Consider the following 117,500-nt stretch of genomic DNA (forward strand, 5'->3'; position numbering starts at 1 on the left):
GATTGGGAGTACCTGGTTTAAAAAGCGAGATATACATAAGTATACGTATGTAAGTAGGAGAGATGGCCAGATAGCGTTATTGGATTACGTGTTAATTGACAGGCGCGCGAAAGAGAGACTTTTGGATGTTAATGTGCTGAGAGGTGCAACTGGAGGGATGTCTGATCATTATCTTGTGGAGGCTAAGGTGAAGATTTGTATGGGGTTTCAGAAAAGAAGAGTGAATGTTAGGGTGAAGAGGGTGGTGAGAGTAAGTGAGCTTGGGAAGGAGACTTGTGTGAGGAAGTACCAGGAGAGACTGAATACAGAATGGAAAAAGGTGAGAACAATGGAAGTAAGGGGAGTGGGGGAGGAATGGGATGTATTTAGGGAATCAGTGATGGATTGCGCAAAAGATGCTTGTGGCATGAGAAGAGTGAGAGATGGGTTGATTAGAAAGGGTAGAGAGTGGTGAGATGAAGAAGTAAGATTATTAGTGAAAGAGAAGAGAGAGGCATTTGGACGATTTTTGCAGGGAAAAAATGCAATTGAGTGGGAGATGTATAAAAAAAAAAGAGACAGGAGGTCAAGAGAAAGGTGCAAAAGGTGAAAAAGAGGGCAAATGAGAGTTGGGGTGAGAGAGTATCATTAAATTTTAGGGAGAATAAAAAGATGTTCTGGAAGGAGGTAAATAAAGTGCGTAAGACAAGGGAGCAAATGGGAACTTCAGTGAAGGGCGCAAATGGGGAGGTGATAACAAGTAGTGGTGATGTGAGAAGGAGATGGAATGAGTATTTTGAAGGTTTGATGAATGTGTTTGATGATAGAGTGGCAGATATAGGGTGTTTTGGTCGAGGTGGTGTGCAAAGTGAGAGGGTTAGGGAAAATTATTTGGTAAACAGAGAAGAGGCAGTAAAAGCTTTGCGGAAGATGAAAGCCGGCAAGGCAGCAGGTTTGGTTGGATGGTATTGCAGTGGAAATTATTAAAAAAGGGGCGACTGCATTGTTGACTGGTTGGTAAGGTTATTTAATGTATGTATGACTCATGGTGAGGTGCCTGAGGATTGGCGGAATGCGTGCATAGTGTCATTGTACAAAGGCAAAGGGGATAAGAGTGAGTGCTCAAATTACAGAGGTATAAGTTTGTTGAGTATTCCTGGTAAATTATATGGGAGGGTATTGATTGACAGGGTGAAGGCATGTACAGAACATCAGATTGGGGAAGAGCAGTGTGGTTTCAGAAGTAGTAGAGGATGTGTGGATCAGGTGTTTGCTTTGAAGAATGTATGTGAGAAATACTTAGAAAAGCAAATGGATTTGTATGTAGCATTTATGGATCTGGAGAAGGCATATGATAGAGTTGATAGAGATGCTCTGTGGAAGGTATTAAGAATATATGGTGTGGGAGGCAAGTTGTTAGAAGCAGTGAAAAGTTTTTATCGAGGTTGTAAGGTATACCACATCGATCCAATTCACTCTATTCCTTGCCCTCCTTTCACCCTCCTGCATGTTCTGGCCCCGATCACTCAAAATCTTTTCCACTCTATCTTTCCACCTCCAATTTGGTTTCCCACTTCTCCTCGTTCCCTCCACCTCCGACACATATATCCTCTTGGTCAATCTTTCCTCACTCATTCTCTCCATGTGCCCAAACCATTTCAAAACAAACTCTTCTGCTCTCTCAACCACGCTCTTTTTATTTCCACACATCTCTCTTACCCTTACATTACTTACTCGATCAAACCACGTCACACCACACATTGTCCTCAAACATCTCATTTCTAGCACATCCACCCTCCTGCGCACAACTCTATCCATAGCCCACGCCTCGCAACCATACAACATTGTTGGAACCACTATTCCTTCAAACATACCCATTTTTGCTTACTTCCTCCAGTTTTTCTCTATTCAAACTTACCTCCAAATTGACTTGACCCTCAACCCTACTGTACCTAATAACCTTGCTCTTATTCACATTTACTCTTAAATTTCTTCTTTCACACACTTTACCAACTGAGTCACCAGCTTCTGCAGTTTCTTACATGAATCAGCCACCAGCGCTGTATCATCAGCGAACAACCACTGACTCACTTCCCAAGCTCTCTCATCCACAACAGACTTCATTCTTGCCCATCTTTCCAGAACTCTTGCATTTACCTCATTAACAACCCCATCCATAAACAAATTAAACAACCATGGAGACATCACATACCCCTGCCGGATACCTACATTCACTGAGAACCAATCACTTTCCTCTCTTCCTACACGTACACATGCCTTACATCCTCGATAAAATCTTTTCACAGCTTCTAACAACTTGCCACCCACACCTTATATTCTTAATACCTTCCACAGAGCATATCTAACAACTCTATCATATGCCTTCTCCAGATCCATAAATGCTACATACAAATCCATTTGCTTTTCTAAGTATTTCTCACATACATTCTTCAAAGCAAACACCTGATCCACACATCCTCTACCACTTCTGAAACGACACTGCTCTTCCCCAATCTGATGTTCTGTACATGCCTTCATCCTCTCAATCAATACCCTCCCATATAATTTACCAGGAATATTCAACAAACTTATACCTCTGTAATTTGAGCACTCACTCTTAACCCCTTTTACAATGGAACTATGCACGCATTCCGCCAATCCTCAGGCACCTCACCATGAGTCATACATACATTAAAGAACCTTACCAACCAGTCAACAATACAGTCACCCCCTTTTTTAATAAATTCCACTGCAATACCATCCAAACCTGCTGCCTTGCCGGCTTTCATATATAACGCGCTCTGGCCATCTCTCCTACTTACATAAGTATACTTATGTATATCTCGCTTTTTAAACCAGGTATTCCCAATCATCAGTCCTTTTTCAGCACATAAATCTACAAGCTCTTCACCATTTCCATTTACAACACTGAACACCCCATGTATACCAATTATTCCCTCAACTGCCACATTACTCACCTTTGCATTCAAATCACCCATCACTATGACCCGGTCTCGTGCATCAAAACCACTAACACACTCATTCAGCTGATCCCAAAACACTTGCCTCTCTTGATCTTTCTTCTCATGCCCAGGTGCATATGCACCAATAATCACCCACCTCTCTCCATCAACTTTCAGTTTTACTCATATTAATCGAGAATTTACTTTCTTACACTCTATCACATACTCCCACAACTCCTGTTACAGGAGTATTGCTACTCCTTCCCTTGCTCTTGTCCTCTCACTAACCCCTGACTTTACTCCCCAGACATTTCCAAACCACTCTTCCCCTTTACCCTTGAGCTTCGTTTCACTCAGAGCCAAAACATCCAGGTTCCTTTCCTCAAACATACTACCTATCTCTCCTTTTTTCACATCTTGGTTACATCCACACACATTTAGGCACCCCACTCTGAGCCTTCGAGGAGGATGAGCACTCCCCGCGTGACTCCTTCTTCTGTTTCCCATTTTAGAAAGTTAATACAAGGAGGGGAGGATTTCTGGCCCCCCGCTCCCGTCCCCTCTAGTCGCTTTCTACGACACGCGAGGAATTCGTGGGAAGTATTCTTTCACCCCTATCCCCAGGGATAATATACATATATATATACATATACACATACACACATACACACACGTGTTAATTGACAGGCGTGCGAAAGAGAGACTTTTGGATGTTAATGTGCTGAGAGGTGCAACTGGAGGGATGTCTGATCATTATCTTGTGGAGGCTAAGGTGAAGATTTGTATGGGTTTTCAGAAAAGAAGAGTGAATGTTGGGGTGAAGAGGGTGGTGAGAGTAAGTGAGCTTGAGAAGGAGACCTGTGTGAGGAAGTACCAGGAGAGACTGAGTACAGAATGGAAAAAGGTGAGAACAATGGAAGTAAGGGGAGTGGGGGAGGAATGGGATGTATTTAGGGAATCAGTGATAGATTGCGCAAAAGATGCTTGTGGCATGAGAAGAGTGGGAGGTGGGTTGATTAGAAAGGGTAGTGAGTGGTGGGATGAAGAAGTAAGAGTATTAGTGAAAGAGAAGAGAGAGGCATTTGGACGATTTTTGCAGGGAAAAAATGCAATTGAGTGGGAGATGTATAAAAGAAAGAGACAGGAGGTCAAGAGAAAGGTGCAAGAGGTGAAAAAAAGGGCAAATGAGAGTTGGGGTGAGAGAGTATCATTAAATTTTAGGGAGAATAAAAAGATGTTCTGGAAGGAGGTAAATAAAGTGCGTAAGACTAGGGAGCAAATGGGAACTTCAGTGAAGGGCGCAAATGGGGAGGTGATAACAAGTAGTGGTGATGTGAGAAGGAGATGGAGTGAGTATTTTGAAGGTTTGTTGAATGTGTTTGATGATAGAGTGGCAGATATAGGGTGTTTTGGTCGAGGTGGTGTGCAAAGTGAGAGGGTTAGGGAAAATGATTTGGTAAACAGAGAAGAGGTAGTGAATGCTTTGCGGAAGATGAAAGCCGGCAAGGCAGCAGGTTTGGATTGTATTGCAGTGGAATTTATTCAAAAAGGGGGTGACTGTATTGTTGACTGGTTGGTAAGGTTATTTAATGTATGTATGACTCATGGTGAGGTGCCTGAGGATTGGCGGAATGCGTGCATAGTGCCATTGTACAAAGGCAAAGGGGATAAGAGTGAGTGCTCAAATTACAGAGGTATAAGTTTGTTGAGTATTCCTGGTAAATTATATGGGAGGGTATTGATTGAGAGGGTGAAGGCATGTACAGAGCATCAGATTGGGGAAGAGCAGTGTGGTTTCAGAAGTGGTAGAGGATGTGTGGATCAAGTGTTTGCTTTGAAGAATGTATGTGAGAAATACTTAGAAAAGCAAATGGATTTGTATGTATCATTATGGATCTGGAGAAGGCATATGATAAGAGTTGATAGAGATGCTCTGTGGAAGGTATTAAGAATATATGGTGTGGGAGGAAAGTTGTTAGAAGCAGTGAAAAGTTTTTATCGAGAATTTAAGGCATGTGTACGTGTAGGAAGAGAGGAAAGTGATTGGTTCTCAGTGAATGTAGGTTTGCGGCAGGGGTGTGTGATGTCTCCATGGTTTTTTAATTTGTTTATGGATGGGGTTGTTAGGGAGGTAAATGCAAGAGTTTTGGAAAGAGGGGCAAGTATGAAGTCTGTTGGGGATGAGAGAGCTTGGGAAGTGAGTCAGTTGTTGTTCGCTGATGATACAGCGCTGGTGGCTGATTCATGTGAGAAACTGCAGAAGCTGGTGACTGAGTTTGGAATAGTGTGTGGAAGAAGAAAGTTAAGAGTAAATGTGAATAAGAGCAAGGTTATTAGGTACAGTAGGGTTGAGGGTCAAGTCAATTGGGAGGTGAGTTTGAATGGAGAAAAACTGGAGGAAGTGAAGTGTTTTAGATATCTGGGAGTGGATCTGGCAGCGGATGGAACCATGGAAGCAGAAGTGGATCATAGGGTGGGGGAGGGGGCGAAAATCCTGGGGGCCTTGAAGAATGTGTGGAAGTCGAGAACATTATCTCGGAAAGCAAAAATGGGTATGTTTGAAGGAATAGTGGTTCCAACAATGTTGTATGGTTGCGAGGCGTGGGCTATGGATAGAGTTGTGCGCAGGAGGATGGATGTGCTGGAAATGAGATGCTTGAGGACAATATGTGGTGTGAGGTGGTTTGATCGAGTAAGTAATGTAAGGGTAAGAGAGATGTGTGTAAATAAAAAGAGCGTGGTTGAGAGAGCAGAAGAGTGTGTTTTGAAGTTGTTTGGGCACATGGAGAGGATGAGTGAGGAAAGATTGACCTAGAGGATATATGTGTCGGAGGTGGAGGGAACAAGGAGAAGAGGGAGACCAAATTGGAGGTGGAAAGATGGAGTGAAAAAGATTTTGTGTGATCGGGGCCTGAACATGCAGGAGGGTGAAAGGAGGGCAAGGAATAGAGTGAATTGGATCGATGTGGTATACCGGGGTTGACGTGCTGTCAGTGGATTGAATCAAGGCATGTGAAGCGTCTGGGGTAAACCATGGAAAGCTGTGTAGGTATGTATATTTGCGTGTGTGGACGTATGTATATACATGTGTATGGGGGGGGGGGGTTGGGCCATTTCTTTTGTCTGTTTCCTTGCGCTACCTCGCAAACGCGGGAGACAGCGACAAAGTATAATAAATATATAAAATGAATATAATATATATATACATATATATATATATATATATACACATATATATGTATTTATATATATATATATATATATATATATATATATATATATATATATATATATATATATATATATATATTTATATATATATACATATATATGTATTTATATATATATATATATATATATATATATATATATATATATATATATATATATATATATATATATATATATATATATATATATATATATATATATATATATATATATATATATATATATATATATCATAAGCCAATATTCCTGTTTCATGATAAGAGAAGTGGACCAGGCAGTATGATACAGTGGTTAAATTGATGAAAACTACTATTGCCGTTTGTGTAAATAAATTATACATTTCCCTTTTTTCATAGCCAGAGATTGAACCATTATGTGACATTCATTTTTCATTTCATTTCAAGCTAGAAGTTTCAGTTTTCTAAATTATTTCTTACATTTTTCATGTGTATATATATATGTATATGTGTGTATGTGTGTATATGTGCGTATATATATATATATATATATATATATATATATATATATATATATATATATATATATATATATATATATATGTATATATATATATATATATATATATATATATATATATATATATGTATATATATATATATATATATATATATATATATATATATATATATATATATATATATATATATATATATATTTTTTTTTTTTTTTTTTTTTTTTTTTTTTATACTTTGTCGCTGTCTCCCGCGTTTGCGAGGTAGCGCAAGGAAACAGACGAAAGAAATGGCCCAACCCCCCCCCCCCATACTCATGTACATACACACGTCCACACACGCAAATATACATACCTACACATCTTTCCATGGTTTACCCCAGACGCTTCACATGCCTTGATTCAATCCACTGACAGCACGTCAACCCCTGTATACCACATCACTCCAATTCACTCTATTCCTTGCCCTCCTTTCACCCTCCTGCATGTTCAGGCCCCGATCACACAAAATCTTTTTCACTCCATCTTTCCACCTCCAATTTGGCCTCCCTCTTCTCCTCGTTCCCTCCACCTCCGACACATATATCCTCTTGGTCAATCTTTCCTCACTCATTCTCTCCATGTGCCCAAACCATTTCAAAACACCCTCTTCTGCTCTCTCAACCACGCTCTTTTTATTTCCACACATCTCTCTTACCCTTACGTTACTTACTCGATCAAACCACCTCACACCACACATTTTCCTCAAACATCTCATTTCCAGCACATCCATCCTCCTGCGCACATCTCTATCCATAGCCCACGCCTCGCAACCATACAACATTGTTGGTACCACTATTCCTTCAAACATACCCATTTTTGCTTTCCGAGATAATGTTCTCGACTTCCACACATTTTTCAAGGCTCCCAAAATTTTGGCCCCCTCCCCCACCCTATGATCCACTTCCGCTTCCATGGTTCCATCCGCTGACAGATCCACTCCCAGATATCTAAAACACTTCACTTCCTCCAGTTTTTCTCCATTCAAACTCACCTCCCAATTGACTTGACCCTCACCCCTACTGTACCTAATAACCTTGCTCTTATTCACATTTACTCTTAACTTTCTTCTTCCACACACTTTACCAAACTCAGTCACCAGCTTCTGCAGTTTCTCACATGAATCAGCCACCAGCGCTGTATCATCAGCGAACAACAACTGACTCACTTCCCAAGCTCTCTCATCCCCAACAGACTTCATACTTGCCCCTCTTTCCAGGACTCTTGCATTTACCTCCCTAACAACCCCATCCATAAACAAATTAAACAACCATGGAGACATCACACACCCCTGCCGCAAACCTACATTCACTGAGAACCAATCACTTTCCTCTCTTCCTACACGTACACATGCCTTACATCCTCGATAAAAACTTTTCACTGCTTCTAACAACTTGCCTCCCACACCATATATTCTTAATACCTTCCACAGAGCATCTCTATCAACTCTATCATATGCCTTCTCCAGATCCATAAATGCTACATACAAATCCATTTGCTTTTCTAAGTATTTCTCACATACATTCTTCAAAGCAAACACCTGATCCACACATCCTCTACCACTTCTGAAACCGCACTGCTCTTCCCCAATCTGATGCTCTGTACATGCCTTCACCCTCTCAATCAATACCCTCCCATATAATTTACCAGGAATACTCAACAATATATATATATATATATATATATATATATATATATATATATATATATATATATTTATATATATATATATATATATATATATATATACATATATGTATATTATCCCTGGGGATAGGGGTGAAAGAATACTTCCCACGCATTCCTCGCGTGTCGTAGAAGGCGACTAGAGGGGACAGGAGCGGGGGGCCAGAAATCCTCCCCTCCTTGTATTTTTAACTTTCTAAGATGGGAAACAGAAGAAGGAGTCACGCGGGGAGTGCTCATCCTCCTCGAAGGCTCAGACTGGGGTGTCTACATGTGTGTGGATGTAACCAAGATGTGGAAAAAAGGAGAGATAGGTAGTATGTTTGAGGAAAAGAACTTGGATGTTTTGGCTCTGAGTGAAACGAAGCTCAAGGATAAAGGGGAAGAGTGGTTTGGGAATGTCTTGGGAGTAAAGTCAGGGGTTAGTGAGAGGACAAGAGCAAGGGAAGGAGTAGCAGTACTCCTGAAACAGGAATTGTGGGAGTATTTGATAGAATGTAAGAAAGTAAATTCTCGATTAATATGATTAAAACTGAAAGTTGATGGAGAGAGATGGGTGATTATTGGTGCATATGCACCTGGGCATGAGAAGAAAGATAATGAAAGGCAAGTGTTTTGGGAGCAGCTGAATGAGTGTGTTAGTGGTTTTGATGCACGAGACCGGGTTATAGTGATGGGTGATTTGAATGCAAAGGTGAGTAATATGGTAGTTGAGGGAATAATTGGTATGCATGGGGTGTTCAGTGTTGTAAATGGAAATGGGGAAGAGCTTGTAGATTTATGTGCTGAAAAAGACTGGTGATTGGGAATACCTGGTTTAAAAAGCGAGATATACATAAGTATACGTATGTAAGTAGGAGAGATGGCCAGAGAGCGTTATTGGATTATGTGTTTATTGACAGGCGCGCGAAAGAGAGAATTTTGGATGTTAATGTGCTGAGAGGTGCAACTGGAGGGATGTCTGATCATTATGTTGTGGAGGCTAAGGTGAAGATTTGTATGGGTTTTCAGAAAAGAAGAGTGAATGTTGGGGTGAAGAGGGTGGTGAGAGTAAGTGAGCTTGGGAAGGAGACCTGTGTGAGGAAGTACTAGGAGAGACTGAGTACAGAATGGAGAAAGGTGAGAACAATGGAAGTAAGGGGAGTGGGGGAGGAATGGGATGTATCTAGGGAATCAGTGATGGATTGCGCAAAAGGTGCTTGTGGCATGAGAAGAGTGGGAGGTGGGTTGATTAGAAAGGGTAGTGAGTGGTGGGATGAAGAAGTAAGATTATTAGTGAAAGAGAAGAGAGAGACATTTGGACGATTTTTGCAGGGAAAAAATGCAATTGAGTGGGAGATGTATAAAAGAAAGAGACAGGAGGTCAAGAGAAAGGTGCAAAAGGTGAAAAAGAGGGCAAATGAGAGTTGGGGTGAGAGAGTATCGTTAAATTTTAGGGAGAATAAAAAGATGTTCTGGAAGGAGGTAAATAAAGTGCGTAAGACAAGGGAGCAAATGGGAACTTCAGTGAAGGTCGCAAATGCTGAGGTGATAACAAAAGCTTTGCGGAAGATGAAAGCCGGCAAGGCAGCAGGTTTGGATGGTATTACAGTGGAATTTATTAACAAAGGGGGTGACTTTATTGTTGACTGGTTGGTAAGGTTATTTAATGTATGTTTGACTCATGGTGAGGCGCCTGAGGATTGGCGGAATGCGTGCATAGTGCCATTGTACAAAGACAAAGGGGATAAGAGTGAGTGCTCAAATTACAGAGGTATAAGTTTGTTAAGTATTCCTGGTAAATTATATGGGAGGGTATTGATTGAGAGGGTGAAGGCATGTACAGAGCATCAGATTGGGGAAGAGCAGTGTGGTTTCAGAAGTGGTAGAGGATGTGTGGATCAGGTGTTTGCTTTGAAGAATATATGCGAGAAATACTTAGAAAAGCAAATGGATTTGTATGTAGCATTTATGGATCTGGAGAAGGCATATGATAGAGTTGATAGAGATGCTCTGTGGACTGTATTAAGAATATATGGTGTGGGAGGCAAGTTGTTATAAGTGGTGAAAAGTTTTTATCGAGGATGTAAGGCAGGTGTACGTGTAGGAAGAGAGGAAAGTGATTGGTTCTCAGTGAATGTAGGTTTGCGGCAGGGGTGTGTGATGTCTCCATGGTTGTTTAATTTGTTTATGGATGGAGTTGTTAGGGAGGTGAATGCAAGAGTTTTGGAAAGAGGGGCTAGTATGAAGTCTGTTGTTGATTAGAGAGCTTGGGAAGTGAGTCAGTTGTTCGCTGATGATACAGCGCTGGTGGCTGATTCATGTGAGAAACTGCAGAAGCTGGTGACTGAGTTTGGTAAAGTGTGTGAAAGAAGAAAGTTAAGAGTAAATGTGAATAAGAGCAAGGTTATTAGGTACAGTAGGGTTGAGGGTCAAGTCAATTGGGAGGTACGTTTGAATGGAGAAAACCTGGAGGAAGTAAAGTGTTTTAGATATCTGGGAGTGGATCTGGCAGCGGATGGAACCATGGAAGCGGAAGTGAATCATAGGGTGGGGGAGGAGGCGAAAATCCTGGGAGCCTTGAAGAATGTGTGGAAGTCGAGAACATTATCTCGTAAAGCAAAAATGGGTATGTTTGAAGGAATGGTGGTTCCAACAATGTTGTATGGTTGCGAGGCGTGGGCTATGGATAGAGTTGTGCGCAGGAGGGTGGATGTGCTGGAAATGAGATGTTTGAGGACAATGTGTGGTGTGACGTGGTTTGATCGAGTAAGTAATGTAAGGGTAAGAGAGATGTGTGGAAATAAAAAGAGCGTGGTTGAGAGAGCAGAAGAGGGTGTTTTGAAATGGTTTGGGCACATGGAGAGAATGAGTGAGGAAAGATTGACCAAGAGGATATATGTGTCGGAGGTGGAGGGAACGAGGAGAAGTGGGAGACCAAATTGGAGGTGGAAAGATGGAGTGAAAAAGATTGTGAGTGATCGGGGCCTGAACATACAGGAGGGTGAAAGGCGGGTAAGGAATAGAGTGAATTGGATCGATGTGGTATACCGGGGTTGACGTGCTGTCAGTGGATTGAATCAGGGCATGTGAATCGTCTGGGGTAATCTATGGAAAGTTTTGTGGGGCCTGGATGTGGAAAGGGAGCTGTGTTTTCGGGCATTATTGCATGACAGCTAGAGACTGAGTGTGAACGAATGGGGCCTTTGTTGTCTTTTCCTAGCGCTACCTCGCACACATGAGGTGGGAGGGGTATGGTATTCCATGTGTGGCGAGGTGGCGATGGGAATGAATAAAGGCAGACAGTGTGAATTGTGTGCATGGGTATATATGTGTGTGTCTGTGTGTGTATATATATGTGTACATTGAGATGTATAGGTATGTATATTTGCGTGTGTGGACGTGTATGTATATTTGCGTGTGTGGACGTGTATGTATATACATGTGTATGGGGGCGGGTTGGGCCATTTCTTTCGTCTGTTTCCTTGCGCTACCTCGTAAACGCGGGAGACAGCGACAAAGAAAAATAAAATATATATATATATATATATATATATATATATATATATATATATATATATATATATAATTATATATATATATATATATATATATATATATATATATATATATATATATATATATATATATATATATAAATGATGGAGGTGGTACATCGGGTGCTTAAGGAGGCAGCAGGGTTGTGGGTTGTCGATGTGATGACTTTTGTGGTAAGAGATGGAACACTCTAAGGTGGGTGTAAGAGTGCTGTAGTGGTGTTGCATTCTGTGAAGGTGGATCCTGATGGAAATGGATGTTTGCTGGTTGAATAGTGGTTGTGATTTTGAAGGAAGCAGTAGCTGGTTCTTTGGATGACGGTGGTGGCCACGATCATTGGTGCTGGTGGTGGGAAGATGGAGAGCTATTATGGTGGTAGTTTTGAAAAGACTGGTGGTGTTGACGGGTTGTGGTGATTCGTAATGATATTGCCTTTTTGGTGGCGCAGGAAGCAGCGGTGGTAATGTTGCTTGTGGTGGAGGGGGTAGGTAGAGGAGGACACAGAAGTGGTGATAGCTTGTGATGTTCTTGGTGATTAAGGGCAGGGTTTGCAGGAAACTGTTGGCTAGTGGTGGTGGAGGAGGCAGCGGTAATGGTTGCTGTTGCTAGTGACTGGGGAGTCGGAGAAAGCAGCGATAGTAGTTGGAGATTATGGTGGTAGGGGGTGATGGTGATGGTTGTGATACAGTGGCTGGTGATGATGACAGTAGTTGTGGTGGCGAAGGAAGGGCACCGTTGGTGGGTGGTGGAGGAGGTAGCGGTGTTAGTGGTGGCAGCGGGAGCGAGAAGTGCTGGAGGTCTGGAAGCGGTCGGGCCATCAGTATCTCCCAGCCAGCCAAGGGTGAAGGAACGTTACTAGTGTGCTCACTGCCGCCACGCTTCGGCTTGGTTCTCTTCGCTGATCTGTGTGTTTCCCTTACGTGAGATTATGTCATACACCTCGTAGCCTGTCACTCAATGCGTGTGAGTGGTGCTCTTATGATGTGCTGCGATTAGCAAACTGAGTCTCTTTAGATTACAAATTTAATGAAGTCTGGCTGACGACCCTATCGTCACTTAGACGTGAATTTGTGATCACTAAGAAAACTGGTCGACTTACGGTGAATCAAACCAGTTTGAAGTGAGTGTTATATATCTTTTTTCTAGATATGAACAATATTCGGGTGTCTTACGTTCAGTCTTCATGCTAGTGAGATTGGTGAAACTAGGAATTCGGCAAGTTATCAGTCACTATACATAGTTCCTGATGGATAAGCAAAGTATTACTATGGAATAAGATTAATAATTTACGCTGAATAATCATGGATATCAAAAAGAAATGGAGGAAAACTATGAATCCTTTTCCTTTAGAAAGTACGGAACTATATAGAATGGTGCAAATACGAAACTGTAAATCCTTTAGAGAGAAACTGGGATGGTTACAGATTACCTCGAACATCACGACTGTCGATGAAGTTTAGCCCACGACACCACTTACAAACCAGACTTTCCCCCGTACTCAGTCAACGCCTCGGACTCAGACTCTGCAGGAAATGACGGTCATCGTTGTCCTGAAGAACGATGTTGGTTGTCCTTTATTTTCTATCGTTCTTCAGCAAGAGTTAATCATTCATGTTTAGTTTACTCTCTTTCGAGAAGGCATCATTCTCAGTATCTTAAATTTAGCAATTTTTTCTGTAAGTCCCATCTTACGTCACAATTGTGTTTACCTTTTTGAGAAGACTTATAAAATGCTGCAAGATAGGTAGGTAGGTAGGCAGGTAGGCTAAGTCACAGTTGAGTCGACGAAATGACGAATGAAGGCATGGCAAATTCAAAATATTTGTACTTATCATAATATTCCTCATACCCTAGCGATGCAAAACATGGTTTACCCTCAAGGTTCTGTGATCTAGCATTACAATAAAAACTCTCAGCTACACCATCCACTAGACAACACTAAACCTACCCCAACAGTCACCCAATACAACTCTTATACTTGTGACATAATATGAAATTAATGAAAGGTTTGATTAGTCTACAAGCTAAATAATGCGATATTGTTTACAGCACAGATGATCAGTTGGCTGTCTGATTTACCAGCACTATTTGCTGTTTTAACACACACACACACACACACACACACACACTCAAGTAGCAACTTTAGTGAGAACATTAAACAGTAACATGAAACATAGTAGTATGTTGCTGTGTTTGTCTGCGTTGTGTTATGTGCTATCTCAGATGAAAGCTGTTTATGGATGCGGAAAGTAAACACACAGTATAGTACGTTTTCTTTGCTTGAAGTTGATAAGTTAAACAGGACTTAAGAGCAACTTCTACTATGTTGGTTAAAGCAAGTTTCTATTTGGATAGTTGCGTGAATACGTGAGTTGGTAGGAGGTTGGCTGGATAGATGAGTCAGTGGTTAAGTAGGTAGGTAGTTGGATGAGTGGCCGCCAGCCGAATGACTGGATGGATGGATTTGGTAAGTGAATAGGTGGTTAGGTTGCTGGCTAATTCTCTGTACTGGCCACTGAAAGGGTGTCTGGTGGGTAGAATGAGTAGGTTGTTGACTGGTTTGGCAAAAGAATCATGGTACAGGCTCTCCTTAGGTTGCTTTATGTATTTCATACGTTTTTCTTCATCATTCATTCGTTGGTTTCAAGTTCAACATTTCAGCTGCTTTAATCCTAGGTTTGTTTACTTCGTTCACTCAGTTTGATGTATCTTTATTGAATTTCCCTTTTTTTTTCTGGAGTTGAAGCTTGTGTACATTTTGCCTCGGAAATCCTACGGTCGGATGGCAGTTTCTTTTCACAGCCGACTTGCCAAGTATAAACATACGTGATGAAATCAGGCTGGATATCTCCACCGTACGTATGTCATGCTTGCGCACATTTGCTTGAGATGGATTCTCAGTTATTGTTGACATGTCAGTGAGATTATGTACAGTTGAAAAGATTGATACCTAATGCGTTACTGCTGCTGCTTCCCCCATATTCCCTTGCACCCTAAGCAACAAAATATGGCAGATCAACGTAAACTTTGGTTGTTTCTGCAGATCTCTCCGTCTCTTTGTGTAAGTACCATGGGTTAGTATCATTATATTTCATCCTTTACTTTACCATGATTCGTACAGCTGACACTTTCACGTAGATAAGTAGATTTTCGTAAGTCTGTTGGCAGACTGTATTAGAATTACGATGATCCGAGGAAAATATTGCTGTGCACGACATGTCTCTATTTTTTCTTTTTCAATTTGAGCTTTTGAAGATAGATATACAATGAGCTGATCTCTGATCCCCATAAAGTCCAAATAACTTTTTTTGTCGTGTTATCGGAGACAAATAATTTCCTTCTGGACACGTCCTTGGATACGCAGTGCTACTTCCCTAGCATTATCATGTATGTGCAAATCTGTTGTACGGAACTTGATTTATAAAAGTAACTTGCGTAAACGATGAGACATTGATTCCTTTTCTAGTACCTACATGAAGAACGACATACGTAGACTAATTCCCTGAGTTGAATATACGTCATATGGAATACTTCAGCTTTCGGAAAGGTTGCCCTTTGTAGATGCTAGGATTCTTTCAAGTTTAACTTCTGAGATTACTCATGTTATCTTTCTAACTCCTCTATGATGCCTTATCTCATTACAAATTTTGACCACTTTACACGTGTAACGGAGGCTCTAACCCGCATCCCTTCTTTATACATAATGAATGTAAGGGAGGCGCTAGCTATGCCTTTCTGAATATATTACAGTGTTACGGGTGTAAAGGAGGAGACGAATTTCCCTTTCTGTACATTACAGTGTTACGAGTGGAAAGAAATTACTGATTCTTCCCTTGTATACGTCACTGTCACAGGTGTAATGGGAAAATGTCTGACCTCATCTCTCCAGTATATGGCACACTGGTATACGTTCTACTTTCATTTCTCATTAACCTTCTTGATCTTTTTCTTGATTTTCAAAACCTCACACGATTGTAGCGAGACTCGCTGATTCTTCACCTTCCCCTTTCCGCTGTACTTCAGTATTTCAGTTTTGTTTCTCAACAATTGTAACCTTGACTTCCGTTATTCACTTTTAATTGTTTACCTTAGTTTGTTTTTTCTTCTTAATATCCTCACTTTGCACTACCACTGTCTCATTACAACCTTACAATAATGAGTCTGCGTCCCCTTGCATTGATATCATCATCACAAACAAAGCACTAATCACGGATATCTCCGCTAGACATCTTCACTTTGGCTTAGATTTCATTTGATAGCCATGACAGCCTTTTTGTTGTTGTTGTTGGCTTATATATAGCTTTACCAATGAGAAGAAAAATATTGCACGAAAATATTAATTTCAGAAAATCATACGCAATAAATGAGGTTATATTGTGTTTTAGAGCGCAGTGTGTTGAACGTTACAGTGTGTCACAAGCCATGAGATAGCAAAAGTCTATCCTTGATTGCTCCATTTCTCCACCGTTCCCTTGCGTCATTAAGTTCTCTTGTTGTATATTGTTTTCTTGCTCGCTTGCAATTTTCAGGTTTGTCTAATCCTCTTTTCTATTGATATTATCTCTGCGATGCTACTGTGTCGTCACGTTTGCGTATTCCGCTCCATTTTTTTTCTTTATCTTTGTTCTTTAACATTTCTTTTTTTCCCCACTCGCTCTCTAACGTTAGCCTGACTTATACGTATGATGATTGCACGTGAAGAGGGACTGCATGTACAGAAACTGCCTTATGGGAGATTGTATTGCTGTGTGGTGTGGCAGGGCTGTGCATGAATGAGATGTGTGTGGAATTTATGAATGAAGAGGTTGTGTAAGGGCCTTGTGTTGGGGGTGTTACTTGGGAGAGTTATATGCAAGTAGTGTTATAAGTTTTCGTTAACTGTGGTTATGTAAGATGCTTGTGATATAAATGGGTTACATTATGTGCGTTTGGGGCCATTCAAAGGGATTGTGTAGAGGCTTTGTATGAGGAGAAGTGTTGCGTACATGCAGGATTTCTAAGGATGCTTGTGAGAATGAGTGAAAGGATGCCATGTGTGCCAGTTACACAGGATCGGTGAATAACGTTTCTTGCGTAAAAATTGTGTTGAGGATATGTCAGTTATGCGTGAGGGGGGGGGGGGGGGGCTTTGTGTGGGACGGATGTTAAAGAAAATGTGTAGAGGCGTATGAAAATGCCATGAAAGTTAGACGGCGATAGAGATTTCGTATGTAGGAAAGGGATTTGTATGTAAAAGCCTTTCTGAGATATGTTGTTTTGGGGTCTCATGGAGGGTTCGCTTGCACGGGACGTTATGGTAATTTTGAGCACTTCGGTTGGCAGTTGGTATTGGTAGGCGAATGTTTGTATCAGAAACTAATATTGGAATCAGATTAAACAGTGGGAATGAGTAATGAAAAAAAAGGTGGCTTGGTGATGTGAATCAAGGGTCTTCAGTGTGTATCAGGAGGCGAGATGTTCATCGAAGGACAGTGTTGTGTGTGGGAGACAATCTATATCGAAAGGGAGTATTGTTGGGATCATTGTTTGTGGAAGACTATTCATATGTGTGTGTGTGTGTGTGTGTGTGTGTGTGTGTGTGTGTGTGTGTACTCGCAGGTGTCACAGATCCGGATTAGATTTAGCTACTACAAAGCAAACCTCACTTCACAGCAGACCTTGCATATATCATCCCTCAAACAGTTTTGTACATTGTTAAACATTTTTTCCAGGCTGCAAATATGAACAAAGTGCTTTTTTATTTCTAGCCGTGTGTAAATTCCACTCAGTTTGATTGTATGAATTATTTTATTTATTCATTACTTTTGCTTTGTCGCTGTCTCCCGCGTTAGCGAGGTAGCGCAAGGAAACAGACGAAAGAATGGCCCAACCCATCCACATACACATCCACACATGCAATATATACATACCTATACATCTCAACATATACATATATATACACACAGACATATACATATATACACATGCACATAATTCATACTGTCTGTCTTTATTCATTCCCATCGCCACCCCGCCATACATGGAGATAATATATATATATATATATATATATATATATATATATATATATATATATATATATATATATATATATATATATATATATATATATATATTTCTCCCCTATCCCAGGGGATAGGGAAGAAAGAATACTTCCCACGCATTTCCTCACGTGTCGTAAAAGGCGACTAAAGGGGACGGGAGCGGGGGGCTAGAAACCCTCCCCTCCTTGTATTTTAACTTTCTAAAAAGGGAAAGAGAAGAAGGAGTCATGCGAGGAGTGCTCATCCTCCTCGAAGGCTCAGATTGGGGTGTCTAAATGTGTGTGGATATAACTAAGATGAGAAAAAAGTAGAGATAGGTAGTATGTTTGAGGAAAGGAACCTGGATGTTTTGGCTCTGAGTGAAACGAAGCTCATGGGTAAAGGGGGAGAGTGGTTTGGGAATGTCTTGGGAGTAAAGTCAGGGGTTAGTGAGAGGATAAGAGCAAGGGAAGGAGTAGCACTACTCCTGAAACAAGAGTGGTGGGAGTATGTGTTAGAGTGTAAGAAAGCAAACTCTAGATTGATATGGGTAAAACTGAAAGTTGATAGAGGGAGATGGGTGATTATTGGTGCATATGCACCTGGGCATGAGAAGAAAGATCATGAGAGGCAAGTGTTTTGGGAGCAGCTGAATTAGTGTGTTAGCAGTTTTGATGCACGAGACCGGGTTATAGTGATGGGTGATTTGAATGCAAAGATGAGTAATGTGGCAGTTGAGGGAATGATTGGTATACATGGGGTGTTCAGTGTTGTAAAGTGGAAATGGTGGAGAGCTTGTAGATTTATGTGCTGAAAAAGGACTGATGATTGGGAATACCTGGTTTAAAAAGAGAGATATACATAGATATACGTATGTAAGTAGGAGAGATGGCCAGAGAGCGTTATTGGACAACGTGTTAATTGATAGGCGCGCGAAAGAGAGACTTTTGGATGTTGATGTGCTGAGAGGTGCAACTGGAGGGATGTCTGATCATTATCTTATGGAGGCGAAGGTGAAGATTTGTAGAGGTTTTCAGAAAAGAAAGAATGTTGGGGTGAAGACAGTGGTGAGAGTAAGTGAGCTTGGGAAGGAGACTTGTGTGAGGATGTACTAGGAGAGACTGAGTACAGAATGGAAAAAGGTGAGAACAAAGGAGGTTAGGGGAGTGGGGGAGGAATGGGATATTTAGGGAATCAGTGATGGCTTGCGCAAAAGATGCTTGTGGCATGAGAAGCGTGGGAGATGGGCAGGTTAGAAAGGGTAGTGAATGGTGGGATGAAGAAGTAAGATTGTTAGTGAAAGAGAAGAGAGAGGCATTTGGACGATTTTTGCAGGGAAATAATGCAAATGAGTGGGAGATGTGTAAAAGAAAGAGACAGGAGGTTAAGAGATAGGTGCAAGAGGTGAAAAAAAGGGCAAATGAGAGTTGGGCTGAGAGAGTATCATTAAATTTTAGGGAAAATAAGATGTCTTGGAAGGAGGTAAATAAAGTGCTCAAGACAAGAGAACAAATGGAAACATCGGTGAAGGAGGCTAATGGGGAGGTAATAACAAGTAGTGGTGATGTGAGAAGATGGAGTGAGTATTTTGAAGGTTTGTTGAATGTGTTAGAGAGTGGCAGATATAGAGTGTTTTGGTCGAAGTGGTGTGCAAAGTGAGAGGGTTAGGGAGAATGATTTGGTAAACAGGCAAGAGGAAGTAAAAGCTTTGCGGAAGATGGAAGCCGGCAAGGCAGCGGGTTTGGATGGAATTTCAGTGGAATCTTTTAAAAAAGGGGGTGACTGAGTTGCTGACTGGTTGGTAAGGATATTTAATGTTTGTATGACTCATGGTGAGGTGCCTGAGGATTGGCGGAATGCATGCATAGTGCCATTGTACAAAGACAAAAAGGATAAAGGTGAGTGCTCAAATTATAGAGATATAAGTTTGTTGAATATTCCTCGGAAATTATATGGGAGGGTATTGATTGAGAGGGTGAAAGCATGTAAAGAGCATCAGATTGGGGAAGAGCATTGTGGTTTCAAAAGTGGTAGAGGATGCGTGGATCATGTGTTTGCTTTGAAGAATGTGTGTGAGAAATACTTAGAAAAGCAAATGGATTTGTATGTGGCATTTATGGACCTGGAGAAGGCATATGATAGAGTCGATAGCGATGCTCTGTGGAAGGTATTAAGAATATATGGTATGGGAGACAAGTTGCTAGAAGCAGTGAAAAGTTTTTATCGAGGATGTAAGGCATGTGTACGAGTACGAAGAGAGGAAAGTGATTGGTTCTCAGCGAAAGTCGGTTTGCAGCAGGGGTGCGTGATGTCTCCATGGATGTTTGCCTTTTTATGGATGAGGTTGTTAGGGAGGTGAATGCAAGAGTTTTGGAGAGCGGAGTAAGTATGCAGTCTGTTGTGGATGAGAGGGCTTGGGAAGTGAGTCAGTTGTTGTTCGCTGATGATACAGCTCTGGTGGCTGATTCTGGTGAGAAACTGCAGAAGCTGGTGACTGAGTTTGGTAAAGTGTGTGAAAGAAGAAAGCTGACAGTAAATGGGAATGAGATCAAGGTTATTAGGTACAGTAAGGTTGAGGGACAAGTCAACTAGGAGGTAAGTTTGAGTAGAGAGAAACTGGAGGAAGTGAAGTGTTTTAGATATCTGGGAGTGGATCTGGCAGCGGATGGAACCATGGAAGCGGAAGTGAGTCACAGGGTGGGTGAGGGGGGAGAAAGTGTTGAAAAATGTGTGGAGGGCGAGAACACTATCTCGGAAAGCAAAAATGGGTATGTTTCAAGGAATAGTGGTTCCAACAATGTTATATGGTTGCAAGGCGTGGGCTACAGATAGAGTTGTGCGGAGGAGGATGGATGTGTTGGAAATGAGATGTTTGAGGATGATATGTGCTGTGAGGTGGTTTGATCGAGTGAGTAACAAATGGGTAAGAGAGATGTGTGGTAATAAAAAGAGTGTGGTTGAGAGAGCAGAAGAGGGTGTTTTGAAATGGTTTTGTCACATGGAGAGAATGAGTGAGGAAAGATTGATAAAGAGGATATATGTGTCAGAGGTAGAAGGAACGAGGAGAAGTGGGAGACCAAATTGGAGGTGGAAGAATGGAGTGAAAAAGATTTTGAGTGATCGGGGCCTGAACGTGCAGGAGGGTGAAAGGCGTGCAAGGAATATTGGAACGATGTGGTATACCGGGGTCGACGTGCTGTCAATGGATTGAACCAGGGCATGTGAAGTGTCTGGGGTAAGCCATGGAAAGTTTTGTGGGGCCTGGATGTGGAAAGGGAGCTGTGGTTTCGGTGCATTATACATGATAGCTAGGGACTGAGTGTGAACGAATGTGGCCTTTGTTGTCTTTTCCTAGCGCTATCTCGCGCGCATGCGTGGGGAAGGGGTTGTCATGTCATGTGTGGCGGGATGGCGACAGGAATGAATAAAAGCAGCAAGTATGAATTATGTACATGCTTATATATGTATATGTCTGTGTATGTATATTTATGTATAAGTTGAAATGTATAGGTAAGTATATGTGCGTGTGTGGACGTGTATGTGTATACATGTGTATGTGGGTGGGTTGGGCCATTATTTTGTCTGTTTCCTTGCGCTACGTCGCTAACGCGGGAGACAGCGACAAAGTATAATAAAGAAGGGGAGGGGGCGAAAATTCTGGGAGCCTTGAAGAATGTGTGGAAGTCGAGAACATTATCTCGGAAAGCAAAAACGGGTATGTTTCAAGGAATAGTGGTTCCAACAATGTTGTATGGTTGCGAGGCGTGGGCTGTGGATAGAGTTGTGCGCAGGAGGATGGATGTGCTGGAAATGAGATGTTTGAGGATGATATGTGCTGTGAGGTGGTTTGATCGAGTAAGTAACGTAAGGGTAAGAGAGATGTGTGGAAATAAAAAGAGCGTGGTTGAGAGAGCAGAAGAGGGTGTTTTGAAATGGTTTGGGCACATGGAGAGAATGAGTGAGGAAAGATTGACCAAGAGGATATATGTGTCGGAGGTGGAGGGAACGAGGAGAAGAGGGAGACCAAATTGGAGGTGGAAAGATGGAGTGAAAAAGATTTTGTGTGATCGGGGCCTGAACATGCAGGAGGGTGAAAGGAGGGCAAGGAATAGAGTGAATTGGAGCGATGTGGTATACCGGGGTTGACGTGCTGTCAGTGGATTGAATCAAAGCATGTGAAGCGTCTGGGGTAAACCATGGAAAGCTGTGTAGGTATGTATATTTGCGTGTGCGGACGTACGTATATACATGTGTATGGCGGTGGGTTGGGCCATTTCTTTCGTCTGTTTCCTTGCGCTACCTCGCAAACGCGGGAGACAGCGATAAATAAAAAAAAAAAGAAAATATATATATTCCTATGAGTCCACAGGGAAATGAAACACGATAAGTTCCCAAGTGCATTTTCGTGTAATAGTCACATCATCAGGGGAGATACAAGAAAGAAGTATAACAGTCAGTTGATATACAACGAAAAGACGTAGCTAGGACGCCATTTGTTAAGCAAGTGACTATCCGAATGTACGTCGGGTGCGTTCAGTCTGGCAACAAGCGTATCATAAACTTCTTGTGTGGACAAGAAGGGAAACTGTTTACAAATTTTATCAACATTAAAGCTATCCAATTTGTATAGACCTTCACTAATATAGCAAAAATTATAGCATTTCGTTTTGTTGAATGTTCTCATTTCCATCTCGAAATGTGTTATCAACTATATATCACCACAGTTGTTGTCTCAATATCACTCACTATTCTGATATCCTTATGGTTGTCAGGAAGCAATAAAGTACTAGTAGTTCCACTGCATCAGCACAATCATAGCTTCCTTCATGGCGATCATTATTCTCTAACCCGTTATCGGGTGTGTTCAGAACAAAACAACTGACTGTTTTTATCTGGTTTTCGCCGCAAGTCGAAGTTGATATCAAATGTGATGGTGTTAAACACTGGTCAACGACGTGGTTCTTTTTCGCCTGGGCACTCAGACGAGACATGTCCCTAACTCCCCACCAGGGATGATACATGTCCCTAACTCCCCACCAGGGATGAGATGATTACTCCACACAGCAGTACGCAACGAAAGAAGCAGAGATCAATGTGGTTCGGAGAGTAAGGAGGTATACAGAAGATGGAAGGGGACTGAAGACCAGAAGAATGGGAATTTATGAAGGTAAGATGGCTGGTACAATGGCCCAGGAAAGAGATGGAGGATCTTACAATGAAAGGAATGGGAGAGGATGAAGAGAGTTCTCAATCAAAAGCCTCAATACTGTAATTAGAAAGGAACGAACAGCTCTCTTTGAAGCACGAAGACGAGTTCAGATAAGCACAAGTAGAAACATTTTTCATGACAGTGAAATGTTTAGAGTAAAACATGTATATAGAGAACGTGATAAGATCAGCAGATTACAAGACGTAATTGTTAGACTAAGGCGTTTTGCCCTATCTTGAGATACTAATCATATGAGCTGTAAAGTTTGTGGCCAAAGAATTGGACACAAACTAGAACACTGTGTCTTAAGATGTGCAATAACAGAGCCATTTAGGGACAGATCTAAACAAACCCTGCAAGAAATGTCACAAGACCTTACTGCTCATAATATGATAACTGAAATTTTAAGTCTGTATCCACTTTTTGCATCTAGTCGATAGAACATACTATATGAAATATGTAATGTATGTAATGAAATATTTACAATGAATCAACTTTGTAACAACCTTTGTAATATCAATCAACCACTGGGGGCTGACCAAGACCCTTTGTTACTTCTGTAATCCTTCTGCGCTACCGCTCGCAGAATCAACATGAGACAATATATTTGCCGGGGTTACCGGCACAAATGAGAGAGAGAGAGAGAGAGAGAGAGAGAGAGAGAGAGAGAGAGAGAGAGAGAGAGAGAGAGAGAGAGAGAGAGAGAGAGACGTGATGGAAGTATGAAAACATCAACTTACGCCTTTTAGTCACAGTGCTTTTTTTTTCGTCTTTCCACAGGGCATTTACTGGTTAGCCTCACAGTGGTAATTGCAAAAATTTATAAACAAAATGAAATAAGACGAAAAGTTCCACGAGTCAAAAGATAGTGCAGTAAATACCCGACATCGCTGGTACTGTGCACAATAAGAGTGTGTAGACTACCACGTACGTAATATGTGTGGGAGACGGCTACCGCAACCGAGACAAGACTGTAAACTTTGCCTACAGTTAAAGTAATTCCGCTGAAAATCAGCGTTAGTAAACTAATCTGGTGGGTAGATTTGGTGCTTATCACCGTTCTGTGTTAATAAACTGAGGTGAATAGATAACTTTGATAACTTGGGTAATGAGCCGGTGAGAAACGCTTGTTCATACACGAACATTTGGACTCGGTGAACTGCGAATTGAGAGTGACACCTGTATGTAATTACGTTCTCTGAAACACACATTACAAGTTCCGAATAAAAATCACTTTCAGTGCCAGATCCTCAGAACGTAAATACAGCGAGAAACTGGATGAATTACCTTCACGTCACACCTGCCGAGAGAAGTACATACCTAAGTGTTTGAACTGCTCAACACGCGCACCCAGGCTGTCAACACCCAGCTACTACAACATGGCACCTCGGAGCCCCAGGTCTGGAGTTGCTCTAGGTGTGTGTGGAGGTATAATGAAGCTATTATTCCTCACACTAGCAGCTTCCACCTGGACACACACCACATACGCTGAGGGTAAGTAAGCAAGTTGTTGGAATTAGAGCATAGTTGTTGTTCATTGTGATATGCTAATGCATATATTTCTCAATGTTTTCTTGTCTCATAAGGTAGAATTAATCTTTATTATAGGTTTTGACTAATTTTCATTACGAAACGAGGATTTAGCTTTATTTCCTTTTGTTTCGCTGTTATCTTCAAGAGGGATTAGTTAACATATATGAAATCTCCATAGAATTGGAGTCAGTTTATATAAATTTGGTACCTTTACACATGAAGTTTACGTAAATACATGCATGCTTCCGTAGCTGTTTCTTTTCTTATTTCAAGTGAATAGTTTCACTTACCTAAAGGAAGACGAAGTAATTCTTACGACTCTCCAAAAACTGAGTACGTCATCATATTACAACATACGGGTTCACACATTTGGAAATATTGATATGTATATGTAGTGCGTAGTTTCGTCACTGTAGCTCAGTTTCTGAATAACATTTGAGAGCTAATTTCTGCGTCTCCATCTTCCAACGCTAGTTTTAGGCTATATATAAACAGCATCACTATCTCCTACTTCAGCGAGGTAGCGCCTGGAAAAGACAAAAAAATAAAACCACATTGGTTCACACTCAGTCTCTAGCTGTCATATGAAATGCACCGATACCACACCTCCCTATCCACATCCAGGCTTCACAGACCTTTCCATGGTTTACCCCTGGCGTTTCACATGCCCTGGCTCAATACACTGACAACAACAACATTAGAGACTATATAACAGTTTTTGGCAAAACATAAACATTCTCAAGTAACGGTAAGACTCGCACCAGTCTCGGAAAAATATTTTCCTGTAACTATTATTCGAATTCCCATCTCATTAGCATAAGATAATGATATTTTCGAATGTGTTTGACGCATAGATAATCATATAAGAGATAAGATATGTAATTGTTAACGATTATTTTCCGTCGTAAAGTCTCATGGCGAAGGTCGCCTTTGCAACGATCCAGTCATTCATCGCATAGTCATACCAGTTAGCCAATCATCGTCGTCCTGCGTTGCATTACTACCACCTTCTAGAATACGACGATGCGAAGCTTCGTCACCTTTGCAAAGTCAGCATCCGGTCGTCTGGTTCTTGAATACTGGCCAGAGTTACATACTTGATGACCCGGAGTATTACTGCGTTACCATAAGTAGTTAATGTTGAACTGATGAACATTCTGACAATGGTTGCGTTTCATTGATATATTAGTTGACACCCTTAACCATGGGATGACTATTTGCTTGCTTAGTTGTACACTTGTTCATGGATTGTGTATGACATTCACAGTATTAGATATTGGACAGTCTTTGATCTGTACGAGCACTGGTTGTTACATTGTCTGTACGAGCACTGGTTGTTACATTATCTGTACGACCTCTGGTTGTTACATTATCTGTACGAGTACTGGTTGTTACATTGTCTGTACGAGTACTGGTTGTTACATTATCTGTACGAGCACTGGTTGTTACATTATCTGTACGAGCACTGGTTGTTACATTATCTGTACGAGTACTGGTTGTTACATTATCTGTACGAGCACTGGTTGTTACATTATCTGTACGAGTACTGGTTGTTACATTATCTGTACGACCTCTGGTTGTTACATTATCTGTACGAGTACTGGTTGTTACATTATCTGTACGAGCACTGGTTGTTACATTATCTGTACGAGCACTGGTTGTTACATTATCTGTACGACCACTGGTTGTTACATTATCTGTACGACCACTGGTTGTTACATATTGATTGTTGTGACGGAAGCCGGTCAGGTGATCGCCTCTTTGACCTCAAGGAATTTGTTAGTAAGTTCGTGTGGTCAGCTGGGTCACAACTCCAAGTGTTAGGCGACCTTAGACCATTGTTTACACTGAGACGACAACGATTTCGACATAGAGCACATATATTACCGATACATATGTGTGTGTGTGTGTATGTGAGTGTGTGTGTTTATGGCTATCTATATGTGTGTGTGTCTATTCTAACTTTACCGGTGATTTCTACATGTGAATATGAAAAGAAAGACTAGAAACTCCAAGCAAGGCTATGAATGGTTGCTGAGCTTTAATGAAGGAACCTAGTCATTCGGTGGTTTATTTTCTTTTTTATTTCAATGTACTGGTTTCGTTAACTGTGGATTCACTTGGAGGGATGATGACCCTATGTTCTCTTGAGTAACTGTGAAACACGACTACAAGTTCCCTTACTATTTATCCAATATATCTGGGAGGTTGATTTGTATACAATCTGTCTAGTGTCGCATGGTTTAGAGATTCAAGATACTTTAGTATATCTTATGTGCTATTGTTTGCCTTGGTCACGTCGTGGTACCTATGGTTTCCTGTGGCTCACTTCACCAGTTGTAGCGTCCAAAATAATTGACTCTTATCTCGACCTTTTCTAGTTTCTGATAAATTATCTAGTACGGCCTTAACCAGCCTTACTAGATAATTTATCAGATATGGCGGAGTTTGTTTGGTTCGGTCTTACTCTTCTTCCGAGGCGTCTCGATCATTCTCAAGGAGTCTGTTGCTGATTCTGGTCAAGTCGTGCATTCTGGCGAACCAAATATAGCGTGTCTAAACTCCCACCCATACCAGATCATCTGCACGGGAGCAATAGCTTTTCTAGGGAATTTAGTAGCCAGATTAACTTTAAGTTCAGTTTGCGCTTTTGCCTTCCGTATATAATCCACAAGTAGCCTGAGTTCGAATCCTGCTGTTGTGTGGTATTGTACGTACAGAGTTACTGTATATCCACAGGTAGCATGAGTTCGAATCCTGCTGTTGTGTGGTATTGTACGTACAGAGTTACTGTATATCTAGTCTATAATCACCGCTTGCTGGGGACTGTTCGCTAGAAAGTCAGGTCAGTCTTCGGCAGCAGATCCTCAAATGTATCGTATCCAAATTACTAGAACGGATGAGGTTCAAAATATTCCCTTTAGCTTTCACGGATATGAGGCTGTCTGCATACTACTTGTATACGTTTCTTGTGTTTTTATAACCTACAGATTTCTTCATTTCATATGACTATATAACACCCAGTTTCATAATACATCCCATCATTCAAACACGGTCGTTTTCTCCCAGCATGATTTTTGTACCGTCTAACACTTAAATATACCTTCGTTTATCCAAACATCATAAAGCTTTTTTGACATTAACGAAAAATCATTGTAACGAAAATATAAAGGCTATAGCCTAACAATTTAATATGCAAGTATATTATGCTCTCAGAATTGGTAATGACTGTTCACGTAACCAAATGACCACAGTTCTCTCCTAGTTGACGTCGCAGAAACATGCGAGACAAGACCCCTAGGCTCTTGAGGGATGTATGAGAGCCAATACATCACTGAGGTATGACTCACATGTGTGTAGGAGATGGACTGTCCAGGACCATCACACACACACAACCACACAACACTAACTGCCTGAGCTCTGGATTATCTTAAACAAATTATTCAGTTATGTAAATTTCTATGAGACTTTTTTTTTCCTGAATGAGATTCTAAGACCATGAACTTAGCAAGTTAAACCTCACTATCCATTTATTATCTCAACGCACACCTCCTACAGTTTACCAGACTGCCACCGCCGGCACTCGTGTAGCATTGGGCGACCTTCCCTGATAGATAAGTCAGACCTTGGACGACCAGACTGCGGTGTGTTGGTAGGATCACAGCAATTCAACTAGATAGAGCTTCAGCAGTTTGCTTCTGAAGGAGAATAGTGTGGGACAGGAGTGTTAATGAGGCCACTACGGTGCCTTGAATAATAGCCAACGGAAGGTGAGGTAAGACTGTGGAGAGGAAGACAGAAATAGAAATGCAGGCTAAACAAGAGACGAAGATAGGCGATATGAAATGTTAGGATAGGAGAGAGAGAGAGAGAGAGAGAGAGAGAGAGAGAGAGAGAGAGAGAGAGAGAGAGAGAGAGAGAGAGAGAGAGAGCAAATGATCTTTTTTTTCGTCCTCAGAAGTGGTGTGGCTCAAGTGAGTCGGACTAGTTCAAGCAGCTGTTGGATACAAAGACAACAGGAACCGGAGTTGACCATATTGTGCCACGCAGAAATCACTCCTCATGCTTTATTTTTTCGTAAGGTAAAGTTCCACACTGTCAAAGATCAGCTGAAATGGTGGCAAACCGTTGTTTATCATCTGAATCACGAAGGCGTTTGATTTTCTGTAATATTTTCTTTCTAAAACACAAATGCTCTCACTGTTCTAACTTCCCCCAGCACATATTTCCTGTTTGATATGCTGCTCACCCGCTCCCTCTGTCAAAACTTTATCACCCAACTGTTTCAAATATTTGCTCATCAAACTACCACATATCTTTCTTACAACATGTTTTAGCGGTTCTTAACAGCTTTTACTTCCCGAAATGAGGACGTCATCTCGTCTATTGTGCTGGTATTTATGGTCACAGTTCTCGTATTTTAGGCAAATGTCCCATACCTCAGTCAGCTCTTCTCCTGACACTCACAACTCACATTCTCATTTACTCTCTCATAAACCTTTTTATTACCTCCACACTCACAGTCACGAGCTCCTCTCCTCACTTTATTCACGCTCAGTCACAGTCTCCTCACTCATATAATGACCCTCACACTCTCATGCTCCTTACCTACAGTCTCACGCTCCTCATACTCAGCCTCACGCTCCTCACGACCGTCCTCAAGCTTCTCAGTCTCAAGCTTAGGCCTAGTACGTCACGGTCTAACACATCTCACTTACGGTCAAACCAATCTCATATTTGGTCTCATGTTCCTCAGTTACAGCCTTAAGCATCTCACACTCAACAACCTCTTGCTCCTCACACACTGCCTTTCTCTCCTCACACTCTCAGGGTTCGCCACACACTTGATCTCTGGCTTCTGATACAAGGTATTATGCTTCTTACGCTCAGTCTTATGCACCTCATACTGTCTCATGTTCCTCACACTTTCTCACACTCCTCACACTCAGTCTCATGATCCTAATCCATAATTTCACACTCCTCACAGTATCTCATGTTTCTTATATTCAATTCATCTTCATACTCAGTTCCATGTTTCTGACGCAAGCGCTTCACTCAGTTTCATGCTCATGACACACAGTTTCACACTGTCATACTCAGTTGATTACATCAAAAGAATCTTACCATTATCTTGAGGAGTCAAGTAATTCTAAATAATACCATATCTGTCACATATCTGAATCACATTATGCAGATAATTGTGGATGCTGAACATAATTGTGGATGCTGAACATAATTGTGGGTGCTGAACATAATTGTGGTTGCTGAACATAATTGTGGATGCTGAACATAATTGTGGATGCTGAACATAATTGTGGATGCTGAACATAATTGTGGATGCTGAACATAATTGTGGATGCTGAACATAATTGTGGATGCTGAACATAATTGTGGATGCTGAACATAATTGTGGATGCTGAACATAATTGTGGGTGCTGAACATAATTGTGGATGCTGAAAATTGAAAATAGAAGAATAGATAAGAACGGAATAGTTACTAATATTCATGAGAAATAATTACACATTGCAAATCAAGTAATGAACTGCTGCTTTGCTGCTTTGGCTGATCGTTTGTAGTTATGTACCATTCTCATGTGTCCTGCGTGGTAGCTAGGAGGGGAAAAGGGAGCCGGACGGACAGGAGAGGTAAAGTTGATATATAGAAAATAGTTCTAAAGTGTAAAGTATTACAGTGCATCTTTATTGACGTGTGTTAGCCAATTGTTGACAAAGTATCTTAGTGCCTTGTCCATACATCCTTAGCATACCAGGTGTGTCTTTAAGGTGAATCTTTATTTTGATATAGAGAGAGAAGTAGCTAAGTTGGGTGAAAGTTTGTTTATTGTGTACATCAGTGGGTGACCCAGGCTTGGCCTTGTATAGTGGCTTCGTGGGAAGCAGGAGTATTCCATGTTTGCGCTGCTGTATAAATTTTCAATCCGTCTGTAGTTTGGATACATACATGAGAACACCCTTTCATGGCCTTCGTGTCTAAATAGTAGCACTTCCTTACACCATGGATGCTGCTTCACCCTTCAACACCTTGGTGATGTAGCTTGTATTGTAAACGTTTGTGAATGAAGTTTGTGTATGTACACATGAAGGTTTCGTTTTTAGATTCTTCGTAATAACGCTTTTTATTACTGTAGAAACTTTCTTCCCAAATTAATATGGAAGAAGATAATTACCTTTGGCGGGTAATTTTCATAAGATATTAAAATTTACGTTTCTGATATATGCATCATTAGAGGAAAATACATAAAAGTAGTTGACAGCAATATCTAATTTTTCCTTCCCTCAGAACCAAATATTTACCATTAAGCAACAAACTGTTTCCCTGATCTCACAGTAATATATTCAACGTCGTCAACACAATTAGATTGTGGAAGTTTTATGATTCACACGTTGCTTACCATTCTGGCGGCACTGCAGGAAAACACCTCGAGAATTTCCCAGATGTTTGGCCTCCTCACACGCTCTCCTGCCACCACTACCATCATGTTCTGCAGATAGTCTGTTATGGTACTCCATGCTAACAACCATGCACATTCAAGCAGCAATCCTCGTCAGTCTGTCAATGAATTAGGAATACAGGAAAATATATGGCTCAAAAGGGTATCCAGTTATCTTTGAACGAAAGAAAGGCTTGTTAAATATCAGTTAGATATGGCATACCTCTCTATTTTCAATATCATCTCAACCATGCTAGCGCTTCTGCCCTTCACTACTATACCCGTACTCGAGCAGATATTAAAGGACACCAACCATCAACTTCTCCATGTAACACCAAACTTTGATCATGCAACTCTCCAAACATAATTATACATTTTATAATTCAATTTCCAACGCTCAGTTCTCAAACCCTCTCTTTTTCTGTCGGGCTCTGCGATTTTGCAAGTTTCAAAGTTCTTACTCCAGTGGGTGTTTAATTGGAGAGGGGAAGTCCTTTTTCCAAAATGGAGCTCTCGTTATCAACGTAAAATTTCTTATTTATATAGGAGTCTTTTCAAAGTTAAATTTTTAACCTTACTGATAAGTTCATTTTCCTACTGGAAAGTTGTTGAAACGTTAATCGTCTTATGTTCCTAAAGGTACTTTTCCCACAAGGATGCATCTGCTCAGAAGGAAGGTTTGATACTTAGTTCAGTTTATCTTTTATTGAGTAAATATTTTTGCACAGTAGAACTCATCTAAAAGAATGTGGATTCCGTTCCAAGTGCAAATGTTCTTGCCACGGAACGTAGTTCCTTTTTTAGGATAAAGTTCCTCTTATAGTGAAGTTTGTGTTTTTTCTTGACTCAAAATTTCTTAGAGTAAATTTTCATTATTTGTGAGTGTGGAGTTGGAGGCTTCCTGGAGCCGATGACCTGAACCTGGCTACCAAAGGATCCTGGCAGATCTCATCTCGCGAGTATCGCAGAAAAAATGTTTGAACACAAACAAGGAACAAGGTGAGGATTTTCGCAAAGGTATAAGACTATAGAGCTGAGAGAAGGCACTGCTGCTGTCAAGGTGCTTGAAGTGCGACTCTCGACGTGAAACTGCTTCTGTGGTTGGCCAGCATCTTTGTGTGGTTGTTTGTGTCAAGGTATTGTGGTTTTGGTTGCTGGTCTCGCTTGTTGTAGTTATGACAGATAGTACCAAGCTGTTGTTGGTGTGGCCTCACAGGTATCAAACTGCTACTGTTGTATATGGTGGTAGCGACATGCTACTGTGGTTGTGTTCGCTAGCGTCAATATGATTAGTTCGTCTCTGCTTGTACATCTTCTGTGAATGTGTCCACTACTGTCAAGCGGTTGTAGTTGTGGCTGCTGATGACAGCTTTCTTCAGTTATGTCTAGTAGTTTCAAACTGCTGTGGTGGTGAGTGCTGTGGCGGTGCCTGTAGGTGCCATACTACTGTGGTTGTAATTGCTGCTGTCAACCTTGTGTTATGACTACGAGTGTCACGGTGTTGTGGTTATGGTTGCCATTGTTAAGCTGTTGTAGATGTGAGTGCAGTTGTGGAGCTGTTGTGGCAATGAGTGCATGTGATAAGCTGCTGTTGTTATGGATGTTTGTGATAAACTTTTTTTTCATTGTTGTGGATAACAAGTCGCTCGGAGTCTGGGTTTGGGCGTTAAGTTACGTGTGCTGGCACTAAAATGCTGTGGTTTTGACCCCTGGTACGAGGATGTTATGACTGTGGTTGCTGGTGTTAAGCTGCTGCTGTTTTGGATAATAAAGACAAAATGCTGTATCTATAGCTGATGGCTCCATGCTATTGTGGCAGTACACAGGCACCGAGGACGTGCGTCTTTCTGCCAAGTTCCTTTGGTTGTCAGGGTACACAGATGTGATGACTAGTGCAGTCTTTTGCAAAAGTGGATGTTTGTGTCAGACCAAGTCTTGTTTGGTTGTGGCTGCCGGTGTAAGGCTACTGTGATTCTGACTACGTGCGTTGAGCCTCTTTGGATATTGATGATCCTTCACAAGCAGAAGGATGCTGCATGGGGAATGAACGATATCTTTCCAAATCTTGTAAGGTTCAATATTGATGAGCAACTGCATTTGTTGTGATTTATTCTTATATCATGAACCATCCTCGGCTGAATATCAAAATATGATTAGAGAATCCAACACTCGTGACTATGAATGGTTTTTTGTTTGTACATTGGATATCATAGAACGCTTCTTGAATTGGACAAAAGCTCTTCTCTTGAATTCCGGAATTTCTCTAGTCTTCTATATGATCCTGTTGATGGCACACCAGTCCGACCTTACAGCAGAACCCTGGCAAGACATTACGAACAACATCAATCTCACTCGTGCGGGAATTCATGCATAAGGAAAATGAAATCTGCTTAATTTTTGTTAAGAGTTGTGAGTCAGCCATCGCCCATAGCAACGGTGCCAGCATCATGGCCATTGTGTCTTGAGGGTTATATACAATACAAAGGAATACAAGGGAACCTAAACAGCAGCAGACCACTAGGTCCTTTCGAGGCTGTTTGTGATAGTGGAAGATATCAGAAACTTACAGAAGAGCGTGGTAACAGTTAGAAGGCATATGGATAATTCAAAGAGAATAACTTGTAACTTGAAATAGTCATTTTGACTATAAAGACGCAAATAATGAAAGTCATGGACTTGAAGTGAAGTATTTATGAAGTCTTTTCTTAAACGTATCTGTAGTACTGCTTCCAGTTACTCTAACTGGCAAATCATCCCATTTGTTAACAATCCTGTTCAAGAGATGTACTTCGCATCATTCCAGGTAAATCGCTTACATACGAATTTGTATCCATTACTACGAGTGAAGTCAGACAATTCAAGTCTGAGGTAACTTGGTAGATGAAGATCATCAAAGTCATTGATCATTTGAATACCTGTATTAGATGACCAGTTAACCTTCTATTTTCTTGAGCTAAATAGATTCATGTCGTTTAATCAGATTTCATAGATTTTGTTTCTCAGTCTGGGAATTATCTAGGGAACTCGATGCTGTATTCTTTCTATTTTGTTTCTGTCTTTTTTAAGGTAGGATGACGAACCCAGTCTGAACACAGTAGTCAGGATGTGCACCAAGTAATGACTTAGGAAAAGTAAGGATCATTCCCCTGCACTTAAATTCGAAGGTTAATCTATGAAACCAAGAATTTGGTTCGATCTTTTCACTGCTTCTGTGCATTTCTTACATGGTTGTAGGTTATCAGAGATTATTACACCCTTTTCCTCATTTACCTTCTGAAGTTAAACAGAATTCACTTTGTAGCTTGCTCTTTTGTTTTTACTACCCATATGCAAAACTTTGCGCTCATCGATATCAAGATTCATTTGCCACCTATGAGCCCAGGTCATTCATCAGTTTGTCTATGTTAGTTTCAAGCTGTAGACATTCAAGTTCATCTGTAGATTTATTTCCCAACCATGTATCGTCAGCGAATTTTGATCCCTTACAATGCAGGCCATTATCAATATCATTATCATGTTTGAGAAAGAGAACCGGTCCCAAGACTGATCCTTGTGGCACTCCTCTTATTACGTCTAACCATTCTGAGGCTTGACCGTGAATCACTACTCTTCATTGACAACCGAGTGACAAGTTTCATCTCCACCGAAGTATAATAACCTCATCAATGTGACTTAATTTTTGTAAGTAATCCTTGATACGGAACTTTATGGAAAGCTTTCTGAAAAGTCCACGTAGATAACATCAACTGCTCTACTTTCGTCATACATATTGCGTATATAATCTATCAAGCAGATTTCTCACACATGAGCGATTACGTCGAAATCCACGCTGAGGATTGTTTACTAAGTGGTAGTCCTCTAAATGGTTTACAATTCTGTCTGGAAGGATGGTTTCCTTAAGTTTTCGAACTACAGACGTTAAGCTGATCATTTCCTGGCAGGGACTTATTACCATTTCTTAATATAGTGTTTCTTAATATAGGTGTTACATTGGCAAACTTCCATTCATCTGGAAGTTTGCTTGTACCAAGTGACTTATTGAAAAGGGTAGTCAAGGGCTTAACTATCTCATTTTTCGTCTCGTTTCGAATAAAACTTATCAGGGCCTGCTGTTGGTTTATCAGGGCTAGCCGTAGGTTTATCAGGGCCTGCCGTTGGTTTATCAGGGCCTGCCGTTGGCTTATCAGGGCCTGCCGTTGGCTTATCAGGGCTAGCCGTTGGTTTATCAGGGCCTGCCGTTGGCTTATTTTCAATTCGCTTATTGCAGAAAGTAAGTCTTCGTTTTCAAGTCAGATTGTTGAAGAACGTTCCCTTCTCTTATCACTGAAACTGAACTCGGGACATGGGTCGTGTCTTCGATCGTATACACAGACACAAAAAGATCGTTACATATTTTTGCCATAGCTTCGTTGTTTTGAACTACGTCATCGTTTTCCGTAATTAATGGACCTATTTGCTGAATGATGACCATCTTGCCTTTAATATAACCGTAAACTTCGTTGGGTTTCTTTTGCTATTTTTAGCAATGTACGCTTCATATTAACAATTACTTTGTCGTATAGCTTTCTTCCCTTCTCTTAGCAAATTTACATAACTTACTCTGTCATATTGCTGATTGGATTCTGTGAGTTCCTTATGAGCTTCATTCATAGACAACAGGTAATTTTTTTATTTCACCGTTGCACCGCCTTGGTTTTGTTTTAGAAATAGATCGTCTACTACGCATTGGTACATATGTTTCCTTTAAAGGTTTTTGTGAAGCTTTTCCAGGCTTTGTTCATGTCATTTTCATTGACTGTATCATAACAGGGTTGCCGGTCCAGAGCAATTCAAACATCATTAGAATTTTCATGTTTAATATCGCGAATTTTTTCGCGACTGTCGGGTTGACCAACACTACATGCAGTGTTGAAACCACTTGAAAAATACTTTATCGGTGATCTCTTGTACCAAACTTTTCTCCAACATAATTAAACAAGATCTTCAGTCGCAGTAAGAACAAGTCCAATCTTTATCTTTTTGACGTTGTTTATCTTTATATTTTATTTATTTATTATACTTTGTCGCTGTCTCCCGCGTTTGCGAGGTAGCGCAAGGAAACAGACGAAAGAAATGGCCCAACCCCCCCATACACATGTATATACATACGTCCACACACGCAAATATACATACCTACACAGCTTTCCATGGCTTACCCCAGACGCTTCACATGCCTTGATTCAATCCACTAACAGCACGTCAACCCCGGTATACCACCTCGCTCCAATTCACTCTATTCCTTGCCCTCCTTTCACCCTCCTGCATGTTCAGGCCCCGATCACACAAAATCTTTTTCACTCCAACTTTCCACCTCCAATTTGGTCTCCCTCTTCTCCTTGTTCCCTCCACCTCCGACACATATATCCTCTTGGTCAATCTTTCCTCACTCATCCTCTCCATGTGCCCAAACCACTTCAAAACACCCTCTTCTGCTCTCTCAACCACGCTCTTTTTATTTCCACACATCTCTCTCACCCTTACGTTACTCACTCGATCAAACCACCTCACACCACACATTGTCCTCAAACATCTCATTTCCAGCACATCCATCCTCCTGCGCACAACTCTATCCATAGCCCACGCCTCGCAACCATACAACATTGTTGGAACCACTATTCCTTCAAACATACCCATTTTTGCTTTCCGAGATAATGTTCTCGACTTCCACACATTCTTCAAGGCCCCCAGAATTTTCGCCCCCTCCCCCACCCTATGATCCACTTCCGCTTCCATGGTTCCATCCGCTGCCAGATCCACTCCCAGATATCTAAAACACTTCACTTCCTCCAGTTTTTCTCCATTCAAACTCACCTCCCAATTGACTTGACCCTCAACCCTACTGTACCTAATAACCTTGCTCTTATTCACATTTACTCTTAACTTTCTTCTTCCACACACTTTACCAAACTCAGTCACCAGCTTCTGCAGTTTCTCACATGAATCAGCCACCAGCGCTGTATCATCAGCGAACAACAACTGACTCACTTCCCAAGCTCTATCTTTAATTTATCTTTAATTTCCACTAAATCTAAATCAGCATTCCCAACGTCTGCAACTTTTTTCTTCGTGATTTGAATAAGATTGAACAAAGAGAACCTCACCGCCTACTTTATTCCCATATACTATTAAACAGAGTGAACCCTGGAACTGAGTATCGACGACAGAGTGAACCCTGGAACTGAGTATCGGCGACAGAGTGAACCCTGGAACTGAGTATCGGCGACAGAGTGAACCCTGGAACTGAGTATCGGCGACAGAGTGAACCCTGGAACTGAGTATCGGCGACAGAGTGAACCCTGGAACTGAGTATGGGCGAGGAAATCTCTATTGCTTATAGCTAACCAAGATAGACTTCGCCCTTCCAAAAACATTGCGGTTAGCAATCTAGAATCGAGGACGCCGAAACGTTGTCTCTTCGCTGATCTCTTAGTAACTTCAATTAGTTCCAGTGATTATCTACACCTGAGACACACACAATCAGGCAGAGTCGCTGGAAAGCCCCAGTACATAATCCTCGCTAACTGAGCAGGTGTCCAGGAGACGAAACCTTGTGTCGCGGTCAGTTATGAATGTAACAATATAACATTTAGTGCTAAGTTATATATGACTTACTAAATGTCTATAATGAGGGTATCTCATCATCCAAACCACCTCACGACACATCAAATGGAATAATTTTCCACAAGGCAATTCTTGAACATGTCCCAGACATGCTCAAAACAAAAAATCCAATCATCACATCAGACATGGATGATGAAAACTCAGTTGTAATATTCATGTTTCTAAATCTATGACGTTACGTCTCGTTACTTCCACTCATATTGTTTCTTTTTCTTTTTCTATGACTATAAGAATGGGTTTCTTTTATCACTATCCACGTGTGTGTGTGTGTGTGTGTGTGTGTGTGTGTGTGTGTGTGTGTGTGTGTGTGTCTGGAGAAAGCCGTGATCCTCCAGCAGAACCAAACCCACAGAGGAAATGGTCGCAGAGGATGAGGGTCTGACTGGTGATGAGGGCCTGCCTGGTGATGAGGGTCTGACTGGTGATGAGGGCCTGCCTGGTGATGAGGGTCTGACTGGTGATGAGGGTCTGACTGGTGATGAGGGTCTGACTGGTGATGAGGGTCTGCCTGGTGATGAGGGTCTGACTGGTGATGAGGGTCTGACTGGTGATGAGGGTCTGCCTGGTGATGAGGGTCTGACTGGTGATGAGGGTCTGCCTGGTGATGAGGGCCTGACTGGTGATGAGGGTCTGACTGGTGATGAGGGTCTGCCTGGTGATGAGGGCCTGACTGGTGATGAGGGTCTGACTGGTGATGAGGGTCTGCCTGGTGATGAGGGTCTGACTGGTGATGAGGGTCTGACTGGTGATGAGGGTCTGACTGGTGATGAGGGTCTGACTGGTGATGAGGGTCTGACTGGTGATGAGGGCCTGCCTGGTGATGAGGGTCTGCCTGGTGATGAGGGCCTGACTGGTGATGAGGGTCTGACTGGTGATGAGGGTCTGACTGGTGATGAGGGTCTGCCTGGTGATGAGGGTCTGACTGGTGATGAGGGTCTGACTGGTGATGAGGGTCTGACTGGTGATGAGGGTCTGACTGGTGATGAGGGTCTGCCTGGTGATGAGGGTCTGACTGGTGATGAGGGTCTGACTGGTGATGAGGGTCTGACTGGTGATGAGGGTCTGACTGGTGATGAGGGTCTGACTGGTGATGAGGGTCTGACTGGTGATGAGGGTCTGACTGGTGATGAGGGTCTGACTGGTGATGAGGGTCTGCCTGGTGATGAGGGTCTGACTGGTGATGAGGGTCTGACTGGTGATGAGGGTCTGCCTGGTGATGAGGGTCTGACTGGTGATGAGGGTCTGACTGGTGATGAGGGTCTGACTGGTGATGAGGGTCTGACTGGTGATGAGGGTCTGACTGGTGATGAGGGCCTGACTGGTGATGAGGGTCTGACTGGTGATGAGGGTCTGACTGGTGATGAGGGTCTGACTGGTGATGAGGGTCTGACTGGTGATGAGGGTCTGACTGGTGATGAGGGTCTGACTGGTGATGAGGGTCTGACTGGTGATGAGGGTCTGACTGGTGATGAGGGTCTGACTGGTGATGAGGGTCTGACTGGTGATGAGGGTCTGACTGGTGATGAGGGTCTGACTGGTGATGAGGGTCTGACTGGTGATGAGGGTCTGACTGGTGATGAGGGTCTGACTGGTGATGAGGGTCTGACTGGTGATGAGGGTCTGACTGGTGATGAGGGTCTGACTGGTGATGAGGGTCTGACTGGTGATGAGGGTCTGACTGGTGATGAGGGTCTGACTGGTGATGAGGTCTGCCTGGTGATGAGGGTCTGACTGGTGATGAGGTCTGACTGGTGATGAGGGTCTGACTGGTGATGAGGGCCTGACTGGTGATGAGGGTCTGACTGGTGATGAGGGTCTGACTGGTGATGAGGGTCTGACTGGTGATGAGGTCCTGACTGGTGATGAGGGTCTGACTGGTGATGAGGGTCTGACTGGTGATGAGGGTCTGCCTGGTGATGAGGGTCTGACTGGTGATGAGGTCTGACTGGTGATGAGGGTCTGACTGAGGGCCTGCCTGGTGATGAGGGTCTGACTGGTGATGAGGGTCTGACTGGTGATGAGGGTCTGCCTGGTGATGAGGGTCTGACTGGTGATGAGGGTCTGACTGGTGATGAGGGCCTGCCTGGTGATGAGGGTCTGCCTGGTGATGAGGGTCTGACTGGTGATGAGGGTCTGCCTGGTGATGAGGGTCTGCCTGGTGATGAGGGCCTGCCTGGTGATGAGGGTCTGACTGGTGATGAGGGTCTGCCTGGTGATGAGGGTCTGACTGGTGATGAGGGCCTGCCTGGTGATGAGGGTATGGCCACTGAACGACCAGAGCGGATCACGCAGCCTGGTTGTGTAAACTCCTGCCTAGTATACATGATAATGATTAAGTACGGTAACTCCTGCCTAGTATACATGATAATGATAAAGTACGGTAACTCCTGCCTAGTATACATGATAATGATAAAGTACGGTAACTCCTGCCTAGTATACATGATAATGATAAAGTACGGTAACTCCTGCCTAGTATACATGATAATGATAAAGTACGGTAACTCCTGCCTAGTATACATGATAATGATAAAGTACGGTAACTCCTGCCTAGTATACATGATAATGATAAAGTACGGTAACTCCTGCCTAGTATACATGATAATGATAAAGTACGGTAACTCCTGCCTAGTATACATGATAATGATTAAGTATCGTAACTACTGCAAGTTACCCGGGCAACCAAACATTTATTAATAAGTTCTTAATTATGTGCACAAAACTCACGGAGTATCTTGCAACACATTGAACATGGCACAAGGTTATACGGAGTATCTTGCAACACATTCAATATGGCACAAGGTTATGTGTCTCAACACATAACTCTGAATTAGAATTTTTCTCTTCAGATGTTTCAAAGAAACTGTGGTGATGGAGAGCATGAATGATGCCATTCATCGTACAGCAGGCATCAACTGTGGTGATAGAGAGCATGAATATTACTATTCATAGTACAATAGTCATCAACTGATCAGCACATCAAGCACATAATTCATGACACTAGCAAGAGCAGTACAGTTTGGACCGATACGACTGACAGTTAAACAACACATGGTCATTCAACGACAACTACATAACCGATATTAAGCCATTAATTACACATGTGGCTGTCACATACCATCACATCCTTGTTAACACAAATAGCAACTGTAGACTGGCACATAATGTATCCTACAACATGAAGGCTGTGATCTAATCAGCAGTAGGGAAATGGACTTCTTTGCAGCGGGAAATTCCTCGTCGAGACTGTACTCCTTTTCATCCACAGACAGTGATATCACGTTTAAGAAGGTGACTTATCACTCGCGGTGTAACGGTATACAGGGGGAGTCCGGTAACGCTAACGTATGTACTGCACTGTTCATAACTCACCTGGCAGCTACACAATTACCAGAACGAAAAAAGAATATTTGAAAGACGTTATTCATGATAAGCATTTCGGTTGCCAGAGTGTTAGGTTGAGAGGATCAGTCTAGGGGTCTGGGGGACAACTTGTTCCACTCTGTCTCCTTCTAAAAACAAGTTTTCCCCACTCCATCTTCCTCCCTTTACCACCTTCTATATCACCTCTGAGCTATTCTCTTCCAGTCCATTATCTCAATACGTTGAGTGCAGCAACGGCCTCTTATACCTGGTCTGGTCGAACAACGCTTCTACCTTGAACCATTTCAGCTACTGGCTCGTTCATCTCCCCTTCCTTCCCTATAGTATTACCAACAATACAACATTCCCACCGTCATCTTCTCAAGTTCACACTTCACTACTCCACCTCATAACCGCTCTATGTGTTATTGTTTTTCGAGAGCCTTTCTCCGCTCGAAAATGTGAATGAATCAGACTTTTAATCACAAAGGAGAGAAACACGCTTGTACCTCCGTGGGGTTTGTACCTCCGTGGGGTTTGTACCTCCGTGGGGTTTGTACCTCCGTGGGGTTTGTACCTCCGTGGGGTTTGTACCTCCGTGGGGTTTGTACCTCTGTGGGGTCGACGTTTACCAAATATGAGGAGGAGATCATCGCATCAGTCAGGTTTTCTCTCGTGTGTTTTACCATCATGAGTAACTACTGTGACCTGGCCAGCGGCTCTCTCATGTGTGTTGCTGCTGGTGGGTTGGGACGACTGTGGCCACCATATCCGTGTCCGTCTTCACCACCATGTTATTGCAGGAGCCGCAGCCAATATACGAAAATGATCACTCAGTTTCTTACGAGAGATAGAGCAGAGAAAGATGGTTTTAATTTGGTCGTGGTACAAGCATAGACTAAGTGTCAGTTTACTTCCATGTTAAGTATACGTAGCCTACAAATGCTTCTTTTAGCAAGCCCTTGTCTTTGTGTGGACTGTAAAACAAACATCGTTTCTTTTATTTTTTCAAAATTTTCTTGTCTGAAACATTTTTTTGTATACCTTCTTCCTTTTGTATACCTTCATCCATCAAAATTCTTCCCCATAGAATTGTTAACATAACAGAAGTAGTGCAATACGGTGCCTCAACCCTTCTCCAGCGGCCGAGACTGGTATATGTAAGAATAGATGAAGTATACGTACACAGAATTGACAATATCCATTATTCCGTCACAAACTGTGAGGGACAACTTATAATTCTGGAATTTTGCATCCTTGATAACACTCCGAGAGAGTATGAGCTACTGCGAACCCTCCTCTGCAGCCATCTCGTCTCTCAGGAAACAAAAAAAATTGGTTGCTGGTCGTTGTTATCCTGTTCGAGCAGACTTCAGAGGTTGCGGGTGTTACTAGGTTAATGTTCAAACTTTGTGAATTAGTACAGAATGTATGTTGCATTACGAGGGATGAGAATTTGTTTCAATGTATTCAGGGTTGGAAGGGTTGGGCGAGAATTTACTCTGTGGGAAGGGTTGTGACAGTGCCTACAGTGTGAGGAGGATTTGAGCGACACGTACGGTGTGTGGAGGAATGTATCAGTGTGTACAATGCGAGGAAACTCCTGGTGTTCACTTCTGGGTGTTTATGAGCCAATATGTACTCCGAAGGGCATGCGCGTTTATCTACACTGAGGAGTGATGTGCCAGTATGTACGCTTTGGCTAATGATATGCTTTAGTATACATCATTTGGAAGGAAACACTTGAGTTCGAAAGGACTGATGTATATATACACATTTTCAGGGAAATACGTTTTAATTTGAACGCTGAAAAGGGTACACCAGGAAGAGGCACTTAGACAATACACCGTGAGGACTCTAGGTCGCAGCGTAGGTCGATAAGTTTCATTAAAAAAGAAATACATCTTTTTCTTTTCACTCAAGATTGTCTTGATCGGTTCCTATTTATGAAGGAAAAAGAAAATTGTCTTGACTAAGGGAGGTGAAGGCTGACGTGTGAACAACTTTAAAACAAAGATGTTTGTTCCTGTACATTACCAGATGAAAGTTTTCCAGAGTTCGAGGGATTATAGGATTTTAAGGAAGGATTACATTTCACTCCGGTGAGGTGAAGGAAAATATATTTCAGTTGTAAAGGGCAAGGAGGTATGTTACAGCTGCAGGAGAAGGAAGTATGGTGAACATATGGTGCAAGGAAGCATGTTTTGGTGCAAGGGGGAAGCATAACGGGACTTTACCTCTGGGAGAGAAGTAGCTCTGTTTAAGGTAAAGCGGGAGGGAAGAACACCTCAAGTGATAGAGACGGAGGCAATGAGGAGGGACGCATATTCCCTCCACTGGTTGGTGGAAGGGAGATGTGTTTCAACCACAGGACAGAACGATGTGATTCGGCTTCAAGAGAGGGAAGTATGTTGTCTCTGCTTCAGGATGAAGGAAGTAAGTTTCAAATGTAGGGTTTGCGTCTTGTAACAGGAAGGTTTTGCACATAATCTGCTGCCAGATAATACTTCAGGTGGGGATGGACACATTGCTTATAGGAAGCTCAGGATTATTTCTGTTTCAAGTGGGGAGAGAGGCATGATCCATCTTCCTGGGAAAGAGAGTCATGTTTCAGTTTCGGGGGAAACAAAGCATATCTCATCTGTAAAGGGAAAAGGACAAATGTCGTAGCTTCAGCAGGAGAAATATATATACAGCAGTAGAGAAGGCACAAAAGTATGTTTACCTGCGGGGTTGAAGCTATGTGTCATGTAATGGAGATGTTATCTTTTAGTTGTTTGAGAGAAAGACTAGAATGTTTTAGTAGCAGAAGTAGGGAATTATAACTGAGGGGTTCAGGAGATGGAAGACTTGCATAGGTGCTGGGAGGGAAAGGTGCTGTGTTTCACCTGTGTGTTCATCTATGAGAGGAAACAGGTTATGTCTCATTTTCGGGGGAAGGGGAGTGTGTTTTTTTAGAATGGTAAAAGGGGGCTTTTGTGCAGGAAAGAGTCGTGCTTCACTTGTCTGCATAAAGACAATGTTTCGCTAGTTTACTGGAAGATAGCATGTTTCAGACATACCGAGAAGGGAAGTTTTTACGGATGAATTCTATCTGTATGGAGGATTAGCCTCGAGCTTCAAATGATTTGAGGAAAAGATTATGTTTCCATTATGCAGGTACATTGGAATTACGCTTCACCTCTGTTTCACCTGTTGGTGAGGGAGGATGTGTGCTTCAGATGTATGCTGTGAAGAAATATTTCTAGCCTTTGCAGAGAGAGAGAGAGAGAGAGAGAGAGAGAGAGAGAGAGAGAGAGAGAGTTTATTAGTTCCTATGACGAGATTTCGCCAAAAGGCAGAGCTAGTGCGTTGCGTTCACGACAGGAAAACATTGTTATTTAGAACCAGTCGTGTGAGTTACGTGCTGTTAAATGGTATGGATGAGGGGAGAGTGTATGTTTGTAGACTGAAAACCAGCTGCCCACTTGTAGGTGAAGCAGAAACACAAGACAACTACCTAGGTCAAAGGACTGACATTTGATATCCACTGAAGAATTAGTTCATTACGTAGGCGTCGCCAACTCTCTCGATACCTCGGCGGGTAATACCGGTACGCTATCTACTTGGTCAGTGGCTACCCTACATCTACTACCACGACAACGAGAAAGGTATGACTGGAAGTGTTGTTGGTATAATACCACGTATGTGATTGGGTTCGAGTGTCTAGGTGGCAGGACGCTATGTCTGAAATGGAACTGAAAATATCTGGACGCGAAGGAGGAAGGGGAAGGTGTCTGGATAGTGGGAGCTGGTATGTGGATAGTGTGAGTTGGTATGTGGATAGTGGGAGCTGGTATGTGGATAGTGGGAGTTGGTATGTGGATAGTGGGAGCTGGTATGTGGATAGTGGGAGTTGGTATGTGGATAGTGGGAGCTGGTATGTGGATAGTGGGAGTTGGTATGTGGATAGTGGGAGTTGGTATGTGGATAGTGGGAGTTGGTATGTGGATAGTGGGAGCTGGTATGTGGATAGTGGGAGTTGGTATGTGGATAGTGGGAGCTGGTATGTGGATAGTGGGAGTTGGTATGTGGATAGTGGGAGCTGGTATGTGGATAGTGGGAGTTGGTATGTGGATAGTGGGAGTTGGAATGTGGATAGTGGGAGTTGGTATGTGGATAGTGGGAGTTGGTATGTGGATAGTGGGAGTTGGTATGTGGATAGTGGGAGTTGGTATGTGGATAGTGGGAGTTGGTATGTGGATAGTGGGAGTTGGTATGTGGATAGTGGGAGTTGGTATGTGGATAGTGGAGTTGGTATGTGGATAGTGGGAGTTGGTATGTGGATAGTGGGAGTTGGTATGTGGATAGTGGGAGTTGGTATGTGGATAGTGGGAGCTGGTATGTGGATAGTGGGAGTTGGTATGTGGATAGTGGGAGCTGGTATGTGGATAGTGGGAGCTGGTATGTGGATAGTGGGAGTTGGTATGTGGATAGTGGGAGTTGGTATGTGGATAGTGGAGTTGGTATGTGGATAGTGGGAGCTTGGTATGTGGATAGTGGGAGTTGGTATGTTGGATAGTGGGAGTTGGTATGTGGATAGTGGGAGCTGGTATGTGGATAGTGGGAGTTGGTATGTGGATAGTGGGAGCTGGTATGTGGATAGTGGGAGTTGGTATGTGGATAGTGGGAGTTGGTATGTGGATAAGTGGGAGCTGGTATGTGGATAGTGGGAGTTGGTATGTGGATAGTGGGAGTTGGTATGTGGATAGTGGGAGCTTGGTAAGTGGATAGTGGGAGTTGGTATGTGGATAGTGGGAGCTTGGTATGTGGATAGTGGGAGTGGTATGTGGATAGTGGGAGCTTGGTATGTGGATAGTGGGAGCTGGTATGTGGATAGTGGGAGTTGGTATGTGGATAGTGGGAGTTGGTATGTGGATAGTGGGAGGGAAGGGTTGGTATGTGGATAGTGGAGATGGTATGTGGATAGTGGGAGCTGGTATGTGGATAGTGGGAGCTGGTATGTGGATAGTGGGAGCTGGTATGTGGATAGTGGGAGCTGGTATGTGGATAGTGGGAGCTGGTATGTGGATAGTGGGAGATGGATAGTGGGAGTTGGTATGTGGATAGTGGGAGCTGGTATGTGGATAGTGGGAGCTGGTATGTGGATAGTGGGAGCTGGTATGTGGATAGTGGGAGTTGGTATGTGGATAGTGGGAGCTGGTATGTTGATAGTGGGAGCTGGTATGTGGATAGTGGGAGTTGGTATGTGGATAGTGGGAGTTGGTATGTGGATAGTGGGAGTTGGTATGTGGATAGTGGGAGCTGGTATGTGGATAGTGGGAGCTGGTATGTGGATAGTGGGAGCTGGTATGTGGATAGTGGGAGCTGGTATGTGGATAGTGGGAGCTGGTATGTGGATAGTGGGAGCTGGTATGTGGATAGTGGGAGCTGGTATGTGGATAGTGGGAGCTGGTATGTGGATAGTGGGAGCTGGTATGTGGATAGTGGGAGCTGGTATGTGGATAGTGGGAGCTGGTATGTGGATAGTGGGAGCTGGTATGTGGATAGTGGGAGCTGGTATGTGGATAGTGGGAGTTGGTATGTGGATAGTGGGAGTTGGTATGTGGATAGTGGGAGTTGGTATGTGGATAGTGGGAGTTGGTATGTGGATAGTGGGAGTTGGTATGTGGATAGTGGGAGTTGGTATGTGGATAGTGGGAGTTGGTATGTGGATAGTGGGAGTTGGTATGTGGATAGTGGGAGCTGGTATGTGGATAGTGGGAGTTGGTATGTGGATAGTGGGAGTTGGAATGTGGATAGTGGGAGTTGGTATGTGGATAGTGGGAGTTGGTATGTGGATAGTGGGAGTTGGTATGTGGATAGTGGGAGTTGGTATGTGGATAGTGGGAGTTGGTATGTGGATAGTGGGAGTTGGTATATGGATAGTGGGAGTTGGTATGTGGATAGTGGGAGTTGGTATGTGGATAGTGGGAGCTGGTATGTGGATAGTGGGAGTTGGTATGTGGATAGTGGGAGCTGGTATGTGGATAGTGGGAGCTGGTATGTGGATAGTGGGAGTTGGTATGTGGATAGTGGGAGTTGGTATGTGGATAGTGGGAGCTGGTATGTGGATAGTGGAAGTTGGTATGTGGATAGTGGGAGCTGGTATGTGGATAGTGGGAGCTGGTATGTGGATAGTGGGAGTTGGTATGTGGATAGTGGGAGCTGGTATGTGGATAGTGGGAGCTGGTATGTGGATAGTGGGAGTTGGTATGTGGATAGTGGGAGCTGGTATGTGGATAGTGGGAGCTGGTATGTGGATAGTGGGAGTTGGTATGTGGATAGTGGGAGCTGGTATGTGGATAGTGGGAGCTGGTATGTGGATAGTGGGAGCTGGTATGTGGATAGTGGGAGTTGATATGTGGATAGTGGGAGCTGGTATGTGGATAGAAGGTAAACATAAGAAACTGGGAAAGGTAACTGGATGGAAGGAGAAGGAGTCTGGCCTGGTCTTTGAGTGAGAGGAGTTGTTTTTGTAGAAGAGGGAGATGACTCGGAGATATAAAGACTGGGATGTAAAAAGAGGTGTTACAGTGGTGGAGGAGCGAAGAAAATATTCGGATGAGAGAGGCAGCGTTACAACTGACAGCAAACGACACATAAGTGCGACATGAACGAAGGCATAACGACTGGTTATGAAATTTGTAGACTAAGAGGAAAGCTTCCTGTCCAGCTGTAGCTTAGTAAACTTTTCTTTATGATTTTTGTTTTCATGTTGCTGGAGAATAAGTGAGAAGTCATATTGTTGGATTTTCTTAACTTTTTATTTTTGTGTTAAACTCTGAGGCAAAATTGTGTGTGCACAGGATGAGTATTGATCCATAAAAGAACCATCATCAGTATACCAGCCAACTCTCAGACCATCATCAGTATACCAGCCAACTCTCAGACCATCATCAGCATACCAGCCAACTCTCAGACCATCATCAGTATACCAGCCAACTCTCAGACCATCATCAGTATACCAGCCAACTCTCAGACCATCATCAGTATACCAGCCAACTCTCAGACCAACATCAGCATACCAGCCAACTCTCAGACCATCATCAGTATACCAGCCAACTCTCAGACCATCATCAGCATACCAGCCAACTCCCAGTTCGTTATCAGCATATGTACCAGGCAACACCAGGAACTATTATCAGTATATCAGCCAACACCCAGAACCGTCACCAGTATACCAGTCAACACCCAAGGTCATCACCAGTATACCAGTCAACACCCAAGGTCATCACCAGTATACCAGTCAACACCCAAGGTCATCACCAGTATACCATTCATCACCCAAGGTCATCACCAGTATACCATTCATCACCCAAGGTCATCACCAGTATACCATTCATCACCCAAGGTCATCACCAGTATACCATTCATCACCCAAGGTTATCACCAGTATACCAGTCAACACCCAAGGTCATCACCAGTATACCAGTCAACACCCAAGGTCATCACCAGTATACCATTCATCACCCAAGGTCATCACCAGTATACCAGTCAACACCCAAGGTCATCACCAGTATACCATTCATCACCCAAGGTCATCACCAGTATACCAGCAACGGCCCCAGTCGTCACCAGTATACCAGCCGACACATGACACAATGTAGGCAACGCGCGGTGCTGCTGCTGCGGTCGTGTACGTTCCTGGCTGAGGTGAGGTTCTCAGGCTTCGTGTACGTTCCTGGCTGAGGTGAGGTTCCCAGGGTTCGTGTACGTTCCTGGCTGAGGTGAGGTTCCCAGGGTTCGTGTACGTTCCTGGCTGAGGTGAGGTTCCCAGGGTTCGTGTACGTTCCTGGCTGAGGTGAGGTTCTCAGGGTTCGTGTACGTTCCTGGCTGAGGTGAGGTTCTCAGGGTTCGTGTACGTTCCTGGCTGAGGTGAGGTTCCCAGGGTTCGTGTACGTTCCTGGCTGAGGTGAGGTTCTCAGGCTTCGTGTACGTTCCTGGCTGAGGTGAGGTTCCCAGGGTTCGTGTACGTTCCTGGCTGAGGTGAGGTTCCCAGGGTTCGTGTACGTTCCTGGCTGAGGTGAGGTTCCCAGGGTTCGTGTACGTTCCTGGCTGAGGTGAGGTTCTCAGGGTTCGTGGTGTTGATGAAGGTGCCAGAGAGCACGGGGTTCCGCGGCAAGACCCACGCCACATCGACGCTTGGGATCTGGGGAAACCTAAACTATAATGAAAGTAAGTTCTTTCCAATCATCCAAACCTGTATGCTCTTATATTATTGCCATGTTAAGAGTTATCTACCAGTAACATCATCTATAATTCTGTGTGTGTGTGTGTGTGTGTGTGTGTGTGTGTGTGCTTGATTCCTGCTTGTTCACTAGGGAAGGGAGTGTGTGTATATTTGTGACAAAATATCTTTGCATCAATATAAACCTCGATATGTGTATATACATGTGTTTAAAAATGTATATTAGATATTTTTCCACGTAAATAGCTATCATGAATCATTTCGAATTACCATATCAATCCAAACTTATTTGGTATGATGACCCCACCTCGTATTTTCATCTTGTTTATCCCAGATGAATCTAAATATTGAAAATCATTTATGCAATATGAAAAACAATATTCACCCTAAATGTTCCTGGATGGATATAGGGTGTGGAAACTGTGCCAGGATAAACTCATCTATCATGACCAATTATTTAAAACAATTACTTTTTTTGTTGTTGTTGATAGAAATGAAGCAAATAGTGAGAAAAAGAACAAGTGTTTAACAATCACTGCTCTGAAACATGCTAAATACTGCACTACCAATAGATAGCATAGCAACGGAATGGAGCAATTGAAGCCTCACACCGCTCTGCATGAGAACACCGCTATGCATGAGAACACTGCTCTGAATGAGAACCCCGCTCTGCATGAGAACACCGCTATGCATGAGAACACCGCTCTGCATGAGAACACCGCTCTGCATGAGAACCCCGCTATGCATGAGAACACTGCTCTGCATGAGAACACCGCTGTGCATGAGAACACTGCTCTGCATGAGAACATCGCTCTGCATGAGAACCTCGCTCTGCATGAGAACCCCGCTCTGCATGAGAACACCGCTATGCATGAGAACACCGCTCTGCATGAGAACCCCGCTCTGCATGAGAACCCCGCTATGCATGAGAACACTGCTCTGCATGAGAACCCCGCTGTGCATGAGAGCACCGCTCTGCATGAGAACCCCGCTCTGCATGAGAACCCCGCTCTGCATGAGAACACCGCTCTGCATGAGGACACCGCTCTGCATGAGAACCCCGCTCTGCATGAGAACACCGCTCTGCATGAGAACACCGCTATGCATGAGAACACTGCTCTGCATGAGAACACCGCTGTGCATGAGAACACTGCTCTGCATGAGAACATCGCTCTGCATGAGAACCTCGCTCTGCATGAGAACCCCGCTCTGCATGAGAACACCGCTATGCATGAGAACACCGCTCTGCATGAGAACCCCGCTCTGCATGAGAACCCCGCTATGCATGAGAACACTGCTCTGCATGAGAACACCGCTGTGCATGAGAGCACCGCTCTGCATGAGAACCCCGCTCTGCATGAGAACCCCGCTCTGCATGAGAACCCCGCTCTGCATGAGAACACCGATCTGCATGAGAACCCCGCTCTGCATGAGAACACCGCTCTGCATGAGAACCCCGCTATGCATGAGAACCCCGCTCTGCATGAGAACACCGCTCTGCATGAGAACCCCGCTCTGCATGAGAACACCGCTCTGCATGAGAACCCCGCTATGCATGAGAACACCGCTCTGCATGAGAACACCGCTCTGCATGAGAACACCGCTCTGCATGAGAACCCCGCTATGCATGAGAACCCCGCTCTGCATGAGAACACCGCTGTGCATGAGAACCCCGCTCTGCATGAGAACACCGCTCTGCATGAGAACCCCGCTATGCATGAGAACCCCGCTTTGCATGAGAACACCGCTCTGCATGAGGACACCGCTCTGCATGAGAACCCCGCTATGCATGAGAACCCCGCTCTGCATGAGAACACCGCTGTGCATGAGAACACCGCTGTGCATGAGAACCCCGCTCTGCATGAGAACACCGCTCTGCATGAGAACACCGCTCTGCATGAGAACCCCGCTATGCATGAGAACCCCGCTCTGCATGAGAACACCGCTCTGCATGAGAACCCCGCTCTGCATGAGAACACCGCTCTGCATGAGAACCCCGCTATGCATGAGAACACCGCTCTGCATGAGAACCCCGCTCTGCATGAGAACACCGCTCTGCATGAGAACCCCGCTATGCATGAGAACACTGCTCTGCATGAGAACACCGCTGTGCATGAGAACACCGCTCTGCATGAGAACCCCGCTCTGCATGAGAACACCGCTGTGCATGAGAACACCGCTATGCATGAGAACCCCGCTCTGCATGAGAACACCGCTCTGCATGAGAACCCCGCTATGCATGAGAACCCCGCTCTGCATGTGAAGATATAAATGAAGAACTGCTTGGAGGGTGAAAATGATATGCAGTTCATAACAAGAGCGTAACAGCAGGAATATAAGTAAGAAAAAGCGTATTGGCAACAGATGTTAGAGATATACTGAAGTGGAGTAAGGCCAGCAAGTGGGGAAAGAAAACTGGAAAACAAAGTTAGCGTAGAAACTCAGGAGAGAAAATCGTCACGTTGAAGAAACATTGAAAAAAAGTATGACGAATATTTGAGTGGAAATTCCAGAGCTGTCACTATACAACAGTTGCTGGTGAGAAGCGAGAACTGGTGATGTGGACGGGAACAGAAAGGAAAACTGAAAATGATTATTGACTGTGTTGGAGAAACGACACTACTACATCTGCTGACATATGAAGGTGAAGAGTGACCTACCGAGATGATGAAGAGGTAGTAGACGTAACTGTGAGAAACGATAGACAAGAGAACTGATTAATGAACTGTGTAGTAAGACTGGACCGGTCACAATGAGGCTGGAACTTACTAGACTATTTGGTTTGGTTTTAAGATTGTATATGACCGGCATAAGAACAGGAATTGTACAGACTGGCACAGTGCTACTTCTAACATTGGTAGGAGGAGACATCTGAAAAAATAGATACGGCTATGAGGAAGGAGCATGAGAGAGATCGTGGAATATCAGATAGATAGATAGATAGATAGATAGAGAGAGAGAGAGAGAGAGAGAGAGAGAGAGAGAGAGAGAGAGAGAGAGAGAGAGAGAGAGAGAGAGAGAGAGAGAGAGAGAGAGAGAGAGAGAGAGAGAGAGAGAGAGAGAGTTCTTATCACTTCTTCATACTAGAAGCTAACGCTTAGAACTTATGTTACAACCGTCAATCAAGATATTTCAACTTTCAAACCCAGAGCAAGTACTCTCTTGCTGCCTGGTGGAGAGACATCAAATAAACCATCATTAGAGAAAGTAAATAAGACGAACTGGCGAGTGTTTGACGTCATCACATTTCCTGACAGCGCCTGGGATCACCATCGCTCCGGGGTTAGTGTAAGAAGCCAAACCCACACGTTGTGTTATCACCACAGAAATACGTGTGTGACCCAAACAAACAGTTATTCCCAAAATGTTTCATACACTTTGTTAGCTCTACTTTGTTGATCACTCTTCCATAATAACCATTCTCGACGAACTCTCTCCATTGCAGTCTCAATGACCAATGCACACTAGCTGGCCCATCCTGGAATACCAAGATGCTGAGTTTGTCTGCTATGTTGCGCTCATGTATCACCATCAGCATTGTGGAAGCTCACGTGAAGGTAGACGCCGTATATCTGGCTCGGTATTAAGAAGGAATGGAAGGTTGCACGGTAGTAGAGATGCACGAGGAAGGCCAGAGGGAGAGGAAGGAAAAAATTCCTTACGAGGTATGTAAGAGAAGGACGACTCAGGGCCTTACCAAGGTTGGAGTGTGGCAGCTCCTGCTTGACTTTAAGATCGATTACCGAGGTAGAGACACAGGCTCCGGGGTTCACACTAAAGCGGCGTTCTTGAAAATGCTGGCGGAGGAGGATAGCTGAGTGAAGCCATTTATGAAACTTTTGTTTTCTTGATAAACACTATCACGGTCACTGACGAGAACCACAATAAGCAAAATGAAGTTTGTGGAAAAGTTGACGTCGATAAAACTAGTATATGTATGTAGCATTCCTCTCTTTTCTCTTTCATAACAACTTAACTTCTTCATCCCACCACTCACTACTCATTCTCCCACCTTTGTAATGCCACATGCATCTCTTGCACATGCCATCACTGCTTCCCTAAATACATTCCCTTCCTTACCCAGTCCCCTCATATCATTTGCTCTCGCCTTTTGCCATTTTCCATTCAATCTCTCCTGGTACTTCTTCACACAAGTCTCCTTTCCGACTTTACTTACTTTCACCACTCTCTTCTCCCCGACATTCTCTTTTCTTTTTCGAAAACCTCTATAAATCTTCTCCCCACCTCTGAACTCTCCTCCACTCAGATTTTGCCTAATTAGTTTAAGAGCTGGATTTGCCTGGTGTCTTGGATTAGATATTTTCACCTATTCGTGCCCCTCCTCCTCCTCCACCTTCCACTATTGTTATTAATACTTCTAGAACACATCTCCTGGGAACATGAGACTTATATTGTTTTTTGTTTTTTTTCCAAGTACCTCCCTCATGGATCGCGACACAGGCAAGTACAATGAACACCAGATAAAGTATGCAGCAAGATCCAGAGTGTTAGATAATGGGAGTGGAGGCCTTCAAGATGCAGGGTGTTTCCGCGCCATACTCAGTGAAACCCTTTACAAAAAAGTTTTAGATGTTGTTCTTATGAAAGGATCTAATGAGTATAAATATCAGTTGTTATTTTCTATTTATACTGTGATTTTTTTTTGTAAATAAAGCTGCTTCAAAAACGTAGCGCTTTTGAAAAGTGAAATAACTATTATTGTTCTGACTCTTCTGCACAGGTATCCGTAGACAATGGTACCAATGTATGCACAGGTATCCGTAGACAATGGTACCAATGTATACCAGATAAGTGTTTGAAGAGGTTCAGACAACCAAGGAATGCGTTTTGAGTTCTCCTGGAACTCGTTGCCATCCAGACATTTTCACTCCCGCCCAAATTTACTACGAGTCAAGCGATGACAGTCTTCATAAATCTCCCTGAAACCCAGTATGGCTCTAGTTCTCCTGAAATGCCTCACAAACCTCCATGGTCTCTTAGTTTGTTTGTGTTGAAAAGCCATGTTTGCTTTCATCAATGACGAAATTTTCGGGAGAAAGGCTCAGTATTCATCCATTTGACTTGGAGCGTGTTTCTTGAATTCTTGTTTAATCAATAATAAAGAAATAAGTTTTGGATTGACAATATAATCTCTCTGTCCACGTCCTACCCTCCAGATCTGTGACGCTTGACCACGAACGACTACGTAAGACCACGAACGACTACGTAAATCTTCCAACCTTCCATCTAAGACCACGACATTATCCCGGCATTCATTGTAAACTCCTGGCATTCTCCTTTTTGTACCTATATATCAGGTGTAATCTCTTCCTATCCACGAATTCTTTCGTGTCAATCACGAATTTCCAGACTTATATCATATAATACAACTTGATCTTTAGAATCATTAATATATCGCGCACACCTGTAGATCCCAGTCCTCAGTATCTATCAATCAGCAACATACCGTAAGCATTTCCAATGATATACCTTTTCAGTCAGAATCCATGTATAAGTTCATCATTCCCTAAACAATTATCGTCACAAGTAAACGATCAGTCGTGATGTATACTATATATATCTCTACAGTCGCTATCGCTGTAAACTCTGGTTTACTGAGCTTGTGTCTAGTCTCGTGTAAACCCCCTGGCGACATTTTCCTGCATTTTGAGCCACTGTATGTAACTATCAGCTTGACAAGCTCAAACACAAGTCTAGATTTGATATAATGATATAATCTCCGGTGTAACAGGTAAACTTCTGTACTCTTTCTAAGTGTCATCTCGTAACGGAAATTTCCGTACCGTCCTAACGTTATCTTGTAACCAAAACACTTTTGAACCAGACCATAGTTTCCCCTTAAATCCCAGCCACCTATGTAATTACCCATTTTTTTGTAGTTCTTGAAATTCCCCCAAATTTCTACAACACCGCCTTCCCCAGTTGGGTCCTGTTAACGTTTTTATATTGCAGGAGTTTATTGGGTTCCGTGCTTGCGAGAAAAGGGTAACGAAGGATTTCAAAGTATTTCTTTTTTTACTGACTGTTGTTTAACTGTTGCTCTTCACTACTAAGAGGCAGAAGACGAGTCTGTGTTTATGTCTGTTGATAAATCATGTATATCTATATCTTATGTGTGCTTGTGTATGTTTGTGTAAACATCAAGAAACGACCAAAAAAGAAAAAGACCCAAAGTCAGACAGAAAATAATGGTGAACGTATATGTAAGATCAGCCATCGTAGCCTGGATATTTGTTATCTAGGTTTGCGGTAAAGAGAGTGAATGTACGACTGTCAGCGCAACTGTGTTCCAACTGAAAAGAATGACGAACAACTGGAAAGTAATACTTACTGTTATGCACACGGCTGACGGTGAGGTTGGCTCAGTATCTGCAGCTGGATGGTTGTGTACCTGCAGCTAGATGGTTCAACATTTGCAGCTGGGAGGTTTAATGTGTGCATCTGAAGTATATGCTCCGACAGCAATTGTTGTCTCGTGTCCTTTTCAAGGTGCTGGACAGCCCAGAGGAGTACTGATGTATGATTTTGTAAAGTCAGGAGGAACGGATGGCATATCACGAAGAATTGCATTGAGAATCACTCAGAATGAGTTTTATTTCTTTACCTCTTTTACATCTGGAACATCATGCCATTCAACACTTCTGACTTTAAACGACTGCTGAAATCCGTCGAACTTGAGAGAAATGCTTTTACCTTCTATGGTCTACAATCATAGTGTAAAACAAGGTCATCTTCACCTGTATAGTTTATTCTGTAAAAAAGAAGAAAATTACAACAGTGAAGAACATATATAAACCTTTACCCCCCCTCCCTCTCCCCCGGAAGTATGTAATGAATCACTGATGGCTGGCATGACCGGAGGCTGAATTACTCAAGTCAGTTCGTGTGTGTTCAGGGACCTGAGGCTAAACCTTCCTGGGGAAAGCAGCAACAGTTTCTGTGATCATCTCACGATCAGATCAAGTGCTGTGCAATGATCACTTGTCATATAATTACCGAATTTCGGTGTCGTTATGCCAGTAAGTGCATAATGTAGCTGCATAATGTGTTAGTGACATAATCAGAGGTTCCACAGTGCATCTCCCTGTAATTATGATTTTCTTCTGAATGAGCTAAATTCCTGACTTACAGCACAAGGCTTGCTGCTGAGAGTGTGTTCATGATGACAGCGCCATCACAGTACGCCATTACCAGCTACTGGAGTTTCACTGCCTGTTGTAGAAAACGCAAAGACGAGTTTACTTTGCATCAGTGCTGAAGGTTTAGAAGTAATCCCTGAAAACCTTCAAGTATAAGGCTTTCCCATTTTGCTCTGCCTCAGCACATCAGTTTTACGCTAACACACATTGACTGCCTCACAGGGGCTCCTGCACTCAGCTTTAAGCTTAGTTGTCTTATTCATCAGCTGGTCAGAACTGACTGCTACCATCACCAACCTCTCATGCTTCCTGAGAGACTTTTGGTCTTGGATTTGTGAATTAAGTCAAAGTAAAGATTGTCAGATTAACAAATGCTAAACCTTCCAGCCATAGAGCTGGATTTTGTTTCTGAGCAAGACTCCAAATTAGCTTTGTGCTACATAATGTTTCGTAAAGTTTGTATGTGGAACCCTTAACCAGTGGCTGCGAAGATACACAAGGATTGGGTTATGCTTTACCCACAAGTTCCTTGGGTCAACTTAAAGATCCCGTAACACGCCAGCCTATCATGGCAGCGAGACTGGTATACAGTTTCAGTTCCAATGATTTTTGCTGGATTCCGTCCCCTACCACTGAAGTCTCGACAACACGTTTTCTTAACGTGACTGAAGAGTTGTTTCCACTCATGTGGAAAGAATACAACAAGAACTTGAAACTTATTTGTTAGCCGGTGACGCAGGTGGTCTTTTGAATTTCGACATCTAGAAAGAATGAAGTGATACTCCTGGGAACTAGCAGAGCTGGAAATGACTGAGGGTCTTATTCAAAAACTCGTTTTACCTACCCTTTTACTTATACACAAACCTTCACCATAAATAAATCTTTTAAAAAACATTTTAATCCCCTTACCTACAATAAACATCTTCACAACCATTAACTTACCCAAAAACAACTTTACCTACCAACCAATTTTCTTCCCTTTATACCTTCATTTTACCCTAAAAAATACACTCTAAACACAATTTACAACCCTTACACCAATATTAATTACCAACACCCAAATCACTCCCCACACAACAAATATAAACACAATACCAAAATAAAAAACCCCCAACCTATAAAACCCTCCCCCTTTTTCCATATTTTCTTTTCCCAAACAAATATATAACAACCCAACACAACCCTAAAAAAAAATAACTATTCCCCCCCCCCCTCAACCATTTTTTCTAAACCCTTTAAATCCCAAATTTTAAAACTTAATCCTCCCTTTAAAAAAAACCCCCTCCCCCCTTCACAACTTAAAACACTCCCCCCAAACCCTTTTCCATTACCAAACATTAACTCTCCAAAACTTAAAAATTTTAAACACCACTTAAAACTTACCCAAAAAACATAAAAACCATATTTTAAAATCCCCCCATAAACCATAAAAAAAACACTTCCCCATCACAACCATAAATAACATCTACCCCATCACAACCATATAAAACACTACCCATCACAACCATATAATAACATTACCCCTCACCCCATATAATAACATCTACCTCATCAAACCAAAATAATAACATCACCCCATCATAACCATATAATAACATCTACTCCATCACAACCATATAATAACTACCCCATCATAACCATATAATATCATCTACCCCATCACAACCATATAATATCATCTACCCCATCATAACCATATAATATCATCTACCCCATTACAACCATATAATAACATCTACCTCATCACAACCATATAATATCATCTACCCCATCACAACCATATAATAACATCTACCCCATCACAACCATATAATAACATCTACCCCATCACAACCATATAATAACATCTACCCCATCACAACCATATAATAACATCTACCTCATCACAACCATATAATATCATCTACCCCATCACAACCATATAATAACATCTACCTCATCACAACCATATAATAACATCTACCTCATCACAACCATGTAATATCATCTACCCCATCACAACCATATAATAACATCTACCTCATCACAACCATATAATAACATCTGCCTCATCACAACCATATAATAACATCTACCTCATCACAACCATATAATAACATCTACCCCATCACAACCATATAATAACATCTACCTCATCACAACCATATAATAACATCTATCTCATCACAACCAAATAATAACATCTACCCCATCACAACCATATAATAACATCTACCTCATCACAACCATATAATAACATCTATCCCATCACAACCATATAATAACATCTATCCCATCACAACCATATAATAACATCTATCCCATCATAACCATATAATAACATCTATCCCATCACAACCATATAATAACATCTATCCCATCACAACCATATAATAACATCTACCCCATCACAACCATATAATAACATCTACCTCATCACAACCATAAGATAACATCTACCTCTTCACAACCATATAATAACATCTACTTCATCACAACCATATAATAACATCTACCTCATCACAACCATATAATAACATCTATCTCATCACAACCATATAATAACATCTACCTCATCACAACCATATAATAACATCTACCCCATCACAACCATATAATAACATCTATCCCATCACAACCATATAATAACATCTACCTCTTCACAACCATATAATAACATCTACCTCATCACAACCATATGATAACATCTATCTCATCACAACCATATAATAACATCTATCCCATCACAACCATATAATAACATCTATCCCATCACAACCATATAATAACGTCTATCCCATCACAACCATATAATAACATCTACCTCATCACAACCATATAATAACATCTACCTCATCACAACCATATAACAACATCTATCCCATCACAACCATATAATAACATCTACCTCATCACAACCATATAATAACATCTATCCCATCACAACCATATAATAACATCTATCCCATCACAACCATATAATAACATCTACCCCATCACAACCATATAATTACATCTACCTCATCACAACCATATAATAACATCTATCCCATCACAACCATATAATAACATCTATCCCATCACAACCATATAATAACATCTACCCCATCACAACCATATAATAACATCTACCCCATCACAACCATATAATAACATCTACCTCATCACAACCATATAATAACATCTACCCCACCACAACTATATAATAACATCTATCCCATCACAACCATATAATAACATCTACCTCATCACAACCATATAATAACATCTACCTCATCACAACCATATAACAACATCTATCCCATCACAACCATATAATAACATCTACCCCATCACAACCATATAATAACATCTACCTCATCACAACCATATAATGAGATCTACCCCATCACAACCACATGACAACATGTAACCCTAAGTAACCCAACACCATCATCATGGTCGTCTAACCAATGTTTCTGGTCACCCTCAGGTCTGATGACAGACGACGACTATATGGAGATGACGGCGGGGCCTTACTTCCTCTCCGTCGGCACTAGGAACATTACCACCCCTGTCGGCCAGACCGCCTACCTCCACTGTCGGGTAGCACAACTTGGTGACTTCGCGGTGAGTTGTGGAGATACTTTGGTTTTATCACTTATTTTGTACCACCCTGTACACTATGGTATGGATAGCATAGTACAAACAACCCATACACTTGGGTACACAGACTTAACCAAAAGTATTCTTAACGGTAAAGCTAGACCAAATTTGAGTCATTACCAGAAACATAATATAGAAACACTTGGAGAGCGATGACTAAGTAAATGCAGTAATGCAGTCTTTCCTAATTCGAATATGTTTTATGAGCCACACTTACAAGCTGCGTGCTACTGTGTAAGACATTTTAGTTTGGTAATAACAAGGTAAGCTGGGATGATCATGGGGCTATTACAAGGTAAACACAGGGTGTAGGACTTTCTTAATAACGTTCTCGTCGTTCTTTTAAACCGAAATGATATGCTCGAGTTTTCCCGTAGTTCCAGTGAGCCATCATCGAGGTCGCGACAATAGTAACTTTTTTAACCTTATGATCAAGTGACAAGGAGAGAGTCAGGAGGTCACTGTACTCCTCTCTGAAGTACCACACTATGTAAAGCATCAGGATGTACTCCAGAAGACTGAAGCTGCGAGGAGAGAGAGAGAGAGAGAGAGAGAGAGAGAGAGAGAGAGAGAGAGAGAGAGAGAGAGAGAGAGAGAGAGAGAGAGAGAGAGAGAGAGAGAGAGAGAGAGAGCGAGAGGCGAGGAGGAAGGGAGGGAGGGGAAGAGATTTCGGTGGAGACTAGAGAAGGAGGGCGGGGCGTTCAGCAGGTACGAAAAGGTGAATCTGGAAGGAATACAGAGAAAGAAAGCGAGGGAAAGGAAAGAAGATGAAGAGAAAAAAGATAGTGAAGGATGAAGGAAGGAAACGGAGCAACATATAAGGCTGAGCATAAGGGCAGGTCAAGGTGTGGCTGGGGAAGCAGTGGCGAGGAATGGAAAGGAAGGATGAGAGAAAACTGAAGTGGAAGAGAAAGGGAATGTGACAGGAGGGAGTGAGGACGACTAGGACGGTGGGGAGGCGGGAGAGGAGGAAGAAAGGGAAGATGTGATGATGTAAAGTTTGGGATGACAAGGGAAGGATACGCTACCGTCCATATGAGGCAGCGTCGTGTGTACGACAATTAAGGATGACTGAAAAATAAGGAAAATAATCTAGATTGATGAAAGTCATTACTCAAAGAATAGCTGCGTGTAAATATGTTTACAAAATATACTTACTGGACGCAAATTGCTTCGTAGATCCTTCAAAATCTTCAGCGAGCGGAACCTGTTTCTCCTGGTCTGACCTTACAACAATAACTCAGCTTTGGAGCAGCAAAGTTCAATGTTGAAATTTAGTGTTTGATGTAATGCCAAGTTTTAGTACTGGACACTTTGCCACGTCTCTTTGAGCTGCATATTTTTTCCATAAAATATCTGGTAACAAATGCCTTGTTTTAACATTCAGTAAAATATATTACGTTACAAGCACATGTCAGGTTGTATATAAATGCTCAGTGAACATGTAATCTGATACTAGTAGTTCAGACTATAACGAAGGGAAGAATATTTTTCGGAATATTTAGTTGTATTGATATTGCAATAGAGCTTTGCTAAGAATGACATAGTAATATAATAAACACTTTGCACTATCTCTCTTGGAGCCATGCTAATCTCCATCAAGTTATCAACTGTCTAATGAAAGAATAAACTCATCCACCAAACCTCACTCAGATTTGGATGCTGATGTTACGTTGTATTTCACAACGAAGATGATATCAAACCTTAATTTCGGCATTCTGGCTGCTGATTTCATTGCACACACTTAACAACTGTTTGAAGCCTTTCTCTATATCTTATGCTGATGATCTTTTAATATTCAGGAACCAATAGCATATTGTTCCATTCCTCTTGTCGTAATTCTTATTTCACGTCTTTTCTAATGGAGCAATATATCTCACAGATCTTATGTTGTCCTCCTTCATTATACATAATACAGCCATTTTTCAGCAATGTAGCTCAATAAATCGCAGACCCTGAACGATATGCCAAAAACGAAAGAAATCGCAGCAATGATGGAATTAATGCCTTGAACGAGCAGCAATGATGAAATTAATGCCTTCATCGAGCAGCAATGATGGAATTAATGCCTTGAACGAGCAGCAATGATGGAATTAATGCCTTGAACGAGCAGCAATGATGGAATTAATGCCTTCAACGAGCAGCAATGATGGAATTAATGCCTCCAACGAGCAGCAATGATGAAATTAATGCCTTCAACGAGCAGCAGTGATGGAATTAATGCCTTGAACGAGCAGCAATGATGGAATTGATGCCTTGAACGAGCAGCAATGATGGAATTAATGCCTTGAACGAGCAGCAATGATGGAATTAATGCCTTCAACAAGCAGCAATGATGGAATTAATGCCTTCAACGAGCAGCAATGATGGAATTAATGCCTTCAACGAGCAGCAATGATGGAATTAATGCCTTCAACGAGCAGCAATGATGGAATTAATGCCTCCAACGAGCAGCAATGATGGAATTAATGCCTTCAACGAGCAGCAATGATGGAATTAATGCCTTCAACGAGCAGCAATGATGGAATTAATGCCTTCAACGAGCAGCAATGATGGAATTAATGCCTTCAACGAGCATTGTGCAAGCTTGGGTCGCTCATGGCTGCACAGCTGGCTGGTCCTGCATGAGTCCCACAGCAGTACAGGGCGGACTGCCAGGTACAGCTGCTGCTTATACTTGTACTTGCTCGTGGTATGTGATGATCCAAGTTTACTGAGTATGTATCTTAGGATTATTATATTGATCATTAGTATAACGAAAATTATTAGACATACTGGTCACATTACGTAAAGATGAACGATTTATCATCATTTGTTAACATCCGTCTTACAGATTCAATTTTGTTTCAATTTCTTACAGCCACGAGCACAATGACGACACAGGCTCTTGTCATTAATGATTTCAATATCATGCTGTTATCATCATACGTATGTCAACAATATTTTCAAGAAACCACTACCAGACAGCCTTACTCATTTCACATGAGTATCATTCAATGTGCCAGCACCAGTTCCTTGTGTCAGGGTGAGGGGGAAGATGATAAGCCAAGCCCTGCACATGGAGTAGTCCAGGCAACGATACCTCACCTCACATACAGTAGTTGAAGATGGCAAGCTAGACAACCGTTTCCTTGGATCACCCTGTATCCGCGATGACCGCCACATCTTCACAACCTGAGCACACACACCATGTAACACTGATGAAGGAAGCTATCACGAACCTGAGCCTCACCAGCACCCGTATATATATATATATATATATATATATATATATATATATATATATATATATATATATATATATATTTTTTTTTTTTTTTATTTATATATTTTATTATACTTTGTCGCTGTCTCCCGCGTTTGCGAGGTAGCGCAAGGAAACAGACGAAAGAAATAGCCCAACCCCCACCATACACATGTATATACATACGTCCACACACGCAAATATACATACCTACACAGCTTTCCATGGTTTACCCCAGACGCTTCACATGCCTTGATTCAATCCACTGACAGCACGTCAACCCCGGTATACCACATCGCTCCAATTTACTCTATTCCTTGCCCTCCTTTCACCCTCCTGCATGTTCAGGCCCCGATCACACAAAATCTTTTTCACTCCCTCTTTCCACCTCCAATTTGGTCTCCCTCTTCTCCTCGTTCCCTCCACCTCCGACACATATATCCTCTTGGTCAATCTTTCCTCACTCATTCTCTCCATGTGCCCAAACCACTTCAAAACACCCTCTTCTGCTCTCTCAACCACGCTCTTTTTATTTCCACACATCTCTCTTACCCTTACGTTACTCACTCGATCAAACCACCTCACACCACATATTGTCCTCAAACATCTCATTTCCAGCACATCCATCCTCCTGCGCACAACTCTATCCATAGCCCACGCCTCGCAACCATACAACATTTTTGGAACCACTATTCCTTCAAACATACCCATTTTTGCTTTCCGAGATAATGTTCTCGACTTCCACACATTCTTCAAGGCCCCCAGAATTTTCGCCCCCTCCCCCACCCTATGATCCACTTCCGCTTCCATGGTTCCATCCGCTGCCAGATCCACTCCCAGATATCTAAAACACTTCACTTCCTCCAGTTTTTCACCACTCAAACTCACCTCCCAATTGACTTGACCCTCAACCCTACTGTACCTAATAACCTTGCTCTTATTCACATTTACTCTTAACTTTCTTCTTCCACACACTTTACCAAACTCAGTCACCAGCTTCTGCAGTTTCTCACCTGAATCAGCCACCAGCGCTGTATCATCAGCGAACAACAACTGACTCACTTCCCAAGCTCTCTCATCCCCAACAGACTTCATACTTGCCCCTCTTTCCAAAACTCTTGCATTTACCTCCCTAACAACCCCATCCATAAACAAATTAAACAACCATGGAGACATCACACACCCCTGCCGCAAACCTACATTCACTGAGAACCAATCACTTTCCTCTCTTCCTACACGTACACATGCCTTACATCCTCGATAAAAACTTTTCACTGCTTCTAACAACTTTCCTCCCACACCATATATTCTTAATACCTTCCACAGAGCATCTCTATCAACTCTATCATATGCCTTCTCCAGATCCATAAATGCTACATACAAATCCATTTGCTTTTCTAAGTATTTCTCACATACATTCTTCAAAGCAAACACCTGATCCACACATCCTCTACCACTTCTGAAACCACACTGCTCTTCCCCAATCTGATGCTCTGTACATGCCTTCACCCTCTCAATCAATACCCTCCCATATAATTTACCAGGAATACTCAACAAACTTATACCTCTGTAATTTGAGCACTCACTCTTATCCCCTTTGCCTTTGTACAATGGCACTATGCACGCATTCCGCCAATCCTCAGGCACTTCACCATGAGTCATACATACATTAGATAACCTTACCAACCAGTCAACAATACAGTCACCCCCTTTTTTAATAAATTCCACTGCAATACCATCCAAACCTGCTGCCTTGCCGGCTTTCATCTTCCGCAAAGCTTTCACTACCTCTTCTCTGTTTACCAAATCATTTTCCCTAACCCTCTCACTTTGCACACCACCTCGACCAAAACACCCTATATCTGCCACTCTATCATCAAACACATTCAACAAACCTTCAAAATACTCACTCCATCTCCTTCTCACATCACCACTACTTGTTTTCACCTCCCCATTTGCGCCCTTCACTGAAGTTCCCATTTGCTCCCTTGTCTTACGCACTTTATTTACCTCCTTCCAGAACATCTTTTTATTCTCCCTAAAATTTAATGATACTCTCTCACCCCAACTCTCATTTGCCCTTTTTTCACCTCTTGCACCTTTCTCTTGACCTCCTGTCTCTTTCTTTTATATATCTCCCACTCAATTGCATTTTTTCCCTGCAAAAATCGTCCAAATGCCTCTCTCTTCTCTTTCACTAATACTCTTACTTCTTCATCCCACCACTCACTACCCTTTCTAATCAACCCACCTCCCACTCTTCTCATGCCACAAGCATCTTTTGCGCAATCCATCACTGATTCCCTAAATACATCCCATTCCTCCCCCACTCCCCTTACTTCCATTGTTCTCACCTTTTTCCATTCTGTACTCAGTCTCTCCTGGTACTTCCTCACACAGGTCTCCTTCCCAAGCTCACTTACTCTCACCACCCTCTTCACCCCAACATTCACTCTTCTTTTCTGAAAACCCATACAAATCTTCACCTTAGCCTCCACAAGATAATGATCAGACATCCCTCCAGTTGCACCTCTCAGCACATTAACATCCAAAAGTCTCTCTTTCGCACGCCTGTCAATTAAGACGTAATCCAATAGCGCTCTCTGGCCATCTCTCCTACTTACATAAGTATACTTATGTATATCTCGCTTTTTAAACCAGGTATTCCCAATCATCAGTCCTTTTTCAGCACATAAATCTACAAGCTCTTCACCATTTCCATTTACAACACTGAACACCGCATGTATACCAATTATTCCCTCAACTGCCACATTACTCACCTTTGCATTCAAATCACCCATCACTATAACCCGGTTTCGTGCATCAAAACCACTAACACACTCATTCAGCTGCTCCCAAAACACTTGCCTCTCATGATCTTTCTTCTCATGCCCAGGTGCATATGCACCAATAATCACCCATCTCTCTCCATCAACTTTCAGTTTTACCCATATTAATCGAGAATTTACTTTCTTACATTCTATCACATACTCCCACAACTCCTGTTTCAGGAGTATTGCTACTCCTTCCCTTGCTCTTGTCCTTTCACTAACCCCTGACTTTACTCCCCATATATATATATATATATATATATATATATATATATATATATGTATATATATATTTTTTTCCAAAAGTCTCTCTTTCGCACGCCTGTCAATTAACACGTAATCCAATAACGCTCTCTGGCCATCTCTCCTACTTACATAAGTATACTTATGTATATCTCGCTTTTTAAACCAGGTATTCCCAATCATCAGTCCTTTTTCAGCACATAAATCTACAAGCTCTTCACCATTTCCATTTACAACACTGAACACCCCATGCATACCAATTATTCCCTCAACTGCCACATTACTCACCTTTGCATTTAAATCACCCATCACTATAACCCGGTCTCGTGCATCAAAACCGCTAACACACTCATTTAGCTGCTCCCAAAACACTTGCCTCTCATGATCTTTCTTCTCATGCCCAGGTGCATATGCACCAATAATCACCCACCTCTCTCCATCAACTTTCAATTTTACCCATATTAATCGAGAATTTACTTTCTTACATTCTATCACATACTCCCACAACTCCTGTTTCAGGAGTATTGCTACTCCTTCCCTTGCTCTTGTCCTCTCACTAACCCCTGACTTCACTCCCCAGACATTTCCAAACCACTCTTCCCCTTTACCCTTGAGCTTCGTTTCACTCAGAGCCAAAACATCCAGGTTCCTTTCCTCAAACATACTACCTATCTCTCCTTTTTTCACATCTTGGTTACATCCACACACATTTAGGCACCCCACTCTGAGCCTTCGAGGAGGATGATCACTCCCCGCGTGACTCCTTCTTCTGTTTCCCATTTTAGAAAGTTAATACAAGGAGGGGAGGATTTCCGGCCCCCCGCTCCCGTCCCCTCTAGTCGCTTTCTACGACACGCGAGGAATACGTGGGAAGTATTCTTTCACCCCTATCCCCAGGGATAATATACATATATATAAACATATACACACACACACACACACACACACATATGCACATACACACACACACACACACATACATATATATATACATATGAAAAATGTAAGAAACAATTTAGAAAACAAACTTTTAGCTTGAAATGAATGAAAAAAAAATGAATGTCACATAATGGTTCAACCTCTGGCTATGGAAAGGAAATGTACAATTTGAGGTGCAACTGGAGGGATGTCTGATCATTATCTTGTGGAGGCTAAGGTGAAGATTAGTATGGGTTTTCAGAAAAGAGGAGTGAATGTTGGGGTGAAGAAGGTGGTGAGAGTAAGTGAGCTTGGGAAGGAGACCTGTGTGGGGAAGTACCAGGAGAGACTGTGTACAGAATGGAAAAAGGTGAGAACAATGGAAGTAAGGGGAGTGGGGGAGGAATGGGATGTATTTAGGGAATCAGTGATGGATTGCGCAAAAGATGCTTGTGGCATGAGAAGAGTGGGAGGTGGGCTGTTTAGAAAGGGTAGTGAGTGGTGGGATGAAGAAGTAAGAGTATTAGTGAAAGAGAAGAGAGAGGCATTTGGACGATTTTTGCAGGGAAAAAATGAAATTGAGTGGGAGAAGTATAAAAGAAAGAGACAGGAGGTCAAGAGAAAGGTGCAAGAGGTGAAAAAAAGGGCAAATGAGAGTTGGGGTGAGAGACTATCAGTAAATTTTAGGGAAAATAAAAAGATGTTCTGGAAGGAGGTAAATAGGGTGCGTAAGACAAGGGAGCAAATGGGAACTTCAGTGAAGGGCGTAAATGGGGAGGTGATAACAAGTAGCGGTGATGTGAGAAGGAGATGGAATGAGTATTTTGAAGGTTTGTTGAATGTGTCTGATGACAGAGTGGCAGATATAGGGTGTTTTGGTCGAGGTGGTGTGCAAAGGGAGAGGGTTAGGGAAAATGATTTGGTAAACAGAGAAGAGGTAGTAAAAGCTTTGCGGAAGATGAAAGCCGGCAAGGCAGCAGGTTTGGATGGTATTGCAGTGGAATTTATTAAGAAAGGGGGTGACTGTATTGTTGACTGGTTGGTAAGGTTATTTAATGTATGTATGACTCATGGTGAGGTGCCTGAGGATTGGCGGAATGCGTGCATAGTGCCATTGTACAAAGGCAAAGGGGATAAGAGTGAGTGCTCAAATTACAGAGGTATAAGTTTGTTGAGTATTCCTGGTAAATTATATGGGAGGGTATTGATTGAGAGGGTGAAGGCATGTACAGAGCATCAGATTGGGGAAGAGCAGTGTGGTTTCAGAAGTGGTAGAGGATGTGTGGATCAGGTGTTTGCTTTGAAGAATGTATGTGAGAAATACTTAGAAAAGCAAATGGATTTGTATGTAGCATTTATGGATCTGGAGAAGGCATATGATAGAGTTGATAGAGATGCTCTGTGGAAGGTATTAAGAATATATGGTGTGGGAGGCAAGTTGTTAGAAGCAGTGAAAAGTTTTTATCGAGGATGTAAGGCATGTGTACGTGTAGGAAGAGAGGAAAGTGATTGGTTCTCAGTGAATGTAGGTTTGCGGCAGGGGTGTGTGATGTCTCCATGGTTGTTTAATTTGTTTATGGATGGGGTTGTAAGGGAGGTAAATGCAAGAGTCCTGGAAAGAGGGGCAAGTATGAAGTCTGTTGGGGATGAGAGAGCTTGGGAAGTGAGTCAGTTGTTGTTCGCTGATGATACAGCGCTGGTGGCTGATTCATGTGAGAAACTGCAGAAGCTGGTGACTGAGTTTGGTAAAGTGTGTGGAAGAAGAAAGTTGAGAGTAAATGTGAATAAGAGCAAGGTTATTAGGTACAGTAGGGGTGAGGGTCAAGTCAATTGGGAGGTGAGTTTGAATGGAGAAAAACTGGAGGAAGTGAAGTGTTTTAGATATCTGGGAGTGGATCTGTCAGCGGATGGAACCATGGAAGCGGAAGTGGATCATAGGGTGGGGGAGGGGGCGAAAATTTTGGGAGCCTTGAAAAATGTGTGGAAGTCGAGAACACTATCTCGGAAAGCAAAAATGGGTATGTTTGAGGGAATAGTGGTTCCAACAATGTTGTATGGTTGCGAGGCGTGGGCTATGGATAGAGATGTGCGCAGGAGGATGGATGTGCTGGAAATGAGATGTTTGAGGACAATGTGTGGTGTGAGGTGGTTTGATCGAGTAAGTAACGTAAGGGTAAGAGAGATGTGTGGAAATAAAAAGAGCGTGGTTGAGAGAGCAGAAGAGGGTGTTTTGAAATGGTTTGGGCACATGGAGAGAATGAGTGAGGAGAGATTGACCAAGAGGATATATGTGTCGGAGGTGGAGGGAACGAGGAGAAGAGGGAGACCAAATTGGAGGTGGAAAGATGGAGTGAAAAAGATTTTGTGTGATCGGGGCCTGAACATGCAGGAGGGTGAAAGGAGGGCAAGAAATAGAGTGAATTGGAGTCATGTGGTATACAGGGGTTGACGTGCTGTCAGTGGATTGAAGCAAGGCATGTGAAGCGTCGGGGTAAACCATGGAAAGCTGTGTAGGTATGTATATTTGCGTGTGTGGACGTGTGTATGTACATGTGTATGGGGGGGGGGTTGGGCCATTTCTTTCGTCTGTTTCCTTGCGCTACCTCGCAAACGCGGGAGACAGCGACAAAGTATAAAAAAAAAAAAAAAAAAAAAAAAAAAAAAAAATATTTTTTTCCATACTATTCGCCATTTCCCGCGATAGCGAGGTAGCGTTAAGAACAGAGGACTGGGCCTTTTTTGGAATATCCTCACCTGGCCCCCTCTGTTCCTTCTTTTGGAAAATTAAAAAAAAAAAAAAAAAAAAGAGAGAGGGGAGGATTTCCAGCCGCTCCCTCCCTCTTTTCGTCGCCTTCTACGACACGCAGGGAATACGTGGGATGTATTCTTAATCCCCTATCCCCAGGGATATATATATATATATATATATATATATATATATATATATATATATATATATATATATATATATATATATATATATATATATATATATATATATATGTATATATATATATATATATATATATACATATATATATATATATATATATATATATATATACATATATATATATATATATATATATCATATATTTTTTATTTTTATTTTGCTTTGTCGCTGTCTACCGCGTTAGCAAGGTAGCGCAAGGAAACAGACGAAAGGAATGGCCCAACCCATCCCCATACACATGCATATACATACACGTCCACACACGCAAATATACATACCTATACATCTCAATGTACACATATGTATATACACACACAGACATATACATATATACACATGTACACAATTCAAACTGTCTGCCTTTATTTATTCCCATCGCCACCTCGCCACACATGGAATACCATCCCCCTCCCCCCTCATGTGTGCGAGGTAGCGCTAGGAAAAGACAACAAAGGCCATATTCGTTCACACTCTCTAGCTGTCATGTAATAATGCCCGAAACCATAGCTCCCTTTCCACATCCAGGCCCCACAGAACTTTCCATGGTTTACCCCAGACGCTTCACATTCCCCGATTCAATCCATTGACAGCACATCGACCCCGGTATACCACATCGATCCAATTCACTCTATTCCTTGCCCGCCTTTCACCCTCCTGCATGTTCAGGCCCCGATCACTCAAAATCTTTTTCACTCCATTTTTCCACCTCCAATTTGGTCTCCCACTTCTCCTCGTTCCCTCCACCTCCGACACATATATCCTCTTGGTCAATCTTTCCTCACTCATTCTCTCCATGTACCCAAACCACCTCAAAACACCCTCTTCTGCTCTCTCAACCACGCTATTTTTATTTCCACACATCTCCCCTACCCTTACATCACTTACTCGATCAAACCACCTCACACCACATATTGTCCTCAAACATCTCATTTCCAGCACATCCACCCTCCTGCGCACAACTCTATCCATAGCCCACGCCTCGCAACCACACAACACTGCTGGAACCACTATTCCTTCAAACATACCCACCTTTGCTCTCCGAGATAACGTTCTCGACTTCCACACATTCCTCAAGGCTCCCAGAATTTTCACCCCCTCTCCCACCGTATGATTTACTTCCGCTTCCATGGTTCCATCCGCTGCCAGATCCACTCCCAGATATCTAAAACACAATCTTTTATCTATTATACTTAAACTCTGTTTCCTGCATCAGAGAGGTAGCGCCAGGAAACATACGTACATCTGAGTCGATAGGAAATTGTTGTGTCTTAGGTGTGACCGTAATAGCTGGCTTCCCACCGCAGTCCCGAGTTCCACAAAGTAACCTACATCACATCCTGGGCAGCAGAGGAGTATAATGAGGAAGAACATTGCATCAGAAGCCTAAGGGAAATGTAATGCGTGAGGACATATCGAGCTTGTCTTCAGTACCCACTATAGTCTTATTTGGTAAAAGAATTTTGATTACCGAAAGCTGATGAAACAGTAACATTTGTGATAATAACTAACCAGGAAGATGTCGAGCACATTGGCTGTACAATGGCTGTTGATTAGCAGGTTAGCTGCACACCTGATTGGTTTGTACATAGATTGCAGATTGGTCTGCCAATCGGCAAACCAATCTGCAAGTTTGTAGTATGTTAGCTGTTTGTAGTATGTTAGCTGTTTGTAGTATGCTGCTGTTTGTAGTATGTTAGCTGTTTGTAGTATGCTGCTGTTTGTAGTATGTTAGCTGTTTGTAGTATGCTGCTGTTTGTAGTATGTTAGCTGTTTGTAGTATGCTGCTGTTTGTAGTATGTTAGCTGTTTGTAGTATGCTGCTGTTTGTAGTATGTTAGCTGTTTGTAGTATGCTGCTGTTTGTAGTATGTTAGCTGTTTGTAGTATGCTGCTGTTTGTAGTATGTTAGCTGTTTGTAGTATGTTAGCTGTTTGTAGTATGTTAGCTGTTTGTAGTATGTTAGCTGTTTGTAGTATGCTGCTGTTTGTAGTATGTTAGCTGTTTGTAGTATGCTGCTGTTTGTAGTATGTTAGCTGTTTGTAGTATGTTAGCTGTTTGTAGTATGTTAGCTGTTTGTAGTATGCTGCTGTTTGTAGTATGTTAGCTGTTTGTAGTATGTTAGCTGTTTGTAGTACGCTGCTGTTTGTAGTATGGTAGCTGTTTGTGGTATGTTGCTGTTTGTAGTATGCTGCTGTTTGTAGTATGTTAGCTGTTTGTAGTATGCTGCTGTTTGTAGTATCCTGCTGTTTGTAGTATGCTGCTGTTTGTAGTATGCTGCTGTTTGTAGTATGCTGCTGTTTGTAGTATGTTAGCTGTTTGTAGTATGCTGCTGTTTGTAGTATGTTAGCTGTTTGTAGTATGCTGCTGTTTGTAGTATGTTAGCTGTTTGTAGTATGCTGCTGTTTGTAGTCTGTTAGCTGTTTGGAGTATGTTAGCTGTTTGTAGTATGTTAGCTGTTTGTAGTATGTTAGCTGTTTGTAGTATGTTAGCTGTTTGTAGTATGTTGCTGTTTGTAGTATGCTGCTGTTTGTAGTATGTTAGCTGTTTGTAGTATGCTGCTGTTTGTAGTATGCTGCTGTTTGTAGTATGCTGCTGTTTGTAGTATGCTGCTGTTTGTAGTACGCTGCTGTTTGTAGTATGCTGCTGTTTGTAGTATGTTAGCTGTTTGTAGTATGCTGCTGTTTGTAGTATGTTAGCTGTTTGTAGTATGCTGCTGTTTGTAGTATGTTAGCTGTTTGTAGTATGCTGCTGTTTGTAGTATGTTAGCTGTTTGTAGTATGCTGCTGTTTGTAGTATGCTGCTGTTTGTAGTATGCTGCTGTTTGTAGTATGCTGCTGTTTGTAGTATGTTAGCTGTTTGTAGTATGCTGCTGTTTGTAGTATGTTAGCTGTTTGTAGTATGCTGCTGTTTGTAGTATGTTAGCTGTTTGTAGTATGTTGCTGTTTGTAGTATGTTAGCTGTTTGTAGTATGCTGCTGTTTGTAGTATGCTGCTGTTTGTAGTATGCTGCTGTTTGTAGTATGTTAGCTGTTTGTAGTATGCTGCTGTTTGTAGTATCTTAGCTGTTTGTAGTATGCTGCTGTTTGTAGTATGTTAGCTGTTTGTAATATGCTGCTGTTTGTAGTATGTTAGCTGTTTGTAGTATGCTGCTGTTTGTAGTATGTTAGCTGTTTGTAGTATGCTGCTGTTTGTAGTATGTTAGCTGTTTGTAGTATGCTGCTGTTTGTAGTATGTTAGCTGTTTGTAGTATGCTGCTGTTTGTAGTATGCTGCTGTTTGTAGTATGTTAGCTGTTTGTAGTATGCTGCTGTTTGTAGTATGTTAGCTGTTTGTAGTATGCTGCTGTTTGTAGTATGCTGCTGTTTGTAGTATGCTGCTGTTTGTAGTACGCTGCTGTTTGTAGTATGTTAGCTGTTTGTAGTATGCTGCTGTTTGTAGTATGTTAGCTGTTTGTAGTACGCTGCTGTTTGTAGTATGCTGCTGTTTGTAGTATGCTGCTGTTTGTAGTATGCTGCTGTTTGTAGTACGCTGCTGTTTGAAGTATGTTAGCTGTTTGTAGTATGTTGCTGTTTGTAGTATGCTGCTGTTTGTAGTATGTTAGCTGTTTGTAGTATGCTGCTGTTTGTAGTATGTTAGCTGTTTGTAGTATGCTGCTGTTTGTAGTATGCTGCTGTTTGTAGTATGTTAGCTGTTTGTAGTATGCTGCTGTTTGTGGTATGTTAGCTGTTTGTAGTATGTTAGCTGTTTGTAGTATGCTGCTGTTTGTAGTATGCTGCTGTTTGTAGTATGCTGCTGTTTGTAGTATGCTGCTGTTTGTAGTATGTTAGCTGTTTGTAGTATGCTGCTGTTTGTAGTATCCTGCTGTTTGTAGTATGTTGCTGTTTGTAGTATGCTGCTGTTTGTAGTATGTTAGCTGTTTGTAGTATGCTGCTGTTTGTAGTATGCTGCTGTTTGTAGTATGCTGCTGTTTGGTTGGTTTACTAGATTGTTGCCTTGTTGGTTAGTTGGCAGTGTGGCAGGCTGACCAACGGGCTGGGTCCTCATGTTTGCAATCCGGGTTTGCTCATACTTGATTCATCGTGAGAACGATAACCAATACTCTCTCTCTCTCTCTCTCTCTCTCTCTCTCTCTCTCTCTCTCTCTCTCTCTCTCTCTCTCTCTCTCTCTCTCTCTCTCTCTCTCTCTCTCTCTCTCATACATGCTTACGGTCATCCTTGCTAATAGTGGTTAACTTCAATTCAGTTTCAATACTTTATTCCTTGACAAAGGAACGGGATTCCGGTGCTGTTGCTAGGTACAATAATTCCCAGAAGTATCTGGCAACTTGACTGACCATGATGCACGCACGGGTCACTCACTGTCAGTTCAAATCCTCAGCATAGCAGTCACTCCACAACCAATCGCAGCTCTTGTTCCTCCTCCTCTCAGAGCTGATCGATAAATGGGTACCTGGCTTGTCTGTGTGTGTGTGTGTGTGTGTGTGTGATTACATATCTGCGATTACTCTTTGTGTGTTATTCGTGATGCTCCGTCTCTTAACCTTGGAATACACACACACACACACACACACCAGCCGAAGACAGGTACTCATTTATCGACTAGCTCTAAGGGGAAGATAAACAGCTGGAATTAACTGTAGGCCGACTGTCTCTCCTCGGATTTGAACCCAAAGGGGCCCATGGATGAATCATAGTCAGCGAAGTTAACCTCTGAACCACGGAAGCCTCTGTATGTGTGTGTGTTTTGCTCATGTTTTTCTATCATTTCTAAAGGTATGGAAAATATTCTTTTCTGAAAGGGTAATTACATGAAAATGGAGAGGATATTAAATATAAAAAGTGTCTGTAAAGATGCTAATACGTGAAGTAAAACTGTAGTGATGTAACATTTCTTAACAGTAATTCATCTGATATCTTTATGAATGAGAAAGATAATGTAGGGAGCACAGATTGCTAAAGCATTCTCAGGTATGCCAGCAAAAGGTGTAGTAATAATTGTTAGAAAGACGAAGAAAAGAAAATGTAAGGATAGCTAAATATTTTCTTGAACAAGGCTCCAATCTGCTATTTTGGATTTTTCATGTTTCGAAGAAATGAAAAACATCTTAAAGTTTTATAATGATGATTAATCTATTTCTTTACAAGAGACGCTTTTTACAGTACATGGTAAAGATTTTTCACTACTAACGGCTTTTAGATTTGGAAGAATTTTCATCCAAATTTTTGATATCACAACTGAGCAAGGCTTTCCCTTCGCACATAAGAATTACATTTCACTACTCCATGAGAGAAGCCTCAGATCGTGCAATTTCCTTGTAAACTGGTAGAGTTAAAGTGGTGGTGCCTCTTGTCTGACGTGGACCGTATATTGTCTCTCACTGGAGAGTTGGTCTTACATAAAGCCTGAGTTTTTCGTGTTTTGTTCCACTTTCTTCCCAGACAACGCCAAGACAAGCTGAAGATTCATAGATTTTTCAAACGGAGCGAGCGTTCTCTTGCTTCTGCTGGTAAATGTCTTCTGGCAGTTTATTCAATCTTCAAAACTTTGATACGTCCGGTGTACTTACATATACTTAGGTGACTCTCAATCATGTATAGTCCAAATTCAGTATGTGATATCTATGAAATCATCACTCAGACCTCCACACATATGAAATCATCACTCAGACCTCCACACATATGAAATCATCACTCAGACCTCCACACATATGAAATCATCACTCAGACCTCCACACATATGAAGTCATCACTCAGACCTCCACACATATGAAATCATCACTCAGACCTCCACACATATGAAATCATCACTCAGACCTCCACACAGTTGTTATTTTCCAAAAAACGTTCATCCCAAAATGCCACCCCTTCCTTCATCTTTACTTCGCCGTCAGCTGAATAATTCTACATTCTCTTTATATTTTTCATATCTAACATCACACATTCGTCGTCAAGTTCTATAATGAATAATAACCGTGAAAAGCCTTTGGCATTCCTTCACATACAACTATTGCTACAATCACCAATGATAATGGGATTGAAGGTGAACCTTAGTGCTATCCAAAATAAGCTTGAACCATTCATCATCTCACTGCTGCTCTGAACCATTGCTGTCAAGGTTCTCAAAGATTTTCTAGAATTCTCTCAACTAACAATAATAAACTGTTTCTCAAGGAACACGGTCAAACACCTTCTCCAGATAAGCAAAGTTGCGTCATAAATTCTTGTTTCTTTCCCAAACTTTTCTTCCTTTATCAGATCAAGAATGTTGCGCCTGTTGTTTCTTTCGTGGCATGATCACAAACTGCAATATCATCTATCTTCATTTGACCTATCTCCCCTTCCTCCATCTTTTCAAATATTTTTGCCACATGTTCAACCACGCCTCTCTCTCATCCTCTGACATGTCTCTCTCCACACTCCTCGTAACAATTATCATTCCCAGTCTATACCATCGTGTTTCTCCTACTGACTCAGTTATCATCCCAACAAACTACATGGTTGTCTTGATTTCATCTGCCTGACGAGATCCTCTCTCTCTCTCTCTCTCTCTCTCTCTCTCTCTCTCTCTCTCTCTCTCTCTCTCTCTCTCTCTCTCTCTCTCTCTACACACACACAAACACATACACACACACACACACACACACACACACACACACACACACACACACACATATATATTCCTATGAGCCTAAGGGGAAAATGAAACACGATAAGTTCCCAAGTGCACTTTCGTGTGATAATCACATCATCAGGGGAGACAAAAGAGAGAAATATAAGTCAGATGATATACATCAAAGAGACGAAGCTAGGACGCCATTTGGTAAACATGTGATTGTTCAAAACATACAACGAGCGTTCATAAACTTATAATTTTACAAATTTTATCAACAATAAAGTTATGTAAAATGTATATACCATCACTAATATTAAGATTATAATTCTTTGTGTATTTGATAATAAAAGATTCAATGATATTTCTCTTGGTAATGCAGTTGGAGTTAATAACTGTGATGGCGTTGCTCCAGTCAATACTCCTGTCAATAGTTTTTAACGTGATTATACAAGGCATTTGATTCTTGTCCCATTCTTATACTATGTTTATGTTGCTTAAGTCTAACAGAAAGATCCTTACCAGTCTGACCAACATAAAATTTATCACAGTTTCCACAAGGCACTTTATAGATGCATCCAAGAGAATTTTCTGGTGAATTCCTGATTAAGATATTTTTTATAGTATTATTGCTGCTAAAGGCAACATGTACATTAAAGGATTTAAGCAACATGGGAAGCAAAGTGAAATCATTATTAAAAGGGAGAACTAAAAGATTCTTGGTGTCAATGGGAGGTTTGGGCTCAACTCTATAAAATGATTCCTTTGCCAACTTAAGGGATTTGTCAGTGAAAGATCTAGGGTATTATAACTTAGATCCAATAGAATATATCTTCTCAAACTCATCATCAATAAACTCTGCACTGGAAATACGTAATGCCATGAGGAACATAGATTGAAATGATGATAATTTAACTCTGCATGTTGAGATGAGTAATAATGGATATATGAGCATATATGGGTTTTCTGTATATGCTAAACTTAAACTTGTTTCCTTGTCTATGGATCATGCAATCTAGAAATAGTAACATACCATTATTTTCATTTTCTACAGTAAATTTGATGGAAGGTACTAAATTGTTAAGTAAGGGGAGAAATATTTGTAAATTTTCATTTGTTGGCCAAACACAAAGAACTTCATCTACATACCTAAACCAAATTGCATTAGAAGGTAAGATATCCTTTAGTAATTTTGTTTCAAAAAATTCCATATAAAGATTACTTAGTACAGGTGAAAGAGGATTATCCATTGCCATACCAAATTTTTGAGCATAAAATCTCCATTAAATTGAAATACACTGTCTTTCATACACAATTTTATCAGTTCAGTGAAATTAGACTTTGAAACAGGTAAATGAATATCGTCCAAGACATCAAATAAATATCCTAAAAGGTCATCAACTGGAACTTTAGAGAAAAGTGAGGAAACATCAAAGCTAACGAGTTTGAAATCAAAATTAACATTGATATTGTTTAGCTTGTTGACTAAATCTACATTGTTCATGATATTAGAATTTGATACTTTACCCACTAAAGGGCTCTATTCCTTGCACGCCTTTCACCCTCCTGTATGTTCAGGCCCTGATCACTCAGAATCTTTTTCACTCCATCTTTCCACCTCCAATTTGGTCTCCCACTTCTCCTCGTTCCCTCCACCTCTGACTCATATATTCTCTTGGTCAATCTTTCCTCACTCATTCTCTCCATGTGACCTAACCATTTCAAAACACCCTCTTCTGCTCTCTCAACCACACTCTTTTTATTACCACACATCTCTCTTACCCTATTATTACTTACTCGATCAGATTACCTTACCAACCAGTCAACAATACAATCACCCCCTTTTTTAATAAATTCCACTGCAATACCATCCAAACCTGCTGCCTTGCCGGCTTTCATCTTCCGCAAAGCTTTTACTACCTCTTCTCTGTTTACCAAATCATTTTCCCTAACCCTCTCACTTTGCACACCACCTCGACCAAAACACCCTATATCTGCCACTCTATCATCAAACAAACCTTCAAAATACTCACTCCATTTCCTTCTCACATCATCACTACTTGTTATCACCTCCCCATTAGCCCCCTTCACTGAAGTTCCCATTTGTTCCCTTGTCTTACGCACTTTATTTACCTCCTTCCAAAAATATTTTTTATTCTCCCTAAGATTTATTGATACTCTCTCACTACAACTCTCATTTGCCCCCTTTTTCACCTCTTGCACCTTTCTCTTGACCTCCTGCCTCTTTCTTTTATACATCTCCCAGTTGTGCGCAGGAGGGTGGTTGTACTGGAAATGAGATGTTTGTTGACAATATGTGGTGTGAGGTGGTTTGATCGAGTAAGTAATGTAAGGGTAAGAGAGATGTGTGGAAATAAAAAGAGCGTGGTTGAGAGAGCAGAAGAGGGTGTTTTGAAATGGTTTGGTCACATGGAGAGAATGAGTGAGGAAAGATTGACCAAGAGGATATATGTGTTTTGAGTGATCGGGGCCTGAACATGCAGGAGGGTGAAAGGCGTGCAAGGAATAGAGAGAATTGGAACGATGTGGTATACCGGGGTCGACGTGCTGTCAATGGATTGAACCAGGGCATTTGAAACGTCTGCGGTAAACCATGGAAAGTTGTGTGGGGCCTGGATGTGGAAAGGGAGCTGTGGTTTCGGTGCATTATTACATGACAGCTAGAGGCTGAGTGTGAACGAATGGGGCCTTTGGTGTCTTTCCTAGCGCTACCTCGAACACATGAGGGGGGAGGGGGATGTTATTCCATGTGTGGCGAGGTGGCGATGGGAACAAATAAAGGCCGACAGTATGAATTATGTACATGTGTATATATGTATATGTCTGTGTTTGTATATATATGTGTACATTGAAATGTATAGGTATGTATATTTGCGTGTGTGGACGTGTATGTATATACATGTGTATGTGGGCGGGTTGGGCCATTCTTTCGTCTGTTTCCTTGCGCTACCTCGCTAACACGGGAGACAGCGACAAAGCAAAATAAATACATATAAATGAATATATATATATATATATATATATATTTTTTTTTTTTTTTTTTTATACTTTGTCGCTGTCTCCCGCGTTTGCGAGGTAGCGCAAGGAAACAGACGAAAGAAATGGCCCAACCCCCCCCCATACACATGCACATACACACGTCCACACACGCAAATATACATACCTACACAGCTTTCCATGGTTTACCCCGGACGCTTCACATGCCTTGATTCAATCCACTGACAGCACGTCAACCCCTGTATACCACATCGCTCCACTTCACTCTATTCCTTGCCCTCCTTTCACCCTCCTGCATGTTCAGGCCCCGATCACACAAAATCCTTTTCACTCCATCTTTCCACCTCCAATTTGGTCTCCCTCTTCTCCTCGTTCCCTCCACCTCCGACACATATATCCTCTTGGTCAATCTTTCCTCACTCATTCTCTCCATGTGCCCAAACCATTTCAAAACACCCTCTTCTGCTCTCTCAACCACGCTCTTTTTATTTCCACACATCTCTCTTACCCTTACGTTACTTACTCGATCAAACCACCTCACACCACACATTGTCCTCAAACATCTCATTTCCAGCACATCCATCCTCCTGCGCACCACTCTATCCATAGCCCACGCCTCGCAACCATACAACATTGTTGGAACTACTATTCCTTCAAACATACCCATTTTTGCTTTCCGGGATAATGTTCTCGACTTCCACACATTTTTCAAGGCTCCCAGAATTTTCGCCCCCTCCCCCACCCTATGATCCACTTCCGCTTCCATGGTTCCATCCGCTGACAGATCCACTCCCAGATATCTAAAACACTTCACTTCCTCCAGTTTTTCACCATTCAAACTCACCTCCCAATTGACTTGACCCTCAACCGTACTGTACCTAATAACCTTGCTCTTATTCACATTTACTCTAAACTTTCTTCTTCCACACACTTTACCAAACTCCGTCACCAGCTTTTGCAGTTTCTCACATGAATCAGCCACCAGCGCTGTATCATCAGCGAACAACAACTGACTCACTTCCCAAGCTCTCTCATCCCCAACAGACTTCATACTTGCCCCTCTTTCCAAAACTCTTGCATTTACCTCCCTAACAACCCCATCCATAAACAAATTAAACAACCATGGAGACATCACACACCCCTGCCGCAAACCTACATTCACTGAGAACCAATCACTTTCCTCTCTTCCTACACGTACACATGCCTTACATCCTCGATAAAAACTTTTCACTGCTTCTAACATATATATATGTATATATGTATATATATATATTATATATATATATATATATATATATATATATATATTATCCCTGGGGATAGGGGAGAAAGAATACTTCCCACGTATTCCCTGCGTGTCGTAGAAGGCGACTAAAAGGGGAGGGAGCGGGGGGCTGGAAATCCTCCCCTCTCGTTTTTTTTAATTTTCCAAAAGAAGGAACAGAGAATTGGGCCAGGTGAGGGTATTCCCTCAAAGGCCCAGTCCTCTGTTCTTAACGCTACCTCGCTAATGCGGGAAATGGCGAATAGTTTGAAAGAAAAGAAAAAGATGTATATATACATATATATATATATATATATATATATATATATATATATATATATATATATATATATATATATATATATATATATATATATATATTTTTTTTTTTTTTTTTGCCGCTGTCTCCCGCGTTTGCGAGGTAGCGCAAGGAAACAGACGAAAGAAATGGCCCAACCCACCCCCATACACATGTAAATACATACGTCCACACACGCAAATATACATACCTACACAGCTTTCCATGGTTTACCCCAGACGCTTCACATGCCTTGATTCAATCCACTGACAGCACATCAACCCCGGTATACCACATCGCTCCAATTCACTCTATTTCTTGCCCTCCTTTCACCCTCCTGCATGTTCAGGCCCCGATCACACAAAATCTTTTTCACTTCATCTTTCCACCTCCAATTTGGTCTCCCTCTTCTCCTCGTTCCCTCCACCTCCGACACATATATCCTCTTGGTCAATCTTTCCTCACTCATTCTCTCCATGTGCCCAAACCATTTCAAAACACCCTCTTCTGCTCTCTCAACCACTCTCTTTTTATTTCCACACATCTCTCTTACCCTTACGTTACTTAATCGATCAAACCACCTCACACCACATATTGTCCTCAAACATCTCATTTCCAGCACATCCATCCTCCTGCACACAACTCTATCCATAGCCCACGCCTCGCAACCATACAACATTGTTGGAACCACTATTCCTTCAAACATACCCATTTTTGCTTTCCGAGATAATGTTCTCGACTTCCACACATTCTTCAAGGCTCCCAGAATTTTCGCCCCCTCCCCCACCCTATGATCCACTTCCGCTTCCATGGTTCCATCCGCTGCCAGATCCACTCCCAGATATCTAAAACACTTCACTTCCTCCAGTTTTTCTCCATTCAAACTCACCTCCCAATTGACTTGACCCTCAACCCTACTGTACCTAATAACCTTGCTCTTATTCACATTTACTCTTAACTTTCTTCTTTCACACACTTTACCAAACTCAGTCACCAGCTTCTGCAGTTTCTTACATGAATCAGCCACCAGCGCTGTATCATCAGCGAACAACAACTGACTCACTTCCCAAGCTCTCTCATCCCCAACAGACTTCATACTCGCCCCTCTTTCCAAAACTCTTGCATTCACCTCCCTAACAACCCCATCCATAAACAAATTAAACAACCAATGAGACATCACACACCCCTGCCGCAAACCTACATTCACTGAGAACCAATCACTTTCCTCTCTTCCTACACGTACACATGCCTTACATCCTCGATAATAACTTTTCACTGCTTCTAACATATATATATGTATATATGTATATATATATATTATATATATATATATATATATATATATATATATATATATATTATCCCTGGGGATAGGGGAGAAAGAATACTTCCCACGTATTCCCTGCGTGTCGTAGAAGGCGACTAAAAGGGGAGGGAGCGGGGGGCTGGAAATCCTCCCCTCTCGTTTTTTTTAATTTTCCAAAAGAAGGAACAGAGAATTGGGCCAGGTGAGGGTATTCCCTCAAAGGCCCAGTCCTCTGTTCTTAACGCTACCTCGCTAATGCGGGAAATGGCGAATAGTTTGAAAGAAAAGAAAAAGATATATATATATATATATATATATATATATATATATATATATATATATATATATATATATATATATATATATATATTTTTTTTTTTTTTTTTTTTGCCGCTGTCTCCCGCGTTTGCGAGGTAGCGCAAGGAAACAGACGAAAGAAATGGCCCAACCCACCCCCATACACATGTAAATACATACGTCCACACACGCAAATATACATACCTACACAGCTTTCCATGGTTTACCCCAGACGCTTCACATGCCTTGATTCAATCCACTGACAGCACATCAACCCCGGTATACCACATCGCTCCAATTCACTCTATTTCTTGCCCTCCTTTCACCCTCCTGCATGTTCAGGCCCCGATCACACAAAATCTTTTTCACTTCATCTTTCCACCTCCAATTTGGTCTCCCTCTTCTCCTCGTTCCCTCCACCTCCGACACATATATCCTCTTGGTCAATCTTTCCTCACTCATTCTCTCCATGTGCCCAAACCATTTCAAAACACCCTCTTCTGCTCTCTCAACCACTCTCTTTTTATTTCCACACATCTCTCTTACCCTTACGTTACTTACTCGATCAAACCACCTCACACCACACATTGTCCTCAAACATCTCATTTCCAGCACATCCATCCTCCTGCACACAACTCTATCCATAGCCCACGCCTCGCAACCATACAACATTGTTGGAACCACTATTCCTTCAAACATACCCATTTTTGCTTTCCGAGATAATGTTCTCGACTTCCACACATTCTTCAAGGCTCCCAGAATTTTCGCCCCCTCCCCCACCCTATGATCCACTTCCGCTTCCATGGTTCCATCCGCTGCCAGATCCACTCCCAGATATCTAAAACACTTCACTTCCTCCAGTTTTTCTCCATTCAAACTCACCTCCCAATTGACTTGACCCTCAACCCTACTGTACCTAATAACCTTGCTCTTATTCACATTTACTCTTAACTTTCTTCTTTCACACACTTTACCAAACTCAGTCACCAGCTTCTGCAGTTTCTTACATGAATCAGCCACCAGCGCTGTATCATCAGCGAACAACAACTGACTCACTTCCCAAGCTCTCTCATCCCCAACAGACTTCCTACTCGCCCCTCTTTCCAAAACTCTTGCATTCACCTCCCTAACAACCCCATCCATAAACAAATTAAACAACCAATGAGACATCACACACCCCTGCCGCAAACCTACATTCACTGAGAACCAATCACTTTCCTCTCTTCCTATATATATATATATATATATATATATATATATATATATATATATATATATATATATATATATATATATATATATATATATATATATATTTATCCCTGGGGATAGGGGATTAAGAGTACTTCCCACGTATTCCCTGCGTGTCGTAGAAGGCGACTAAAAGAGGAGGGAGCGGGGGGCTGGAAATCCTCCCCTCTCGTTTTTTTTTTTTTTTTTTTTTTTTTTCCAAAAGAAGGAACAGAGAATTGGGCCAGGTGAGGGTATTCCCTCAAAGGCCCAGTCCTCTGTTCTTAACGCTACCTCGCTAATGCGGGAAATGGCGAATAGTTTGAAAGAAAGATATATATGTATATATATATATATATATATATATATATATATATATATATATATATATATATATATATATATATATATATATATATATATATATATATTGTTATTTATTTTTCATTTTGCTTTGTCGCTGTCTCCCGCGTTTGCGAGGTAGTGCAAGGAAACAGACGAAAGAATGGCCCAACCCGCCCACATACACATGTATATACATACATGTCCGCACACGCAAAATATACATACCTATACATCTCAATGTACACATATATATACACACACAGACGTATACATATATACACATGTGCATAATTCATACTGTCTGCCTTTATTTGTTCCCATCGCCACCTCGCCACACATGGAATAACAACCCCCTCCCCCCTCATGTGTGCGAGGTAGCGCTAGGAAAAACACCAAAGGCCCCATTCGTTCACACTCAGTCTCTAGCTGTCATGCAATAATGCACCGAAACCACAGCTCCCTCTCCACATCCAGGCCCCAAGGTTTACCCCAGACGCTTCACATGCCCTGCTTCAATCCATTGACAGTACATCGACCCCGGTATATCACATCGTTCCAATTCACTCTATTCCTTGCACGCCTTTCACCCTCCTGCATGTTTTGGCCCCGATCACTCAAAATCTTTTACACTCCATCTTTCCACCTCCAATTTGGTCTCCCACTTCTCCTCGTTCCCTCCACCTCTGACACATATATCCTCTTGGTCAATCTTTCCTCACTCATTCTCTCCATGTGATCAAACCATTTCAAAATACCCTCTTCTGCTCTCTCAACCACACTCTTTTTATTTCCACACATCTCTCTCACCCTTACATTACTTACTCGATCAAACCACCTCACACAACATATTGTCCTCAAACATCTCATTTCCATCACATCCACCCTCCTGCGCACAACTCTATCCATAGCCCACGCCTCGCAACCATACAACATTGTTGGAACCACTATTCCTTCAAACATACCCATTTTTGCTTTCCGAGATAATGTTCTCGACTTCCAAACATTCTTCAAGGCTCCCAGAATTTCGCCCCCTCCCCCACCCTATGATCCACTTCCGCTTCCATGGTTCCATCCGCTGCCAGATCCACTCCCAGATATCTAAAACACTTCACTTCCTCCAGCTTTTCTCCATTCAAACTTACCTCCCAATTGACTTGACCCTCAACCCTTCTGTACCTAATAACCTTGCTCTTATTCACATTTACTCTTAACTTTCTTCTTTCACACACTTTACCAAACTCAGTCACCAGCTTCTACAGTTTCTTACATGAATCAGCCACCAGCGGTGTATCATCAGCGAACAACAACTGACTCACTTCCCAAGCTCTCTCATCCACAACAGACTGCATACTTGCCCCTCTTTCCAAAACTCTTGCATTCACCTCCCTAACAACCCCATCCATAACCAAATTAAACAACCATGGAGACATCACACACCCCTGCCGCAAACCTACATTCACTAAGAACCAATCACTTTCCTCTCTTCCTACACGTACACATGCCTTACATCCTCGATAAAAACTTTTCACTGCTTCTAACAACTTGCCTCCCACACCATATATTCTTAATACCTTCCACAGAGCATCTCTATCAACTCTATCATATGCCTTCTCCAGATCCATAAATGCTACATACAAAATCCATTTGCTTTTCTAAGTATTTCTCACATACATTCTTCAAAGCAAACACCTGATCCACACATCCTCTACTTTCTTCCCCAATCTGATGCTCTGTACATGCCTTCGCCCTCTCAATCAATACCCTCCCATATAATTTACCAGGAATTCTCAACAAACTTATACCTCTGTAATTTGAGCACTCACTCTTATCCCCTTTGCCTTTGTGCAATGGCACTATGCACGCATTCCGCCAATCCTCAGGCACCTCACCATGAGTCATACATACATTGAATAACCTTACCAACCAGTCAACAATACAGTCACCCCCTTGTTTTATAAATTCCACTGCAATACCATCCAAACCTGCTGCCTTGCCGGCTTTCATCTTCAGCAAAGCTTTTACTACCTCTTCTCTTTTTACCAAATCATTTTCCCTAACCCTCTCACTTTGTACACCACCTCGACCAAGACACCCTATATCTGCCACTCTATCATCAAACACATTCAACAAACCTTCGAAATACTCACTCCATCTCCTTCTCACTCACCACTACTTGTTATCACCTCCCCATTTGCGCCCTTCACTGAAGTTCCCATTTGCTCCCTTGTCTTACGCACTTTATTTACCTCCTTCCAGAACATCTTTTTATTCTCCCTAAAATTTAATGATACTCTCTCACCGCAACTCTCATTTGCCCTCTTTTTCACCTCTTGCACTTTTCTCTTGACCTCCTGTCTCTTTCTTTTATACATCTCACACTCAATTGCATTTTTTCCCTGCAAAAATCGTCCAAATGCCTCTCTCTTCTCTTTCACTAATAATCTTACTTCTTCATCCCACCACTCACTACCCTTTCTAATCAACCCACCTCTCACGCTTCTCATGCCACAAGCATCTTTTGCGCAATCCTTCGCTGATTCCCTAAATACATCCCATTCCTCCCCCACTCCCCTTACTTCCATTGTTCTCACCTTTTTCCATTCTGTACTCAGTCTCTCTTGGTACTTCCTCACACAAGTCTCCTTCCCAAGCTCACTTACTCTCACCACCCTCTTCACCCCAACATTCACTCTTCTTTTCTGAAAACCCATACAAATCTTCACCTTAGCCTCCACACGATAATGATCAGACATCCCTCCAGTTGCACCTCTCAGCACATTAACATCCAAAAGTCTCTCTTTCGCGCGCCTGTCAATTAACACGTAATCCAATAACGCTCTCTGGCCATCTCTCCTACTTACATACGTATACTTATGTATATCTCGCTTTTTAAACCAGGTATTCCCAATCACCAGTCCTTTTTCAGCACATAAATCTACAAGCTCTTCACCATTTCCATTTACAACACTGAACACCCCATGTATACCAATTATTCCCTCAACTGCCACATTACTCACCTTTGCATTCAAATCACCAATCACTATAACCCGGTCTCGTGCATCAAAACCACTAACACACTCATTCAGCTGCTCCCAAAACACTTGCCTCTCATATGTATATATATATATATATATATATATATATATATATATATATATATATATATATATATATATATATATGTATATGTATATATATATATATATATATATATATATATATATATATATATATATATATATATATATATATATATATATATATATATATATATATATATATATATATATATATATATATATATATATATATATATATGTCCCTATGAGTCCACGGGGAAAATGAAACACGATAAGCTCCCAAGTGCACTTTCGTGTAATAATCACATCATCAAGGGAAGTGCAAGAGAGAAATAACAGTCAGTTGATTTACAGCAAAGAGACGTAGTTAGGACGCCATTTGGTAATTTAGTGATTGCCCAAGACAGACAACGATCGTATCATAAACTTATTATTTTGACAAGAAGGAGCATTCTTTACAAATTTCATCTGCAATAAAGCTATCCAATTTGTATATACCTTCACTAATATCAAGGTTATAATTCTTTTTGTATTCAGTAATAGATTCAATGATATTTCTCGTGGTGCTGGAGTTCGATTATATACCTGAGATAGCATGACTCCAGTCAATACACTGATCGTAGTTTTTAGCGTGATTAAACAAGGCATTTGATTCTTGTCATGTTCTTATACTATATTTATGTTGCTTAAGTCCAACAGAAAGATCCTTACCAGTCTTCGCAACATAAAGCTTATCACAATTTCTACATGGTACTTTATAGATGCATCCAGGAGAATTTTCTGATGAGTTCCTGATTAAGATATTCTGTACAGTATTATTGTTGCTGAAGGAAACATTTACATTAACGGACTTAAGCAACATGGGAATTAAAGTAAAATTTTTATTAAAAGGGAGAAATAAAAGATTCTTGGTGTCAATGGGAAGTTTGGGTTCAACTCTGTAAATTGATTTCTTTGCTAACTTAAGCTGAACCCAAACCTTTAGTGTACACCTCAAGAGCACCATCTACTAAAGCCTTTCTTCGTTTTTTATTCTTCTTTCTCACAATTTTCTGAATTATATTGGCCTCAAAAAACGTCGTTTTCATCCACATTTCTCTCTAGATGCTCTTTAATGACAGCTTTTTGCTTCTTTATTATTCTCGTCTGTTTAATTGTACTCCTCGGTCCCGTACTTGTAGTGCATAAAAGTTTAATTTCCTCCTCCCTCCTCACTCATCTCATCCATATCATCTAGGTATGCACTTCTCATCTCCTATACTTTATTACCATCCATCCTTCTCTTTTCTCCACTGTGAAAGGAACAATAATCGTATTTTGACTCTCTTGCAGTTTTTCCATACCATCATTTTTCCTGCATATATGCAACTTTCACTTTCCTCCTCATCAAAATATCCACGTTATCCTTCCTTTCTCGCCAAAGTTTTCACATTCCAGGTGACAAGCGTCAACTTTAGGTGCCTTTTTCCCTTCTCCGCTCCACAAACTTCTTTGTAGCCTAGGAGACTGTCGTCACCTTGATCGTCTCACACAAGCCCGGCGCCACTCTTGTCCATCGTTTGCAGAGGACACCCGCACACTGTCCTCACTTTCCTTAATATGAGATGTATCATGAGAGAATGAACAGCACTAAGGAAGGAAAATGCAAACCAAAGAAATTATACTTCTAACGTGTCAGTTTTAATACCTCATATTAGAGGGAAGGTTGTACGTTTTGTGGAACGTTTGATCACATATATTCCAGTTCTATGAAAACTTTTGGATGAATTCCTATGACTGACAGTTACTCGTTTCTGCGAGTTTACAAAGTTTTCAAGGTACTTTGTCCTGAAATATTTGAAAACAAGTATGTAGCTCAACTTACCTATGGTAACAAGAAGAGACTCATACATCGTTAAAAACCAGGAAATATTTATCTTTGCCTTGTATTCACCAAAAAGGAAAAAAGAATTATTCACGAATGGAAGATGTTCTTTCTTCAGCCAGTCTAACCACATTAATGCTTTATTTACCCTTGCTGATGACACTGTCCCAATTCTCCTCCTTATGCTGATTGAGTCTAACTTCTTCCCTTTCTGCTAAGTACGTCTGCTGATGCTCCTCTATCATTCTACCTCTTGCTAGAGACGCGTTGTTACTCTCCGTTCTCTAATGTCCCACTAATCCCCATATCACCTTTCATGCTGAGGACAGTTTATCCCACTCTTCTGGTGATTACCTCATTGCATCCCTTCCACCAACCAGACTCCATCGTCTTGCAATCTCTGACGACATACTATCCTTATCTACTTCTAGTGACTACCCAGCCCCTAGTGCTTTCACTGATCATCTCCCATAACTTCCCATTCTGCTATCCACACCACCAAATACTTCTGCTGGCCAAGTCCCCATTACTCCGACTTGGCATTACCCTGTTCTGCTGGCTACAATCTAAAGCCTCCTATATCTGACCTATTGTCCCCTCGAATTCGAAAGCCAAACATCCCAACGCAAAGCATTTCTACGGAATGCTCCCGTGAAAGCCATCCCCTCAGCTAATATGCCCTTAGAATTCCAAATTTTACAAAGTGTGTCACGAGCAGCCTCCTTTTCTGGAAGTCACTCCTGAAGAACCTTCAGTTTTTGCGAAAAACATCTTCGCACCTTCCACTCTTTACTGATTATGCCCTCAGCATGCAGTGTAGACCCATGTTTTACTCTCTCTCTCTCTCTCTCTCTCTCTCTCTCTCTCTCTCTCTCTCTCTCTCTCTCTCTCTCTCTCTCTCTCTCTCTCTCTCTCTCTCTCTCTCCCCCGCCCGTGGCAATATTTCTTTCAAAACAACATCAGTGCCATAATTCCGGCCACCAATTCTCAGCATATACATTTTTGTTAGCTACGCCGTCAACACCCGCAGCCTCTCTTCCAGCATAAGGCCATCAGTTCCATTCAATGTTTGCGCTTCATCCTGGTTCTGTAATATGTTCTTCTATGGCTTGCCAGCAGAAAACGTAATGGTAATATATTTCTTATTTCTCGCAGTCAATTAAAGTTTCTCTATGAGAAATGGATATCGGATTTCCTCCTAATTGAAAAAGTTATTAAACAAATATCTTCCTGTAAAAGGGTTTCTCATAAATGCTACCTAAAAGGACATTATTGCTCAGATGTATTGTGCGGGAAATATTTTGATTTTGAATTTCATATGATATTTATATATTTATATATATATAAGGCTCAGAGTGGGGTGCCTAAATGTGTGTGGATGTAACCAAGATGTGAAAAAAGGAGAGATAGGTAGTATGTTTGAGGAAAGGAACCTGGATGTTTTGGCTCTGAGTGAAACGAAGCTCAAGGGTAAAGGGGAAGAGTGGTTTGGAAATGTCTGGGGAGTGAAGTCAGGGGTTAGTGAGAGGACAAGAGCAAGGGAAGGAGTAGCAATACTCCTGAAACAGGAGTTGTGGGAGTATGTGACAGAATGTAAGAAAGTAAATTCTCGATTAATATGGGTAAAATTGAAAGTTGATGGAGAGAGGTGGGTGATTATTGGTGCATATGCACCTGGACATGAGAAGAAAGATCATGAGAGGCAAGTGTTTTGGGAGCAGCTAAATGAGTGTGTTAGCGGTTTTGATGCACGAGACCGGGTTATAGTGATGGGTGATTTGAATGCAAAGGTGAGTAATGTGGCAGTTGAGGGAATAATTGGTATGCATGGGGTGTTCAGTGTTGTAAATGGAAATGGTGAAGAGCTTGTAGATTTATGTGCTGAAAAAGGACTGATGATTGGGAATACCTGGTTTAAAAAGCGAGATATACATAAGTATACTTATGTAAGTAGGAGAGATGGCCAGAGAGCGTTATTGGATTACGTGTTAATGGACAGGCGTGCGAAAGAGAGACTTTTGGATGTCAATATGCTGAGAGGTGCAACTGGAGGGATGTCTGATCATTATCTTGTGGAGGCTAAGGTGAAGATTAGTATGGGTTTTCAGAAAAGAAGAGTGAATGTTGGGGTGAAGAAGGTGGTGAGAGTAAGTGAGCTTGGGAAGGAGACCTGTGTGAAGAAGTATCAGGAGAGACTGTGTACAGAATGGAAAAAGGTGAGAACAATGGAAGTAAGGGGAGTGGGGGAGGAATGGGATGTATTTAGGGAATCAGTGATGGATTGCGCAAAAGATGCTTGTGGCATGAGAAGAGTGGGAGGTGGGCTGTTTAGAAAGGGTAGTGAGTGGTGGGATGAAGAAGTAAGAGTATTAGTGAAAGAGAAGAGAGAGGCATTTGGACGATTTTTGCAGGGAAAAAATGCAATTGAGTGGGAGAAGTATAAAAGAAAGAGACAGGAGGTCAAGAGAAAGGTGCAAGAGGTGAAAAAAAGGGCAAATGAGAGTTGGGGTGAGAGACTATCAGTAAATTTTAGGGAGAATAAAAAGATGTTCTGGAAGGAGGTAAATAGGGTGCGTAAGACAAGGGAGCAAATGGGAACTTCAGTGAAGGGCGTAAATGGGGAGGTGATAACAAGTAGTGGTGATGTGAAAAGGAGATGGAATGAGTATTTTGAAGGTTTGTTGAATGTGTCTGATGACAGAGTGGCAGATATAGGGTGTTTGGGTCGAGGTGGTGTGCAAAGTGAGAGGGTTAGGGAAAATGATTTGGTAAACAGAGAAGAGGTAGTAAAAGCTTTGCGGAAGATGAAAGCCGGCAAGGCAGCAGGTTTGGATGGTATTGCAGTGGAATTTATAAAAAAAGGGGGGTGACTGTATTGTTGACTGGTTGGTAAGGTTATTTAATGTATGTATGACTCATGGTGAGGTGCCTGAGGATTGGCGGAATGCTTGCATAGTGCCATTGTACAAAGGCAAAGGGGATAAGAGTGAGTGCTCAAATTACAGAGGTATAAGTTTGTTGAGTATTCCTGGTAAATTATATGGGAGGGTATTGATTGAGAGGGTGAAGGCATGTACAGAGCATCAGATTGGGGAAGAGCAGTGTGGTTTCAGAAGTGGTAGAGGATGTGTGGATCAGGTGTTTGCTTTGAAGAATGTATGTGAGAAATACTTAGAAAAGCAAATGGATTTGTATGTAGCATTTATGGATCTGGAGAAGGCATATGATAGAGTTGATAGAGATGCTCTGTGGAAGGTATTAAGAATATATGGTGTGGGAGGCAAGTTGTTAGAAGCAGTGAAAAGTTTTTATCGAGGATGTAAGGCATGTGTACGTGTAGGAAGAGAGGAAAGTGATTGGTTCTCAGTGAATGTAGGTTTGCGGCAGGGGTGTGTGATGTCTCCATGGTTGTTTAATTTGTTTATGGATGGGGTTGTTAGGGAGGTAAATGCAAGAGTTTTGGAAAGAGGGGCAAGTATGAAGTCTGTTGGGGACGAGAGAGCTTGGGAAGTGAGTCAGTTGTTGTTCGCTGATGATACAGCGCTGGTGGCGGATTCATGTGAGAAACTGCAGAAGCTGGTGACGGAGTTTGGTAAAGTGTGTGGAAGAAGAAAGTTAAGAGTAAATGTCAATAAGAGCAAGGTTATTAGGTACAGTAGGGTTGAGGGTCAAGTCAATTGGGAGGTGAGTTTGAATGGTGAAAAACTGGAGGAAGTGAAGTGTTTTAGATATCTGGGAGTGGATCTGTCAGCGGATGGAACCATGGAAGCGGAAGTGGATCATAGGGTGGGGGAGGGGGCGAAAATTTTGGGAGCCTTGAAAAATGTGTGGAAGTCGAGAACATTATCCCGGAAAGCAAAAATGGGTATGTTTGAAGGAATAGTAGTTCCAACAATGTTGTATGGTTGCGAGGCGTGGGCTATGGATAGAGTTGTGCGCAGGAGGATGGATGTGCTGGAAATGAGATGTTTGAGGACAATGTGTGGTGTGAGGTGGTTTGATCGAGTAAGTAACGTAAGGGTAAGAGAGATGTGTGGAAATAAAAAGAGCGTGGTTGAGAGAGCAGAAGAGGGTGTTTTGAAATGGTTTGGGCACATGGAGAGAATGAGTGAGGAAAGATTGACCAAGAGGATATATGTGTCGGAGGTGGAGGGAACGAGGAGAAGAGGGAGACCAAATTGGAGGTGGAAAGATGGAGTGAAAAGGATTTTGTGTGATCGGGGCCTGAACATGCAGGAGGGTGAAAGGAGGGCAAGGAATAGAGTGAATTGGAGCGATGTGGTATACAGGGGTTGACGTGCTGTCAGTGGATTGAATCAAGGCATGTGAAGCGTCTGGGGTGAACCATGGAAAGCTGTGTAGGTGTGTATATTTGCGTGTGTGGACGTGTGTATGTACATGTGTATGGGGGGGGGTTGGGCCATTTCTTTCGTCTGTTTCCTTGCGCTACCTCGCAAACGCGGGAGACAGCGACAAAGTATAAAAAAAAAAAAAAAAATATATATATATATATATATATATATATATATATATATATATATATATATATATATATATATATATATATATATATATGTATATATATATATTTTTTTTTTTTTTTGCTTTGTCGCTGTCTCCCGCGTTTGCGAGGTAGCGCAAGGAAACAGACGAAAGAAATGGCCCAACCCACCCCCATACACATGTATATACATACACATCCACACACGCAAATATACATACCTCCACAGCTTTCCATGTTTTACCCCAGACGCTTCACATGCCCTGATTCAATCCACTGACAGCATGTCAACCCCGGTATACCACATCGATCCAATTCACTCTATTCCTTGCCCTCCTTTCACCCTCCTGCATGTTCAGGCCCCGATCACTAAAAATCTTTTTCACTCCATCTTTCCACCTCCAATTTGGTCTCCCACTTCTCGTTCCCTCCACCTCCGACACACATATCCTCTTGGTCAATCTTTCCTCACTCATTCTCTCCATGTGCCCAAACCATTTCAAAACACCCTCTTCTGCTCTCTCAACCACGCTCTTTTTATTTCCACACATCTCTCTTACCCTTACGTTACTTACTCGATCAAACCACCTCACACCACACATTGTCCTCAAACATCTCATTTCCAGCACATCCACCCTCCTGCGCACAACTCTATCCATAGCCCACGCCTCGCAACCATATAACATTGTTGGAACCACTATTCTTCAAACATACCCATTTTTACTTTCCGAGATAATGTTCTCGACTTCCACACATTCTTCAAGGCTCCCAGGATTTTCGCCCCCTCCCCCACCCTATGATCCACTTCCGCTTCCATGGTTCCATCCGCTGCCAGATCCACTCCCAGATATCTAAAACACTACTTCCTCCAGTTTTTCTCCATTCAAACTACCTCCCAATTGACTTGACCCTCAACCCTACTGTACCTAATAACCTTGCTCTTATTCACACTCACTCCCAACTTTCTTCCTTCACACACTTTACCAAACTCAGTCACCAGCCTCTGCAGCCTCTCACACGAATCAGCCACAAGCGCTGTATCATCAGCGAACAACAGCTGACTCACTTCCCAAGCTCTCTCATCCACAACAGTATGTATTATTTATCATTATCATGCTTTGTCGCTGTCTCTCGCGTTAGCGAGGTAGCGCAAGGAAACAAACGAAAGAATGGCCCAACCCACCCACATACACATGTATATACATACACGTCCACACACGCACATATACATACCTATACATCTCAACGCATACGCATATATACACGCTTAGACATATACATAAATACACATGTACATAATTCATACTGTCTGCCCTTATTAATTCCCCGTCGCCACCCCGCCACACATGAAATGACAGCCCCCTCCCCCCGCATGTGCGCGAGGTAGAGCTAGGAAAAGACAACAAAGGCCACATTCGTTCACACTCAGTCTCTAGCAAATGGATTTGTATGTAGCATTTATGGATCTGGAGAAGGCATATGATAGAGTTGATAGAGATCCTCTGTGGAAGGTATTAAGAATATATGGTGTGGGAGGCAAGTTGTTAGAAGCAGTGAAAAATTTTTATCGAGGATGTAAGGCATGTGTACGTGTAGGAAGAGAGGAAAGTGATTGGTTCTCAGTGGATGTAGGTTTCCGGCAGGGGTGTGTGATGTCTCCATGGTTGTTTAATTTGTTTATGGATGGGGTTGTTAGGGAGGTGAATGCAAGAGTTTTGGAAAGAGGGGCAAATATGCAGTCTGTTGTGGATGAGAGAGCTTGGTAAGTGAGTCAGTTGTTGTTGGCTGATGATACATCGCTGGTGGCTGATTCGGGTGAGAAACTGAAAAAGCTGGTGACTGAATTTGAAGTGTGTGAAAGAAGAAAGCTGAGAGTAAATGTGAATAAGAGCAAGGCTATTAGGTACAGTTGGGTTGAGGGACAAGTCAATTGGGAGGTAAGTCTGAATGGAGAAAAACTGGAGGAAGTGAAGTGTTTTAGATATGTGGGAGTAGATTTGGCAGCGGATGGATGTCATAAAGTCTTTTTGTAATTTAGCGATATACAGTAATTTAAGTATAGATGAAATTACTATCTGTAACGGTTTAGTGTATGCCAGTTTGTCCAAACCAGTGGCATCTAATTGCCCTAAAAGATTTATAGGAGGTATTTACACCTTAAAAAAAAGACAAGGATATACATATTACTAAAGCAGAAAAGGTTAACACGTGATTTTAGACAAAAGTAACTATCTATCTAAAATGAATGATCTTCTAAATTACGACACAACATATTCTAAACTCAGTAAAAATCCCTTAGAAGAAGTTAATTCTCATCTCAATAAAGAAATGAAAGGTAATAGTTCTCTTATCAAAAGTCTGTCACCTTTGTCCCCTTCATTGCCATATATGTATGGACTTATCTAAACACATAAACAGAATTTTCCAGCAAGACCTATTGTGAGTTCAGTAGGCTCCATCACATGTAAATTGTCAAAATGGTTAGTTTATTAAGCCCCCGGTGTTCTGCGGTATGTTCATCATGTGTGTGTTCATCTCCTCCCTGTCTGGTCTGCAGCAAGTGTCCTGGATCAGGAAGCGGGACCTCCACGTGATGAGCTCAGGCGTGGTGGTCTTCGCGTCGGACCAGAGATTTCAGGTACGTGGTCCGAGTTCATAACGTGGGACACAAGACCATAAGCTGTTTGCGTAGGCTCTGGGTGACTTCTCTGATTTTTTTTTTTTTTTCTATTCTGTAGAAACAGCTGTCTCTTCTGTATTTTCTTTTTATTATCATTTTATAGTTTTGGGGTAAGTACAATGCTTCAGGTCCTGCTCTCATACAAAGATGTTCCTAAAAAGTACTGCCTTACGCTGGTGATTCTTCATTGCCTCGAGAACAAGTCACCAGTCTCTTCATGATCCAGTGGCAATTCTACCACCATAACCAGCACGAAGCCAGCTGGGCACCATCATCTATACCACCTGGACTCACCACCAACATCCTCAGGCTAACTAGGCACAACCATCTCCATCCTTAACTACCTTGTACATTACCACGTCCACCATCCAGGAGCCAGCTTGGTACAACACCTCCACCATCCAGGAGCCAGCTTGGTACAACACCTCCACCATCCAGGAGCCAGCTTGGTACAACACCTCCACCATCCAGGAGCCAGCTTGGTACAACACCTCCACCATCCAGGAGCCAGCTTGGTACAGCACCTCCACCATCCAGGAGCCAGCTTGGTACAACACCTCCACCATCCAGGAGCCAGCTTGGTACAACACCTCCACCATCCAGGATCCAGCTTGGTACAGCACCTCCACCATCCAGGAGCCAGCTTGGTACAGCACCTCCACCATCCAGGAGCCAGCTTGGTACAACACCTCCACCATCCAGGATCCAGCTTGGTACAGCACCTCCACCATCCAGGATCCAGCTTGGTACAACACCTCCACCATCCAGGAGCCAGCTTGGTACAGCACCTCCACCATCCAGGAGCCAGCTTGGTACAACACCTCCACCATCCAGGAGCCAGCTTGGTACAGCACCTCCACCATCCAGGATCCAGCTTGGTACAACACCTCCACCATCCAGGAGCCAGCTTGGTACAGCACCTCCACCATCCAGGAGCCAGCTTGGTACAGCACCTCCACCATCCAGGATCCAGCTTGGTACAGCACCTCCACCATCCAGGAGCCAGCTTGGGTACAGCACCTCCACATCCAGGACCAGCTTGGTACAGCACCTCCACCATCCAGGATCCACTTGGTACAAACACCTCCACCATCCAGGAGCCAGCTTGGTACAGCACCTCCACCATCCAGGATCCAGCTTGGTACAACACCTTCCACCATCCAGAGCCACTTGGTACAGCACCTCCACCATCCAGGACCAGCCTGGTACAGAGCACCTCCACCATCCAGGAGCCAGCTTGGTACAAGCACCTCAACCATCCAGGAGCCAGCTTGGTACAACACCTCCACCATCCAGGATCCAGCTTGGTACAACACCTCCACCATCCAGGATCCAGCTTGGGTACAGCACCCTCACCATCCAGGAGCCAGCTTGGTACAGCACCTCCACCATCCAGGAGCCAGCTTGGTACAGCACACCTCTACCACTCCAGGAGCCAGCTTGGTACAGCACCTCCACCATCCAGGAGCCAGATTGTGTACAGCACCTCCACCATCCAGGGATCCAGCTTGTACAGCACCTCGACCATCCAGGAGCCAGCTTGGTACAACACCTCCTCCATCCAGGATCCAGCTTGGTACAGCACCTCCACCATCCAGGAGCCAGCTTGTACAGCACTCCACCATCCAGGAGCCAGCTTGGTACAAGCACCTCCACCATCCAGAGCCAGCTTGGTACAACATAACCTCCACCATCCAGGAGCCAGCTTGGTACAACACCTCCACCATCCAGGAGCCAGCTTGGTACAACACCTCCACCATCCAGGATCCAGCTTGGTACAACACCTCCACCATCCAGGAGCCAGCTTGGTACAGCACCTCCACCATCCAGGAGCCAGCTTGGTACAGCACCTCCACCATCCAGGAGCCAGCTTGGTACTGCACCTCCACCATCCAGGAGCCAGCTTGGTACAACACCTCCACCATCCAGGAGCCAGCTTGGTACATCACCTCTACCACCCAGGAGCCAGCTTGGTACTGCACCTCCACCATCCAGGAGCCAGCTTGGTACAACACCTCCACCATCCAGGAGCCAGCTTGGTACTGCACCTCCACCATCCAGGAGCCAGCTTGGTACTGCACCTCCACCATCCAGGAGCCAGCTTGGTACTGCACCTCCACCATCCAGGAACCAGCTTGGTACAGCACCTCCACCATCCAGGAGCCAGCTTGGTACAACACCTCCACCATCCAGGATCCAGCTTGGTACAGCACCTCCACCATCCAGGAGCCAGCTTGGTACAGCACCTCCACCACCCAGGAGCCAGCTTGGTACAACACCTCCACCATCCAGGAGCCAGCTGGTACAGCACCTCCACCATCCAGGAGCCAGCTTGGTACAGCACCTCCACCATCCAGGAGCCAGCTTGGTACAGCACCTCCACCATCCACGATCCAGCTTGGTACAGCACCTCCACCATCCAGGAGCCAGCTTGGTACAGCACCTCCACCATCCAGGATCCAGCTTGGTACAGCACCTCCACCATCCAGGAGCCAGCTTGGTACAACACCTCCACCATCCAGGATCCAGCTTGGTACAGCACCTCCACCATCCAGGATCCAGCTTGGTACAGCACCTCCACCATCCAGGAGCCAGCTTGGTACAGCACCTCCACCATCCAGGAGCCAGCTTGGTACAGCACCTCCACCACCCAGGAGCCAGCTTGGTACAACACCTCCACCATCCAGGAGCCAGCTTGGTACAGCACCTCCACCATCCAGGAGCCAGCTTGGTACAGCACCTCCACAATTCAATGGTCAATAGGAGACTAATTCTACCAGTTGGACATATTCAGTTTTACTATCCTGTAGTGTACCATCATTACTGCAACTCAGTACCTGATTGGATACTGCCATCTCCACCATCCTGAGTCGATATGAGTACCACCATTTCTGTACCTCCTGAGGTCAGCTGGCCATCTCCACCATTGTGAATCTGTATGAGTGCCACCACCTCTGTACCTCCTGAGGTCAGCTGGCCATCCTCACCAGGCTGAGGTGAGTAGGCCTCGCCACCATCGTTTAGAGACCAGATGAGCAACGCCGCCTACGCCATCATGAGTCTAGATGACATTGCACTTGCATGATCCTTTCGATATTTGGGTACTTTCATCTCTACATCTTGAAGCCAGCTGGGCTTCACGATTTCCACCTACTGAAGCCACCTGGTCACCACCATCTCCATATACCCCCCCCATCTCCATATCCACAAACTAGCAAGGCACCACCATCCTATGGCCACGTAGATATTACAGTCTTCATCATCCTAAAGCCAGCTGGACAATACAGTCTTCACCATCCTAAGACCAGTCAGACACCAGTCTTCAACGTTCTAAGGCCAGCCAGACATCACAGTTCTCTTCATCTTCAAGCTTGTTGTAAGCCACCAACACCACGACCACCATCTTTAGGTCATCTTGACACCGTCACTTCCATCATCCTGACCCCAGCTGACACCACCACTTCCCTCTGGCCTCGATATCCTCACCTTGCTCAACAAACGTCCTGCAGCCATACCCTGGACACAAATATTCTCTTTGTGGATTTCTGGCCGAACTCAGATGCTCTCTTAACATTAACTCTTGGAATTACAATGTTACAATAAGAAGAAACTTTTAAAGAATCATAGATTTTTTTTTTTTTTTTTTTTTTTTTTTTTTTTTTTCCAAAAGAAGGAACAGAGAAGGGGGCCAGGTGAGAATATTCCCTCAAAGGCCCAGTCCTCTGTTCTTAACGCTACCTCGCTATCGCGGGAAATGGCGAATAGTATGAAAAAAAAAAAAAAAATGAAAAAGATTATGATTCCCTCGCTGATCTAATTTCGCTAAAGAGTATCTCAATGTTTGTATACATTGCTTGTTTTTGAACTAATATAGAAAAGATTGATCGATTCTTCTTTATCAAATGTATTGCTGGATTTATTGTTATGTCATTCATGATGTATTTCTTGACTGATGCATAAAGATTATTTTTATTCAGTCTTTACCTAATAACTTTATCAACATGTCTTTGATGTACTTTGTTAAGAAATCGCTATAGATCCATATCTTTACCATACTCTATCACATGAATGTTACATGAAGAAACGCATGCATGATTATGTGTTCACTGTCACAGGTAATTCACCCAGACAAGTCGGAGAACTGGACACTGCAGATCAAGTACGCGCAGCTGAGGGACGCAGGCGTCTACGAGTGTCAAGTCAACACTGAACCCAAAATGTTCATATCCTACGTCCTCAGTGTTGTTGGTAAGTCTAGGTTGGGGCTGGAATGTACACGATGAACGATGCTTAGTTTGGCTAATCTTAGCTATTTTTCCTTCCCTTAACCAACAAGAAACACTCCAGTTCTCCAACCATCCTCCACTGTAACATTTTTCTTAATTTCTTATTGGATGGGTAATGAAGTAGGGAAAGGGTGGGAAAGAGAAAGGTAAAGTTTTAAAATGGTGAGAGTTAAAGGGTATATGAGTGTATGGTGTGATCATGTGGAGTGTGTGAAAGAATACTATGCAAATAGATGTTTGGTGCCTTTCTATATACCTGTGGCAGACTGTGTGTATGCATCAATATGCCTTTGTGTGACTAAAGATCTCATTATCTGTAGTCATGTTTACGGGTAGGTGTATATCCGAATGCTTATCTTTTGTGTTTAACCGTGCTAGCATTTTGTGTATGTTTTTCTTTCTAATTGTGTTTGTGACATGTTCAGTGTGTGTGTGTGTGTGTGTGTGTGTTTCTGTGCGGGTGTTTCAGCCCCCCCCCCCCCCCCCCAAAAAAAAAAAAAAATATCGGTTTCATTCAAAATGCATTTATAGTGAAATATTTACACATTCTTTTGATAAAATTTCCTTTAGGATCCAGTTATAAACTGTGTGAATATTTTTCCAAGATAATTCAGTCTGTAACCGCGGGGCTAATGATAGAAACCTTGCAAATTAGCACGAAATTTCCCACTATGTGCAGAGTGCAGCTGAACTCTATTTCATGATTCCAATTCTTTATTTTCTGTTTATTTGATCCTTTTTTCCATCGCTATTTTTCCTATAATGAAATCTCAGTCACTTATTTCTGCTTTTTCCTATTGGTCAGTTTTGAAACAGTTTTTCCTATTGGTCAGTTTTGAAACAGTGTTTCCTATTGGCCAGTTTTGAAAGTTTTTCTTCCTCCATCAGAGCCTAAAGTGCTAATTCACTACAACCATTGTTATTTTCCACCCTTCTTGACCAGACACCAGACCAGATGACCCTGTGGACTTCTTTGATATTTGACAGACGTTTGCGCGCCCATGGGCGGGCGTGGCCTTATACCGTAACATTACAACGCATTATGCACACTACACACCAGACTGCATCATGGCGAAGGTCGCTTTTGCAACGATCCAGTCATTCATCGCATAGTCATACCAGTCAGCCAATCAGCGTCGTCCTGCGTTGCATTACTACCACCTTCTAGAATACGACGATGCGAAGCTTCGTCACCTTTGCAGTCAACCACCCGTCGTCTGGTTCTTGAGTACTGGCCAATGTCTCAATGTACACCATACACAACACGTACAAACCACACCATATCACACTATAACATCCGCTCTACAACATCCCTACACACAATACATGCTATGAATACCATGATTTATTCACCATGCGCATCACACACGACATCACACCACATCACACCGCATCACACACGACATCATACCACATCACACCGCATCACACACGACATCATACCACATTACACCGCATCACTCACGACATCATACCACATCACACCGCATCACACACGACATCATACCACATTACACCGCATCACTCACGACATCACACCACATCACACCGCATCACACACGACATCATACCACATTACACCGCATCACACACGACATCATACCACATTACACCGCATCACACACGACATCATACCACATTACACCGCATCACACCACATCACACAACATAACACCGCATCACGCCGCATCACACACGACATCACACCACATCACACCGCATCACACACGACATCATACCACATTACACCACACTCAACACCTGAATTATGAGAAAATGTTACCCTGGTACCCAACACGCTAGGCAAGGGAAGTAGATAACGACTTCACGAATGTCTTGCAGAATCCAGAGCAACCATTGTGGGGCCCGAGTACGTCAAGGCTGGGAGCACCATCAACCTTACGTGCATCATCAACCAGCTCAACATGCAAGGTACGTCACACATCAACCTTACGTGCATCATCAACCAGCTCAACATGCAAGGTACGTCACACATCAACCTTACGTGCATCATTAACCAGCTCAACATGCAAGGTACGTCACACATCAACCTTACGTGCATCATTAACCAGCTCAACATGCAAGGTACGTCACACATCAACCTTACGTGCATCATTAACCAGCTCAACATGCAAGGTACGTCACACATCAACCTTACGTGCATCATTAACCAGCTCAACATGCAAGGTACGTCACACATCAACCTTACGTGCATCATTAACCAGCTCAACATGCAAGGTACGTCACACATCAACCTTACGTGCATCATTAACCAGCTCAACATGCAAGGTACGTCACACATCAACCTTACGTGCATCATTAACCAGCTCAACATGCAAGGTACGTCACACATCAACCTTACGTGCATCATCAACCAGCTCAACATGCAAGGTACGTCACACATCAACCTTACGTGCATCATTAACCAGCTCAACATGCAAGGTACGTCACACATCAACCTTACGTGCATCATTAACCAGCTCAACATGCAAGGTACGTCACACATCAACCTTACGTGCATCATCAACCAGCTCAACATGCAAGGTACGTCACACATCAACCTTACGTGCATCATCAACCAGCTCAACATGCAAGGTACGTCACACATCAACCTTACGTGCATCATTAACCAGCTCATCATGCAAGGTACGTCACACATCAACCTTACGTGCATCATCAACCAGCTCAACATGCAAGGTACGTCACACATCAACCTTACGTGCATCATTAACCAGCTCATCATGCAAGGTACGTCACACATCAACCTTACGTGCATCATCAACCAGCTCAACATGCAAGGTACGTCACACATCAACCTTACGTGCATCATTAACCAGCTCAACATGCAAGGTACGTCACACATCAACCTTACGTGCATCATTAACCAGCTCAACATGCAAGGTACGTCACACATCAACCTTACGTGCATCATTAACCAGCTCAACATGCAAGGTACGTCACACATCAACCTTACGTGCATCATTAACCAGCTCAACATGCAAGGTACGTCACTCTCACGAGGCAAACACTGACATGACTCAATAATATTTCTTGCAGTAACTGTGTGTACCAGACATTACCCAGGAGACGTATGTGGCCAACTGTTTGCCACCACCAAAAGCCAATGCGTTTTCGGTTTATATGAAGATGATTACTTAAGGATCTTGTCTTGCGAGTGTCAGATTATGATGTTGATACATTTCTAGTTTTCATATCACCAATCATATGATTTCTTTATTGTAAATGATTTAAACAATCAGTATCTAAACAGTGAAATTGCTTACAAATCTGACCAAAACGGTAAACTACCATTTCTATAATTTCCACAGGAAAGTCAGGCAACTTCCTTAGCGCATCAATTGATAGGAAAATCCATGTTCACGAGTTTGGAAAAAATAACAATGAATTACAATGTAGCTTCATTTGTACTGTAGTAAATAGAGCCCATCATGTAGCCCCAGTTGGCACAAACCTCTATCCACTACATTCTCTTCCACTAATCGTTTCAGCTGGTTTTCCGATGAATCGTAATGAAACACCTAAAAGCAATCAACTCTGTAAACTCATCAGTCCTTTAAAAAGCAGACAGTGATAACAAGAACGCAATAGTATTTAATCCTAACCCTTTCGTTGGTTATCAAAATAATACCATTAGAAACAATTTGTCAACTTTTGTTTCTTCCGGAGTTTCCACTGAAATAACGCTTGTACCTAGATTTAAATATACAACCCTACAGTTGTCTAGTATGTATCGCATGTGTGAGGGCTACTGTTAGGTAAGATGACCAGGTACCAAAGAAGTGGCAATTCCATGACTGACGTGGTCACTCCTCGAAGTTGCTTTCGTGGTAGAAGGAAAGAGACCGAAGCTTGGCTCCCTAGTATATCAAGGAATACAAAGGAATTAAAACAGTTACAGACAGTTGTGTCTTTTCAAAGCTGTTTGTGTTAGTGAAAGATATAAGAAACACAAAAATGTGTAATAAAAGTTAGAAGACATACAAATAATTCAAAGAGAAAAACCAACAAATAGTCATTTTGACTATGGAGGCGCAAACAATGAAACTCGCTGAATTGAAGCGAAGTGTTTATCAAGTCTGTTCTTAAAAACTACTATTGAAGAAAAAGTACTTCGACTCATTCGAGATAGATCGTTTGCCCGCGAATATGTCTCCATTACTATGAGTAAAATCAGACGAATCGAGTCTTGGGTAACTTGATAGATCAATGTTATTAAAGCATTTGATCATTTCAAATACGTTAATTAGATTACCTCTTAACCCTCTCTTTTCAAGCTAGATAGACCCACGTCGTTTAATCTGATCTCGTACCATTTGTTTACCAGCCTGGGAATCATACTGGCAGCCCTATACTGTACTATATCCATTGTCAAATTCTCTTTTTCAGGTAGAGTGACCGAAACTGAACACAACATTCAAGATGTGGACGAACAAATAAACTGTAGAGAGTAAGGATGACTGCGAAGGCTTTACCTATGTAACCAAGAATTTTGTTTGTTCTTTTCACTGCTTCTGTGCACTGCTCACTTGGTTTTAGTTCACCAGAGATTATTACACATAAGTCTTTCTTCATCATTTTCATTTTGTAGTTCAACAGAATTCATACAGTAGCTTGCCGTTTCGTTTTTACTTCTCATATGTAAAACTTTGCACTTATCGATATTCGATTTCATTTCCCACCTATGAGCACAGTCTATTGGTTTGTCTATGTTAATTTGAGGCGTCCCTATTGTGCTACAGTGGAAAAATCTTATTTGAATAAGTGACAAGAGTCAAGCCCTGTGTAGTACAAAAGATAAAAAGCATTGAACTATTGGTTGAAAACACAGATTAGGATACCGAATTCCAAAGACTAAAGACATGAGTAATGTTACACGAGATTTCGTGAGATCTAAGGTAAGGGAAATTATAAGTATGTTCTAGGAGTATAGGAAGGAGAGAGAAGTAAGGAAGAAAATTTGCAGAGCAATTATCAATAAATAAAAGGTACTGCATATACATGCTGTCTAAAATCTATAGGTAAGGCAGAAGTCAGATGGGTTATAGAGAGTACAAGAAAGCAAGAAACAAAAATTGTAGAATAAGGAAGGAGGAACACATATTGCCAGCACATCAGAGATGCACCTGAGACTTTGGCACGGATTCAATAAGAGCAAATGATAAACGTGGGGGATACAGATGGCATTGTTACTCACAAAGACAACTGCGGGTGTAAGCATCAATGTGTATTAACCGTACGGGAGAGAAAAAAGTCCCTGAAAAGAGTTGACCTCAGAAGGCGAGACATACGGGGTCTTAAAAACAAATTAGGTCTACCATAGAAGGTAGATGGACCAGAAGGTTTTTCATGCAATCGTAAAACTCAAAACTACAAAAATGACAAATAATGTTTACTGTTCATATGAAATGCGTCCTGTGTCAGTGATATGATTCACAAGACTAAGGCTGCAGCTCCTCCTTTAGGAAAATAAGTTCACTAGTTGTGATATCTTACTGTTACCACATGACTTATCATTATGGATGAGAACCAACAAGGAAGCAAATCTTGTTTGAAAAGATTATGAACTAGCAGCATGAGTGTCTCTGCAAGAGGTGAGGAATATTACTAATACCAAACTGAAGTTTTTTGCCTTAAGAAATGTAAAGGGCTTTGATAAGAAGCTATGCTATCATACTGCATTTCCTACGTTGTTGCGACATTTGCGTATTCTTAGTAAACACCTGAATGGATACATAAGCATTTGGATATAAAAATTTAAGAATACATACAAAAAATAAGAGAGAGAGAGAGAGAGAGAGAGAGAGAGAGAGAGAGAGAGAGAGAGAGAGAGAGAGAGAGAGAGAGAGAGAGAGAGAGAGAGAGAGAGAGAGAGAGAGAGAGCCGATTGGCTCAAGATATCTTTCATGTTAGGTTTAGTGTACTGGTACCACAACCGGGACATCCTGGACTACGAGGGTACAGTGAGGATCAGTACACGGGAGAACCACGAGGGCACTGTCTCCCACCTCACCATCAAGGAGGCTACACCCAAGGACTCAGGCAACTACACCTGCTGACCCACGTCTGCACACGCGGCCTCCGTCATCATTAATGTTGTCGAAGGTATGTATTATGTCACTTTATAATGAGATGGTCTTGATCAGGGCGTTCACTCACCCGTGCACTCTCTGCTAACTTAGCGGTTACAACAGAAGTCAATATAAGTGTTAGAGTATTTACTATGACAATTTAGAACAGGAATGTTTCCCTGGTGTAAGGGGCGCTTTGTGAAGTGAGTGGCGTTTATGATCCAGGTGATCTAATGACACATAAGTAACCTAATAGTTATACGAATCATAATTTGCAGAGAACTTGGAGAGAGTGGAACATGGGTCTCTTACTGAATGCAAGTCATGTAGTTGTAAAGAGGAGTCATAACATAGTCCACTTACCGACTGAGACAGTTGAAAGTTATGCAGATGATGCTTGCTATGTTCTTCCTAATACACGATCATTGTCTTAAGGTCAAACGTGACTGCGGAACTTGCAGTGTTAGGCAGGACTTAGTCGCAAAGCTTGCGTGCCTTGGAGAATTAGATCCTAAACTTTAATAAAGAAAGCACAAATATGTTCGTACTAAGATCTTTATAGTGCTATGACACAAGATACTGAAGTATGCTTTAACAATGATCATTTAGATGTGTGAATGTGTAAATGTCGTGTGACATATTAGCATTCACCGCTGCCACAAACCCTTCTACTTACACCATATCAAAATGTTTCATCTTTATTGTTGATGCCACATCATAATGTGTGGTAAGCTTACGTTCCTGCAGGAGTTCATGGCACAGTAATCATTCAAGGTGGAGGAGCACAAGAAGAAATACACAAGGAATAAAGCTAGAGTACAAAAACTGAGTATTGTGAACAGGGTGTAACCAGAGTGCTTGGAGGTGGTGGTGTAGTCGACTGTACAGGAGTGAGAGGGTGTGGAGCATCATGTTGTTGTGGGTATGAGAGGGTGTGGAGCATCATGTTGTTGTGGGTGTGAGAGGGTGTGGAGCATCATGATGTTGTAGGAGTGAGAGGGTGTGGAGCATCATGTTGTTGTGGGTATGAGAGGGTGTGGAGCATCATGTTGTTGTGGGTGTGAGAGGGTGTGGAGCATCATGATGTTGTAGGTGTGAGAGGGTGTGGAGCATCATGATGTTGTAGGTGTGAGAGGGTGTGGAGCATCATGATGTTGTAGGTGTGAGAGGGTGTGGAGCATCATGATGTTGTAGGTGTGAGAGGGTGTGGAGCATCATGGCGTTGTAAGACACAGGGGGTGTGGAGCATCATGTTGTTGTAGGTGTGAGAGGGTGTGGAGCATCATGTTGTTGTGGGTATGAGAGGGTGTGGAGCATCATGTTGTTGTGGGTATGAGAGGGTGTGGAGCATCATGATGTTGTAGGTGTGAGAGGGTGTGGAGCATCATGATGTTGTGGGTGTGAGAGGGTGTGGAGCATCATGGCGTTGTAAGACAAAGAGGGTGTGGAGCATCATGTTGTTGTAGGTGTGAGAGGGTGTGGAGCATCATGTTGTTGTGGGTATGAGAGGGTGTGGAGCATCATGTTGTTGTGGGTATGAGAGGGTGTGGAGCATCATGTTGTTGTGGGTGTGAGAGGGTGTGGAGCATCATGGCGTTGTAAGACACAGGGGGTGTGGAGCATCATCATGTAGGAGATGAGGCGTTGCAGATGGATGGATCTGACGAGGAGGAGAAGCTGAGACACCACAAAAAGGTGAGTGCGAACGATGCATGTAATCAAGGAGAGTGTTTGTTGACATTTTAGCTGAACTGTTGAAACTGATTGTTGAAGGAAGTTTTATATTGTGGAGACTGATGTGCTTCTTAAGAAAGAACAGAAACATAAACTTCAGAGAAGAGCCAGATATTACTGTATTTCGAGGGACGGCAAGTGTGTACTACAGCAAGAAAAACATAGTTGTAGTTGATGTTGTCACTGACTTGCAGTCTTGTGAAGATGGTTCAAAGCCTACTGGAGCATTAACGAGGAAACGTACAATAAACAAGTGAAGTAATATGATTTTTCAAAACAAAGGAAGTCGAACCAAACTAGGGCTAAACAAATAACATTAACCAATGTTTGCTGAAGGTAATGAATGTGTCATCTTGCTTTTATCAAAGAAAGATAATCTTTTCATGAAAATATAGAGTTCTGTACAATCACTCCCAGCAATGTAAGTTACGCAGTCACATTTAACTTTAAGACAATAATCGTGTATTAGAAAGAATCAACTCAGAAGATGTATAGATGTATCAACTCAGAGGATGTATAGATGTATCAACTCAGAGGATGTATAGATGTATCAACTCAGAGGATGTATAGATGTATCAACTCAGAGGATGTATAGATGTATCAACTCAGAGGATGTATAGATGTATCAACTCAGAGGATGTATAGATGTATCAACTCAGAGGATGTATAGATGTATCAACTCAGAGGATGTATAGATGTATCAACTCAGAGGATGTATAGATGTATCAACTCAGAAGATGTATAGATGTATCAACTCAGAGGATGTATAGATGTATCAACTCAGAGGATGTATAGATGTATCAACTCAGAGGATGTATAGATGTATCAACTCAGAGGATGTATAGATGTATCAACTCAGAGGATGTATAGATGTATCAACTCAGAGGATGTATAGATGTATCAACTCAGAGGATGTATAGATGTATCAACTCAGAGGATGTATAGATGTATCAACTCAGAGGATGTATAGATGTATCAACTCAGAGGATGTATAGATGTATCAACTCAGAGGATGTATAGATGTATCAACTCAGAAGATGTATAGATGTATCAACTCAGAGGATGTATAGATGTATCAACTCAGAGGATGTATAGATGTATCAACTCAGAGGATGTATAGATGTATCAACTCAGAGGATGTATAGATGTATCAACTCAGAGGATGTATAGATGTATCAACTCAGAGGATGTATAGATGTATCAACTCAGAGGATGTATAGATGTATCAACTCAGAGGATGTATAGATGTATCAACTCAGAGGATGTATAGATGTATCAACTCAGAGGATGTATAGATGTATCAACTCAGAGGATGTATAGATGTATCAACTCAGAGGATGTATAGATGTATCAACTCAGAGGATGTATAGATGTATCAACTCAGAGGATGTATAGATGTATCAACTCAGAGGATGTATAGATGTATCAACTCAGAGGATGTATAGATGTATCAACTCAGAGGATGTATAGATGTATCAACTCAGAGGATGTATAGATGTATCAACTCAGAGGATGTATAGATGTATCAACTCAGAGGATGTATAGATGTATCAACTCAGAGGATGTATAGATGTATCAACTCAGAGGATGTATAGATGTATCAACTCAGAGGATGTATAGATGTATCAACTCAGAGGACGTATAGATGTATCAACTCAGAGGATGTATAGATGTATCAACTCAGAGGATGTATAGATGTATCAACTCAGAGGATGTATAGATGTATCAACTCAGAGGATGTATAGATGTATCAACTCAGAGGATGTATAGATGTATCAACTCAGAGGATATATAGATGTATCAACTCAGAGGATGTATAGATGTATCGATGAAAAAAGTTTTGGTTCTTCATGTTCATCATTAAAACTTGCGATGAGCTGGTATTCCAAGGGTATATCTGTTTTGTGAAAATTAGATCATCTTTTTACTTACTGAATTTCTGTTTTAGGTCTTAAGTGATGGTGTATTATTTGCAATGAGAATATGAAAGGCACGTGTAAGTGGCTCGATCTTCCGTGCTTTCACTTCTGAATCTACTTATGTATTGATAGATGGTCGTACAAAGATTCCCTTCAGAAGCTGAATCGAAAAAGGTATAAGGTAGAATTAAGAATAGAACAGATCTATGTAATGAAACTCAGCATTATTCTGACGTTTGTTAATGTGCATTGAAATGACCAATTATTGGCGTTAACATCAACAACAGATACTGGTTATGAATACATTATCTTTAATATTATCCTAAAGTTCTTGAGAGCCGTAAGTGGAGTCATGTGAACAGTTTGGTGTATGCAAAACTAAACATGAGAATTTCTTGAACATTGTGAGCTTACAGACACAAGATTGTGGTACTGCTACAAAAATAGTGAATGCTGCCGTGTATTGTAGAGTAGGCTGAGGGAGGGAGGGAGTGAGTCGAGGATATTCCTCATGTTGTGTTGTACTTCCTGCAGGAGAGCAGCCGGCAGCTATGCAGACCGGCGGTGGCAGCAGAGCCAGCCATTGCATGTCACTCCTGCTGGTGTTGTTACAGACTCTTGGTCTCCTCTTCACACTCCAGCCGGAGCACAGATGATGAACTAGCGGAGGTCGGGTGAGCGAGGAGAGGCTCGGGGAGGTCGCACCCCAGACGACATCTAACGCTACGCGATAATAAGACTTGGCCTTCTGTGCCATATATGCTACACCCTATGTAAACATTAAGTCATGCTGCTCAGAAGTCACACACAGATGTCATATCTTTCTTAAATATCACAACCTCCTCAGATATCACAACCTCCTCAGATATCACAACCTCCTCAGATATCACAACCTCCTCAGATATATTGCACTCTAATGCATGTTGTCACTCTATCACATCCTGCAAATGATATCACGTTCTACTTACATGAAATACCATATCATATGATGTCAAATTGTCACTTATTACCTATGCACTCTATTCTATCTTAACATCATACTTCATCACAGTGTCCTACATTAAGAAAGATGTCACAAGTACCTAAGCGTTACATCCAAATTAGATTTATTACGTCACGTTACGATGTTACACCGAATTAGAGACGTCACACGCTATTTCGACAGCATCTCATACCTTGACGCTATATCCAAAAATACAATGTCTCTCCAATCCACAGACAGCACACCTTACCACAGATGTTATACGATACCTTGACATTACATCATACCAAGACAACATACCTTGTTGAAAAATAACATACATTACCACAAATGTTCTACAATACCTTGACATTACATCATACCAATATAACATATCTTGTTGAAAAATAACATACATTACCACAAATGTCACGTTTTACTACGTATGTTGGACGCTACCAAGACATCACACTGAAGTCAATCATACCTCATCATAGAGTATCAAGTCTAATCACAAATATCATAACCTTTCAAGACATCACAGCCTTCCAAGACGTCTTTCCCCATCATCCATCACATCTCACTACAGATGTCATAATCTATCTTGGCACCATAGCCTCCCTACACTTCATATATCATAACACAACTTCACATGATAAAATATACGTCATCTCCGGTCACAACATCCTGCTAAAGTCACAGTCCGCCATAAACATCACACCTCAGCAAACGGTTCACAATGCCCTTTTAACACCATGTGTGATGTCACACTTGGCCATAATATTTCTCACTTTTTGATACCGGACCTAGCCGTCAGCCAGCCATAAATAATGTTTTGATTGTTTTATAAGCTTATCACAGAGTGTATGGGATGAGTGTTGCTCATCCGCATGACGAGGGTATCATGGAAAACAATGTATATTTATGTATATTAATGTGCTGTTTATTATGTAAATAGAGTAAGCATATAGATATATATTTCATGTGATGTACATAGTACTTATCAGTGTTGGAAATATTGCCCTGGGTTGGTTAAGAGGGTTGTTACACTCTGTTCTGGCAGAAATGTCGAGTGTTGCAAACCATCATCCTGCATGCGATTCATGCAACACTCTAAGGTGTTGTCTTCTCCTGGTCATGTGCAGCTCAACACTCGACATATATCTCCGACAGCACTCGGGTGTTGCGCTGGTCTTTTCACGTGCAGCTCAACGCCCACCACTTGAAAGTATCGTAGCTACTCTCGCTTTGTTACTGTAGTGGAAGTATCAATAAATAGTCTCAAAAATTTTCATATATCTCCCTTCATTCACCTCCAGATTTTCAGATTCAGATTCAGTTCAGGTCATAATATCAGTAAACGAGAAATAAATCAAACATATGTATACTCTGAGATGATATATACATGTCCAAGAATTCTTTAAAACCTTCAAGTCTTTGAATCCTGGAGTGCTTTCAAGTCCAGAGATTTGCAATTGTTCAGAAGTGTCCATAGATCTCGAATATCTCCATATAGTGAGCTGATCTGACCTAGGAATTTCATAGGACTCTCTAGCGTTTTCATGAAAGCCTTACGTTCTAGTGAATACTTGCACTTTTAGTGGAATATCTGTGAATCCTAGAATAGGAATCATCGTAAAAGGATTTGGTCGAACGCCATGATACGATGAACGTCATCAGGTGTTCAAGTGCCTGACTTGGTGAATATCTGGACCTCAAGTTATCCAGTCATGAAAGTTGCTGGAACCAACGAAGCTCGTAATGTTCCTGGAACTTCTGCAGGAGCTCGAGGTAGGAAGATTCCTTTTCATATTTGGGACTTCATATGTCCCGAGGATTCTTTGATCATTGAACATCCATGTATCATAGAATGTGTGAGTATACCAAAACGTCTTTTTTTGTTATGAAACATTTGCTCTAGATACGTTGCGTCTACTTTTTCATCCTTCATCCCGAAAGGTTTTAGAAAAGTAGATTAAATCCACTCAACATCGAGCGGATCCTGTGTGAGAAAGTCCAATGTCCTTCCCAGGAGGAACAAGGAAACTCGCCTCCACTAGCAGGTGCGGAACGTTTGCGTCCCTGATCTCTCTGCAGCATTTCAAATCGTAAATTGTCCATCCTCTGCTCTGTAACTGAGCATTCTCCCAGTCAGATGGACCAAGATAGTTGCTCCAGGGGAGACCAGCGAAATACATGTAACACCGATCGTAATGGCTATCTCTGGATGTAAAATTGTTCGTCAAAACTTCATTGTGGTAAAGTTTGTACGACAAAAAAGTTAATATAAGATGACTATGATACGTATTTTACAGATTTCCCTTGGCATTAAGGATTTCCATATGGCAGCCATGAAAAATAAAGTACAACTGACCGCGTGATTAAGTATATTCTTATGAGTCCACGGGGGAAATGAAACACGATAAGCTTCCAAGTGCACTTTCGTGTAATAATCACATCATGATCCAGGGGAGATACAAGAAAGAAATATAACAGGCAGTTGATATACAACGAAGAGACGCAGCTGGGACGCCATTTGGTAAATATAAATGTCCATACACGCACAAATACATGCATATACATATCTACATACACACACACACACACAAATATATACATATATGCACATGTACCTAATCATACTTACTTGCCTTCATCTATTCCCGGCACTGCCCCGTCCCGCAGGAAACAGCATCACTACCCCCTGCTTCAGAGGGGCAGCGCTAGGAAAACAGACAAAAATGGCCATATTCGTTTACACTCAGTCTCTAGCTGTCATGTGTAATGCACCGAAACTACAGCTCCCTATCCAGGCCCCACAAAACTTTTCGTGGTTTATCCTAGACGCTTCACATGCCCTGGTTCAGTCCATTGAAAGCATGTCGACCGCGGTATAACACGTCGTTCCAATTTACTCTTCCTTGCACGCCTCTCACGCTCCTGAATGTTCAAGTCCCGATTGCTCAAAATATTCTTAACTCCATCATTCCACCTCCAATTTGGTCTCTCGCTTCGCCTTGTTCTCTCTACCTATGACACATATATCCTCTTTGTCAATCTTTCCTCACTCATTTTCTTCATGTGTCCAAACCATTTCAACACACCCTCTTCTGCTCTCTCAACCACAGTCTTTTATTACGTTTTCATTATTACCCTTTCATTATTACCTTTCATTATTACCCTTTTATTACTTACTCGATCAAACCAGCTCACATCACATATTGTCTTCAAACATTTTATTTCCAACACATCCACCCTTCTCCATACAACACTATTTACAGCCCATGCCTCGCAACCAGATATATATATATATATATATATATATATATATATATATATATATATATATATATATATATATATATATATATATATATATATATATATATATATATATATATATATATATATATATATATATATATATATATATATATATATATATATATATATATATATATATATATATATATATATATATATATATATATATATATATATATATATATATATATATATATCTTCCGCAAAGCTTTTACTACCTCTTCTCTGCTTACCAAATCATTTTCCCTAACCCTCTCACTTTGCACACCACCTCGACCAAAACACCCTATATCAGCCACTCTATCATCAAACACATTCAACAAACCTTCAAAATACTCACTCCATCTCCTTCTCATATCACCACTACTTGTTATCACCACCCCATTTGCGCCCTTCACTGAAGTTCCCATTTGCTCCCTTGTCTTACGCAAGGCAGCAGGTTTGGATGGTATTGCAGTGGAATTTATTAAAAAAGGGGGTGACTGTATTATTGACTGGTTGGTAAGGTTATTTAATGTATGTATGACTCATGGTGAGGTGCCTGAGGATTGGCGGAATGCGTGCATAGTGCCATTGTACAAAGGCAAAGGGGATAAGAGTGAGTGCTCAAATTACAGAGGTATAAGTTTGTTGAGTATTCTTGGTAAATTATATGGGAGGGTATTGATTGAGAGGGTGAAGGCATGTACAGAGCATCAGATTGGGGAAGAGCAGTGTGGTTTCAGAAGTGGTAGAGGGTGTGTGGAACAGGTGTTTGCTTTGAAGAATGTATGTGAGAAATACTTAGAAAAGCAAATGGATTTGTATGTAGCATTTATTGATCTGGAGAAGGCATATGATAGAGTTGATAGAGATGCTCTGTGGAAGGTATTAAGAATATATTGTGTGGGAGGCAAGTTGTTAGAAGCAGTGAAAAGTTTTTATCGATGATGTAAGGCATATGTACGTGTAGGAAGAGAGGAAAGTGATTGGTTCTTAGTGAATGTAGGTTTGCGGCAGGGGTGTGTGATGTCTCCATGGTTGTTTAATTTGTTTATGGATGGAGTTGTTAGGGAGGTGAATGCAAGAGTTTTGGAAAGAGGGACAAGTATGAAGTCTGTTGTGGATGAGAGAGCTTGGGAAGTGAGTCAGTTGTTGTTCGCTGATGATACAGCGCTGGTGGCTGATTCATGTGAGAAACTGCAGAAGCTGGTGACTGAGTTTGGTAAAGTTTGTGAAAGAAGAAAGTTAAGAGTAAATGTGAATAAGAGCAAGGTTATTAGGTACAGTAGGGTTGAGGGTCAAGTCAATTGGGAGGTAAGTTTGAATGGAGAAAAACTGGAGGAAGTAAAGTGTTTTAGATATCTGGGAGTGGATCTGACAGCGGATGGAACCATGGAAGCGGAAGTGGATCATAGGGTGGGGGAGGGAGCGAAAATTCTGGGAGCCTTGAAGTATGTGTGGAAGTCGAGAACATTATCTCGGAAAGCAAAAATGGGTATGTTTGAAGGAATAGTGGTTCCAACAATGTTGTATGGTTGCGAGGCGTGGGCTATGGATAGAGTTGTGCGCAGGAGGATGGATGTGCTGGAAATGAGATGTTTGAGGACAATGTGTGGTGTGAGGTGGTTTGATCGAGTAAGTAAAGTATGGGTAAGAGAGATGTGTGGAAATAAAAAGAGCGTGGTTGAGAGAGCAGAAGAGGGTGTTTTGAAATGGTTTGGGCACATGGAGAGAATGGGCGAGGAAAGATTGACCAAGAGGATATATGTGTCAGAGGTGGAGGGAACGAGGAGAAGAGGGAGACCAAATTGGAGGTGGAAAGATGGAGTGAAAAAGATTTTGTGTGATCGGGGCCTGAATATGCAGGAGGGTGAAAGGAGGGCAAGGAATAGAGTGAATTGAATCGATGTGGTATACCGGGGTTGACATGCTGTCAGTGGATTGACTCGGGGCATGTGAAGCGTCTGGGGTAAACCATGGAAAGCTGTGTAGGTATGTATATTTGCGTGCGTGGACGTATGTATATACATGTGTATAGGGGTGGGTTGGGCCATTTCTTTCGTCTGTTTCCTTGCGCTACCTCGCAAACGCGGGAGACAGCGGCAAAAAAAAAAAAAAAAAAAAAAATATATATATATATATATATATATATATATATATATATATATATATATATATATATATATATATATATATATATATATATATATATATATATATATGAATATATTTTTTTTATTGACTGAAGCAAGGTCATTGATTATTGATTCTAACTCCAGTAACAAGAGAAATATCATTGAATCTTCAATTATTGAATACACTAAGAGTTATAAACTTAATATTAGTGAAAGTCTATACAAATTGTATAA

General features: G+C 42.0%; 1 protein-coding gene across 1 annotated transcript; it reads left to right on the forward strand.

Moving 5' to 3' along the window:
• Positions 1 to 12,736: 12,736 nt before the first annotated feature.
• Positions 12,737 to 113,121, forward strand: LOC139757324 (zwei Ig domain protein zig-8-like). Its single transcript, XM_071677748.1, has 8 exons — positions 12,737 to 12,812; positions 23,920 to 24,633; positions 59,986 to 60,122; positions 96,714 to 96,794; positions 100,952 to 101,084; positions 102,965 to 103,054; positions 107,054 to 107,245; positions 111,399 to 113,121. Exons 2-7 carry the CDS (start codon positions 24,519 to 24,521, stop codon positions 107,197 to 107,199), a joined length of 702 nt encoding a protein of 233 aa, XP_071533849.1. The 5' UTR covers positions 12,737 to 12,812; positions 23,920 to 24,518; the 3' UTR covers positions 107,200 to 107,245; positions 111,399 to 113,121.
• Positions 113,122 to 117,500: the final 4,379 nt, after the last annotated feature.

Source organism: Panulirus ornatus, chromosome 25 (assembly GCF_036320965.1).
Source record: "Panulirus ornatus isolate Po-2019 chromosome 25, ASM3632096v1, whole genome shotgun sequence".
Taxonomy (NCBI): domain Eukaryota; kingdom Metazoa; phylum Arthropoda; class Malacostraca; order Decapoda; family Palinuridae; genus Panulirus; species Panulirus ornatus.

Coding starts and splice junctions, on each gene's coding strand:
- LOC139757324 (XM_071677748.1), top strand. CDS start 24,519: ATGGCACCTCGGAGCCCCAGGTCTGGAGTTGCTCTAGGTGTGTGTGGA. Junction 24,634..59,985: donor ACACACCACATACGCTGAGG/GTAAGTAAGCAA, acceptor GGTCACCCTCAG/GTCTGATGACAGACGACGAC. Junction 101,085..102,964: donor CTACGTCCTCAGTGTTGTTG/GTAAGTCTAGGT, acceptor AATGTCTTGCAG/AATCCAGAGCAACCATTGTG.